Genomic DNA, 144,179 nt, shown 5'->3' on the forward strand with positions numbered 1-144,179 from the left:
GTTCTCTTTTGGATAAAGTGTTCTATAAATATCTATTAGGCTCATCTGGTTTAATGTGTCATTCAAAGCCACTGTTTCCTTCTTGATTTTATATCTGGATAATCTATCCATTGATGTAAGGGAGGTGTTAACTTCTCTACTATTATTGTATTACTCTCAGTTTCTCCCTTTATGTCTGTTAATAACTGCTTTATGTGTTTCAGTGTTCCTATGTTGGGTGCATAGATATTTACAATTGTTATATCCTCTTGTTGAATTGTTCCTTTTATCATTATGTAGTACTCTTCTTTGTCTCTTACTACAGTCTTTGTTTTAAAGTCTGTTTTGTCTGATATAGGTATTGCCACCCCAGCTTCTTTTTTGCTTCCATTTGCATGATACATGTTTTTTCCAGCCCCTCATTTTCAGTGTGTACATGTCTTTAGGTCTAAACTGAGTATCTTCTAAGCAGCACATAGATGAGTCATCCTGTGTTTTTGTTTTTTGGTTTTGGAACATTTAGTTCATTTACATTTAAAGTAATTGTTGATAAGTGTATATTTATTGCTATTTTATTGTTTTCCAGTTGTTTTTGTAGTTCTCTGTTCCTTTCTTTTCTCTTGCTTTCTTCCCTTGTTTGTTGGCTTTCTTTAGTGTTATGTTTGGATACATTTCTTTTTCTTTTTATTTTTTTGTGTATCCACTATAGATTTTTAAATTTGTGGTTACCATTAGGTTTATATATAAAATCTTATGTGTATAGGAGGACATATTAAGTTGATGGTCACTTAATTTTCAAGACATTCTAAAAGTGCTACATTTTTACACCCCCCTCCACATTTATGTATATTATGTCATGTTTTACATCTTTTTATTTTGTGTATCCCTTGATTAATTTTTGTAGATGTAATTGATTTTACTAGTTTGTGTTTTGACCTCCATACTGGCTTTATAAGTGATTAATCTACTACCTTTATATTTGCTTTTACTTGTGAATTTTTTTACTTTCATTATTTTCAAATCAGTTCTCTTTAACATTTCCTCTGGTTGGTTTAGTGGTCATGAATTCCCTTAACTTTGTCTATGAAATTCTTTTTTTTAAGTTGGGTTTTTTTTTTTTTTTTTAATGCTTTTAGTATTCTCTATGCCCAACATGGGTCTCTAACTCATGACCCTGTGATCAAGAGTCACATGCTCTTCTGACTGAACCACTCAGGCACCCCTGGGAAACTCTTTATCTCTCCTTCTATTCTGAATGGTTATCTTCCTGGGTAGAGTATTCTTGCTTGCAAGTCCTTTTAGCCCTTTGAATATATTACGCCACTCTCTCCTGGCCTGCAAAGTTTCTGCTGAAAAATCTGCTAAAAAAATCAGCTGAAAAATCCTTATGGGGTTTCCTTTGCGTGTAACGGTTTTCTTTTCTCTTGCTGCTTTCAAAATTCTCTCTTTATCATTACTTTTTGCCATTTTAGTTATCATGTGTCCTGGTGTGGAGCTCCTTGGATTAATCTTGGTAGAGGCTCTCTGTAATTCCTGGATGGGATGTCTGTTTCCCTCCCTAGTTTAGAGAAGTTTTCTGCTACTATTTCTTCAGATAAGTTTTCTGCCCCCCTTCTCTTTCCCTTCTCCTTCTAGGATCCTTTTGATGTGAATATTATTGTGCTTGATGATGTCATTGAGTTCCCTTAACCTATTCCATTTTTTATTCTTTTTCCTTTTTGCTGTTCAGCTTGCTGCCCATTACCCTGTCTTCCAGATCACTGACTGTTCTTCTGCCTCCCCTGAACTGCTATGGATTCCCTCCAGTGTTTTTTGTTTTTGTTTTTTTAGTTTTAGTTTTTTTTTTTCAGGTATTTTTTATTTCTTCAAATTTATCTATCAGGGTGACAAATAAAAAAATATAATTGAGTCCCATCATCTTGGAAATGGCTTTATGAGAAAACTGGTCAGATGAATATTATTGCTTCCCATTTTCAACCGTAAATAGTTGCTGTTGATAAATAATCAACAGTCTGTCAAGAATGCTCAAGATATGTTATATAATACAACATGCCTGTTCACAGGGGGAGGGGGGACTAGGAAATAACTTATGTGAACTTCTTGATTTCATCATACAAGACAAGCACAAAAGCACCACCATGCCTCTGAGAACACTGGACCATGCACCCTTGAAAAAAGCTTTGGCTCTCTCATCACAAGCAATCTTCCTTCAGCAGTCAAGCATGCCTATGTACATGATGTCAGTTCCTTTGCACCCTGACTGCATCACCATATGGTGATGAACAGTGTCAAATGCATAGGAACTCGACCCAGCAACCGCTGTGATATCATCCAGCTGATGAAGATGTGAGTATTCTTGGGCTCTTGGATGCATTCCTTTGTAGTGTCATGCATACCAAACTATAGCTCGGTAGATGATAATACTCTGCAGAGACACATTAAAGCCTTGGCACAGGCCCTTCATCCCATCAGATTTGTAGATCTTAACCAGGCAGTCACTGAGGCCTCGGAATTCCCTTTCAGCTCCAGTTTTGCCCACATCTGCGGCTAGATGGGTTCAGGCAAAATTAAGAGAATACACAAAGGATGTGACCAGTGGCACCACCTGATGCCAGATTCCCTGCAAAGTAGCACCAATACTGGGTTCCCTTGTCCACACCACCCAGAAAGATCTGCTTGTGTTCATCTTTTTTTTTTTTTTTAAGATTTTATTTATTTATTTGAGAGAGAGAATGAGATAGAGCATGAGAGGGGGGAGTGTCAGAGGGAGAAGCAGACTCCCTGCTGAGCAGGGAGCCCAACATGGGACTCGATCCTGGGACTCCAGGATCATGACCTAAGCCAAAAGCAGTTGCCTAACCAACTGAGTCACCCAGGTGCCCTGCTTGTGTTCGTCTTTAAAGGCAAAGTTGAGAGCCTGAGTGGGGAAGTATCTGATGACCCTGGCCAGGTTACCATACGAGAAGGAGAGGATTTCCTGCTCCCTGGGGATATGAGCCACACAGTCTCTAATGACCCTGTATTGCTTATCTGCGGTGATGTGCTTGCTGGCGTGCTGCACCTGCAGCAGCAGCTTGTCCCACTCGATGGGTGCTACTGTGGCCTTGGAGATGGCCATGGCTACTCCACCCACCAGGAGGTCCTTGACAAAAGACACAGCGGTATCTATCATGTTGAAAGAGGAGATGGGTGCCTGCCTAGTTATTGAACTCTTCATGTCTGTCTGGTTCTGTTTTATATTTTCTGTCTTTTTGTTGAAGTCTTCCTGAGATCTTGCACTCTTTTCTCAAGTCCAGTAAATATCTTTATGACTGTTACTTTGGATTCTCTATCAAACATATCACTTACCTTTCTTTCTTTCTTTTTTTTTTTTTTAAGATTTTTATTTGACAGAGAGAGACACAGTGAGAGAGGGAACACAAGCAGGGAGAGTGGGAGAGGGAGAAGCAGGCCTCCCGCCGAGCAGGGAGCCCGATGTGGGGCTCCATCCCAGGACCCTGGGATCATGACCTGAGCTGAAGGCAGACGTTTAACATCTGAGCCACTCAGGCGCCCCTCGCTTACCTTTCTTTCACTTAGCTATTTGCTGTGATATCGTCCTGTTCTTTCATTTGGGACATATTTCTCTATCTGCTCATTTTGTCTAACTCTCTGTGTTTGTTTCTATGTATTCAGGAGGTCAGCCTTGCCTCCTGGTCTTGAAAGTAGTGGCCTTGTGTAGGAGAACTCCTGTAGCGCAATGCCTCCTGGTCCCCAGAACTAGATGCTCAGGGAGGTCTCCTATCTGGGCTGCATGCATTCTACTGTTGTGGCTGAGCCACATTTGCATTCAGCCCAGTCTGCTGGAATGACTTGCTTTGACTGTTTGGGGCCCACTGGGCAGGGGCTGGTCCTTGCAGTGTTGAGAGGTCTGTCTGAGGCCACTGTGAGCTCCTCCGTGGGTAGGGTCAGCAGTTGTGCTAAGGGTCTGCAGTTAGCCTTTCTGCTGCAACTGTAGGTGCACCCCACAGCCAGGCTCTCTCCTGCACGGCCCACTCAAAGGCTCAGCTGCTGGAACTGCAGATCCCCTGGTGTGTCTGGTTATCTCTGCCTCTCCCTCTGGCTTTGGAGTAGCACTAGTCTCGGGGCTGCCTGCAGGCTGTGGCAGGGTGGGAGCTGCTTTGGATGGATGCCGGCCTAGGTGGGTTGGATGGGGTGGGTCCACAGGAGGAATCCAGGGGCAGGTCATGTGGTGTTAGCAAGCTAGGTGGGGAGCATTAGGGCTGGTGTCTGTAAGTGTCTTGCTACCTAGGCTCGAGAGGGGAAGAGAAAATGCATCTACCAGCATTTTTGTTCTTGGAGAAGTCTCCTGAAGATTCCTGTCCTTCCAGCACATGTTCTGAGATGAGTAAATAAGGCTCCTTTAGGCATACCCCAGGAGCTTTTCAAACTGCTGCTTCTGTTCTGTATCTCAGGCCAGGTTATTTATTATGTTGGCTCTTAAGAGCATGGACTCCATTTCCTATCTCACTCTGGCTCCCTTGGAGTTAAGGCTGCTGATTTTTAAAATACCCAGAGGTAAGCCCCGTTGATTTTAAAAGCTCATGAAGTTAAGCCCCCCTGGTTTCCAAAGCCAGAGTTATGGGGACTCATCTTCCCACTGTGGATCTCCGGTGCCTGGGGTGCCCAGAGTGGTATCTGATCCTCTTGCTTCTCGGCTTCTCTGTGCCTGTCGTGTGTCACCTGGGGGTTGGTTCCCAGCTGCATCTTCGCCCCTGCTACCCTTTTCAATGTGGCCTCATCTTGATGATTAACCGTGGAAGATCTGTTTTGCTGGAGCCCTTGGGTCATTTTTCAGTTTGTCACACAAATGTGGCTGTTCACTCGGTGTGTCTGGGATGAGATGAGCCCAGGATTCTCCTCCTCTGCTGTCCTCCTCTGTCTCTTGGGAAAATACTTATTTAGAAATGTAATTTTGCTGAAATGATGGCAAGGAAAATGCCTTTTGTAAAATCAATATATACTTCTGTATAAATTAGTTAAATATCACTGAAATGTTTGTGTCCCCCCCACCCCCACCCCCCGGCAAACTCGTATGTTGAAATCCTAACCCCTCAGAAGTTGAGGCCTTTGGGAGGTGATTAGGTCACAAGGGTGGAGCCATCATGAATATAATTAGTGCCCTTATCAAAGAGATCACACAGAGCTCCCACCCCTTCCACCAAGTGTGGATATAGAAGAAGTCTGTCACCCAGAAGAGGACCCTTATCTGCCCTTGCTGGCACCCTGATCTCAGACTTCCACGCTCCACAACTGTGAGAAAAAATTTCTGTAGTTTATCAGCCACCCGGCCTGTGGTATTTTGTTATAGCAGCCCAAAGAGACCCCCATCCACAGGACTTCCAGATACCTAATAATTTAATTCAGCCTTCTTTGACATTTTTGCACCTATAATTATATAAAAATTATACCTTTAAACATATTTCATAATGTTGCCACTACAAAGCTACAAAGTAGGATAGAACATATTTCGTTTTTAGCTTAATTCATAACTTTAAGAGCCATATGGAACATGGGCTCCCATTTGTCCCGAATTACTAGAAACAGGCCAGGATAGGCTGGAATAATTTGAAACATCTTCATAATCTTTGTGAATGAAAATATATTACAGTCACCCATTTAAAAACAGATTCTCAGGGGAGATGTTAAAATGTCACTGTATGCTGGGTATAGTAGGTAAAATGAAAACAAACGACAAGAAAAAAAGGTTAAAAGTAAAGGATTGAAAAATATATGTACTGAGGAAATGCCACAAAAAAGAAAGTAGATGAGGTAATATCAGATAACGTAATATAATTCAAGGCCAGAAATATTAAATGAGTAGATAGGGACCTTATATTGGTAGAAGATATAATTTTCTACACCTAACAAGACAGCTGTAAGCTATTATAATGATTTAGAAATATAAAAGAGAAATAGGCAAATACATAATTAGAGTATTTTAATATGCCTCTCTGAGGAATCAACAACTAATTCAATAACAACAGAAATGTATAGGGTTTGAGCAAATAACCCAGTATAAGCTTAGGTGTCTAGATGGGTGATAGATTCATAGAATCACAAATAGGTACATTTTATGCATACTGACTGATTTACCCAGGGGAGGCTATAAATATTATAAACACCTATGGATTAATTTGAGATCTTAAATCAATGCAGCAAGAATGGAATGTTCGAACTGGTCTTGGGATAATGGAATGAAGGAGGTGAGGGCAGATTTCCACTTAAATAGGGAGATCTGAGTAGGATTTGATGAGCAGTGACTTGGAAGGGAACAGGTGGTTGAGAGGAAATGTTCCAGGCAGAAGGACCCGAGGGACCAGCCAGCACAAGGCTCTAAAGTAGGGAAGGACTTAATGGGTTTGAAGAACAGTGAGGCAACCCCTAAGTCCCTTTGGCAGTGCCAGGCCCTTCACGTGTGTGTCCCTCTGCTTGAAACACCCCCATCCCCCTTCATAGCTGGAAAATGTCCACTTACCCTTTAAGGTGAGCTCAGAGTTCATCCTCAGTGAAGGTCCCTGGTTCTCCCAGGAAGAAGGTGTTACTCTGTCCTTCATGCTCACAGCACTTGGCCCATAGCTCAGTATTCGTATTTATCACATTGTGGCTTTGGGTTTTCATGCCTGACTCCTGCCACCCAACTATGAACAAATGGAAAGCAAGGACTTAGCTCTGCTTCCCAGTAGGTCTGGCTCGGTACCAAAGACACTTAGTAAGCATTTGTGGGTCAAATTAAAGATGTTCTGTATTAAACAATGCAATTCCTCTTTTCACTACTTGTTTCCTGTCTTTCATGCAAATGTCAGGTGGGTTCCTAGGCGTCTTCCATGTCTCTGTACTATGGGGAATAATTGGGAAATTATCAACCCCAGCTCTTGGTAGATCTGAGAGGATCAATACGGATGTGAAATGAGTGGAGAGGGTTAATTAACAGCTCTGAGAGGAAAGCACAAAATGGATGTGGCCTCCAATCCCTGAGGCTTCTGGAAGGATCTCGGTCAGCTGAGTCTGGCAGAGGGTATGGGATTGGCTGCTCAGCAGGGAGGAGAAGGGCATCAGGGTGAGGCAGAGGTAAGAAATAGTATAGCCAGGGCCATGAGGGCCTGACTGAAAGAGCAGAGAGGAGTCAGCCTGGCCAGGGAGGCTGGGGGTCGGATCACAGAGACCTCCCCCAACCTCCCGAAAGGGAGACCCAAAGACCACGTAGCTGTTTGTTGTTTGTTCTCAGGGAATGGAGCCACACGATGCAGGCTGCAGGGTGGGGTAGGTGGGAGAGAAAACATGGAGCTCAAACCGCACAGGATCCATTACCCAAGACCTGGGGTCCCGCCGGGCTTGGCAGCAACCTGGTGGCAGGGGCCAAACAGATGTCTGCCCCTATGTGAGTGAGGCGAACAAAAGAGTCAGAATTTAGAGGGGAAAAAAAAGAGTTGAGATTGTTTCCAACCACAGAACAGTAGGCTGCAGTGATAGAGGGGACGCCCACATCCTAGGTCTCAACCAAAGTCAGCGATTTATGGTTTTAAGAGACCTGCTGCGCCCTAACTCTGGACATTTCTATCACCTCCTGCTCTGCCTGGAAGGTTCTTCCCTCATTTAGGGTACAGGTTAGGAGCACAAGCTTCTGAGGACGTCTGAGCCGGAGTCTCCACTCCGCCATATCCTTAATGTGCGTCGTACAGTTTACGTCTGTCGCCTGTCCCTGTGCTGTCCAGTAGGGGAGCTGCTAGCCGCGTGTGGCTATTTAGCACGTGAAATGGGACTAGTCCAAGTTAAGATGTGGGTTTTTTTTTATTTTAAAGATTTTATTTATTTGTCAGAGAGAGAAAGAGAGCACAAGTAGGGGGAGTGGCAGGCAGAGGGAGAAGCAGGCTTCCAGCGGAGCAGCGAGCCCGATGCGGGGCTCCATCCCAGGACCCCAGGATCATGACCCGAGCCAAAGGCAGACGCCCAACCCACTGAGCCACCCAGGCGCCCCAATGATAATATTTTAAATATATTGGGTTAAAGGAAATATATTAGTACAGTTAGTTTCACCCAAGCTGTACTTTGTTAATGTAGCTACCAGAAACTGTAAAATTACATGTGTAGCTTGCCTTATACTTCTGTTGGATAATGCAGCTCTATAAAATGGGGAGAATAGAGCGCCTGCTTCAGTGGGTTGTTATTAAGATGAAATGAGATCATAATTATAAAATGCAAGAGAAGAAAAAAAGAAAGAAGGCAGAAAGACAGCCCCTTGGAGCATAACTACAGTTCACGGGAGGAAAAAGACCAGGAGCTCCCACCGAGCTCTAAAGGAAATTCGGAAGGATCCCTACAGCCAACGCTGAAGCCAGGGGATCGTTCTCCTGTTCTGGTCCCCGCGTAGGTGTCAGTGACACTGTTTTGTAAAACAGTACAGATTATAAATAAAAGTCTGTGGGCAGCAACAGAAAAACACCTACGTGCGGTGCTCCTGGGTCTGTCCAGCCTGCCCCGCAGTGGTTTGGGGATCTGCTCTGTTCAGACTAGAGATCCACCCACAGGAAGTTTCCTCTGGGCGGCGGGGCCAGCACAGCACTCTTCCCACCTGTTCACACTGACTTCTCCCCGCCTCCCCTCTCCTCCAGACAGGCTGGGAGACTACACTCCCTTTGTGTCAAGACGACGCATTTGAAATCCTTTCGTGGCACCACTTTCTTTTACTTGCCCACAGCCTTCCAGATTTTAGAGGGGGAATCTGGCCTTTGCGGTTCTTATCCTGCATTATTTTGGGTTTGTTTGCCTTATCGACATCTCAAAATTTCCCTTTCCTTGGTTGTTTTTGTGCTGTTGGATACATCCGTGTTTCTCAGTTGGTGCACCCCGGACCTCCCTGGAGGTCAGGGTGGGGACCATGATCGCTCTGTTTCAAACCTCTTCAGTAATTCTTCACTGTCCGCGCCTTAGGTATACCGCTGACCACTAGGAAGTGCTTAATTGTATGGGTGACCGCATGGACAACTATTGAGTTTTGACTTAGAAGAGTACATAAAATGTTAAATCTGTTAAAAATTTAGTAATCGCCTTATAAATGGTCTGTATGATCATTTTTACCTTTCTGTGTACTAAAGATGACCTTTTCCAGACTAAACAACTACTCTATTTGTTTAACAATTGTGACAAATAGAGGCGCCTGGGTGGCTCAGATGGTTGAGCATCAGACTCTTGGTTTTCACTTAGGTCATGATCTTAGGGTCATGGGATCCACCCCATGTCAGGCTCCATGTTCATCAGGGAGTCTGCTTGAATTCTCTCTGTCCTTCTGTATCTTTTCATTACTGTCAGACTTTTTAATTATTCTTGGGTCTGGTTGGTGTCTAACAGTGTGCACTGCGATCTGAATGTTCATGTCTGTGGTTACTAACGTGGATGTAGGTATTTTCTTACATTGCTCATTTGTATTTCCTCTTTGGTGCTGTGCCTATTTAAGCCTTTTGCCTATTTTAAAAACTACATTTTCTCTTTCTTATTGATTCGTTAAGTGTTCTTTATATATCCTGGGTACCAATTCTTTGTTTTACAAACTTCTCCCACACTGTGGTTTTGTCTTTTCCACTCACTTTATGGTATTGTCTGTCCTTAATTTTAACGTAGTTGAATTCATTGATCTTTTTCTTTATGGCTAAAAAAAAAATTCTTCTTGACCCCAAAGTCATGAAACATTCTTCTGTAGGTCCACGCATTTTATCTGAAATTCTTGGAGCCAGATATGTTTTGGAATACAGACTTTTTTGGACGTTGGAAAAGTACTAGGGAACACATACAGCATATTTATGTAACACTTTCAACAAGAACTGGAAGAGCACCTCTACTCAAAAAGCAATATTCAAACATTACTATTTCTGCAGCAAAACACATGTAGTCACCTAAGCAATATATAAATAATGACTAGAAAGAGCTTCATGTCACTAAATCACATTTTTCACCTAATGAGTTCCAAAGAGTTTGGTGTTTCAGAAGTATGGGGATTTTATAATTAGTACAGAAGTTATGGCAGCCTCATACATAAGGATGGAATTATTTCAAAGTTTAAAGGAACTTAGTGGTGGAGCCGTGGACCTGGAATTTGCGTGTGAAGATTCTTTACTACTGATTTAAATTATGGCTTAGGAAGACTCCTATTTTCTACTCTTGAGTCAGCCAGTTGTGTTTTTCTGGAAATTTGTGCATTTACCTAAATTTTATTTGCATTAAATTGTTCATAAGATGTCCTAACTTTTTTGATGTCTATAGTTTTCATTACTGATATAGGTTAACATCTCTCCTTGTATTGTTCAATACTAACAGATATTTGTCAATTTTATTAGTGTTTTCTAAAAAAAGAATCAACTTTTGGATTTTTTTAATCCATTGTATGCAGTGGTCTGCTAGTAGATTGGCTCCGAACATAACAAAACAAAACACCAGCCTGTTTGTTGATTTCCTTGGAGTGAATACTATCATCATGGACAATTTCAAGCCACTAATTTGATGTTAGTGGCCATGGAGTAGGGCAGAGGTATGCATAATTTTCTCTCCTGTACCAATACAGACGGTCTCTGGCACATTACTTTTGTTTCCCATTTCATTCATTCCTGCTCTTAATATTATTTCTGTCATTTTACTTTCTTTAATTTTGTTCTCTTTTTCTGACTTCTTGAAAAGGGATCTTTAGCTAAAGACTTTTTAGTCTCTTTTCTAATATACTTTGGGCTATAAATCTTCCTCTAAGTCCTGTTTTAGCTGCATCCCACAGTCATTGCTATTGTATTTTATTGTTCAGCTCAAAATATATTCTCATTATCATTATGACTCCTTCTCTGACTAGGGTTTATATGGATTTGTTATAATTCTTTATTGATTTCTAGCTTAATTGCATAATGGTCAAAAAACATGTGCTGAATGATTTCAATCTTTAAAATTTGTTGAGAGTTGCTTTACAGGTAAGTATGCAGTTGATTTGGGGACGGTGCTATGTTTGCTTTCAAAAAAATGTACATTCTAATTTTATGTTCTGTGTATATTCATTAGGTCAAGTTTATTAATCATGTTAGTCACATTTTCTATATCCTTATTGATTTTTCTTTTGTCTTAAAAATCACTGAGAAAGGCTTATTAAAGTAACCTGACTATACTTTTTCCGTTGTAATTCAGTCCAGTTTCACTTTATTTTATATATTTATCGTTAAGTACATATAAACTTAAAATTTTAAATGTTTTTCTTTTTTCAACTCTGAAGTCATCCAAGACTTTCTTTTCATCCTTTTTATATCTCATTGGTCATACTTAGAAGATATTATCTTTATATAAACTGCCCTTGGTAGACATAGTGTAAAAGAAATGAGCAGCTCTGGTAAAGATAAAGCATTCTACTATCTTATAGAGTCCACTAACTTATAGAAATACTTTTCATATTGTAGAACATATGTTTGGTGGTACTTAGCTTCACATAGCCACTCTGAAAATCTGCATATATTTAATTTGGAAAGGATCAAACACCAGCACTAACTGCAGAGCTGTAGGGTGCTCTCAGGTTTATAAGCACTTTAGAACTTCAACTGGACTAGATGATGCACATGGAATCTGTTAAGAGAACCAGACACCAAATGACCGACTGATCTTTATCCATAAACGTGCTTTTAAAGATTCTACTCAGACATATTAACTTGTTTATGTATTAGAAATAGCATCCTTTCAAAAGGAGCTGGAGCAGCTCTTTTCATTCCTTTTTAAAAATACCTTGGTGTTTGGGGAGTAAAAAAACCCAAGAGTAAGATTAAAACAAAAATGCAAATATTTATTTTCTCCATTCTCCTAATTTGAATTACCTTCCACAATTTCAGATCCAAGTCCACAGATCCTATCTGCAAACTCTAATCATTTTAACTATCACATCTCAGCAGAATGGAACTTTCCTTTCACATTCTCTTTCACTAGATGTCTCCAAATACCAACTAAAAGGACATTTTCCATCCACAGAAGCAAGCAGCAAGGGTTCAAGGCAAGGTGATGATGTTGAGAAATGTACCAGGATGAAATCTCAACCAGGGGACTAGGAGCTCGAAGGCCTCGGGTTCGCAGCTTGGTTCACTTATTTGCCAAATCTCCTGGGTCGTGTGCCTCTCCCTCACTCCTCCCTCTACCCCCCATTTCCCCCTCCCTCCTCCCCCTCTCTCCCTCTCCCCATCTTTCTTCCTCTCCCTCGCCCTCTCTACATATCTCTATCTAGGAAGCTTGCAATTAAGCTGTCACCTTTAACCACTTTGCCTCGCTCTCATCCCTCGGGTGCAAATTTCTACCCAAACCGCCTTGTCCGGCAGGACTCGAAAGTCAAGCCTTCCAGGCGGCGCGGGGTGAGATATACATAGGAATTTAGATTCACGAAAGGAGCACAGACCCTGACAGTTGTTAAAAGCCTCGGATCCCCGAGGCACGCACCCACCGGTAGGGTTGAGGCTGCTCAGAGCAGCGACAGAGCCCCACCCACTCTCCACCTCCACGCCCCCAGGCACCACCTCCCGTGCCCGCCCAGCAGGAAGTCACTGCAATAGAGAGCGGAGCCGGAAGTCCCGCCCCCCTTGAACGGTGTACGGGATCCCGTAAGGGTCACTCCAAGCAGGCGCGCTGATTCGCTGCGTGAAGTGCTTCCTTGGGGTGGTGAGTTCTACGCTGCTTGAGCCCCCGCGGGCGAGGCGAGCCTCCGGGCGCCAGGACTCCGCACCGGGCCCTCCGCCCTGCCCCCTCCCGCCCCCAGTTTGTTGGGTTCCATGGCCCTTTCCTCCCGTGGGCGCCGAAGGGAACCTGGTGCCGGGCGGGCGAGAGGTCATCTTGCCGCGGGGGCCCGGCGGGCGCGCGTGGGGGAATGGGGCCCCGGGCGGTCGCCGACTCCGCGCGCCTCGCGTTCCTCTTCTGCACAACTGGGTAGCACTCCTGGCCCTGCTGGGTCACTTTGACCCCGTGCGTTTATTTGTACAGCAGTTTGGTTCGAACGGCAACCTTGTAAAATGGGCCCTGCTACCCCCGTTTTACAGATGGGGAGACAAGCTCGAGAGGATAAATGAGCTACTCCGAGTGACGGGACTGTGAGAGAACCATAGGTCTAACTCGGCTTCGTGAGACCAAGCCGCCGCCCGGCTTGGGGCCCAGTTTCACAGTGTAGGAGATGAGCTTCAGAAGCGAGTGGTCTTAAGGCATCGTTAACTTAGAACTGATGCATTTCAGCTGCGTCGTTAAAATCCCGAGGTAGAACTTCAGAAAGGGGGGGGTGGGAAGGAACGACAGTTAGTGCCTTGCCTTCTCTGAAACAAGTTCCCTCGTTAACATCAAATGTTATTTTGGCCGACAGCTTGAGCCCACTAGGAATGGCAGCCCCGTCTATGAAAGAAAGACAGGCTTGCTGGGGAGCCCGGGATGAATACTGGAAGTGTTTAGATGAGAACACAGAGGACGCTTCTCAGTGCAAGAAGTTAAGAAGCTCATTTGAATCCAGTTGTCCCCAGCAGTGGGTAAGGCACACTCGGATGGGTTTCTGTTCGCTGTTAAAATGCAGAGAGCTTACAGTGTGCGTGGTAGGCTGGGAGATGAAGCACCGTCGTGGGAGGCACCTCAGATCTAGTTTGTGTGAGCAGCAGAGAAACCCCTGCCTGGAAATCTGGACTTTGTTTTATGTTCTTCTATCAGGCAGACATTTGGGAAATGTCACCTGACACTTTAAAGATCACTGGAAACAAACCTGTAAATAATAACCAACAATTCCAACCCGCCAAATTGGTAGGTTTCTCCAGGATCTTAAGAACAGTATTTAATCTTGGGCGAGAGTTGGCAAATTCACTGGCTTAGAGCTACTATCAGGATTAAAGCATTCCCTGTTGCCCACCCAAAATCATATGGTCATTTACCCAAAATATGAGAATAGTTTAGGAAGTAGGAGGATGTTCGGGTGATGGGTTCTGTCACCAGCTGCCCCAAATGCCTCCCTGACAGTTTTCCTGCTGTGTGCCGCCTGGCCCTAGTCTGGGAGTGGGCTGGAAAAGGGAAGGAACATTGAGCTCAGTAAATTGTCCTGTCTTAAGTGCTTGACCCTCCTATATCAGTATCCTTTCAGGTGGGTGGTTTGCTCGCGGTTTCTGGAGGAGGCATCTGAAGGTCAGGGCATTGAAATAACTTGGCTCAGTATTGGTCAGTGAGTGGCAGAACTGTAATTCTAAGTCAGGCCCAGCTGGCTAATGGAAGCTTTGAACCTGAATTTGTGCTTTCCCACTCCATCATGCTGCTGCAGGTATACCAGACAGCTGGGAGAACAGCTCATCTTAGGGCGTGGTTTAGGGTCTTCCCTGTCACACCTCACATTTTTATTTTATTTTATTTTATTTTTTTTTAAAGATTTTTTATTTATTTATGTGAGAGAGAGAATGGGAGACAGAGAGCATGAGAGGGGGAGGATCAGAGGGAGAAGCAGACTCCCTGCCAAGCAGGGAGCCCGATGCGGGACTCGATCCCGGGACTCCAGGATCATGACCTGAGCCGAAGGCAGTTGCTTAACCAACTGAGCCACTCAGGTGCCCACACCTCACTTTTTTTTTTTTTTTAAGATGAGGAGCGGGAGGGGTGCAGGAGACCACTAGAAGGGTGGGGTCATAGGAGGAGGGCTGGGCTGGGAGTGAATGCAGTCAGGAGAACGTGCTTTAGATGAACTCTTCATCTGTAAAACCAGCATAATGCAACCTATCTCATGGGATTCCTGTGAAGACTCAGTGTCTAACTTGACATATAAATAGAAACATGATCAATGTGGGGTTTTGTGATTGGATTGTGTAATGATTTAGGCAAAAAATACTATACATCCCTGGTTTTCCCATTAGGATTGATGCACCAAGAATAACTCTTGGTTTAAGAAGTAGGTGGAGAATGTGGGAGCTTGGGCTAACTCAGACCTGAGTCTTTTAGGGTCCTGATACCTTTCCTGCCTGTGCTGTCCCCTTCTCACTGGGCTCTCTGGCCCTGTGGTCACCGAGAGCAGGGTGGAGCTGAGAACCGGGCAGGAACTCTGGGGGCCAGGGTGTTGGTGGGTTCTGTTCTTACCCTGCCCCCCGCATTTTCTCAGGAGAATTTTGTCCCTGGGAGACCTTTCAGCCTTGCCATGATTTTCCACTCAGGTGACATGTCATAATCATGTGGAGATTTTTTAAAGAGCTGTGTCCCAGACCTCATCTCAGATTTACTGAATGTCTGGAAATAGAACCCGAGCTTGGCTCTACAAGTGATCCCGATAACCGTGGTTAGGAGTGCCTGTCTTAGCCCCTTTGCAAAGTCACGCTTCCGTCCTGTTTTTATCCCCCCCACCCCTCTCCTCGGAAACCCACTGCTTTCTCTCCAGCCTGGTGATTAGCAGACCCTCCCACTCCCCTTCTTTCGGGGCAGCTTTTGTTCTCTGTGTCATAAGGGGCTGCTGCTTTATTCTCTGTCCCTCCCACTGGGACCCTGGCTGAGGGCCAGCCTGCTCTCTAGGTTACTGTGTCCTGCTCGCAGCTCATTTACTTGAGTATGTGCTCCGAGCACTTCAGATGTGCTCTCCACCTCTGCTTTTCTCGGTCACCTAGTTTTTCAGACAAGGACATGGGCACATTGAAACGAAGTCACCTGTAAGTGCAGAACCTGGATTTGAGCTCAGGAGTGTGAGTCTGGACCCCATGCTTTTCCCTTCTCCACATCCTCCTTCCTGTGCCTGTCATGCAAGAACAGGATCCATGAAAATAGCCTGCACAAGCCTCATGGTGTCCTAGAAACTTAGTCATAGCTGTAGTCTATTTAAATACGAAAGCCCGATCTCCTTGGGTGCCTCTGAGTCCTTGCCCTAGCTTTCCTCCTGCTCGGCTAGCAGCCACGCCTGTTAGAGAGCTTTGCTGTGAGGCTGTTCATGCCAGTGGTCTTCTGTGCTCTTCGCGCTCCCAAGGCATTCTGCTCTCAGGTGTTGATGCCTCGTCCGCAGCTCCAGCCTGGCCCTTTCTCCAACTCCGGAGGCACCTGTTGAGCTGTCTCAACAGGTTTAGATGTTCACAGGACCAACCCTGACCTCTGCATATCCAAGTCTGAACTTTTCCCCATCCCGTACCCAGCAGGCCTCTCCTCCCATTACTCAGTGAAAGACACCAGCACGAAGACAGCCTCAGAGCCCAGGGCCTCAGCCTTCCTTGTGGGGCTTACTTGATGAGCATCCGCAGGAGGGAAGTGGGACAACACAACAGCCCTGCAGTGGGGGCAGGCCCAGTGTGTTTCAGGAACAGCAAGGAGAGAGGGGCGGACGTTCCGGTCAGAGAGGGATGGGAGGCCAAGCGCGGTGGCGTTTCCTGAGTGCTATGGGCGGCTGCTGGAGAGTTCAGAGTTCCGCAGGAAGGAGAGCTGCAAGGATATGAGAGGGAGTCTGTGAATACATGGTGGGCTCAGGGTCCTACAGGGCAAGGGAAGAGGTGGCCGCTCAGAATTGGGATTATGGAAAAGCCCTATTTATTGGTAAGGCCAAGGCCTACGCTTTGATCCTGGGAGCAAGACAGGTTGGAGGACGAGATCGCTGAAGAGACCAGGGCCATGGAAGGCCTGACCACGTGGACAGCCACCCGAGCTTTAGGACAGGAGTACTGGTGGAGAAGGAGGCACAGGCTGCAAAGCGCTAGCCGACCCCACCGAAGGAGGGAGGGGGGTGGCGTAGCAGACTCTTCCAAGTGCCTTCAGCATCTGACAGTGTTCCACGGCAGTGCTGTTCGCGCTCAGCCTGCTCCCTCCCCACCTGGGTGCTATGCTCGGGGATTGCCTGCTGACATCTTACCCTGTAGCCAGAGACTAGAAACGGAAAGATTTTTCCAGAGCTGTGTGAGGAGGTGGGGAGGCCCATGGGGGAAGGGGGTCAGAAAAGGAAGTATCACTTGGGTCTGTTCTGTGTGAGGCATTTATTATTAGCTTTAATTTTCATTCCGTCTTCTGAGTACTTTTGTGTCTGTTTTACACAGTAGGAACTAAGGCTCAGGTGAAGTGACTTGTTCAAGGTCAGCTAAGCAGTAAGTACAGCTTTGTTACATACAAACTAAAATGCTGGGTGTCACCAGAACGAATTACTCTTCTCTGACGCTTTGCTGCTTTTATGGTGCTCATCAGCCTAACCTGTGTCAGGCCGACTGAAAGGCTCCTGTTGGTTCATCGCTGAGGAGGGAGCAGGGTTGAGATCCATCAATCATTCCAGCATCATCCAAGAGACTTGATCCCAGTATCAATTTCAGAAACCCCAGCGTTTCGGCATTCGCAGTACTGTCTTGCATCTCCTGTAAGGGTGTGGAGGATGCTAGCATCCCACGGACACAGTCCTCTTCTGTACGTGCTTGTTGGCTTGTGAGCCCGGAGAGGGAGAGTGCGGGCCCTGTGCTGAGGATCCCCACCTGCTAACTGAGGAGAGAGGGTTGGGGTGGAGAGCAGTAAGGTGGAGTGTGGTCCCCGCAGACTCAGGGAAGCCCATCCGGGACCCAGAGCAGCTCTGGATGGCCAGCATTTCTGGGCCGGTGGCAGATTCAGAATGGACGGACAGGTGGGCAGAAATTAAGCCATGAATGGCTTTGTTTGTCTTGCTGAGGAGTTTGGATGTTGACCTTAAGTCTGTAGGGATGCCCAGAAAGACCTTCCAGCAAGGGACACGATCAGATTTGGGTTTTGAAAAGATCACACTTGGCAGCGGCGTGACCGATGGATTAAGGAGGGGAGAGAAATGAGGGCCTGTAGTGTAGTGATGAAGAGGAGTGGGATCGAAGGGTTTAGGTGGACAGTGGTGCGTTCACTGAAAGAAGTATTAGAGGAGAAACGCGTTTGAAGAGGAGCTTGGTTCAGGCCGAGCTGGGACCAATGTGCTGGTAGGACATCTACATGGAATTGTCGGTCAAGACAGTTGGGAGATGTGACAGGATCTGTCACAAAGATCCGGACACCGTCCACTTCTTCCTGTGGCACCTTGTATGCAGAACACCCATCCCAGCCACCGGGGTAAATCTGTAGTCTGGTAACCATGGAGACCACACACCAGAGGAGCTGTGGGCATCTCACCGGGCACAGGAAAGGAGTCCTCCAAGGATTTAGGGGCGGGGTGGAAGTAGGTAAAAGTGAAACGAAGCCGTGCTTTGGTAAGCTCAAAGCAGGGCTGCGATAAACAGGTCATTGTCAGCTCTGGACTGAGAAGGGACCCCGGGTCCTATTTTCTTAGAGATATTTGAGATCCTGCTCCTGGGCTGGAAATCAAGGCTGCTGCTTTGTGTTAGGTTGCCTGGGATCCTCCAGGCAAAGGTAGGAAGTTGCATTTTTATTGCTATAACCTCAAAGAGCAAATTTCTGATAGCCTGTGGTTTTAGAGGACAAGGGTTCTTGGTCAGTATGAAAGCCATACTCAAAGCCATACTCAGGACAGTCCCTGGGAGAAATGTTAACTCTGCAGCGGCTTATCTGTCTCTCTCATGCCAGCATGAGACAGAAGTGTATGTGCTCAGTCTAATTTTCACTTAGGCTCCACGGAATAAGAATTAAATCCTAAGAAAAGCTTTTAACAAAACACCTAGTGTTTTTTTCTCCTGACAGTGAAAATGTGTGGTGTTCTGCCTTTGCCTTGTTTGCAAAGCAGCACCTATCTAGACACTTGACAGGTTTGTGACCTTGATTTTCTACTGTAATTTTATGGTTTCAGAATATGGGGCTTTAAGATACTTCGAATTCTCTATGGCAAGAGAAGGATATAAATAAGATGAAGTCTTTAATTTACTAAAGTTTTAGCCACTCATTCATAGTTTATAAATATAATTTTTAACCATCTGTCACAAATGTGTGTTTCTGGATGAGATAAACTTGATTATAGCTGATGAACTACAAAACTTAGCAACTGTAAGTTCAATAAGAAAAACTTGTACAGTGTCTTTAAATTATGAAGTTTTATGGCCTACAAACTCTGAGCCTACACGGCAATGTTCACATGTCCAAGCACAGGGACATTTCTCGAGGAGAAGGTTTGTGGGTTACTTGAATTCTCCATAGGCTCTTGAACCCAGAAGGGGTTAGGGCTCACTGGTCTACACCATCTTTGGAGACTCTTATACATCGTATGACTTGATTCAGAATGATTCTAGAATACAAATCACTTAGGTGACTTACTCAACTTATGTTGAATAATTTGTTACATTTAAATCTGTGCTTTTGTTTAAGCTGTAAAACTTCCCCTTATTTCAAACACTTTTTTTCTCAACAGATAAAATATTTTGATAAAAGAAGAGACTACTTAAAGTTCAAAGAAAAATTTGAAGCAGGACAATTCCAGCCTTCAAAAACAACTGCAAAGTCCTAGGCTGCTCCTGAACTTCTCAGAAGGTTTGAATCATGGTAAATAGCGTGACTCGGTCCACATAAACAACTCTTTAAAATGATCAAGTAACAGAGATTCCATCATTCAAACTATGAAGAATCAAAATGGTATGAAAGATGCTTAGTTTTAATTTAGTAAGGAAGCTATATTTTAAGGAAAATTAAAACCTATTATAAAAACCCATGTTTTGTTGTTTTGATTGGAGTAGTAGGTGAATCTTACAGATGCAAATACAGGCATACCTTGGAGATTTGCAGGTTCAGTTCCAGATCACTGCACTAAAGCAAATACCACAGTTAAGCGAGTCAGATGAGTTTATTTCTCCGTGTATATATGAGTTATGGGTACTATACTGAAGTCTTAAGTGTGCAGTAGCATCAGGTCTAAAAAACAATGTACATACCTTAAAAAATGCTAACTATCATCTGAGCCTTCAGCGAGCTGGACTTTTGCTGGTGGAGGATCCTGTCTTGATGTGGATGGCTGTGGCCTTTTCTTAAAAGTAATGAAGTTTGCCACAGATTGATTCTTCCTTTTTGACAGCATTTTATCCACAGAACTTGTTTCAGAATTGGAGTCAGTCTTCTCAAACCCTGCTGCTGCTTTATCAACTAAGCTCATGTCATACTCTAAATCCTTTGCTGCCATTTTGACAGTCTTCACAGCATCCTCACCAGGAGTAGATTCCATCTCAAGAAACCACTTTCTTTGCTCATCCGTAAGGAACAACTTCTCATCCCTTCAAGTTTGATCACAAGATGGTAGCAACTCAATCCCGTCTTCAGGCGCCACTTCTAATTCCAGTTCTCTTGCTGTTTCCGCCGCAGTGAGTTCCTCCGCTGAGGTCTGCAACTCCTCAGACTCATCCATGGGGTCTGGAATCCACTTCTTCCAAACTCCTGTTAATGGTGATTATTTTCACCTCTTCCCATGACTCCTGCATGTTCTTCATAGCATCTAGAATGCAGAATGCTTTCCAGGCTTACTTTGCCTGGACACATCGGAGGCGGCACCATCTCTGACAACTCTGGTTTTACAAAATGTTTTTCTTAAGGCTTGAAAGTCGAAATGACTCCTTGATCCATGGGCTGCAGAATGGATGTTGTGTTGGCAGGAATGAAAACCACAATCTGGAGGTCCATCGCCCACAAGCAGGACTATTTTGAAAGGAATCTTTTTTTTTAAGCAGTAGGTCTCAGTAGTGGGTTTAAAATATTCAGTAAACCATGTTGTAAGCAGATGTGCTGTCCTCCAGGCTTTGTTGTTCCATTTCTACAGCACAAACTTATTTAAAGTCACCAGCTGCATTAGCCCCTCACAGGACAGGCAGCCTGTCCTTTGGAGCCAAACACTGACTTCTGCTCTCTAGCTGTAAAAGTCTTAGATGGCATTTTGTTCCAAACAAGGCTGTTTGCGCCGCATTGAGAATCTGTTGTTTAGTGTGGCCACCACTGATTAGCTTAGTAGACCTGGATAACATGCTGCTTTACCTGCCACTTTAATGGTAAGGACATGGCTTCTTTCCTTAAGCCTCATGAACTAACCTCTGTTAGCTTCAGACTTTTCCTCGGTAGCTTCCTTACCTCTCTCAGCCTTCATAAAATTGAAGAAGTAGGGCCTTGCTCTGGATTAGGCTTTGGCTTCAGGGACTGTTGTAGCTGGTTTGATCTTCTATCCAGCCCACTGAAATTTTCCCCGTTGTCAGTGATAAGGCTATTTCACATTGTTCTTCATGTGTTCAGTGGAGCAGCAGTTTTTAAAAAAGGTTTTATTTATTAGAGAGAGAGCAAACACACGAGTTGGGGGAGGGAGAGGGAGAAGCAGGCTTCCTGCTGAGCAGGGAGCCCGACACAGGGCTTGATTGCAGGACTCTGGGACATGACCTGAGCCGGAGGCAGATGCTTAACTGACTGAGCCACCCAGGTGCCCCAGGGGAGTAGCATTTTTAATTTCCTTCGAGAATTTTTCTTTGCATTCACAATTTGGCTGGGTGGCAAAAGAGACCTAGCTTTTGGCCTGTCTTGGCTTTTGACATGCCTGCTTCACTAAACCCAATCATTTCTGATTTAAAGTGAGACACAGGAATCTTCCTTTCACTTGGAGGCCATTGTAGGGTTATTAGTTGGCCTAATTTCAGCATTGTTTTGTCTCAGGGAACAGGGAGGTCAGGAACGGCACTGGTTCGTGGTGTAGTCGGAAGACACACAGCATTTATATGTGCCATCTTATACAGGCACAGTTCATGGTACCTCAGAACAATTAACAGTAGTAACATCACAGAGCACCGTAACATAATGCAGAAGTTTAAAATACTGTTGAGAACTAAACTGTGACACAGACACAAGGTGAGCCAATGGTGTTGGAAATAATGGTGCCAATAGACTTGCTCAAGCTGCCACAAACCTTCAATTTGTAAAAAATGCAGTCCCTGCGAAGTGCAGTAAAACAAAGTATGCCTCTATTGTTAGATAATGAAGAAAGCAGGTTGTCATTGTCTGTCCTGGGAGTCGGCATTTTAATATAGGCACAAAAAAATAAGGAATGGAAGAAAAAGGTTGAACTTAAAATATACAGGTAAAACAGAGGCCATGTATAAAAAAACCTACAACTAATATCACGCTTAATGGTATGACAATAAATGCTTTTTTCCTAAAATCAGTAATAGGGTAAGGATGTCCTTTCTCACTTCTGTTCAACACTGTGCTGGATTCCTGGCTGCTTCACTGAAAAAAGAACAAGCATACGCATTGGGAAGGAAGAAGCAAAACTGACTGTATAAACAGAGTACAACATTTATCAAGTTCCCCGTCCGATGAGGGCATGGGCCATGGTGCCCCAAGACCGTGACCGCAGTAGTGTCCCAGACCACCACAACTGTAATACTGAGACACAGAGTGGGACAGTGCTGTGGAAAATACTGTGCCCAAAGACTTGCTCAGCACAGAGTCGCCACACGCTTGTGGCAAAGATGATCTCTCTGTAGAAAACCCCAAAGAACTGACAAGCTCCTAGAACCAACTGAATCTTAGGTGGCAAGAAGCAAGGTCAGTATACAAAAGAAAATTCTACTCTTGTGTATCAGCAAGGACTAACTGGAACTTTAAAAAAATGTACTAAATTTATAGTAGCACTAAAAAAAATAAAAGGAATACTTGGTATAAATCTATGCATAGGACCTATATCTGAGAACTAAAGCATAAAATACTTAGAGAAGATCTAATGAGATATACTGTAGTCAAGGATTAGGGAATTTTTTTTTAAAAGATTTTTTTATATGAGAGAGACGGAGAGAGCACAAGCAGAGGGGAGAGGGAGAGGGACAAGCAGACTCCTCGCTGAATGGGAAGCCTGACGCAGGGCTCAATCCCTGGACCCCAAGATCAGGACCTGAGCAAAAGTAAGACACTTAACCAACTGAGCCACCCAGATACCCCTCAGTATTCTTAATATACTGTTAAATTCTCCCATTTTGTTCAACACAACCCAAATCAAAGTCCTAACAAGCTTCTGTGTGTAGACACTATTGACAAGCTGATTCTAAAATTTGCATGGAAAGGCAAAGGACCTAAAATAGCCAAAACAATTTTTTTTTGAAAAGAACAGCCTTAGATGATTTATATTATGTGATTTCAAGGCTTAGTCTAAAGGAACAGTAATCAGAACTATGGGTATTAGTAAAAGGACTGATACCTAGGTCAGTGGAACAGAAAGAGTCCAGAAATATACCCACATGAATAGAGTCAGCTGAATTTGAACAAAGGTGCAAAGGCAACTTAGTGGAGAGAGAATCATCTTTTCAACAAATGGTGCTGGGAAGTGCACATCCATACGCAACAAAATGAACCTTGACACACCTGACACCTTATTAAAAAACTCAAAATGGATCATAGAACTAAATGTAAAATATAAAACTAACAATTCTGGAAGAAAATACAGAGGAGTTCTGCATTTTAGGTTTGAAAATATTAATTTTTAGATCATGACATCAAAAGTGCAATCCATCAAAGGAAAAAGGTTTTATAAAAGCTGAACTTTATAAAAACTGAAAATGTTTTCTCTGTGAAAGTAAGAAAATGAAAAGATAATTATAGACTGGGAGAAAATATTTACAAATTATGTATCATAAAGAACTTGTATCCAGAATAAAGAATTCTGAAATCTCTAAAAAAAATAAATCACCCAAGCTTTAAAAAAATTGGACAAATTGGGGCACCTGAGTGGCTCAGTCAGTTAAGCATCTGCCTTCAGCTCAGATCATATTGGGGTCCTGGGATTGAGCTCCACGTCGGGATCCCTGCTCAGTGGGGAGTCTGCTTCTCCCTCCTCCCTGCCCCCTCTCATGCTCGCTCACTGTCTCTCAAAATCTTTAAAAAAAAAAAAAAAAAAAAGGACAAATTATATGAATAGGTATTGTCACATTTTTTATTATGTTAGTGACCATACAGTACATCATTAGTTTTTGATGTAGTGTTCTATGATTCATTGTTTGTGTATAACACCCAGTGCTCCATGCAATACGTGCCCTCCTTAATACCCATCACCAGGCTTGTCACATATCTATTCATAGTATTGAATAGTAACTAATACATTAGGAAAAGATGCTCCACATTAGTAATGTAAATTAAAACCAGGATGATCTATCACTCTCCACCTATTAGAATAGCTTAATTCGGGGTGCCTGGATGGCTCGGTCAGTTTAGCATCTGCTTTCAGCTCAGGTCATGATCCCAGGGCCCTGGGATCAAGCCCCACATCGGGATCCCTGCTCAGTGAGTCTGTTTCTCCCTCTCCTTCCCTGCCTGCTTGTGCTCGCTTGCTCCCCCTTTGTCTCTCAAATAAATAAAATCTTTTACAAAAAATAGAATAGCCTAATTTAAAAAGCTGACAGTACCAAGTACTGATGGGGCTGCAGAGCAACAGAAACTCATATTTACTGCTGGTGAGAGTGCAAGAACAATAAAACCCCTTTGGAAAACAGTTTGGAATTTCTTATAAAGTTAAACTGATGCTTACCTTATGACCCAGCAATTGTACTCCGAGGTATTCCACCAAATGAACTGAAAACAAAACCTTTGTTTATAGCAGCTTCACTTATAATTGCCAAAGACTGGAAACAACCCAGATTCCTACAACAGAGGAGGAAAAAACAGACCCAACTATACAATGGAGTACTAAGCAATAAGAAGGGAATGAACTTGAGTCATGCAGCAACATGGATGAACCTTCTGTGCATTTTTCTATGTGTTAAGAAGCCAGACCCAAAAGGCGATGTATTATATGCTTCCATTTACAGGATTCTGAAAAAGGCAAAACTAGTACAGAAAACAGATCAGTGGTTGGGAATGGGGAAAGGGGTCAACTATGAAGGGGTCATGCCAAGGAATTTTTAGGTGTTGAGATGGTCTTCTATGGCACTGTGGTGGTGTATTCGTGAGTATGCACTCATCAAAACCCAAAGAACTGTACACTCAAGAGTGACTCTGATTGTATGCACATTAAAATAAGGTCAACCAGGATTTTGGAGGGATTCCTGTTTAGAATGTAGGCTGTGATAAATGAACTCACTGGAAGGGGTGGATAAGAAAGGAGCTGACCTTGTAACTTCGAAAAATGGTTTCTGACAGGATCCTGTCAGGCTAAAGACAAAAAGAACTTACAAAAATTGCTAAATTTCACAGTTTAGCAGCTCTCAAAGTACACTAATGAGAAGCATGTTTAAGTCAGAAAAAGCAGTTAAAAATGAGTGAGTGTCAGAATTAACCTTGTGGAGCTGATTGGTGCCCGAGGTCACCTTCACATCTAGACACTGTATTTGTGCACACACAGGGTGTAGACACTAGATCCCCTAGCTCCGGCCACCGAGAGGGCCACCCATGCTCCTTGCAGAACTGTCCGATTCTAGAACTGGGGTGGGGGAATATGAAAGCACCTGGAGAACTGTGTACTGCCAGAGAGTAAGGAAGTTCTAAAGAAAAAAGAAATGGGGAAAAAAAAAATGGAAGAATGGGAGCAGGTCAAAAGGACATGAGCCAACCATCCACACTGATCTGAACAAATGAGTGAATCAGGGACTGGTGTTCCTTACAGAAGAATCCCAAGTCACAGATGGACAAGAAATGAGGGAAACACAGACTATCATCGTGAGAACACCACAGCCAACACCCACTGACTGACGAGTACGAGACTGAGTGGGCACCATGCTCAACAGAAAGTTTATCAGCAGAGCCTCCAAGTATCTCTCCCATGATACTTATTAATCACCGTCATAGTTTTCACAGCTGCTCCCAGTTTCTGGTCCTTCTCCCTCCAAGAGGTGAAGCTTATTTTCTACCCTTGAGTGTAGGCTAGGCTTAGTGATCCGGCTTCTAACAGAGCACGGAAAGTGAGAAATAGCAACTGGCGAATGCTGCCTTCGACAGACAACCAGGGGAGTAGGTCACACTGAAATGTGATGACAAGGGCACATCAGCACTGAGGGGTCGTTCCGAAAACCCGAGACCTTAGTCTGACCACGAGAAAACACCAGACAAACCCAAATCATGAGATGTTTACACAATACCTACCCAGTATTCCTCGAAAGTGTCAAAAGTCAGCAAAGACAAGGAAAGATGGAGACTCTGTCAGAGATCGCAAGAGACTGAGGAGACCTGACCACCTAATGCAATGCAGCATCCTGGAAGAGAACAAGAAATCTCAGTATAGGTCAGATTGGTAGTCGCAGTTTAGTGAATGGCACCGTTACCAATGTTAATTTCCTAGTTTTGCTAAGTGTCCACGGTTCTATAAGATCCTACTACAGGGATCTGGGTGAAGGACATAGGCCAACTGCACTATCTTTGCAACTCTTCTGCAAAACAAAAATTATTTTAATAAAGCCAAAGAAGAAAAAAATACATACTGGTAACAGATTCTGGAATTTAAATATTATTAAAAGGGACCCAGACATGACTGAAGTTTACTGCTGGATGGGGATAAATGGTCACCATTAAATACTGAAGTAATCTCAATATCAAACAAAAACACCCTCAGAAGAACAGAAATAGTAAATCAGACTTCCTGGGCTCCATTCTCACCCTTGGTGATGATGTGCAAGAATAATTCACCGTCTTTGGGTTGATACTGACATTTGTCAGAATATAGACTATCTCTAACCATTATCTGAACTCTCCGAGCAAAGGTAGTGTATGAAAATTTTCCAAAAATTCATATGAATGATAATGGCCTATTCCATGGCTTTAAAAGGAAATTAAAACCTATTATCCGAGCATCCTGAATTGTACAGAGAAGCTAGCTCAACAGCCTGTCAAGCAGGTTTCCTCCCTGGGAATAAGTAGATATAAAGCAGCAAACAGAGGCTAATGACTCCTCTCCATGCAGGACCTTTGCTTCCACCCCACTGTGCCTCCTGGAGACGTAAGGGTGTGGTGTTCACAGGTGACAACTGCTGTAATTCTGCCTTACTCCCATCGAAGTCCACATTTCTGACAATACTGGTTTCCAGGAAAGAAATTCTCTTCTTAAAATACCTTGTTTTATTTCCACAATTGCTTAAAATATTCAAGAAACAATGCAATTTAGCTAAAAATATTTATTCAAGGGGACAACATATAGTAATATATTTAAGGCACGTGAAAAAGTTTTGGCATTAAGTTGGCAAGAAAAAGAAATACAAATTATCCCGGTAAATTTCAGAATCGATTTCATTAGTACACATGGTTTTAAACAAGGTTTCAAGAGCACCGATAATTGATCTCAGATAAGGCACAAAGTTCATGACTCGGTGTCCCCATGCCTGAGCGGCTGCTGTCGGGTATATTCCCAAATGAGCAGAGCCCCACTCACGTGGACGTTAAGCGAGCGGATAATGCCCTGCTGAGGAATTTCCACACAAACATCCAATTGTTGGATCAGATTTGCTGGAATTCCCTCACGTTCATTTCTGATGAAGAAAAATGGAAGAAGAAGGGTTAGTTTTCTTGTAATATGCACACTTTTTTTCCTCAGAAATCCTGAATGTCACTGAAGAGTCAGATTAACAAAATAAAGTGAAGTCTGTGGCACCAGGGAAATAAACAAATAACACAGGTTCACCTGATCATCCAAACAGGTGAAATAAAACAAAAACTAGGGGTCTTTCCTTAAACGTTACAAGTCAAAACTCCTGATGTGGGTGTAACATCAGGAGTCTCGGTGAACTGTAAAATTTCCGAAAGCATTTTCTAGACTGAGACTCAAAGGGATCTTCTTACCCCAACAAGAGCAGAGATCTCTCCGGAAAGCTATACTGGGTCAGGTCTATACTCTTGGCAGTCTGTTCCACACCAATGACGGTGTAACCTTCTGCTTTTTTCTGTTGCAGAAAATCGATGAGCTGAGGTGGTTTTACCTTAAAGTGAGTTTAAAAAGAGCAGAATAATAAATTATTCATTTACAGCCTTGGAGTAAAATCAGAGTTTCAAAAAAACTTTCGTGAGACTGTCTTTTTATAAGGAAAAGGAAATATACTCTATTAAAAAAACAAAAAACAAAAAAACTCCCCCAACATCAAATATATTTATAAAAAGTATTCCTGAGGGCGCCTGGGTGGCTCAGTTGGTTAAGCGACTGCCTTCAGCTCAGGTCATGATCCTGGAGTCCCTGGATCGAGTCCCACATCGGGCTCCCTGCTCAGCGGGGAGTCTGCTTCTCCCTCTGACCCTAACCCCTCTCATATGCTCTCTCTCATTCTCTCTCAAATAAATAAATAAAATCTTTAAAAAAAAAAAGTATTCCTGAGTTGCAACAGGACATATTTTACAGAATAGAATTCTAAAAATACAATAATGTGAGAGATCATAAAAGCAACGGGGGAACAGAGGGGGGTGTTTTTTCCTTTGAGTATTATTTTAAGCTATTAAAGGCTGGACAACTATGAAGTACTGCAAGAGGACTGATAGAAGAAGACAGAGGACTGCAGAAGATTTCGGCAAACCAGCGTTTTACTAATATTACTTTCCACTCACCTCCAATAACGGCAGCCACTGCTCTGCTGAGACGCTGAGGCCCTGGAACTGCTTGTCTCTGACGCACTGCAGGCTGCCCACCACGAGCGCCGAGGCCCCGAACGCCTCGCAGGTCCGGCACAGCCCTGCACACGACGGGCCGCGTTACCACTGGCAGTCCTCCGCCCAGCTCGCTATGGCCACACAGCCCCCCGCAGCTCCCCAGGAGGGTTAAGTGAGGAAAATGGGCACAATGGCACTGGACCGATGACAAATTTTCAGGATCAAAAGATTTTAAGCAAGCCCCCTGGAAAACTATAATTTTACCTCCTAAGTTAGTTGGTTTATCAATGAGCGAGGCCACTACGATCAGTCTGCTAATCGACTTTCCAAGTTTGGCGACACGATCCTGAAATACTAGCTCCAGATCTAAATCTGGAGTGTTATTTTTCCAGGGGATAATCTTCTTCTGAACATCCATCCACTCTGACTGGCTAGCTGCTTCGCCCGAGTGAGAACCTGGGAAGGAAAAGGAAATAATCCCATACATAAAAATCTATTTATTTACACACACCCACACACACGCGAGTTTTAAATGATAGTTTAGAATGAGATTCATTAACTAAAGAACTTTACTTGGATTCAGACACAACTGCCATTTTCAACAGTCATTTTAAATTTTCAAATTGAACTCTAACAACCAATATACTGCAACATTTCGTGAAATAGAAGATAGGGGTGCCTGGGTGGCTCAGTTGGTTAAGCATCTGCCTTCGGCTCAAGTCATGATCCCAGGGTCCTGGGATCGAGCCCCGCATCGGGCTCCCTGCTCAGCAGGGAGTCTGCTTCTCCCTCTCCCTCTGCCTGCCGCTCTGCCTACTTGTGCTCTCTCTCTCTAATAATAATAAAAAAAGAAATAGAAGATGCACTTGTTGTCTACATTTTAGCATATCCCAAACTGGGAAGCATCTTAGAATTCCACAGGGTATCCTAGTTTGGTATGATTTTAGCATTTTTTCTTAGAGGTCCATAAAATAATGGTGTATCTGACAAACAAGAGGGTATTCCTGAAAACAAATATACACAGTCTTTATCCTAAATTATTTTACAAGTACTTGGGGAAACTTTCCTAAAATGAAGGATATTATCTGAACCAATTATCTCTTAATGAACGTTAGTAACCTGTCTAATGCAGTGTTCTGAGCTGTAGCACAGGACTGAGACTGTCCTTCCAGGCTCTTCCTCAACTGCTCTACTCCAAACTGCTGACCGAGCCACCAAGGAGCACTTAGCTTATCAGGACAGAAGAGAGATGCAGATACCAGAACACGGTACAATAGTGAGTGTGTGTAATGTCTCGGGGAGGGAGGGACGGGCAGAGACAAAGACCCAGGAGGGCTCAGGGAGGAGTCTGCAAACCGAGTGGGGAAGGGCAGTGCAGACCGCAGACCAGGTGTGCACGTGCACAGGGTGTGGGAGGACAGTGGCCCGGGCAGCGGCAGAACTCCGTTGTAGCTTACTACACCGTGTGCCATGGATGGAACATGATGGCTCAGGCCATAAAAAGATCATGAAAGACTTGTATAGAATGATAAAGAACTTACTCTACAGATAGGAGCCATTAAAGGGTTTTAAGAAGGGGGATAAGAGTACTGGTTTTGTGTTTTAGGAAAAATCCCTCTTAAAAGTGAGGTGAGGATAAGTTGGGGCCTCTGCACCAGTCCCGGCAAAGACAAGGACAGTCTAAATTAAGACAAGAGCAGAAGCAGCCAGATCTGGAGGCAGAATCACGCCAATTTGGTAACAGATGAACGCGGCACAAGAGAAAAGAATGACCGAGGGGCACCACTGACAGAAGGGGTTTATAGAGGAGGCCAAGTAAGGGCAGCAAGGGAAATGCAATCTGAATATGTTGAGTTTAAAGAGTTTATGGTGTATCTAGGTGCAAATGTCCAGCAGGCTCAGGAAAGAGGCCAGGCAGAGACAAAGAGGAGAAGTTACGTTACACGAGTGGTGGTCTCAAGTTGGGGAAATTAAAAGTGTTCAGGGACAGCATGGAGAATGAGGAAACCAGGCCAATGAAAACATTCTGGGGATACTACCAGTGAAGTCTTGGCATAAAGACTGCATTGCAGTACCCCTCTCATTTCCACACACCAGACAAAACAGAGACCTCCTTAGCCTTTTGCCCACCCAAGTGATGCCTGGTTTCTCTGCTCCGCCCTGTGGCCCCCAACACAATACATGGGGAGGACCCACGTATGCTCTCCTCCTCTCTCCTCCCATCTCTGCTCAGCCCGCCCCAGCAGAGCTGTCCCCACCACACTGATGAAGTAGCTTTTGTCACCATCTTCTGCCCTCAGATCTCCCTGTTTGAGGTCCTCTGTTTTCCTCTGTTTTGGGAAAGCTCTTCCTCAGGATCTTTGCTCGACTGCGCGCACTTCACGTGGGTCTCTACTCAATGTCAGCTCCCGAGAAAGGTTTCTTTGATCCTCTGTCACTATCTCTACCCTGCTTTGTTTTCATGGTGCCTTTTATGTAGGAATGAATGCAAGCTGCCTGAGGGCAGGGACTTGGCCTTATATCTAGACACAGGAGGCAATCGATAAATCTTGGTTGAAGGAATAAATAAATTTAAGGTGATTATGTCTTAAAATGTATTAGTGAACCATCTAGATGTTTGATAAAAAATGCACTTTCCCAGAACTCTCCTCCAGACACACTGAATTAAAATCAAAGGGGGGGACCCAAGTATTTGTACTTTACACAAGTTGCCCAAGGGATTCTTGAAAACATTAAAATTGTAGAGAACCACAAATATACAGGACAAAGAGGGGAACTCCTAAAGAGGAGTGAGAAGAGTCAGGTGGAAGAGGAAAATGAGGATAGCAAGAAGCTAGCAAATGAATGCCCCATAAAGGGTAGGTATAAGAGAAGAGCGCCCACTTAGGCTTTATGAAGGAGACAAAGACCATTTATGATTTTCTGAAGGAATCTTCAGTGGTTCTGGGACAGGGAGAGCGTGAACGAGGACCAAAGGAGTGGCAGCAGTGAGGAGAACTGGGAGACCACTGCTACACGACATTAACACTAGCTGTGGTTTCGAGGATGGGTGGGAGACTTGGTCCTTGGTTTTTCCAGGGGTCACTGGACTGTGCAGGAGAACAGGGAGGAGGTGAGCAATCGAAGGAACTGTGGGTCCTTCAGAAAGCTGAAGGGAAGCAGTGTCACCGAAGGTGGAGAAACAGGAGAAAGAAGGCCGGACAGATGAGTGAGGTCCAGCCAGACCCACAAAAGATGAGAATCAGGAGGTCTGCTTTATTCCTAAATGGGCCAAGAAATGAGATTTCATAACCTGACCCTTTTTAAAATCTGTACTTTTACAGAAATACATAATGGAAGAGCAGTAAATATTAACAATAATAGTTCAAAGAAAAGGGAAGTTACTAGCTTTATATTATAAAACAGATCAGGCTCTCCTTGGCTTTTTATAGCAAAGCCAAGCAATTAAAAATACCAAAGTTACAGCACTTTTCACGGTCTTTAAGTGGAGAAGGAGCAGACTTCACCACATCAGTGAAAAGTGGTGTGATCAACTCTCTGTTCTCAGTAACTGAAGCGAGTAAGGCTAACCAAGTCAACAAGCGGGAGAAAAAGAAAACATTTCTTTACCTGTGTCCTGCTGAGCCCAGTCACCCGGTTTTAGTTCACAGAGGTGAGCTGGCGAAAGGTACCACTGAAATCCTGCATCTAAAGGAATGTCAGTGAATCTGGTAAATTTACCAATGGCAATCCATTCGTCTTCAACCAGGCCTGAAAGGCGTGGAAGGATGTAAAATATGGTCTGAAAAGAGAATGGTAAAATCTAAATTTTTTCCCCTTGAAAAGAACAAAGAAATACATGGAAACATGTTTAAAGTACAACTTATTTACTATTATTGATGTATTCTCCCAAATTATCACAGTGACCGTATTATATATGTTCATTTATATCTGGTAGCAACTGTCTATACATACTTCTCATCTTCTCTAAGCCATCAGGGGATTAACTTAGGAAATGCTTGAGGGCAGGCAGACCTTCCACTTGGGTTTTTCTCACCATATGTAATAAACCACTGTGCTCTCGATAAAAGCAAAAAGTGTTTTAGGATTAATCAATATCAGTGTTGGGCAACATTTAGCTCAGGGCTATTTGTTGATAACCGAACACCTTCATAAGCGATGGAGTTCAAGCTCTTTTGATGCCAAACCTTTCCTCTTGCTACCATTAGACAAATTTGGAATCTGAACTTTGTCTTGACTGTGTATTAGCTGTGATGTCAGACAGACCACTTAGCCTCTCTTGGCCTCAACCTCCCCATTTGTAAAACGAGGATAAAATCAGGTTAAAATAGCCCATCGAGGTTGAGTAAACAGAGTATTACAGCCCTGGGCACGGTAATTGCTCAGTCATCACGTAAGCAATCCTCCTGGCCTTTTCTTTTCTTACCTACTAAACGGACCAGAACCAGAAAGTAAGTCATCAAAGGTGAAAAGGTGCATACAAAACAGAAGCACAAGTAACAGGCAATCTAAAAATGAAACCGTAAACGTGTGACGATGCACACGTCTTCACAATGGTTTCTGGAATGACGAATGGCTTTCTGCACGCTGGCCCACATGATGACTGCCACGCAATGCTGACTGAGTAGGAACCGAGCTCAGTCCGAGTGTAGGACGAGGCAGAGTTCCTGCGAGCCATCATGTTACTTCCACGGGCAGCGACGGCTCGGATCGTTAACAGAGGAGAAAATACACAGAAGGGGGGACAGTGAGGCGTTGGGGACCGAGATGAAGAGGGAAGGAGGGACTTACTCCTGCTGGAGAACATAACAGAAAGGGCTGACTTAGCACTAGAGGCCCTACTACAAGTCCTTCAGAAAGGCGCCAAACAAAGCATTCTGGGCGCTGAAGAACACAGAACAGAGCATGTTAAAATAACCGAAAAATCCTGCATTTTGCAATGAAGTCCACGGCTGCCCAACAAAGGGCATAATATTCTGTAGTGAATATCTCACGATATACAGATTTTCTTTTTATCGCATATGCACAACAGCTACAGTTCCTGTGGAAAAGTCCTAGGTCACATGTTTTAAATTCAAATGTAGAACATTCTATTTATAGTTGAAAGAGAAAGTGATACAATTCATACAAATCTTAATAATTTGTATATTAATTCACATGCTAACTGTAATAAACATGTTTATGGTTCTTAAAATTACATGAACACACTCGGCTAGGAGGAGGTGGTATATCACGCACTACACAATTCTTGTCACCCAGAACCGAAACACTGCAAGTTTAACAAAAGAACAGATCTTTTTGCTCTTACATTAACAGTGGGCTTCATTACAACAAAATCTCACCTGCACAAATGTTCTCACTCATTTCCTTTTAATGTCTGAACAGATTTCTGTTTAGAGTTAAATATTCCCCCTTCCAGAGTTTACAAGCCAGACACTGCCTGAGGAACAAAGTGACAATGACTAGCCAATTTTCACCGCTTACGAGTGAAATGCAAGTCATCTGCATGAAGTAACAAAATTAAACTTAGAACTTTACAACGTGAACGTGATGTTGTAAGGGGTAAAAATTCACCTAATTATAACCCTCCAAGAACTGTGGCAGAAAGGAGGTGCAGGGATTAAAAACACAGTAAAGAATTTACGAATGACACTCTCTGCTCACCTCCAGACAATAATCCTGCACTGGGTGAAATGCTGCAAAAAAGAAATGCTCCTGGATGCGTTGCCAATTCTTCTTGGCGTTCCTAAGGGTGAAAAATACGGTATGAGGTACAGACAAGTGAGACAACTCTAGTGGGGATAATCAGAAAGAGGTCTCGCAGAGTTTAGAATGAAAGGGAAATTTTGTGAATTTTATCTGAAGATTTATACACCCCTCCCTCCTACATCAACATGCTTTAAAAACACCGAGTTTGACATTTTGAAATGACAGTCAAAGACAAAGAAATAACTGTTTCAGAGCCTTACAACAAACAGTGACTCAACAAGAAGTGAACCCTCCGGCAGATGGTGCAGAGGCCCGCGCTCCGTCAGAGGTGATGGGGAGCGGACGTGGCTGTCCACTGGTACCGACAGGTACCGACACAGCCTGCCAGACGAACAGCTTACGTGCTTGGGGAAAAAGAATTCTGAAAGGGAACTATGAAAAAAAAATGAAAAACAAAAACAAAAACAAAAACAAATAAAAGGGAACTACATAAGAAATCTGGGTTGGAGTCTTCAAGTCTCCGTCCTGCAGTAAACACTTTTTCTACTCTGAAGATCCATAACACACCGCCCAACTGGACCAGCATTCCTGAACCAAACAAATGTAATACGAGGCTGTAAAGTCTTAACACATCTGCCAAGTTGTAAAAGGCAAAGGGGGTAGGGATAAAACTTACAGAACACGACAGGCAGGTTTCAGTTTAAATTAATGATCAACAGCCCAAAAGCAAAGTAGCAATTTTGAGGCATTTTCCTGCAAGAAAGTTCTCGTGTGATGGCTCCCCGACCCCCCAGCGCCCCCAGCCCTTCTGCGTGCCTGACGGCCGAGCCTCCACAGCACTGGGGGGAGAGAAGAGAGCGTTCACCTCCTGTGCCTCCTACCACCTGCCATCTCGTCCCTTCCCACAGGGCTCCAGATCCCACTCGCTCAACTGTCCCCTCGTTGCTACTAAGCCTGTTCAAAGGGCTGTCTGTCTGATCGGACAAAGGAAGCAGCGTACCACAGAGCCTTCGGTCGGCGTGGGAGAGAGAACTGGGGGCAATGGGCGGCATGGGAAGAAAAGCCACTCACGAGAGAAACCCCTCTGGGGGAGGAAGGGCAGGGACGGGGGAAGGAGATGGTCTGGCCTTGACCTGACACCTTTCTGCACTGTTCAATTTCCTAACCGTGAACCCTTATTTAAAACAACTAATGTGACAGAAAAGAAAAGAAAAGCCCTCCTCAATGCACATTGCTGCTACATTTCACAGAGGAGGTTTTGGAGGGAATTAACTGGACTGTGTTTTACCTTCTTCCTCGTCCTTTTTTAATTTAAGATAGGAAGTATTTCAAATATTCAAGTAAAGAAACGAATGGACAGCAATGAGCCTATGCCCGGACTGAATAGATAACATATTGTCCCAACCACTCCTAACCCACGTTAATTTGGTGTCCGCCCCACCAATGAGGCTGCTGACACAGCTCTCGCTTAAATCCAGTGGGCGCGCTTTTAGGCTCTCGTTTCACTTTCTTCAAACCCGTCTGTTTCTCCGCACCCCACTCATTTAACACACCATTTCCTCCCATTTTCTATGGCCTGCCTCTGATCTGCTCTTCCTACTTTGAAAAATGGCAAAAGCAAACCAGTAGAGGTCATGCTCAAGTTTAACCAATCCGCTCACCAGGAACCCGACCGGCCTGGCCTCCGCCCTGTCCTGCCCGCACTCACCGCTCTCGAGCCGGACCAGCACCGTTCAGCCGCACAGCCCGCCTCGGTGCTGCCCAGAAATCACCGTCCCCCACACTCCTCGTCTGCCTACTTCCTACCCATCCTTTGCAGGGCAACTCACCTGTTATGTTACTTAGAAAAGAGTGTGCACTTTCTCATCACAATCTTTACTTTTCCACTGGAGGACCTATCATGATTTAAGTTATTTTCTTTGTGTGACTGTTCACTTGCTGTCCCATCCACCTGGCTGGGAGCCACACGAGGCTGGGGCATCTACCTGGCCTGCTGCCGATGCCCTAGAACTCAGCCTGCACAAAACGAGTCTGCTGTGTATTCGAAAAGCAGGGATGGTCTAATACCCATGGTCCTTTATTTTTACTGGTTATGTCTCCTACCCGGTACCAGGATTTTAAAAGGAGTAAGGTATTTTGTAAAAGGGTGTTTTACTGCTTAATAAAAAAGGAGCTGAACCAACTGTTTTTAGAAATCAAAACACAGCTACCCAGGAACTTTGAATAGGATCAACCACCAACCAAAACACTGCAACACCAAACAATAAATCATGATTTCTTCACAGAGCAAACTATAAACTGACAAATGCCTATTCGTATGTAAAATTTATTTAGTTCCCTCACACTTCCTTCCACTGAGGGACTGCAGTGTGTACACACCCACCCACCAAGCAGAAACGGGACATTCAGGATTGCCTGAAAAGATAAGGAATTCTAGCTGCTGGAACATACCCAGAAAGGTGGGGGTTGTAGGCACTGCTAAGGTGAACAACTCATTTTAATGACTAGTCTTAGTTGGGACCAGAACTTGAGGCGGCCGTCTATACACCCAACCGTGTACAACGTATCAGAGGCGTATAGCTCCTTCCTTTGCACTTTGTCCCTCACCTGTAACCTGTCCTATGTCCCCACCTCTCTTCTCCGGTTTTCTCTGGTAGCCCATGTAATTATATTTTAGTATTTATATTACATTTGCTGAATTGAGGATCGTCCTCCTGAACAGCCAAAACCTCCTTTGCCCAATCACCTAAATGCTCTTTTCAACCAGTGGGTCGAGAGTAAAAGCACGCAGAAGAGCTAGAAGGCAGCTTATGGCCACAGAAGTCTTCTGTCCTGGCCCCACAGGGAGCTTTGCGATGACTCACAGTCTCAGTTACACCACCTGTTACCTTGATGGTCAAGCAAAGACCCCCTGTATGTTACTGGTTTTCCAAACACTATTTCAAATTCTTAACATGCTGCTTCCAACCTTTATCTGTTTATAAAAATTTGTGAGTGCTTTTGAGCATCTGAAAGAAACCTTTTATACTGATTGATAGTGCCTGGGTCTCTGAAAATTATAAAAATCTGGGCATTCCAGGATAGTGATCATCAATGATAATAATAGAAGAGTAAAACAACAACAACACTCCCTGAGAGCTGGGGAAATCAGTTCAGATACCAGGAGACACTAGGAGACCCCTGCCTGCCCTTGTGTGGTGGGAGCAGGGCCTGTAGAGAATGCGGAGCCGTGCAGCCCTCCCCTGCTCCGTCCACAGCACAGCATCGTATCTGCTTGATATCGAGCATCTGTGCAGGATTTTGTCTAGGAAATAAAGACAGTCTCTAAGAAAAGGAAAAGAAAAAAGCTTCCATCTTTACTTAGTACAACTGAGGGGTTGAGAGCATGTCTAAAGCCAGATCATTCTGCTTCCCAGCACTTCTTTGACAACAGAGCACGGTAACAGTCAGCAATACTAAAGACAGATATCTAAAGGTGTGTAAAAGATTATTTATAAAACAAAGGACCAAGGATAAGAAAGCAAAGAAAGGTTGAGACGGAGCTGACCACAATTAGAACCGTAACAAAATCACGCTCCGCCTCATCCGAGCTCTGCTCTCCGAGCACGATGGAATAATGAGAAGCTCACAAGGCCGAGGGACCTCTTCGTCCCCTCTGTGTGCTCTGCTGGAAGGAAAGTGAAGGGCACGAGCTTTGCTTACCCTGTTCCAGGCATGTTTTCCACCTGGTTGAGACTGGATTCAATAACAGAAGTCAGAGCATCAAATTCTTCAATGTGCAGGGTCTTACACATGCTCCAGATCTTCTTAAGAGCGACTAAGGCATACAGTCGGATACTGAAGTTGTGATTGAAGCACCACTGCAGCACGATAATAAGGGCTTGCTTCAGAATTGGTTTCTGGAAAGAAAGGGGGGAAATTCTTCACATGTACACGTGGAGCGTTCCACCCCTGGTTGTGTGATCACCAAGTGGACAGAAGGTAAAAATGCTGTGCAGTCCAGCTCTCACTGGTTCTGCGGGGGCAGGGTTCCTCCTTCCTTCTCAGACACATTAGCTGCGCTGGCATTAGCGATTTTCTCAAGGAAGAAAGATGCTTCCAGCTCTTTTGTTTCCATTTACGAGGCGGCCGCAGTCCATGTCCCCCACACCGCAGCGCCCGGGCTAGCGTGGACGGAGCGCCTTCACGCTAGCCGCCATGCACCCACAATGTGCTAACAGCAGCCCCTGGGCTGGAAACGTCAGAAAGGTTCTCTACACCCCCCTGTGCTGCACTTCCAAGTGCTTCTAAAGCCAGGGACCTCCTATGGTGCTGTTTTCCTCCCTGTCTTTGTGAACAACGGTTTCCCTCGTGATGCTCTTGGACCCGCAGAGTGCTGAGGGGGTGGCAGGAAAATTAAAAAGTGGGGAGAAAAATAATAAACGTTTAAAGTTCCCTGAAGTCTTTTCCTGTGAATTCAGACTGTTCCATCTTCACAGCCTGATTTCAGGCAGCGATAGTCCCTGACTTCCCAAACCACGGAGTTCCACAGACCGCAAAAGGCAAAGGAAGTGACCCAGATTAATGCGGAAACTAGATGGACAGAAACTTTTAATAGAATATCAGGAGCTACCTCGATGCTCGTACCAAATGGCTCATCTGTAAATGTTCGCGGGGTTGCACCTAGCTGAGTCCTATGGTTTCTACTAAGAACAACCATGCTCATGAAAGACTTTACCAACTCACTGCATGGTTAACAGCGCATTTCAATCTCCCAAAGCTTCTTTGAGAAGGACAAAATACAGATATATATGATCCTCTTTATTCCAGTGCTTTGTTCAAAATACGGTCAACATTTATCAAAGGTCGCTGTACTGTCAGCATCACAAGGACACCAGGGGGAGGATACGTGAATATATATACACACATAACTGTAATATACATCTGACCATCCCCGCATGAGGAGCAACTTCAACAAACACCTTCAGCTTGGGTCATGAACCCAGAGTCCTGGGATCGAGTCCCACATCGGGCTCCCAGCTCAGCGGGGAGCCTGCTTCTCCCTCTGACCCTCTCCCCTCTCATGCTGTTTCTCTCGCTCTCTTTCTCTCTCTCTCAAATAAATAAATAAAAATCTTAAAAAAAAAAGTTGAAACCAAGACAGGTTATCCAGGACATCTGAAACACCATGAGAAGAGAATTTAAAAATTAAAAAACAGGGGGTAAAGGGAATGTTAATTATTAATTACTATTTTATAGCCCTTTACAATGTTAAGAGGCACACATGTGAGAGTACCTAAACATAAACACTACCTACAGGGTTAGTTACGGACCACAAGTGCCGTGTATGTTGTTTATAATACGCGCAGCTTCAGAAGTGGGTTTTACTGTCCATGAGCTACAGGTCAGAGGACCGATGTGAAAATGAGGCAAACCAGACAGTGTCAGTAAAGGGACGGCTGTCCCAAACATGACATGTCTAAAACCGAACTGATTTCTCCCACAACCGACGGTGGGGTGGGGATGGGGGTCGTCCCATTCCCGACCCTCCTCCTACACTTATTCCATGCCAGTCACCGACTTCCAGGCAGGATGAGACCACTCACCTGCTATCCCTTAGCCTCAAAAGTCCCCTGGACCTGCGTGTGGCTCGCTCACTCACTACTTTCAGGTACGTGTTCAGGATCACCTCCTTGGGAAGGTTTCCTCTGAACCCACCTCCTGAAATAGCCGTCCTGCCCCAGATACCCCATCCCTAACCCTTGTTCTGAATTTTCTTCAAACCTTGTATCACCACCTGGGATGCCTGGGTGGCTCAGTTGGTTAAGCGACTGCCTTCGGCTCAGGTCATGGTCCCGGGGTCCTGGGATCGAGTCCTGCATCAGGCTCCCTGCTCAGTGGGAAGCCTGCTTCCCTCTGCCACTCCCCCTGCTTGTGCTCTCTAATAAATAAAGTCTTAAAAACCTGTACCACCACCTGACAGTATAACGTCTATTTATCACCTCTCCCTGCACCAGAATGACAGTGGAGACAGTTTTGTTCACTGCAGAATTCCTAGGACTGGGAACAAGCCACCAGGACACATGAAAGGCACAGGACAAATACTGCAGGGAGGAGGAGGGATGACTGCTCAAAGCACCCCTCCAATGGGGCCTGTGGCCAGTTACCTACGCTACACCCCCATCCCCGAGGTCAGAGTCTTCTCCCCAAGGAACAGGCGCTTCCTCTCCTCTGAGCGGCTCACACTGCTCTCTCCGCCCTTCTAAACCTTTGCACAGGGGCTTTGGAGCCCTCCTCCCAGGATGGTCTCCAGCCCCTCACTAACCTTTCTCTCCCACCCCTCCTAAGTCACAAGAGGGTCTGCGCCCATGCCAAGCCTCAGCGTGACATCCGGGTCATCGCTTCCCGGCCATCAGAGACACAGCCATGGGGAACAGGTTTGCCAGAGTCCACCCCTTGTCACAGACAACTATTCTTCTTTCTAAAACCTTAAAAGCAGGTATTCCAACTTTTTTTTTTTTTTAAGTTATTTGTTTTAAAGAGGAGTGGGGAGGGGCAGAGAAAGAGAATCTCAAGCAGCCTCCCCGCTGGGCATGGAGCCTGACACAGGGCTTGATCTCACAACCCTGAGATTGTGACCTGAGCCAAAATCAAGAGTCGGACGCTCAAACGACTGAGTCACCCAGGCACCCCCAGGTATTCCAACTTCTGACCCCCAAGCCCCTAGCCTCAGTCCATCTCCTACCCCACCCGTTTCCCTCCTGTCCTCCTCATGGAGCTCGTCCCAGTCACACGCTCCTTGCTGCTGGATACTGTGGAGAAAGCCCCTGCCTTTCCTGACCTTTGCAGGCACCGCGCCGTCTTGGTCTTTCTCTCCTTGAAAACAGTTCTTCCTATGACCTTTAGGACACCCTATTCTTAAGGCTGCCCGCCTCGCTCTCCCACATTCCTTCTCAGTCTCCTCTCCTGTCCCTTAAATGCCGGCGCTGCTCTGGGCTCTGTCCCCGGCTTCCCTGTTTTGTCAGGCGGCACACGGCCCCTGCGCTCGCTCCCACGGCTTCAGTCCAGTCAGGGCTCCCAAGCTTGCGAGCCACAGCACAGCCACGTTGCTTCTCTCAACTGAGATGTTCCTCGCACGCAGCTGCAGGAAATCACACAGAGGTCCCCTGTGCCCGGCGTGCTTTGTCCAGTGTCCCCTCCTACTAATGTTCGGCAGATCACGGCACAGCATCTCAACTGGGACACGGTCACTGACACAATCCACAGATGCAATCTGGTTTCCCCAGTGCTCCTTGTTCTCAGTTGTGCATGAGGTGCATTTGCTTGCAGGTCGAGACCATTTTGTCACATGTGTGGGTTCACAGAGCCAGCATCACTGTCAGGAAACTGAACAGTTCCAACGCCCAAGGATGCCCCCTGCTCTCCTTTTATAACCACCCCCTCTCCTTCTCACACTCCTCTCCCCACAGCCGCTCTGTATACAACTGGCAGTGTTGTGAAAAGTATGTGAACCTTAACCTGTTAGAGGTTAGCTGTAGACATGGAATCTGGTGGCCAGCTCGACAGAAATGGATCTTTATCGCAGAATCACTGGAAGCACTGAAGACATGGGCTCTCGGCTCGCAGCTGAGCGACCAGGAGCTACGCTGCGGAGCCAGGCGACCACCACTCTCCTCCCCGACCGGGAAGCCGCGGCGACTCGCACAAGCAGAGCCACAAGCTGTGCTCACCGAGCCAGGACCCTAGCCCCCAGCTGACACCATCCCAGGGGAAACAAAGGCCCCCACGACTCAGCTTCTCAGCAGAGGCCCACTTCTGCTTCCAAATCCTGTGCAAGTGCGGACGACCTGAACCCCTGGCTACACGAGGTTTTCAAAATAGAGGTTTTTGTGTCCCGGGCTCAGCAGAAAGGTGTGCCGAACCCTGAATCTTCAGCAGGGACCAGAGCACCCCGATTCATCTGCAGCCCCTCCACGCCCCCCGAGCTACACTGATGGCAGCACATAGTGATCCTGCACGCCTGCCCCTTGAGGTATCGGAGTCGTAGTCCCTAAACCGATGACCACGTCCAAGTCGTATTTCCTAGTTGGACCTCTTCTTGAGCCCCAGAGCCCTACATGCACCTGCTGCCTCCCATGCCCCTGGGGCTCCCCACGGGTGACAAACCCACAATTCCATCCACTCATCACCATCCCCTCGGTCTGTTCTTCGCGCTGCTTTCCTGCTCCGGTGAAAGGCGCCACCGACCGTGGCGGCCCAGGTCACTTCCCTGCTTCCCGCCTTCTCGCCACCAAAGCCATCCACCGAGCCCTGGCGTTCCTTGCTAGCACATACCTGTCTCATCCATCCATCCGTCACCTCCACGCCATGTCCCAGCACAGCTCGTGAGACAGCATGAAGATCACTACAGTTGCTTCCCAGCGGTTTCCAGATTCGTCCCCATGACTAAACCAATCCTACACACCACACTCAAAACACACAAGTCTGATCACGTCACCCTCCTGCTTAAAATTCAGCAGCATCTCCCCAACGCCCACTGCATAAAGTCTAAACTTCTCACACACACAGCATTTATGGTATGTCCATACCATGGTGGAGCTACTTGTCCAAGTTCACACACCAAGGAGGAGGTAGTGCTAAGATGTGATGCCAGGTCTCCTTGACTCACATACTGTGCTAATAACCTCCTTGACCTGCTTTACAAAGGCCTTTCTGTGCTGGGCCCTGCCTGCTCTGCAGCCTCCCACCAGAGTCTCCAGCGTCTTCCCGACCTCGACCATGCCCCGCTTCCTTGCACTAGCCCGCTCCCCTGCCCTGTCCCGCAGGTCTCTGTGTTGAACCCGACGTCCTCCCTGTGGGCCGAGATTCGGAGGTCTCGCGGGTGCCCCCACAGCCTTCTGCACTTCCCCCACCACGCGCTCCCAGAGCTGTGTCTTGCTTCCCTATCTCCACGGTCCAGGGCAGTGCTCTGTTACAGGAAGCACTAAGACCGATCCTGAATGAATGAAACAGAAGCCTTGATCCCCAAATCTGACAGGCACAAGGACGGACTAAGGACAATTCTGAGAGGCGAGAACATAACTTCTGTGTTGTTTAATCCTTACAAAGATACCGCGAGGTAGGTAGTACTACGTCCAGTTTACATCAAAGGAAAACCAGAGGAATCAAGTCCAAACACCTAGCTTCCCCTTCAAATTTCTTGCCGCTCTCCTATAACCTTAATCCTCATTCCATGCTTTACTTGGACTTCCTTAGTCTTTACTAATGTCCTTGTCCTGTTCCTAATCCATCTAGGACACTTGACCTCTAGTTCTCGTGTCCCCTTACTCTCCTCTTGGATTTGCTTGTTTTTGATGACCTTGTCAGTTTTGAGGAGCAGTGGTCAGGTTGGCTGGGATACGGGTGTTCTTCTCATGCCTAGACTGGGGTTATGGTGTTGGGGAGGGAGACCACAGAGGCCATATGCGTCACATCCTACCAAGGGAACGGACTATGGTACAAATTACCGCTGTCACGGGCGTCCCCTTCCATACTCTGCTCTGTGGAAGGACGTCGCTAGGGCAGCCCACACTGGGCTGGGTGGTTATGCGCCCACCCTCCTTGAGGCCAGAGTGACCACATAAATTATTTGGAATTCTGCACAGGTTTGTTGTCTTTCCCATTTGTTTATTCAATCATTCACTTATATCAGTAGAAACTTGTGAATATTTATTTTATTGGGTTGTAATCCAGTGTTACTGTATTGTGTTGCTTGCTTCAGCTTTCGCAACTAGGAGGTCTCTCGGCCCCTGTGCCTCTCTGCAGATCCGCCCCACATCCCCGTGCCCCCGCTGGGGCACTTCTTTTCTATTTTCTGCCCCAGTTCTAGAATCAGCTGTTTCTCCAAGAAGCCTTGGTTCCTTTTATGAGAGAATGGTATTAGAAACCAAGATATGGGATACAATCCTTTTATGAATCCTATACTCAGATACGCTGGTACTGCCTGTGATCATTTGCCTTGGCCAAGACTGAGATACACACCGTTCGGGACTGAACACCAGTAATACCATCTCGTATTTGCTGATGAGGTTTGGACACACTGAACAAGCTGACAGGACAATACACAACCATGAGCACACTAAGGGGGTGTTTTTCCCCTCTGCTTTCGATCTCCATAGAACATTTAGCATTCTGCCCTCTTCCTGTTTGGCGGTAGTTTTGAATCTTCTCTGACTACTTAGCACAGACCTGTACAAGTGCAAATATTTCCATACTTTGAGGAAAATGGAAAGTCTTGAGTGACTGTTTCCAAGAAGTCTTTATAAACAAAAACGTATTTGTTAGGTAACAACAGACTTTGCCACAGACACTGTGAAGGATGTGGACATAGACTAACAAAGCATACTAGTCTGGTCTTTCCTTAGATAGCTCCATTTAGATTTCTTATTTTTCCAGAAGATACTGAAATTGAGATTATTCTATTCCACTAATCAGCATTCCTTCTCTGGATGCTTTGAAAATAAATAAATCTAAAATATGTAATATACAGTGAGTATAAACAGGGCTGAATGGGAAAATAACCTATTATTGGGGCGCCAGGGTGGCTCAGTCATTTAAGCGTCCGACTCTTGATTTCAGCTCAGGTCATGATCTCAGGGTCATGGGATTAGCCCCACGTCAGGCTCCGTGCTGAGTGTGGAGCCTGCTTGGGATTCTCTCTCTCCCTTTCCCTCTCATGAATGAATGAATGAATGACTCAATCAATCAATCAATCAATAAATTATAACCCGTTATTTATTCCAGATTTAGTAGAAGCATCTTCTAAGATGAATTAATTTTCAGAACTTGTCTGGACGGTTCTTGCGTTATTTCAGCCACCCTGACAGAAGACAGTTCCTTACCTACCTTGCCTCTCTCAGTAGATGGCAAGCAAATCTCTTTCCTGAACATATTTAAGATAGGAAGGTAACATGTGATGTTACCTGATGATAGAGCTTGCCTGATTTCAGCAGAGGCTGTGAACCCAAGTTTTAAGGGAACCGTAACTCACACACTGCCATCTGGCTGACAGACACTGTAAGACACCTGTGATTTCAAGATCTCAGGATTGTAGGAGTGAAATTGTGGTGGGGGGAAAAAGATCTCGGTCTTAGAATTCATGAAATGGGTTAACAACTAAATTTGATTCTTACCACTGTTTAAAGACAAGAACACTTGAAGAAATTCTAGGAAACCTCTTCTCCCCTGTGTTTTTCTTTTACTTTCAACACCAAAACAACACTTCTTATTCCATATATTCAGGTCTCTCCCAGAGTTCACAGCTCAGTGCACTCTTCCCTGTAGATTCAGTAATGAAGAATCTTGCTCTACATCTCACTGGCAGGACTGCCTGAATTCTTAACCGCTTTGCCAAAGTGATTAACCAGAATTAGCTACGATCTCTACTTGTCTGTGGGGTAAACCACTAGGGAGACTGCTCGAAGCCTGAGAAAGAGAGAAGAACTCACACTCCAAACGGTGACCCACAGCACATCAACCTTCAATTACCCAAGAGCTTTTAATACTTGGACCGTAAGCATCTTTGCATGAGCACCTGTTCAATAACTACGTCAGTCAATGAACAGTTAAATGCAATAAAGGAAGTCTTACTTAAATCATCTTATTACCTGTATAAAGTTAAGAATCTATCGCTAGAAATTGCCCATCAATCTGTCTACAGATTTAGGATGTGCTCAGGCATGCATGCCTCGGTGTGCATGTGTGTAAGTGCGTTAACACCTGCCTGTGGATTTGTGGCTAAGTACGTGTGCACAGTAGGTGAGTAGTGGGAGGGAAGACGAGAAGTGGCAAAAACCACAAGAAATATTCTACATTTAAAAAAAATTAGTACAAATATATACAATTCTATTTTGTAGGTTTAAACTCTTACCATTTAAACTCACCTTTTCTGGAATATTTTGAGTGATGATGTCCAAATGTGACAAAACGGATAAAAATGTACAAATGCTTGTCTTAAAGTTTTCTTCACCCTGAAAAAAAATCAGATAAACAGTCACTCAAGGCTTAATGTGATGCCGTGGGGCCCAGGACGGCGACCGTATGTGAGGCGGGATGTGACGCAGCCCAGGCCCGGACGGGGATCCAGGATGGAAGACACAGGAGGGAAGTAACTTCTGGTAGCCAAACACCAACACAACACTCAGCAGGCACCACAAGGTAGGAACTGACTTCACTGTGGAGTAAGTGGTACAGCCAAGGGTGTCTCACCTTAGAAGAGGTGCAGGCGGCCCAGGGGAGCAGGAAGGAAAGAGAACAGTCGAAAAGTGAGTAAGATGAACAAAATCAGAGGTGACAAGAAGGCGGCGGCAGCGAGGCAGGAGTTGGGGGGCGGGGGGGACGGCAGAGACAGGCTCCAAAGTTAGACGGGAACTTGCAGACGACTTTAGAGCCAAGGATGAAAAGCTATGTAAGTGTTCAACTGGGATTCAGAAACCTTCCCAATTATAGGGATTTGGAAGAACACATCATTCTAGTGATAATAAACTGATGGACCCCGGATAGACTGGAAAGGAAGACTACAGACACTATCGTCCAGAAACTGCTCCAAAGGCAGATTAGATGATTTATTCAGCTACTGAATGTCTTCTACATGCCGGGTACTGTGCCAGAAGTCAGGGAAAACAAAATTAGATAAGGTTCCTGCCTTCAAGGAGCTTAGTCTAGTGGGTTGGAAGGACAAAATCGCAGAATAAATTAAAATTCCAGTTATAACAAGCACTATTTACATGCTACAAAAACCTCTAGTAAGGGGATCCAAACCATTCTTCCTTTAAGAAATGACACAAAGACGTGTGGACTGAGATCTAAAGGAAGAGAGACAGTTCTGTCGATGAAAAGGAAAAAGGCCATTGCAGGGAGAGGGCACAGCATGTGCAAATGGCCTGAGAGCCAGAGGACATGTGAGGAGTGTGAAGGCTCAGAAAAGGTCAGAGTACCTCCAGGGACCCCGGCCTCCCTGTGCCAATGCCCTAACACAGGCCCCTCCCACCTTGTGAGGCTGGGTCTTGCCATCTGCTTTGGCCCGTGAGACATGAACAAGCAGGATGCAACCAGAGGCTGGGGAAGCACATGCACACCATGACATGTTGTCCTGAGATGCTCATTCTGGTGATCCTGAGCCACCACAGAGAGAGGTCCAGCCACCCTGCCAGTCACATGCAGAGAGAGCCAGGCCCGGCCACCACAGCTCCTCCCCCTACTGCAGCTGAGGTGACCAATGTGGAAACCGTAGCCCCAGCAGGCACCACATGGAGCAGAATCGCCCAGCCAGGCCCACGCAACCCAGAATGGTGAAAAACGTTACAACACCATTTTCTACACTCACAGGTTCTGGAGTGTTCTAGCAACAGAAAGCGGAGCCCGTCATAGGACGAACGTGCAGAAGGGGAATGCGGCGCACAGAGGGGCTGGAGGGGGAGGGCAGCATACCATCACCTACGACCTGCAGGCCATTCTGAAGAGCCTTGGTCTTTATTCTGAGAGCAATGTTTGAAGCATGTGGACAACCTGACCAAATGTTCATTTTGAAAACCGTGCTCTGGCTTCCGTGTGGAGAATGGACTGAGATGGAAGCAAGAGTGGATGCAGGTGGCCCGAGAGAGAAGCCCTCCCTGCAGTGTGAGGCAGAGGCTCAGACCAAGACAGATGGCAGAGGCAGGAGAGAGCAGGTGAGGAAGTGAGAAAGGGTCCGCAGGGGCCGGTCACAAGTCCCATGAGGCACGAAAAGCATCAAGGTGTCTGGTTGGTGCGACTGTATGGAAGATGGTGCTGTTCACCGTGGGCAGAAGACCACAGCTGGGGCAACACGAAGCACTTGGTGTTAGACGTCCAAATTCTGGACGGTCTACAAACATCCAAGGAGAAGGTCTGGAGCAGGCTCAGCCAGCTTCTTCCGGCAAGGACCAAACAGTAACTACAAGCGCCGCTCTGCAGGCTGTACAGGGTCCGTTGCCACCACCGAGCTCGGTCACTCAGCACAAACAGGGCCACAGACAACACGTAAGCGAACAGGCAAGGCTCTGCTGTACCGAAACCAGAGGCCCGACTTCACTGTAGTTGGCCAGCTCCTGATTTAGCACATAGGGGAAGAGGTCTGGAACAGAGAGATCAGTGAGCCACTGCATCAGAGAAGTGAATCCTGCTGATACAACAGGGAGAAATGAAGGGGGCACGAGGCTTCGCCTTGAGCAGCACTGACATTTGCTAGCTGCTCGGGCAGGAAAAGGCTGGAAAGGACACAGAAAAGAGGGGACAGAGAGACAAGAGGAACCCGGAGAGCGTGTCGCTGAACCAAGACCAAGAAGGTCATCGAGAGCGTGGACCGGGCCGAGAGAAGAGAGAGCAGGCTGACAACAAACTTCAGAGCATGTCTTCTGCGAAGTGACAGCACTGGACCGCAGGGTGGGTGGGAAGACGTGGGAAACCTGCGGCAGGAGGCCTGACTGCCACACGGGAGTGAGAGAGGGTGACCACAGGGGAGGGGTGGGAAGTGCAGGGCAAACATCCATTAACAGCAGAAGAGATGTGAGCACGTGGAAAACAATGGAAGAACAAAGGGTAAGGAGATGGGCGGGGTACAACAGACAGACTGAAAGCACAAGGCTCTTAAGGCAGAGGAAGAGGAACCAGGGAACAGGCAGAAGAATGCTCTTCAACAGAAGATCCAGGTCCTTTATGCTACAAGGAGGGAAGAAGTCTCGGACAGATATGGACACAGGCAGAAGCGTATGACCAATATGGAGAAGGTAAAGGTGTTCCTATGTGAGAACTTTCGTTTCCTTTAAAAAATAAAAGTTGAGGTCATTTGCTTCCGATAAAGGAAGAAAAGGGTGTAGTGAATGTCTGCCGTTTTTTGGGGTATCTGTCCTGAACCCCCTTCCAAGTTCAGGGAATTCTCCCACCTTAGGTCTGTGGGAAGCTAAAGATGCCAGGTACATTCCTTTTCCCAGCCTCTTTGCAGCTAAGAGAAGGCATCTGGCACTTGGATCCAGAGGCATCTACCCTGAATCGCAAACTCTTAACCCAGAGAGGCAAAGCCCCCAGAGGTGTCAGGTGCACCGCGAGCTAAGGTGACGGCTCCACCCCCCCACCAGTGGGGTAAAGCAGCATCTCAACTGGACCAGCTCCACGGCAGGGAGCTGCTGAACCTCCTTTATTCTTATTTTCCAAGCCTGATTCTGCCCTGATTCTGGGCATTCTGCACACCTCCTAATTCCCTGCTCCTGCACTGCTTGTTTTAAGAATCCCTTTCTGATTCAGTCAAAAGTTGTTTTATTTGCTTACAAGGAATACCCCTGACTGGTGTCCACAGATAACATACAAGGTCTGAAAGCTCTTTAGGAAGAGAGAGAGACTGAGCTAAGGAGACAAGCTTCAGAGAAGTGTGGCATTACTGGGGATACGGGAGAGTCAGGATGTCTCAGAAGGACACCAGAGCCAACCTGCTGTCCTGAGACCTTCTGAGGTGGTACCCCCCCGCTGGAGAGCAGACAAAGCAGACGACATTAAGAAGCAACAGACAGGAGAAGCAATTCAAGGAAAAATGGCAGGAGTATTTTTCTTAATTCCACGGACATGAGGAGGGGAAGGGGAAGCCAGATGAGGAATCCTGGAATAGCAAAAAAGAATGCAGCTTTGGGAATGACACACGTCTGAATTAAAGCTGTGTCATTTCTTACTGGTGTGACGAATCACTTCCTCTCTCTGAACCTCAGTGTCTTCATAAGTAAATTGTAAAAAAACAAATACAACAGCCCAACCTAGCATTCAGGATTCCTAGGAGGCTGCCGGTGGCCACTGCTTTACAGGACAGCCAGGTTTCAAGCGAGGAGACTGGGAACAAGGATAGAAAGGAGACCAGCGTCAGGGAAAGATGCTCTCGTCGGTTCAGCTGCGCGGGGACTGGAAGCAGTCGTGTGAGCAAGCCTGGCGGGTGGCCGGGGGCGCAGGCGGCCACAGACAGGGGTCCCCGAAGAGAGGGGAGTGCAGAAGGAGAAGCACCGGGGCTAACGGATGATGCTTCTTGTTTTCCTATTGACAGAGATGTTAAGTCTATTACAACATACACAGAGGCATTCCCGTATATCTCTTCTCTTTCTCATCAAAATGTTTCTTACTTGAGTACAGCTGATGCAGTGCTGCATCAGTTTTAGGGATTATAGTCTGTGCTGCCACAACAAGTTTATACGTTATGCTTTGCTCACCACAAGCGTAGAATGATTCTTAGGATGTCAGGCAGCGTGAGGGTTGGGAGAAGAGGGAGCACGTGAGAGGCATGGGGAGGGGCCACGAAGTGCAGCGCGGCGTGCGTCACGTCAGCTGTCAGCCTGAAACGTTGGGAAGAGGAACACCAAGGAAAAGGCTGTGCATAGCTGAGATGAAACCCTCACCGTAGCTGACCACAGTGGTTTAAGTAAAACAAGACAGGGAGGCGAAGATCATTCATCTCAAAGTTTAAATCGGGCACACCTCAGAAATATGGTGGGTCTGGTTCTGGACCATCCCAACAGCAAGTATCACAGAGTGAGTCAAACGACTCTTTTGATTTTCTGATGCATGTAAAAGTGATGTTTATTAGACTATAGGAGACCATTACGTGTGCAATAGCATTGTGCCTAAAAACGCAATGTGCTTGCTGTAATTAAAAAATACCGTATTGCTGAAAAATGCTAACCATCATCTGAGCTTTCGACAAATCGTAATCACTGATTACAGATCACCATAACAAATATAATAATGAAAACATTTGAAATATTGTGAGAACTACCAAAATGTGACACAGAGCCACATACTGAGCAAATGCTGTTGGAAAAATGGCACCAACAGATTTGCCTGCTGTAGGGCCGCCCCGAACCTCCCACTGGTCAAGGACGCAGTGTCTACGGAACGCAGTAAGCAAACCACCATCAAATGCTGTGGCCGTAGTAAAGGAAAGACGGCACTAAGACAATGGCTGGACAGAGGAAAAGTCAATAGAAGAGTAAAGAATTGAAAGTAAAAGTCCCCAAAAGAAAATACGAATAAGGACACAGGGACAGATGTGACAAAGACATCAATTTCTTCCCCTGAAACAAGAAGGAAGACATTGAGAAAGATACTTTGAGGAAGGAAGGCATCTCCATTTTCACATCGAGCAGAAGGCAAGGTTATTTATGTGAAGGAAGGGAAGGGTGCATTTGGGAACCAACAGAAAACATTCAAGACAAGTATGCAGAACTCATGTTTAGAAACAGTTCATCATTGTCAGGAAGCTGCAACTGAAACCCTATCACTTATCCGTTCCTTAAAAACGATTTTCAAGATATAAGACATGTCGGGGACAGGGGAATTTGGGGTGCGGATGAGGGTACAATAAAGTAAGAATGGTTCTTAGCTGGTGATCGGGGCTTCCTTCGAGTCTCTCTACTGTGCTTGTTTGAAATTTCCCCACTGAAAACCTCTCTGAAATGTAAAGACTGCATTTAATTCATCATCGTTCTTATTTCTAAAATCAAAGACACCGCTTGGTAAATAAGGATAGAGAAGGCACTCGTTTCTTATTTTATTTTTGAGAGAGAGAGAGTGCCCACGCACAGGGAGGGGCAGAGGGAGAGAGAGAGAATCCCAAGCACACTCCACACTGAGTGCAGAGCCCGATGTGGGGCTTGATCTCACGATCATGACCTGAGCTGAAATCAAGAGTCGGACACTTAACTGACAGCTACCCAGGTACTCCTCTTACTTCTTAATAACGTAAGCCTATCCATCTTTACTTTGTTGGAACAGAGATTGATAATGCAAGAGGAGTGCCAGAGATTTCTGTCTTTTAAATTAACTCAGATCTTGCAAAACAGAACTTAGAAAGTCATTACATTGGAAGAGGACAACTGACAGTCAAAAAAGCAGCTATTAAAATGAACCAAATCTCCCAGCACAGCCAAAATTTTAATTCCAAAAATTATGAAAAATCTTTTACTTACATAAGAAAAACAATCCCAGAACTTCAGAAGAAATTGAGGAAATTTATGAAGAATCAATATAATAATCCATTCTATAAGATATTTTATGGATGCTTGATTATTGATGAAACCAGCCTGGAAAATCTTGTCAATAATTCTATTCAAGAAATTCTGAGAAAAATAAAGTTCATAAATTAAACTGTTAGGTTAGGGTTATTGTTTTATTTTATTGAGATACAATCGACATATAACACTGCGGAAGTTTAAGGTGTCCATCTGTCCATCTTACACGTTCACATGCACACACCACAGCATCACCTCTAGCACATCACAAAATGATTTCTTTTTTTATGGTGGGAACAATGTAGATCTAGTCTTGTAGCAACTCTGAAAATAGCTCATTGTAACTTAAAAAACAGTCACCATTAAAAAGAAACAAATGAAGGGCACATTCTGCATGGAGCACTGGGTGTTATGCATAAACAATGAATCATGGAACACTACATCTAAAACTAATGACGTAATGTATGGTGATTAACAATAAAAAATTTAAAAAAAAGAAAAAGAAACAAATGAAACTTTTGTTTTGTTCTTTTTGTGTTTTGTTTTTTTTTTTTTTAAGTAATCTCTATGCCGAATGTGGGGCTTGAACTCACAGCCCTGAGATCAAGTCGCCTGCTCTACTGACGGAGCCAGCCAGGTGCCCCCAAAGAGCTTCAAGTTTTACTGTAAGTAATTATCGGATCTACAACTCTCCAAACAACCACCCTAAAATCTTGTTCACTGAAATATAATGATGAGGTACTAAGTACTTTACACTTTACCTGCACATCAATTCTATGAGGAAGGTTATTACTGTGTATTTTTACAGGGAAAAGATTCAGAAAAGTTAAGTGTTTTCCTCAAAACCTAGCAGGGGGCAGAATTCAGATTCAAATAAGCATCTGCCAAAATGTCATGGGCTTAGTAAACTTGGAACAAGAATGACGGATGCCTCTGTCCGCAGGAGGCAAACGAGGCCCAGGGGAAGCAGTGGGGGGCCCCTTGCTTCTCTATGTGGACTGCTCATCGCCCACCCATACAGCCTCCGAGACCTTGGAGGTCCCACGTCATCCCCCCCTCGCCCCAGGCTTCTCGTCAAAACTGCACTTCCATCTGGATAACTGAACATATCCAAGTAGCGGGTAAAAATACACACATAGATCTACCTGTATAGGATACAAAAACATATGTACTATGTACACCGTTCATTTGAAAGAACAATCTATCTTTAAGAAATTTCTAACTGGCAGAGAGGAGTAGAACAGCTCACTTGGAGGCCCCGAGACAGCACTGTGAAGGGCAGCACGGCCTCAGGGAGACCTGGTTTTCGATTCCAGCCCCACTATCCACCAGCTGTGTTATGTTACAGGCAGGCCCCCACCTCCCTGAGCTGTGGTGCCCGCTGGACTAGATGAGAATACTCATGCCCGCCCTGGAAGACGGCAATGAAGGTGAAATGCATCCACCAGATACAACGATCTAAAATTCTCAGCAGCGGCTGCTCCATCACGGACATGCTAGTGCTCGGCTCCCCGACAAGCCCGCCCGCTGTGACAGGCCCCCTACCCTCCAACACGACCCTCTCCCCGGGGGCCTCTCCATTCCAAGGCAAAACGTGCTCTCAGTAACCTAGCCAAACATCTCTAAAGCACTGCTTTCCAAATGCATTTTAGAGTTTAAGTGTAATATGTACAGTATTTTAAAAATCAAATAACATGAAGAGGTCTATATGAAAATCAGCAGCCCCCACACATCCACTAATATTCCTCCCCAGAAAGAATGCTTTTAGCCATTTCTTCTTACCTTTATCCAAACAACTGATGTGGATATACTTCTATACTTGCAGTTACTGAAATGTTTCTCTCTTACAGATATAAGGCCTCATAAAATTGTATTTAAAAAGTTTGGTATGTTTTTAAAATTCTCTGAAACATTTAAAGGAGAATAGGAGGGGAGGACAACAAGAACCTGAAGTCGGAGGGAAACTTTTTGTATTCAAAAATGCTTTTGAAAATTGTGTGAAATATACCACTACTTTCACATAATGAATCTATTTTCTTACCAGGAATATTAAGCAAACATGATCAGTAAAATCAGACAGAGTCCATTCACCTGTTCCTTGCCTCCTCAGGGAAGAAAAAAGGGAACTAGGGGCAAAGACTCTGTTGTAAGAGATCGAGATCTCGGTCTTGGCTTAGCTGGTTTATACGACCACAGTATTCATGAAGTTAAGGGGACAGAATCAGCCGTGGGAAATGACAATCTCATCCAAAACAAGAGCACTCCAGAGTAACTCAGCTGTGGAAAATTAGCAGCTCATATATGGGTATTGTCTACTCGAATGGCACACCAGACATTAAACAGTTAAAATGTTACTTATGTTAACGAGAAAAAGAAAAAAATATTAAGTGGTGCCATGTAAACCAGTTTCCAATTTATTTCTACAACATCTAATTGCCTTAGGATTCTTTCGACTAAAAAAAAAACACTCCTGAATAACTTCAATTTTAAGAGCGAAGGTATAAATTTTAAGCAGATTACTTTCTCAATTTTAAGACAACACATGCCAGTTTCTACTGGTTTTTTCCGTATGAAAACACGATGCTTCGAGGGACCAGCAGAGTCAGAACCATACCTGATCAAAGCTGGGGAAAAGCACCAGCAGCGTCTGCCATATCCGGTTCTTCAGCCGGTGCTGCTGGGAGTTCACATAGTACCGAGTTCTGGACCTGGACACCAACTCATCCTGGGGCAGGGAGAGAAGCGGCACTGAATTACCTACCGAATCCGTGATCCATGGAAACAAAACCAATGACAACTGTAAATTCAAAAGCTTTAAGCAGAGTCCGGGAGCTTATTACCCTCCCAAAGGCAGAAAGGAGGATAAGAAAGACATGTTCTTGAAAGCATTTAGTTTCCTTTCAAAACAATGAATTCAGTTGCTTTTGTCTGCTTTTAAAATTAGACTATGGGGCGCCTGGGTGGCTCAGTTGGTTAAGCGACTGCCTTCGGCTCAGGTCATGATCCTGGAGTCCCGGGATCGAGTCCCGCATCGGGCTCCCTGCTCGGCGAGGAGCCTGCTTCTCCCTCTGACCCTCCTCCCTCTCATGCTCTCTGTCTCTCATTCTCTCTGTCTCAAATAAATAAATAAAATCTTAAAAAAAAAAAAAAAATTAGACTATGAACTATAAAAATGTATTCGGTACAAAAAGGATTTAGAAATGTCCGTCTCTATCTTTGTGGCCACTTCAGGTGGGAGACATGGGGTCACCGGGGTGCAAGGAGGTGAGAAATAGGACACAGTTTGCAAAGAACCAATATAGGCCCTCCTCACTCGCTGCCCCCGTGTCCCGTGCACGTTGGCGGTGATGATGTCTGCGGTCGGAGGTGAAGCCCACTAGGGAACCAGTGTGACCAGCACCTTCCCCAGACACCAGACAATGGCAATATGGAGCCCTGTCCAGAGCGGAGCTCGCTCTCTTGCCGGCGATGGTCAGTGCGGTCTAAACTCGGCCACCTGCCAAGCTGACTTGTGTTCTGTTACTAGTGCTTAGCGAAGTTATGACGGCACTAAAGGGTGTACCATATTCAAATGTCCTAATGATGAAAAAGTAGGTCATCCGCCACGTCCAAAACCACTGTCACCTAATGGCCCCTAATGTAGACAGTCCTCACTACTTGGTAAATTCTGTGTTCTTCTGTGATCCCATTCTATGCACTTCACTCTGTATAAGATTTTATAACAATAGCTAAATTAACGTAGGTTTTAATGACTCCTCACGATTAAAGTCTCACAACCAGGCTCTCTATCTATTATTTGTTTAGGGACATTTTCTTTTGATAGAAGTGTTTCAGGTGTCATCTCCTGCTCAGCCTCAATCCAGCTAAGAATGGAAGCCTCACTGGGGCAGCTCACACAAGCATGGGGAGCATCTGTACCCCAGGACCCCTGCTCTCGGGGCCTCACTGGAGTCACTGTCCTCACCCCATCTTCAGCTCAAAATCCTCTGTCCCTTTACTTGTTCTACTCAATGTACTCTTTTATTCAGAAAGATCTTTCTTTTCTCTACCAGTCTATCAACCTCTCTAGTTCCATGCACCTCCTGACCCAACCTGAGCCCCAAGAATAATCTCTACGGTATCTTCAAGAGCACATTCCATTCTTTTCACTACAACCTCAAACCCAGTTGCAAATTCCCTTCTTTGGAATCAACCCAGTGGCTTAAAGATTCTGATCCTCCTTTCAAGTTGTCAAGACGGCTGAAGAAAAATCACCTGCCCCCCCACTGACTTCATTGAAAGTACGTATTCTCGCTTCAGCTGGGCCCTCCCGCCGCTACACCAGGGGTTTCCCAACTCTGTAGTGCTCAGAATCACCCCGAGGGCTCCTTAAAACAGACTGCTGGCCCCACCCCGAGTTTCTGATTCCGGAGAGTGGGGAGGGGGCCCAGGAATCTGCATTTCCAACACATTCCCTGGTGACGTTGAAGCTGCAGGTCCAGAGAACAGAAGAGTAAGATTCCACTCATCAATGGAATCTAAACAAATGAACAGACAAACAAAGTGGGATGAGAACCATCAATAGAGGGGAGGGGCAGGAGGATGGGTGACACAGGCGAAGGGGAGGGAGGTGCGGGCTGCCAGCTAGGGAAGGAGCGCGTCACAGGGATAAAAAGCAGAGCGTAAGGAACACAGCCAGTGACGCTGGGACAGTGAGGTACGGGGGCGGCCGGCAGCTGCGCTGTGGTGAGCACAGCGTCACGTGCAGAGCTGTCCGATCACTGTGCTGTACACCTCAGACCGACGGAGCGTGTGTGTCAACTACACTCAGACTGGGAACGAACGAGCTCGGGGCCAGACAGTCATTTGCCCTTCTCGGGTCTCCTCCCATTCCCATTTCCACAAGGAGAATCTGAAGTCTTCACTAGTCCCCTCCGGGCTTTAACCCCGTCCAGTCTCTTTCTCTGGCTGCCCCTTCACTCTACTGCCCACCGGCTGGACCCCAGTGTGCTTCTGGAAACTCAGAAATGGCCCCCAGCTTCTGCCCCGGGTGCCCAACCTGCTCTCAGCCACAGCACACAACACCACCAATGGCCACCGAGACACCGCTTGCAGTGGGAAAGAACAGGCCCTGAGGTCAGACTTTATCATCATGGACAAATTCAGAGCGGTTCCTCTGCCAAATTCTGTACAGACAAGATTCTTCAGTGAGTTAAGTTAAGGTGATGAGCAACACCAGACCAACACCATCCAATTCTGGTTCTATCCTCACTTCTCAGACCTCTTTCTCTGGTTCCCTCTCCTACCAATATACTTCAAGTGTTGGTGTTTCCTAAATCCCCATTCCCGGCCTCCCTCTAGAGTCTTGTCCACATTCATCACTGGGCACGGTGGCTTCCATTTCTTCCCTAAATATCATATTCCTAATTGCCCGTTACTGGGCAATTTCACATGGATGCCCAACAGCAACTCAAATGTAGTACATCCAACACCAAGTTATGTTCTCAGATCTTCTCTTTCACCTGACCAAAACTGGGGTAATTCAAACACTAATAATTATTACAATGGACGGAAACACATCAATATGTTTAAGCTAAAAGCAAAATAACTCACTGATCACCTTCAGAAGAAACTAGAAGACACTAGGAAGCCAATTCATTATTTTGAAAACTGATAAATAACAGGAAAAAATCTAGCACTGATCCTGCCTTTCCTACAGGAAACATACCTCGGAGTTCTCTAAATACTTCGTATTTGGATACAGATGGATTTCAGCTAATAAATGAAAAAGGAATAAAAGGATTAGAGTATTACCATTCTGCTGCTCTTAAAAGAATTAACAGAACGAGGCAATTCATCAGTGACTAACACCCCAAAAGGAGAGCTAGTCAAATATTCTACATTTCCTGAAAGATGGACACTCTTGCCCCACCTCCACCCCCAAAAAGGACAATCAAGCCTACATCTGATCCAGTTCTAGATCTCAACACCGTCTTGTATAAAGTCAGGGATCAGAGAAACATCTTAAAAGGCACCACGGAAACTCAAACAGCAAAATCCAGACTGTGGAAGTCCCTAAGATGAAAACAATCTGCTTTCTCCAAAAAATACATTTCAAGTTTGAAACAAATGAGGGGAGTCTGTAGATTAAGAGACACCTCAACCAACCAATGGCAGGGTATGGACCTTATCTGGGTCATTATTTCAAACAAAGAAACTGAGAAAAAAAAAAAGTAAAACAATCAGGTAAATTTAAACACTGACTGGATATTTGATAATATGAAGGAATTATGAATTCAGGTATGAAAATAGTATTATAGTTATGGTTAAAAAAATAATTCTTATCTTTTTGAGATACATACTGAAACATTTATAGATGAAACTGATGTTGGGATTGGCTTCAAAATAATGTGGGCTGGGGGGAATGTCAGAGGTACACCCCTCAAGACTGCCCATCACTGGCTGCTGCTGAGGCCGGGCCAGGAATGGATCCCTTCTAAAGCTACTTTTATAAAATATTTGCAAGTTTCCAGTACAAAGCAAACAAAAAACTACCCGCACGTGCCTCAGTAAAACCTAAAGAAAGGAGAGTGGGGAAGACTGCAAAGGCCAGGAGCTGAGTACTGCTCGCCCGCTGGGTGGCCAGGCTGCCATGTGCCTGGAGGTCCTTGAAGATCGCCCCAACAGGCCACCACCTCCACCTCCTCCCGGTTCACGCTCTCCATCCATGGACTCAAAACTGAACCTTGAAGGTGACACCTCAGGCACACAGGGTCGAAGCAGACACAGCCGTGCGTAATCCCCACACCCTGTGGCTTCTGCACTCCGGTGGGAAAGACTGACTTTAAGTATTACCTTATATTAATTCTAACTGAGATCATTGCTACAACTTCAACCTTCCCCTCGGTTTTCAAGGCCAACCATGTTTCTGTCTCTTCCCTCTAGAAACGGCCCTGCTTCCTGACTCATAACACAAGTGTCCCAGGTGTTCCCTCCCTCACACCGACTCACCGCCACCTGCCCGGCTCTTTTCTCCAGCTCAGAGGAAGAGGTCACTCCTGACTACAGTGAGCCGGCCCACTCTGCTCTGGATGAGATCCTTTTCCACTTTCTCTAGAATTATTCTTTCATTTTTATTTTCAAATTACCCTTTTATTAGTTGCTCTGCTCAATTTTCTTCATCTTCAAAAAACAACTGCTTGGCCTGAGCCAGTGTCTAATATATAACTTTTCTGTCTTTCCATTTCCTAAATAAAGCCGATCCTTCTATTGGACATTAGAGCCAATCTAGACTGCTCAAATATTTTTAAAAATATATATAATTCACGTACCATAAAAATCACCATTTTAAAGTGTCCCATTCAGTGGGTTTGGGTATTTTCACAGAGCTGTGCAAGCATCACCACTCTATTCCAGAACATTCTCACACTCTGAGAAGAAATCCCGTGCAATCGCTTCCCGATCTCTCCTCCCCCCGACCCAGCAGCTACTAATCTGTTCTGTCTCTATAGATCTGCCTACCCTGGACACTTCCTGTAAATCACACACTAGGTGGCCCTCTATGAAGGGCTTCTTCTCACTTAGCATAATGACTTCAAGGTCCCCCAACGCTGGTTATTTTCAGTCTGTTTGTTGTTAACAGCCATCCTAGTGGATGTGAAGTGGCTCCTCGAGGATTTCGCCTGTCTGACCATTGCCACGCTCTCCGTAACCAGCATTTCTCCCCGCTATCGGATCGTTTCCTTCAACATACAAACAAGCCCCCTCCAGACCCCATCCCAGCCACTCCTTCTCATCAGAGCAAAGTCAAGAGGGCCTATATTCACAGTCTCTACTGGCTCCCCAACCATATGTCTCTCAGCCATTCCACTGAGGTTCTCATTCTCACCATCCCAGGAGAAGATCTTTGTAAAGGTGACTAACGACAGCCTTCTTGCCAAATCTGACGGCCAGTGGGCAGCCTCATATCCCTCCACGCCTCCAGTCAGCACCTCCCTCATGACCTGGGGACACCAGCCTTTCCGGGCATCCTCCAACCTTACTCATGGTGCACCCAGAGTTCCGCCCAATGGCACTGGTCAGAGAGGCCCTCCCTGACCCTATCCCTCCTCATCCTGCTTTACTTTGCTTCCACACACTCTTACATTTTGTATCATGCATCAATATTCACTATAATACATCTCTGTGTTCCAGCTGATGGAGCACCTGCTACTCCACTCATCCTTTAGGGAATCAGTAAACACTACTTCCTCTGAGATGTCTTCCCTGACTCCAATGGTGCAAAGGGGGCATTTTTACGTAAAAAAAACCCTCCCAGATTGTATATAACTGAAGCTGACCTGCTGCCTTCAGAAAATAAATGCATGATGAACACTGTTATTTCAACACGAGTGGCTTAAGTGGGGGCTTCGGTCATCGATTACATCCCGGCACAGCCCACAGGTGACAAAGCAGACCAGGACTCTATCTAGCCCAGCTTGAAATTCAGAAGAGAGCAACTGTATTTGACTTTACCCCTTCCTATCTTCTCCCCAGATTTATAAATGATTTTGCATCAAAAAATATCAATTCTTTACATTATGCCACTTCCTAAATCTTTTACCTTTCTATTCCATTTTTTATACAAAATAACGTATGGATATATCACTCTAAACACAACTGCTTTTGACTGGCACCAGGAAATACACCGAACAAAGTTTAGACAGTACAGGCAAAACACTCTTCTCTAAAACCAAACAAGTTGGACAATCACTAACCAGAAGTTAACTAAAACTAGGGAACATAAACCTCACGTTTCTTCCTGATAAAAAATGTTTAGGGCGCCTGGGTGGCTCAGTCGGTTAAACGTCTGCCTTCGGCTCAGGTCATGATCCCAGGGTCCCAGGATCGAGTCCCTCATCGGGCTCCCTGCTCAGTGGGGAACCTGCTTCTCCCTCTGTCTCTGCCTCTCCCCCTGCTTGTGCTGACAAATAAATCTTAAAAAAAAATATGTTTAGACTACATACTGTGTCAACATATAGAGCAAATGTTGGATTTTGACTTGTTAGTTGCACAGAAACAAAGTAAAATAAGGCATATTTACTTTATCTAATAGCTTGATTGCAAGATCTTCCATAAACAACTTATGAGACACATTTGAGCCATGTAATAAACACAGGAATTTGACAGCACAAATTCTCACATAGTGGTCTTCTCTTTTAGTACTAAAAAAATGTAAAATGACAAACTACGTTAATACATTTTCAAAACAAAAATACTTCAAGCATTCATTTCAAAATATCAAAACCTTCCAAGGATTTCTAAACTTAAGCAGCTTCATACTTAATGACAATGCTTTTTCAATTCAGGATAACAGAAGATAACAAATGAGCATCTCAAAAGGAGAACCTGTACAGTCTGAGCAAATTCCTCCAGATTTCTGGCAGAACAGTGCACAAACTACCCATGTGTGTGACCAACAAGCTCTTCTCTGTAGACGAAACAAATCATAGCTCATGAAACAATTCCTTACAGAAGACCATGGACACCTGACACCTGATGTCTTTACTGTGCGCGGGACACAGATGTTCTCCAGGTGCGGGGCAAACTCGGGAGCACCACGGGCTCTGAGTATCCCAGTATGTTCTGTGTCCAAATGTGGGAAGATCAATTCAGTCAACTTGTTAACACGTATTTCCAAAGTTCATGATAGCTGCTAAGATGTGAATAAACGTCTAACAACAAAACATCCGTCTAGTAGAAATCAAAGTATTTTGGAACCAACAACTAAAAAATTTCACTTTTATTGCTAAACTAAACCTGCCAAGAAAACAAAAAATCAATTAAAGCAGTTAATGAAAAATGTATATAGTTAATGAAGAGTGCCAAATGACTTAAAACACAGCGATGACTCTCAGACTAACACTCTGTGATACCTATACACAATTATCATTTGTATATATTTTTTATAAACATCTAAACACAAAAATTTTTTTAAATTATGTGGAAAAATAAAATGAAAAATACCTAGCTGACAAGCTCCAAAAAAATTAAATTTAGAGGTTAGGTAAGAACAGTGTTATCCTAGAAATGAAAACTTTAACGTAAGATATTGAAAGAGCCTTTAAAAGCATGTTAGGAGTAATTTTATTTTTGTGTGTGGTATATTGACTTGTTAAATGGTGAATTGTGACTCCCCCACCAAAAAAGAGTAACATGTGTGTGCTAAAGATCAGCCCCTACCTAAAAGAAAGAGAGGAATGGGGTTTTATGTTCCCCATAGTCATTTTCTTTTTTTTTTTTAAGATTTTATTTATTTATTTGAGAGAGAGAGCATGAGAGGGGGCAGCAGAGGGAGAGGGAGAAGCAGGCTCTCAGCCGAGCAGGGAGCCCGACCTGGGGTTCGATCTCAAGACCCCGGGATCATGACCTGAGCAGAAGGCAGACGCTTAACTGACTGAGCCACCCAGGCACCCCTGTCATTTTTTTAATTTATATTGGACTTGACACCAAAAATTTTTCCCCCAGAAAATCTTCATTTATTCCCATCAAGAATGTAGTAACGCTGTAAAAAAAACATCTTCCGATGTCATGTTAGACTTTCTTCTTTTTCTTCATCTTTAAAGAATTGTTTAAGGTTATCAAATTTTAGCAAAGAGTTTTAGATCTGAAATATTAGCAAGGGAATAGGATTTCTAACATGCCTTGAAGGCTCTTTCAATATCTTATAGAGATCACTAGTAAACATTTATTAAATTTAACAAATACAGGATGTCTCTCATCTGATGTTAAATTTTGAATATTCCATTTATATCAAGGTGTGGAAAATCCACATACTTACTTTTCAATAACTGTGTTTGCTGCACAATCATGTCCGAGATTTTCTATGTAGGTCTGCACATCCTGAATAAGTCTTCCCATAAAAAATATTTGGCAAAGAACAGGTTTTAGATGGGAAAAAATTAAAACCCCAAATTTAAAGTTAATGTTTTATATTCTTCTAATTGAAAGCCTTAAAATAAAGACCTAATTCTACACAATTAGGTACTTAATATGAATCATGACGGGTTGAAACAATGGCATCTTTTACCTTTGATCACGCCTAAACACAGTTCCAAATATACAAGCCTCAAGGACAAGTTCGCTATAATTTTTAGCACTTGATAAAGATACTTGGGACACATTTGAAGCAGAAACTATCCAAGATTTGCAGCAATAACTTATGAGTGTATTGAAGACTCCAGTTTTTACAGCAGACATTTCAATTATCTTGTACATAATCTGGAATGAAACACAATGGTCTTTTTATTCTTTGGCCTGTTCAGGTAAGGAAAAAAAAAAAAAGTGTTGCTGAAAACTTACTTGAATGGCTTCAAATGACAGTTTCGACATAAGCACAGAGTATAAAAAATTAAAAATTCTTTATTGTTAAAATTTTGTGAGATGATCAATAATCACAGAATGCTAATTTTTCATTTCTCAATAATAAAACTAAAATTTTACCGATAGTGATATCGCCCCGGGACTTTCCAAGAGAAACGACTGCCCAAAGTAATAGAAGAAAGGAAGGAAAAACATGCCCCCCTTGACATTTTCCATCCTCTCTGCATTTTGCCAGTGCCCCCTCCTGCCCCCGTGTTCTCCAAGGCAGCAAAGACCCCGGTCTCCAAGTGTGTCCTGTGTGCAGGACAGCGGCGTAATAAAAGGACTTTATCTTCCACTCCCCCTTTGGATAATAAGGTACACATGAATTCCTAGGCATGATGGCATCCACCACGTCATGTTCCCTACTATCAGTGGTTGTAAATGCAAATGCCACCAGGAACCAGGAGGACTTTTTGCTAAGGTTATATTCAGAGAAATATTTCTCTGTACAAGAAAAGCAACAGCACAAATGTGGTGACAAATGGCACCTGCCGTCTGCCTTCAGTATCCAGGAGTCAAGGGCTCGCTGTGGAGTGCAGAAGTAGAAGGGGCATGCCCTCTCTGGACGGGCAGCTCCTAGGACGGCCAGTGTAGCCAGGCCATCCCATTTTCCAACATTCTAAGAGAAGGGAAAATACAGATTTTCTTGCAACTTTCCCAATTCTTAAAGGTTGGCAACTCATTTAAAAATGTTTAAGCATTAGGGCGCCTGGGTGGCTCAGTTGGTTAAGCGACTGCCTTTGGCTCAGGTCATGATCCTGGAGTCCCGGGATCGAGTCCCGCATCGGGCTCCCTGCTCAGCGGGGGGTCTGCTTCTCCCTCTGACCCTCCCCCCTCTCATGTGCTCTCTCTCATTCTCTCTCTCTGAAATAAATAAATAAAATCTTTAAAAAAAAATGTTTAAGCATTATATGCATCAAATAAAGTAAATCTGTGTGGCACGTGGCTCACACGCTACTCTTCCATCTCACAGAGCTTGTTCTTACTCATCACACTGAAGAAGGTTCAAAATATTTGTGGACTGAATGAGTGAATACACAACAACAGATCTAGTATGTAATTACAAATACAACTCTCTTCTTCCTCGTGTGCTATAGGTCACACAAATTAAAAAGAAAACAAAAAGTGACCTCCTTTGAATCTAAAGTAGTCAAATTCATAGAAATAGAAAGTAGAAAGTGATTACCACGGGCTGGGGGAGGGAGAAGAGAGTTGTTTAAGGGTATGGAGTTTCAGTTCAAGTTAAGAAAGTTCTGGAGACCTGTTACAACAACGTGAACATACTTTACTGAATCGTACACTTAAAGATGATTAAGATGGCAAATTTACATTTTACCCCATTGTAAAAAAAAAAGTTACCTCTTTTATTTTGAAATATGCCCGGCCCTTGATTTTCGCAGCAATGGTAAGAACTTTGGTATCAAAAACAAACTGAACAAAAGCTTTTAAATTAGACCAGAATATCAGCTGAGTATTGCTTAACGCAGATACAATTTTCCAAGCCATGTCAAAAGACTCTACACAGAGTGATTCAGAGGAGGTCAAAAGCTGGAAGGAGAGAAGAAAAAAGAAATACCTAAGAATGACTTCATTTCGGAAACTGATCTCTGGTCCCACAGTTATTCTTCAATCCCCGTCTCACTGTATCTTACCTTGGGAACCAGAACTTTCATGCAGTGGAACACAGGCAGAACCTGGTCCGAAGGCAGGACTGTGAGGGCTCCTAGCGCGGACTGCAGAGTCCTCACGGGCATCTGAATAGCAGGCAGGATGGGCTCCAGAACGTCACCCTCCGACGCTGGGATAAGGGTGTGATATTTTCTCAACAAGAAAGAGAGGCAGACCCACTGATCGTGAATATATTGTGCGACTATTTTCCCCCATCCTTGGGAAGCTGATGATTCTTCAAAAAAACTGAAACAAAACATGCAGTCACCATCCCTTGCTCCTTCAAGTCTGGCTCAGTTCCTTGTGCATGGAGTAACGATCCTTACAAGAAATCCCCGGCCCACAAAAAGCAAGGAAACCACACGGACCTCAAAGTTCTAACTACTCTGAATGTAGGTATTTTCCTTCCCTGTAAGGGATTCACTGAGAACTACATGCAGTAAAGTCAGTGGCTTTCCAGTAACAGAGATGCTATAGCTTCAAATTCCCATACCCTATAAATACAGCTGGGCAATCACTCATCTCAACAATGAAAACAAAAATGAAATTTTAAACATTAGCAACCAGATGCCTTTCACACATGTGGCTGCCCTCCGGGGTGGACACACCTGCTCTGCTCCTCCGTGTGGGGCTTCTGCAGCGTGTGGTTGAGCGGGAGAGAGGAGAGGAACCTTTCCATGGGTCCGGCATCCAGAGAGTCGAGCTGTAGTTCCGGCTTCTGGTCAACAGCCTCACACACCATGGCCAAGGCAGCCATACTAATGACCCTCTGAATCTGCCTGGCAAGTGTCGGCTCCTGAGGGGGAAACGGAACAATCTTTTAGTTCATGAGAGCCAATCTTGACCATCGGGACCTGAGGCCCAGCCAAAGGATGCCTCCCGCCCGCCTTCCCCTCTCCCTGCCTGCTACTGAACATCAGAGGTGACAAAAGGAAACCCAATACTACAAGTCCTTCAGTGTCACCAACCTCTGTGCGATTGGCGGTGACCAAATTTAAAGTGGCAATAAAAACTCAGCAGCTCCGACTAAGACAACAATTTGATCTCTCCAGTTTGGCAGGGGAATTCCTGGACGTGACCCATGACCGAGCAGCCACATATTGAACCTCCAAGTATATGTGAAGCCCTACTTCTCAGCCTTTTTTCTGCTCATGTACACATTTGGATACACTTCTGTGGATGAGTCTTAACTTCAACTGTTTGGCTGAATTATGTTAAAAACAAAACAAAACAAAACAACGAGGCTCCAGGCATCCATGTAGTGACTCCTTCACCAGCTGTACACTGTTTCCGGAGAGGTGACACAGCCCACAGCTCAGAGCTCCTCACGAACCTCAGGCACGAGGCTGAACCCCGGCTCTGCACTTACTACAGTTGGGCTGTGGACACACTGCAGCTTAGTCTCCTCACCCGTGAAATGGGGACAGTAAGAGAATCTACTTCAGAGGATTACTGTGAAAATCACACAAATGGGTGATGTCATGGAAAGCACTTGAAACTCTACACGCAGGAACAAAAAGAAAGGAAGCCAAGACAGCCTGGCTTCGTACTTGCAGAGAAAATCAACTGTGTCGAGCCAAGAAGCCAGGAGAGCCGGCAGGAGCCCGCACTTTGAACACAGCTGCCCGGAGGGACCACGGCAGTGCCGCCACATACAGCAGCCAGACCGTCTCTGCCCGGGATGAACTTCCTACTCCTCACTCCACACCTTTCCTCACCAACTCCCTAAAATAAAGCAAGTACCTCTATGTATAAATTTTACATAGTAACACTGTCAACACAAGAAATAAAATTTAGGGGTGCCTGGGTGGCTCAGTTGGTTGAGCGTCTGCCTTCAGCTCAGGTCATGATCCCAGGGTCCTGGGACCGAGCCCCACGTCAGGCTCCCTGCTCAGCGTGGAACCTGCTTCTTCCTCTCCCTTTGCTGCTCCCCCTGCTTGTACTCTCTCTCTAATAAATAAATTAAAAAATCTTTAAAAAAAAAAGAAAAGAAATAAAATTTACTATTACTTTTAGCCAATATGGTCCCTGTTAAGCTTAACGTAATTCAGTGAATTACTAACACAAGCAAGCCATCTTTAAGAATTACTGTGGTATGTTTCATGATTTTGTTCTACATTTAAAACTCACAAAGTCCTTTTACAGCACTAACACACTAATACATACTAGACAGGATGCTGAAGTAGTAAGTAGGCCTCCTTATCATTTTTTGGTCAACAGTTCTTGAAAACTACTTTAAAAATCAGATTATTGGGGCGCCTGGGTTGCTCAGGCGGTTGAGCAGCTGACTCTTGGTTTTGACTCAGGTCATGATCTCAGGGTCTTGGGGTCAAGCCCCACATGGGGCTCCGTGCTCAGCGTGGAGCCTGCTTACGATTCTCTCTCCTTCTCCCTCTGCCCCTCCCCCCTCCTAAAAAATTAGATTATTAAAGCAATCAAGTACCTTCTCTGTTTTAATTAGCAGCCTGGACTACTCTATGATTTAGCTCAATTTTATTAAACCCTTATAATGTGTTAAGTGAAAACAGCTAACATTCAGTGAGGACTTTCTTTGTGCTGGGCACTGTTCTAAAGTTTTAACATGTATGAGCTTGCTTTAATTCCCATTGTCAACTCTATACCCCTCATTTTGCAGGTGTGGTAAATGAGGCACAGGGATGTTAAGTAATTTCCTCAAGGTCACAAAGCTAGCAAGATTAAAGCCAGGATCCATATCTAGGAAGTCTAATTCCAAAGCCTGTGCTCATAACCACTATACCTTTTCATGCCATGTTTAAGAAAAGCTTCCAGGTACTAAAAAGGATCCAGAGGAGAAGACACATACACATAAGTTATTGCAAAAACAAGAGAGATAGAGGTAAATACTACAATGGAGGCATAAAGAAAAAAAGATAAACGAAGGAAGCAATGAGACACTGATCCAAGTTGGGCCCTAAAGGATGGACTGGATTTTTGACAAGTGCATCCTGGAGGGGAGGGAGTTGTTGGTGAAAGGACCAGACAGAAGGAAAGCCCAGATGAGGAAGAAGGTGGTATGTGCTTGTGATCCGTGAAGCTCTATGACGAGGCCCCTGTGCATGACTGCAGCATAATAGCACTGGGGGGGCGAGGGAGGGAGGAGAGAGAAGGCAGCAAAAGACCAGGGTAGACAACAAGGTAGACGGCCAAGGATACAGGCTGCTGGATGTATTAATACACACCACGTGTTATATATCACATACGTGTTATATGTCACCTATCACATATATGTCATGTACCATATAAATACTTAGACATGTTGAAGTGTCTCTTACTGGTACTTGGGCAAAGACTCAGTTCAGTGAAAATCCACTCTCTGTATCTAAACAGCTTTAAGACTGAAGTCACCACACCTTTGTTATATACCTATAGGAGTCCCAATCTTCACCAAGTACTATGAACAAAGGATACTATTTTAAATTTCAGCAGATGCTTTTCATATCAGAATGTTAATAATCAAATCTATATTCTACATATGGTTATTCAACATAACTACACACCTTGAATGAAGGATTACCTGTCCACTGTCGATCTCTTGAAGATGCCGAATGGATGCATTTTTCAGAGGAGAAATAACTCTCCAAATGGGGTTGCCTCTTTTCCACCCAACCTTCAAATGGGTATTTATAAGCTCAGTTAATACCATCAGGTATAAATGGCAACGATCCAGATCCGAAACCTAAAGACAAACAGTAACAATTAACATGCAGGGTCCATGATTTTTACCAAACTATGAGAGTTCAGACAGGAAATAAATGACCTTATTTAAACGTACTAAGACAAGAATTGAGAGAAAAAGTCATTTCCTCCAAGAAGCCCTCCATGATCTCCCCATGCAGAGCTAAGGACTCCCTTCTCTGAGCTTACACAGCAACTCTGCATTCAGTATAACTGCAGCACACGTCATGATTCACTCATCTGGCTCACGAACGTTCTACCAACTCTTGCACCCCAGGGCCAACAGATCATAAATAACAATTAGAGCGGTGACAACTGCCTTTGTTTTAGGCAGGTTATGATCCTCCATTCTTACTAGGAAGGTTACGGTCCCATTTTGCTAACATGATGACTAAGTTCTGGAGAAGTCAAACAGTTCGGCCAGCATCTCAGAGCTGGTAAGTGGGAGAGACGGAATTAAACGCAGGTCTTTGCAACGTTGAGTTGCAGGGTTCAGTCCAGCACTACGACCCGCCAGCTCTGTGACCCAACCTCTGTTGGCCTCAGATTCCTTATCCACAAAATGGAGAGGGTAACATCTACCCACCACGGGGATGGATGCGGATTCTTTTCAAAGAATTGAGAAAGTATGGTAAGTGGACTAGCCCTATCATCAGTATACCAATTACTGTATCCTTGGCAGACTTTCGGGACACCAGGAAGCACATGATTCCTGCATTTAATCGGTGCTCACGGAGCAAGCACGACATGTCAGGCACGTAGCCAAGTGCCAGGACATGGCACAGACAGAGAGAAACAATCACAGAGCCTGGTGGAGACCAAACACCAGCTGTGCAAGTGAGGGATCGAGTGCCAGAGAGGATTCCTGAATGTGGGGCTCAGGAAGCCGGCTGGATGGTGGAACATTCCTGAGGAGGGAATGGCGAGGGGTGCAGTTCTGAACGGCTTAAGTATGAGAAATGCAACTCGAGTTGTCCAAGAGCACCTGGCTGACGGAGCGGTGAACTCGGGAGAGCCGCCGGAGGTGGAGACGGAGATGTAGGGTCCCTGGCACAGCTGAAGCTGGGGGTGCAGCCCAGACAGCCTCACAGGAAGAATGGGAGAGAAGAAGGGCCCGGGCCACGCTTTCTAAAGCTCCCATGTTCGAGGCTCTCTAGTGGAGAACGCATAATTGAAGGGAAGGTGGGGGTGATGGCAGAGAGATGGGGCCACCCCAGGGACAGCTGGTGTTTTGAGGGCCAAGTGGCTGACGTGTCCAGTGGGGCTGAGGAGTCATGAAAACCATGGATTGAGGGGCGCCTGGGTGGCTCAGTCGGTTAAGCGTCTGCCTTCGGCTCAGGTCATGATCCCAGGGTCCTGGGATCGAGCCCCACTTTGGGTTCCCTGCTCAGTGGGAAGCCCGCTTCTCCCTCTCACACTCCCCCTGCTCATGCTCTCTCTCTCTCTCAAAAAAAAAAACAGAAAAGAAAATCATGGTTTGAAAAGTATCCATCAGGTTTATTTATGACAAAGGAATCACTGACAGCTTCAGAGAGAGCCGCTTCAGGGCTTCAACAGAGGCAGAAACCAGGTGAGAATGGAGCTGTGGAGTGTTTATAGATTCGGCTTATGGAGAGAAGGAAATTAGGAGCTGGAGGGACCAGGCAATAGAAAGAGTGGGTTCCTTGAGATGAGGGACTACCAAAGCTGTTTCGGGGCTCATGAAAGAATCCAGGAGACACGGAGAGGCTGAGAATACGAGAAAGAAGGGGTGGGGGACCGTCAACAGTAAGGTCCTAGAGCAGATGGAAGAGGACACAGGCCAGATTCCCAGGGAGGCCGGAAACAGGTTGAGTCTGGGGGCTGCACTCCCTGGGGGCCCGAGGGCAGGCGCCCCCAGGAGCAGCCCGTAGCAAGTACCAGGGCCCATCCTCGCTCCCTATATTCTACGTATGCTTTGTAGCTTGAAATCAGCCATGGAAACAGATAAATACTACAAACCAGGGCTTTCTTCCCCGAGAGCAGTCGTTAAACAAAATCACATGAACCCTTCCTCTTTTAAAAGCTATTTTTAGCATCAAATTCCAAACAAAAACAGTTATGTTCTATAATGGATACATGGAGGTTCATCATACTTCTGTGTGTGTCTGAAAATCTCCCTAAAAAAGAAGGTAAGATAATACTGATGATAATAAAGTGATGTTGAAGCAAAACAAACCAAAAGAGTTAGTTCTTTATTAAATGCCTTCTTGGAAATGTAGGTATAGCAAGGCCACTATTAACAACTGCTTAGTAAGAAGACAGTTAACCCTCCCCACTCCAGAGGGCTTTTTCTTCATAGTTTCCTTGCCTTCCTACCATAACAGCTCAGGTCCTTCAGTAGAGAACTTGCCTTTCTGTATTTTCACACCTGCTCACGAGCCTATCAAACAAATGTACTTAATTGAGTATTCTAATAAAAATTAAAATAAGTATATTTTCTCACTTTATTAACAATCTACTTATTCTAAAGCTTCAACATTTGTCCCTAGAGATTTCAACTAAAAAAAAAATTAAGAATAATAAGCATTTCTGTAAGAATCAGCATTTTCAAAATACTCTGGAAGGAAAAATTTTTCTCTTTTTTTTTTTTAACTTCCAGTGCAGTTAACATGCAGTGTTATATTAGTTTCAGGTGTTCTCATCTGTCCTAGAGGGAACAAAGTATGTGGAGAGTGCAGAGAGCAGAAAAGGACACTCACCTCAGACCGACTATTACCTATTCTGTGTTTCAGAATCGCTTATGGAGCTTTAGAACCAGACCCGTACTGATGCCTGGTCCACCTCAAACCTGCCAAATCCCACTCTCTGGAGCCTAGGACCAAATACGCCTGAATACCTGAAGCACTCCAGTGAGGTCATGCCACGCGGCTCTCTCAGCCCCTGGGGAGTGGATGTATTATCTCCATTTTGTGGATGAGAAAGCGGAGGCTCGGAAGAGCTACATAACTCTCCCAAGGCCTCGGTTAGGACACGGTGGAATGGAACGAGGAGACTCCGAAGCTTAGAGTTTTTTCCGCTTCCTAAGTGGCTTCTCCAGAAAGTATCACATTAATTTTCTCAATTTCATACAGTGCCTGCCAGTAAGTAATCACTCAAATATTGATGAAAAGAATGGAAAGTTGCTCCTGTGAGTACTTACACTACTTAGTTCATTCATAGTAAGCCGTCGGAGGATAAATTCGGAAATGCTCTCGGTGGCAGACATGACAAAGCTCTGAAGGAATGTAAACACCTCATCTGTACGGGGGGAAAAAGTGTGTAACTGAAGTGACAGAAATATAAGTTCCTTGGTACAAAATATGCCAGATTTTCTAGTAAAAGTGCAACTATGTTAAGCATATGGGTGCATCACTTACCAAAAACGAATTCCAATAATGTAACAGTCATTAGTACCATGGGGCAATCTATAATTCACCTTAAAGATCATTTAAGAGTTTTAGTTCTGGGTAAGATGGAACAGGGGCATACCAGCCTCTCTCACTATAAAACGTGGACAGAATATCTGAGCATCTATGTGGAGACCCTAAAAGGTAAAAAGTAGCAGACAGATTCAGAAAGCAGTAACACTCAACAGACTGAAACCACACACAGGAGCAGTCAAGAAAGTGGGCAGCATGATGGGCCCCGACTTCTGACCAGAGAGTGGAAAAGGGGAACCCCAGAAAAGCAGACAATGAGTCCTCAGGAGGTTCCAGAGGGGGGATGCTTAGGACAATGGCCCCAGAACACGGTTTGTGAACTGCTGGGCTCACCCCGAGAGGCTATGCATGGACCTGCGAGTGAGCAGCATCCCAAAGACTTTCTGAACTGAACTAACAGAGAGACAGCCACCCAGGTCCCAGACTGGCCACCGGGTGGATCATACGTGGTGCAGGTCAAGACAGCACCACAACGCCGACAGTGGAACCAACAGGCCCAGAAACTGGAATGTCAGGAATTAAGGGCTAACCCTAAGCCGACTGTCTGCTTACATAAGATTATCAAGTTCTCCACAGGATTTAAACAAGACCCAGAGTCTCATAATATAATATCTAGGATTCAATCCAAAATAACAGGGCACGTGAAGCATCAGAAAATTCCTAGCTCACAAGGGAAAAGATAATCTGCCAATGCCAACAATGAGATGATGTTGACTCCAGAAAAACCCGACAAGGACTCCAAACAGCTAATGATAAAAATGCTTCAACAATTAATCAACACACCCTCTTGAAACATGGGAAAATAGAAAGTCTTAGCAAAGAAACATAAGATACACACAAAAACCAAATAGGAATTTTATAATTGAAAAGTATACGTACTGAAATTTGAAGAACTCACTGGATGGGAACAGTAACAGAAAGGAGAAGCATGAGAAAGGAGTCAGTGAACTTGAAAACAGATCAATAAAATAAAATAAATCATATGCATTATGACATAGTGTAACCAAACTGCTGAAAACTAAAGACAATCTTGAAAGCAGAGAAAAATAGCATATTACCTAGGTGAAGAACACACTGAATTACTACAGAACTCTAATGAGAAACCATGGCAGCCAGAAGCAAATGGAATACGTTTAAATTGCTGAAAGAAAAGACCCGTCAAACCAGAATTTTATATCCAGTGAAAATATTCCTCAGAAAGTGAAATAAAGACATTCTCAGATGAAGGAAAACTAAGAGAATTCACTGCCAGCAACCCTATTCCAAAAGAATGCTAAAAGCTGTTCTTCAAACACAAGGCATATGATGCCTCAGGAAAACACGGGACGTCAGGGATGAAAGAAAAGCAAAAGAAACTGCAAACATCTAGGTAAATACAATAGGTTCTTCTCTTGTGATTTTTAAAATCTCTCTGATGGTTGAAAGCAAAAAGGATAACATTGTCTGGTAGTTATCAACAAATGTAGATATAAGACAACTATAATACAGGGGGGGAAAGGGCAAAGGAGTCCATAGGGTGGTAAAGTTTCTACATTCATTTCACATGGTAAAACATTAACTCTAAATAGATTGAAAAGTTAAGTGTGAATACAGTAGTCCCTAAAGCAATCACAAACACACACACAGACGGACACACACGCGTGCGTGCACACACACACAGAGAATATTAAATATTTAGTAAAAAACACAATAGGTAAATTAAAATGGAATACGAAATAATGTTCAAACTGCCCAAAACAAGCCAAAAGAGGGAAAGACAGAAATGAAAAACAGAGGGAATAAACAGAATGCAAAAAATAAAGAACTGAAATACATATGTAATTATACTAAATGCAAATAGTCTACACCAATTAAAAGACAGTGTCAGAATGGATAAAAAATCATGACCCAATTATATAGTGTATATAAGAAATTTGCTTCAGATATAACAATCTAAATAGAATAAAAGTAAAAAGCCAGGAAATACTACTATGCAAATTCTAATCAAAAGAAAGTAAGAGTGGTTATATTACTACTAGACAAACCAGACTTCAGAGCAGAGGAAATAACCAGGGATCAAAAGGGATACTGCCTAACAAGAGTCAACTCAACAAGAAAATGGCACTATCCTAAACAAATAGGCACCTAACAACAGAACTGCAAAACATGAAGCCAAAATAATAGAACTAGAAAGAGAAAGAGATAAACCCAAACTCAGAGTTAGAAACTTCAACACTCCTCTTAGTAACAGAGTAAACAAAAAACAGCAAGGACATAAAACTGAAAAATACCATGAAAATCTTGGATCTGATATTTATAGGACACTCCACCCAACAACAGAATACACGTTCTTTCCAAGTGCACATGGAACAGTATGCAAGACAGACCATACCCTAGATCATAAACAAACCTTAATGAAGTTTCAAAAACTGAAACTGTGTAAAGTATGCTCTCTGACTAGAATAGAGTTGAATTAAAAATAACAGAAAGATAACAAGAAAATCCCCAAACACACTTCTAAGTAATTCATGAGTAAAAGAGGGTGTCTCAAGAAAAGTCAGAAAATACTTTGAACTGAAATACAACATATCAAAAGTTTTGGGATGCAATAAGCAAAACTTAAAAAATTTATAGCACTAAAGGTCATTTTCAAAAAGAAGATCTAAAATCAACAACCTAAACTTCTGCCTTAACTTTTTTAAAAAGGCAAAATAAACCAAAAGCAAGCAGACAGAAGCAAACAAAAAAACAGAAATCAATGAAATTGAAAAAAAAAAAATAGAAAAAAAAAAATCGATGAAACCAAAAGCTGGTATTTTGGTTTCAAATAACCAAACAAATAACTCAATTTTAAAATAGATAAAAGATTTGAACACTTTGCAAAATGTGATATCACTCTTAGAAATGTTCATTTTTTTTAAAGATCACATAGCATTAAAAATTACAGAATTAGGGGTGCCTGGGTGGCTCAGTCGGTTAAGCGGCTGCCTTCGGCTCAGGTCATGATCCCAGGGTCTGGGATCGAGCCCCGCATCAGGCTCCCTGCTCGGCGGAGAGCCTGCTTCTCCCTCTCCCTCTGTCTGTCGCTCTGCCTGCTTGTGCTCTCTCTCTCCGTTAAATAAATAAAAATCTTCAAAAAAAAATTATAAAAAAAAATTACAGAATTAATTTAAAATTTTCATGTTACTTGTTAGAGAGACGATACTATCTGGAATTGATAAACCACTAGCCAGTCTTTTTTTTTTTTTTTTTAAGATTTTATTTATTTATTTGAGACAGAGAGAATGAGAGACAGAGCGCATGAGAGAGAGGAGGGTCAGAGGGAGAAGCAGACTCCCTGCCGAGCAGGAAGCCCGATGCAGGACTCGATCCCGGGACTCCAGGATCATGACCTGAGCCGAAGGCAGTCACTTAACCAACTGAGCCACCCAGGCGCCCAACCACTAGCCAGTCTTAAGAGAGGCAGAGACAGAGAAAGAGGATACAAATTATCACAGACCCCAGATGCTGCACACATTAAAAGGAGAAGGGATTACCATGGGCCATGGACAATTCTAGAAATATAAATGTTCCCACTCACAAATGCCATGATTGTCTATAAAGAAAAATCCCAAGGAATCTATTTAAAAAAAAACAAAAAACAAACCCCCCCCTCATAACTAACTAATAAGTGCTTCAGTGAGTTCAGGGGATACAAGGTCAACACACAAAAATCAATCACATTTCTGTATACTAGCAATATACAACTGAAAAGCAAAATTTTAAAAAATTTATCACTTACAATAGCTTCCCCCAAAAGACATACTTGGGCACAAATCTAACAAAACCTGTACAGGATCTATATGCTGAAAACTAAAAAGCTCTGATGAAAAAAATCAAAGACAGCCTAAGTAAACCGAGAGACACACTATATTCATGGACCAAAAGTCTCAAAATAATAAAGGCAATTCTCCATAAATTGACCTACAGATTTAATGCGATTCAGTCAAAATTCCAGGATTTTTTGTAAATACAAGCTGATTATAAAGTTTATATGGAAAAGCAAAGGAACTAGAATAGCTAGAAATAAGAATTTGAAAGAAGCATCCTACCTATTTAAAGAGTTATTGTAAATCTACAGTAACCAAAACAGTGTGGTATTGGCCAAGGGATAAACATAGATCAACAGAAGAGAGTCCAGAAGTCGATCCACACAAATATGGCCAATTAATTATTTTTAAACAACTTTACTGATATAATTCATGTAACATAATTCACCCATTAAAAGCATATAATTCAATGGTATCTAGTACAGTCACAGATATGTGCAACCATCACCATAGCCAACTTTTTAGAACACTTTCATCACCACAAAGAGAAACCCCATACCCTTGACCATCACCTTCATAAGCCCATCCACTCCCCCCACCCCGCCCTACACAATCACTAACCTACTTTCTGTCTCAGATCTGCCTATTTTGGACATGTCATGTAAATGGAATTATATAATATATGGTCTTTTGTGACTGCTTCTTTCACTTAACATGTTTTCAAAGTCCATCCATGTTGTAGCGTGTATCAGTAATTCATTCCTTTTCACGGCCAAATATAGATATATCACATCATTTATCCATTCATCAATCCATCTATTTTGGATTATTTCTGCCATGCCCAATTTTTTTTTTTTTTTTAACAACAGTACAAAACAACAGAGAAAGGACAGTCTCATCAACAAATAATGCTGAGCAACTGGATATCCACAGGCAAAACAAAAAAACAAAACCTCAACCTAAACCTTACACCTTAAAAATTGATTCAAAATGTATCATAAATCCAAAAATAAAAAACAATAAAATATTTAGAAGAATTTCCTAAACATGATACCTAATGCACAATCCATAAAACAAAAGAAAAAAGCCAACCGGACTTCATCAAAATGAAAACTTTTGCTCTACAAGGGAGAGACACTTAAGAAACTGAAAAGCCAAGCTAAATTGGAAGAAAGTATTTGTAAATCACATATCCAACAAAGGACTTGTATCCAGACTATATCATGAATTCTCATTATATACATTTCATACAAGTGTATGAAAACAAGTAACTCAATTTTAAAATAGATAAAAGATTTGAACACTTTGCAAAATGTGGTATCACTCTTAGAAATGTTCATCTTTTTTAAAGATCACATAGCATTAAAAATTACAGAATTAATTTAAAATTTTCATGTTACTTGTTAGAGAGACGATACTATCTGGCCTCTGAAGTAGCTCATAAATCACTTGTCAGGTCAAGAAGCCACGAGCAAATGGTTGAAAGGTGAAGCTTTTTTTTTTTTTTTAAAGATTTATTTATTTGACAGAGAGAGCGAGCGAGCACAAGCAAGGGGGAGCAGGAGAGGGAGAAGCAGGCTTCCCACCAAGCAGGGAGCCTGATGTGGGACTCAATCCCAGGACCCTGGGATCATGACCTGAGCTGAAGGCAGCAGCTTAACTGACTGAGCCACCCAGGCGCCCCGAAAGGTAAAGCTTTTTACTATAAAAGTAAGCATTATAACCAACGAATATGCTAAGAACAGAATACTCCTCTCCTTCCAGATTGTCTGCCTTTCTTTCTCCTATATGTACTCAATAATAGTATAAAGAAATGAAAATAAAGTTAACCTGAGGTTCCAAGGGAAAGCTGAGGGCTTGCACGACAGAGAACAAAGTGACATGAAGGAAAGTAGGGGCTGTGTTTCCAACGTCATCCTCACTCTCATGGTGTTTCCTGTTAGTTACCCAATACAGAAGACTCTCCCAGGCCCCCAGTCACCGCCACCTCTCCAATTTAACAGCTCATCACAATACACAAACTGTGCAAAAAACTTCAACCAGAATGGGGTATATGGTTTTGTTTCCTACTCTGTGCCTCATATAATTAACAGTGGTAACCTGAATCCCAAAAGTGGTACCAGAATTGGTCAAAAGCTGTCTCATCAGTCAAAATCACAAGATACCACCTCACACCCATTAGGATGGCATTATCAACAAATGAACAAATGAGTGCTGGTGAGGATGTGGAGAACCTGGATCCCTGGGCACTGCTGACTGGACTGTGGAACGGTGCCGCCGCTAAGGAAGACAGTATGGCGGTTTTTCAAAACGTTAAACAGAATTACCATGTGATCCAGCAATTTCACTTCTAGGTATACAACCAAAAAAAAAAGAACTGAAGGCAGGGACTTGAAGAGATGTTTGTACATTTGATGTTCACAAGCAGCATTATTCACATGGCCAAAAAGTGGAAATTACCCATGTCCATCAACGGATGAATGGGTAAACAAACTACGGCATACACGTACAATGGAGTATTAGCCTTAAAGAGGAATGAAATTCTGACACATGCTACAGTACGGATGAACCTTGAAGACATTACAGTTTGTGAAATAAGCCCAACATAAGAAGACAAATACTGTATGATTACACTGATTTGAGGTCCCTAGAACAGTCAAATTCACAGCGACGGAAAGTACGAAGGTGGTCGCCAGCGGCTGGGGTGGGGGTGGGGGAGATGAGGAATTAGTGCCTAGTAGGTACAGAGGTTCAGTTTGGCATGGCAAAAAAGTTCTGGGGATGGATGGTGGCGTGAACGTACTGAATGTCACTAACTGTACACTTAGAAATGGTTAAAGTGTACATTTTATGTTACGTATATTTAAAAAAATAAAAGCTACCTCGGGAAGAAAAGTTCAAGTAGACACAGAGATTAATCAAGGCCAGCAAACAAAAGCCCCCCAGGAGAAAAGTGAGACCCCGCACTGAGGACCCCAGGCCCACCGTGGCAGGTGCAGCAAGCACTTAGGGCAGAAGGCATCCGCTGCTGAAGGCCAGGTACTCCGGCCCGTATGATCCGATGTAACCAAAGGGGGGCTGTAATGCAACTAAAGGTGCATTTCCACAAACATAAATGGGATACGGTTATTTTGAATTTTGAAAAAATGATTATATCATTTTACAAAAACTCATTTATGTGGGGCGCCTGGGTGGCTCAGATGGTTAAGCGTCTGCCTTCGGCTCAGGTCATGATCCCGGAGTCCTGGGATCGAGTCCCGCATCGGGCTCTCTGCTCTGCGGGAAGTCTGCTTCTCCCTCTGCCTCTCTCTCTCTCATAAATAAATAAATAAAATCTTTAAAAAAAAAAAAACAAAACTCATTTATGTGTACTATGGATGCACCAAAAGGAGAATCACAACCCGAGTCCAATCCGATTAGATTCACAGATGAGACTGGAGGCAAACAGCCACACGACTGCTCTCACTTCGCATTCATGAGCGCTAGCTCCACGCACACCCCCCACCCCCGGGCTTCCCCACTTCCCCAGTCCACCCACTAATCGTCCTTCCCAGGCGAATATGCTCCCCTCATCCCTCGGCTTCCTCTTTCACTAAGATAACACCGAACTTAGAAAGGGACGCTGCCGTTCTGGCCTCTGCCCACCCATCCACACGTGCCCCCCATCAGCACCCCGTCGAAGGCCAGCCCCTCTGTTGGTGCCCCGGACCCCAAGCACTTTTGCCTCCTCTCAGCCACCAAGAAACAGACGTCCCCTCCTCAAATCTTCAAAACTCCCCTCTACTGAATCGTTTCTATCAGCACAAAACGCTGCTATTTTCTCCCCCGAAGGAAATAAAACTTCTGTCCCAGAGCAACGGTCCCATGTCTCTGTTCCCCCACACAACAACCCTTGAAAGAGCTGCCCAGACTCCATACCTCCTTGCCGCCCCCTGAGCTGCCCCCACTGCCACCCAAAACGTTCTGTCAGGGTGACCCTGATTTCTATGTCGCCAAAACCAGTGGTCACCTTCGGCTCCCCACCAGCATCTGGTGCAGTTATCACTCCTTCCTTCTGGCTCCCAGAACAGCACATTCTCCTGGTTTTTCTCTTCTCATGCTGTAGTGAATTCCTCCTGAATGTCCTATGCCAGTTCCTCCCCAACCTCTAGACACTGGTGCTCCCCACGCACCTGGACCTCTTCTCTGTCTACACTGGCTCCCTGGGTGTTCTCGTCCAGCATCATGGCTTTAAATACCACCACTATGCTATGACCCCCATATTCGTATTTCCAACCCACACTTCTCGCTGAACTCCAGACTGAAAGGCAAATGTCGGCTCACCAACTCCACCAGGATAGCTAACGGGTGCCCCGCACTTAACCTACCCGAAGCAGAACTGCCCGTCTTTACTCCAAAACCTTCCCCGACTCCAGTCTTTCTCACCTCAGTTAAAGGCAACTCCCATCTGTCCAGCTTCTCCAAAAGCTAAATGGCCTCTGAGTTCTCTCTTGTTCTCCCAGCCCACATCCAGACCCATCAGCAAATCCTGCTGGCCACACGTCAAAATACATCCAAAGTTCTAACTCACTGCATCCATGGCTGTTCGCCGTCCAAGCCTAGAAGCTGGTCTCTGCAGCTCTGCCCTTGCCCCCGTCGTGCTCTCTCAACACCAGGGCCCAGTGAACTTTCTAAAACTCAACCCAGAGCTGAGTACTCCCCAGCTCAAACCCTCTAATAAGAGCCACACCCTTAAAATAGCCCAGGGAGGGAGTCCTATGTAACTGTCCCCACTTCCCTCTTTCCCTCTCAAAGTTCGGGCCCTATTATTCTTCCCTTGGTGCCTCCTAACTGTTCCCCAAACAGCGAGCTCTCCCACGGGCCCCTCCTCACTCGCCTCCCCTACATGTGCACAGGGCTCCGTCCCTCAACAGTTAAAGTCTTTGCTTAACCGACTGTTGCCTTCACTCACAGCGAGGTCTTCCTGTAACCCTCCACCTCTACCCCAGCACACCTCGTCCTCCATTCCCTACCTTATTTTCCCCCAATACCTACCCAACTACCATATATTGTATATGGTCGCTGCTTGCTACCCCTCTGCCCACCACACACCAGACCCCCAATACAAGCGATCTCGACAAGGGCAGGGATTTTTGCTCTTTTTCCACACTGACACCCTAGCGCTCACAACAGTGCATACAGATCATCAATACATATGTGCTGAATGAGTTCCCCAACACCAGTTCAAAGGCTTTCCACAGTCGCCCCCCATTAAGATTTAAATAACTTCAAACCTTGAGGATCAGCACAGTAACCACTGCAGGTTAACGGAAGAGAAGGGGAAAAGACATCTCGCCAGACACTGCACACCGAGCCCCTTCCTCCCCAGCTTTTCTCCCCACGTGCCGTTCCAAGCGCTAGCAGGTTAAAAAAAAAAAAAAAAAGAACAGGAAGGGAAAAAAGGAGGACAAATGGCAATGACAGCAGGTGTACTCGCTCAGACGTAGGAATGACAGATGTTGAAGCTGTTATGGGTACACGGGGATTTATGACCTCTCCATTTTTCTAGATATTTAAGGATTTCCATAATAAAATACTGAAAATTAAAATAAAAAAATTTTAAACACAACAAGGCAAAGTTGCTCCAAACAGCAGGATACTGCCAAACCTCAATCCCACCTGCTCCCAGGAAGCATTCCTGGGTATTTCTGACTTTACCATTACCTCTGCATTGCCCCTGGTACTGGTAATTAACTCCCAGACGGCCTTCTCGTTTATAAAATGGAAATAAGTATTTTCTATTTTCCTCTTCTCTCATAAAAGAAATCTTTCAGGATTAAGATCTGTTTACAGGTAATGAAGCTTGATATGGTTTATCAGTCATATGGACGCCAATGGCTAATATAATTAAACAGGTATTTCCTTGGCTCTTACTTGGTGACATAAAAAAGATCTGCATGAGGTGCTATAGGAACTCTTACGTTCTGCTGCTGCTAAGAACATAAAATGTGTACACATTCTGGAATGTAAAACTGGAAAAACAAGTTTCATTATCTTATAAAGCTGAATATGCACAGGCCCTGGGAACCAATACACATACTGGAGAGACGCACACCCAGGCCCAGAAGACATGAAGACAAGTGGTCGTGGCAGCTACATCACGGTAATGAATCACAATCCAAAGTCTAGCACTGGGAAAATGCATAAACTGAGCTGTCTTCATACAAAGGAAGACTATACAACAGGGAAAATAATGAAGTCTAAGAAAGGACGTGCATGAATCTTACAAACACGTGACATGAAAAAAGTTACAGAAGACTTCCCACAGTGAAGCAACATTTCTACAGAGCTCAGAAGCAGGAAATCAAGACACTACGGTGTTGAGGGATATCTACAGATGACGTAAAACCACTTTCAAAGTGCATGGAAGTGATAAAGACGAAAGTCAAAATAAGGAAGCAAAAGGGGGGATTGAGGAGTAACAGGTACATAGGTACATTCATTCTTAGGTTGAGTAGTAAGTTCACGGGTGTTTGATTATTTGACATCATAACATATATAAAACCATCACACACTCGTGTGTGTGTTTGTGTGTGTGTCAGATACCACAATTTTCCGAAGGGCACCAGGGACCCAGTCCTGCTCTTGAAACCATAACCCTATTAAAAAGTCAAAACATGCCAAATGAACCCAAATTTATACCCTTAAGGAGACAAAAACCTTATAAAAAGTTACTGTTATGTGTACAGCATTTGGTTTCACTGCCATTATTAAAAATATCAGAATCCAGAAACTAGCTTTAAAATTTCATAAGCATGTATTAAAATCTAATCCCATCAATGTTATCCTATGATTCCCTAGGATTCTCAAGTAGCAGATTTCTAAAATTCCAAGTGAAACTGGTGGGAAAGGATTGGGAATCAAGGCTCTTCAATAAATAGTGTCTCTAGTGTCTGTGGTCTTCAGCTACCGTCTTGCATGCATCTTTGTTTAAGGAGACAACAAAGAGCTCAACGCTTCTACTACCACTATACTTTCTGTGTGAAGCATATTCTACTTAAAAGGTGCTCAGAGACGAATATATCTGAAAACAAGTTATTATGAAATTACTACCATTCTTGTGCTTGAGCTTAATCTCTGCAACATCTAGCAGAGTGGCCATTAGAAATGGATCTTGCTTAAACATATATGAAATAGGGATCATTTTCATGTCTGGAAATTAATGAGAAAAAAAAAACCACAAATAAAAACAAATAAAATCACATTTCAAAACAACGGTAACCAGCAAATGTAAATGCTATGACGTCAGCTCCATGAGGGCTGAGGGTCTGCACCTTCGCCAGGGCATCCCCAGCACCACCAGGGGATACTCGGTTCATATCTGCTGAAGGCATGAGGTGATCCTTTTATTTAAAAGGTCAGGAATTTCCTCTCATTCTAACCACCAACCATATACCAAGCAAGACACCAACAGAAACTATGTATCCTCACCATCTTGGGCACTGGAACCTTTCAACATGCAAGTGTGCAATAACTTCAACAGGACCTGGAGGCATCTGTCAGTTTCCAGCAAGGGCATGTAGGCATTTGTACCAAACTTCATAAGGGATTCCAGAAGAGGATCTAAGAATATCCTTAATACATTCTGTGTTCTCCGCTTTTCACTAGATATTAAAAGACATGCCCAAATCAAGCATTTCAAAAGCATGAAGAAATTATTTTCCATCTATAACTTGTGGAACTGGTTAGCTACTGGATTCGATGAGGTAGAATTAGTCTCATGGATGATCCGGACACCTACGCACCTCCTGGGACTGATCCCCTCCAGCCTCCTCGCTGACCTCTCAGTCTATGCTTTCTCAGTAAATTCTCCGTGCGCTCGCAAAGAAAAGCACAGGGAAGAACATACCGCACTCGACTCTAGGCACAAGTAGGAAGGAGATCCTATACCCACTTTATTTGTACATTAAAATGCTGAGACCCTGCTACAATAATTCAAAAAACAAAACAAAACATACACTAGTCACAGAAACAATATATTAACAAAAAATACAAAGAATTAAGGGTTTATAAAAAACCATCATAACCAACTTTCATACTAAAACTTTGTCTACAAAAAAGATTCGATGTTAAATTAACTGTGCATCATGCAAATACACTAGCAAACGGAACTGCTTTTTGCAGTAATTATAATCTGGTGAGAACCGATTTGTGCACATACTCAAAATATAAATGAGTTTTACCTTTATTACTCTTAAAAAAAATTACACATTTTACAAAGGGGTCAAACCCTGTAAATTTCTTTACCTAATCTTATGCTAGAATCTTACAACCTATTCTCTTAATATTCTCTTATAAAACCAGTGATTAATATATATAGTTTTTCCGACCTTCTCTAACAGCTGAACTTACCTAAAAAGACTAAAAAGCCCCTATTCCTATCAATTTATTGTTAATTTTAAACATTTCTCTAGCATACACACTGTGATCAATTCCATACCTTTACACCTGACTCAATCACGGAAAAGTGTGAATAGGCACCATAAATCTGATTAGCCTTTTTTTTTTTTTTAAGATTTCTTTGCAAGTTGGGAAACACTTACCTGTACTGAGTTTTCATTCCTTCCACATCTACGGCCAGCAAGACCATCATTGCCACAAGCTTGGCTTCAAACCAATCAGGCATAAGGCAGTCTTCTCCCGCTTAAATAACAAGAGTTGAGGTTTGCAAAGCATTAACAAAATCCTTCAAAGATGATGTTTCAAGAAGAAAACAGCCAAATGATTACACTTTATCAATATAAAATTATAAGCACGGAGATGAAATGGAGATGAAATGCAGAAGAACACTCCTGGGCATAGAGCTCACTGCTACGATGACTGCGGTAGTGAGTGGTATAAAATGGCACCATGCCCTCATCTGTCTGGGGAATAAGAGAAAATCCCCCGAGGAATGAGCATGAAGGCTGGGAAAGAGTACAGTAGGTGAAGGGAGGCAAGGCTCCCCCAAGGAAGGCAGAGCATGCCGAAGGTCCTCTGGAGGACAGAGCGTGCCACATTCCAGGGGATGGATGGATGCCCGTGCAGCAGGGCACGTGAGTGGGAGTGCCAAAGCTGAGGTGACACAGACAGCCAGGGAAGAGACCAGGGGACTTGGTGGGCCATGCAAAGAATTCCTTGACCCTAAAGCCTAGGGGAAGCCACTTTAGGTTAAAGTGAAGGCGTAGAAAGAAAGGGAGGAAACATTTGTAGATCCAAATTAGTAGTTTAAAAAGACTTCTCCAGGTACAATGTGGAAGGGAGACTGTAGGGGAAGCAAGAGGAGATTCAAGGTGACAGGTTAAGAGGCAATTGTAGTTATTTCAGCTGAGAGGAGAAAATTGCCTAAAATATAAGCAGGAGGAGGATGGAATGGGTACGGACTCAAAGGCTCTGGAGGCTCGGACCTGTGTCTGAGCCCCAGTCCTGTGCGCCTTAGCTGTGGGACCCTGAGACAACTGCTTGTCCTCGCAGAAAGCTTAGGTCTACTCTGAAACTAACATAATGGTACATGTCAACTACAGTCAAAAAAATAAAACAAAACAGAACAAACACCTAAAAAAAAAAGAAAGTTTAGGTCATCTACGAAATCAAACTAACCTATGACTCTCCTTGGGTTTCTTATAAAAATTAAATTTACTCAAAGTTTCTAGAATTAGTTTTGGAAGACAGAACATAGTTAACAGATAAAATATTTTCCCATCTCTAAAAGCCAATTCAACAAAAATAAGCCATGAACAGATTTCTTTTTCATTCATGGTGTATTATTATAGCAAGATCACACTTTTCATCTCAATTCCCACGAAAAATTTAGGTAAGAGATCTAGTTTTCCAGCCCAGTAGTTTAAATTAACTTAAACCAATTTTCTTAAATGCTCTAATATATTTTGGGGGTAATTTAATATATTTTAACATAAATTTACTGGAATAGAACAGAAGACAGTAGTAAAAACATACTTGCATGTAGGACAACTCAGTTAAAAAATACAATAAAAGGATAAACTTTGTTATATATTATTTTTAAAAATGCTATAGAGGCCACTTAGTTGCCATCAGTAAAAAAATCTGCTTTTTTTTTTTTAAAAATCCCAGCGTCGGTGCTATCCCGGAAAATGGAGTAGGCTAAATTTGTAAACGTCGTAAAGACGAGTTACTGAAACTTGTTCTTGGAAACATTTTCCTCACATTACTGCTTTCTACCCCACCCGTACACTGAGGTCCTTCCTTAGCACAGACTAAAATGAAGTCACACTCAGGACGGTCCTGGAGGCAGACCCCCCGGACCTCACGGGAACTGGGGTGGGGGCGCTACTCCAGCAGCAGGGCACCTGCGCATCTTATGCGCTCAGGCGCGCGAGCGGGAAGCCCTGGCCTGCGATAGGACATGTGGGGGAGTGACCAGCACACGCGGTGCTCCTTGCTTCCTTCGGCGAAATACAGCAGGGCTCTAGAACCACAGATCCTGCTTGAAATCCCAGGCAACTGTTCACCTTGGATACCAAAAGGGAAGGTTATAAATCAGAAGTGTAGTGGATTTTATTTTTTCGAAGATTTTATTTATCTGACAGAGAGACACAGCGAGAGAGGGAACACAAGCAGGGGGAGTGGGAAAGGGAGAAGCAGGCTTCCCACTGAGCAGGGAGCCCAATGCGGGGCTCGATCCCAGGACCCTGGGATCATGACCTGAGCGGAAGGCAGACGCCCAATGACTGAGCCACCCAGGCACCCTGTAGCGGGTTTTTAATGACTTCTGATGTCGAGGAATGCCACCGTACCAGACCAGTAACGACAGAGCGCCTTGCTCTTCCAGTGCAAGCTACTGGCAGGTCTGTCTACTACAGGGTGCTCTCCAAGTACCTGGCCACCAGCGAAGCAAATCCATGCTACAGAGGGGCAGCTCTGAAACTCCAGCCTGGTGTAGAATCACCTGGAGGCTTTGTCAATACAGAGGGTAAGCCCCCACCCAGAGTTTGATTCAATAGGCTTGGGACAGAGCTGGAGAATTTGTTTTTCTAGAGCTTCCAGGTGATTGATGTTGGTGTTGCTGGTCTGGAAACCATACTCTGCAAACCACTGAGGGAGAATTCCCCTTTTCACTCACTGAAGCCAGAAAAGTGGAGGCAACAATGGTTTTAAAGAAACAAAAGAATCATTGGCTATTACTAATCACCTTAATGCATTTTAGCCCCAAATCACTGGTCAAATCTTGCTACCATGAATTTTAAACAGTGAGTGTAATTCTAGAAAATGCAAGCTAGGCTGCAGTGTTGGAGAGCATACTAGGCTTGTCCAGGGCACGGAAGAGAGAAAGGTGAAGTGGAGGGGAAGGATTAAAAAGAGGTATGAAAACACTTTTGAGCCTGACAGATAAACGCATTACCTTGCTATGCTGGTGGGTTTCCTATAGACATAGGTCCAAACCCACCACACATATAGCTTAAATATATACAGTGTGATGTAAGTCAATCATACCTCAACGCTGTTTTTAAAATTTGTTGTACAACTGCAATATACTACTTCGGGGCTATTCCATGTCTCTAGATTTTTTGGTTACGTTTTAAGTAGGTACATCATTTAACTACAAAATCTTGACACCAAATATCCTTTCTGAGGGACTGCTTAAGTATACATTTCTTCAAATGTATCTTCCGCTCTGATTAATCTTAGCACGTCCAAGGTCTGACAAGCCTTCTGTGCTACTTCCAAACTATGTTTCACTTTCTGTGATTCAGAACGCCTGCCCTGAAAGCTCTTCAGCATTTGTTTGTTTATAGGTGATGCTGGTTTTGAGTGGCTTTTGCCGCTATTGCTTTGTTTTGTTGTCTTGCGTACCACGTGTCCAACACGGTGTGCATACGTACGTGTATGTGTATTACCCCATATCCACCCTTACCGCCTACCATTCCTTCTTGGGCTCCATGCCACAGACAGACAGATACATAAATACACAGACAGACAGACGCCTACCTACTTTCAGCTCCCTGGATGCAAGTTCATCCAAGCCTTGTGGGATACTCCTTTCTACTTTTCACCTTCATTTCTGCCCACTGGTCAGATGTCATCCATCTGGTAACCTCCCACTACTGGTCTACCCGTTCCAAGTAGGTACTGCTTTCACAGGTTCCCCAGCCTGGTGTTGACTATGTCTTTCAAGGCACTGTGCTGGGATTATCTGCTTACCTATCAACTTCCTTGCTAGATGATGCTCTGAGAGCAGGGGATACAGCTTTTATCTCTGTGACTCCAATGCCCGGCTCTTGGAAAACACTCGATATATGCCTGCTGAATCAACAGTGCAAAATCTATCTGTACTAAGTATGCCAAAACTCAAAGAAAAAGCTACTTTAGATGTAGAACCTGATTGAAAATAGTGTTTTGGCCGATAAGTTCTTATATAAAAACAAAATTGAATAGTACATGTATTTTATGCTCAGAAACTCAAGCTAAATTTTGTTTGCTTTGGAATTTAACTTGCTCTGAAAACTACCCCAGTAATTGCTAATTAAACTTTATAAAGGCACTCAGCCAAGTGCATTAAAAGTCAAACAAAAATATTAAAATACACACAAATGCCTCCCCTTTGCACTTGAAATCAAGTTTTAAGTTTTTAAAAAACTTAAAATAGCCTATTATATTAAACAGTATATTTAAGTCCTAGAAATATTAAAGAAAGATGCTAAAAATATTGTTTCATCTAATTCTGAATATTTACTCAGATCTGATGCTGTTTTTTACTCTGAATTATAAAACAAGTTCTGAAGACATTTTAGGGACTTTAATGTATGTTTACTCTAGTAGGGACGAAACTTTTACTTTTACGGCCCTAACAAAAGAATCCTCCAAGTAACAACACAGAGAATTTACTAGACAGAGGGAGAATGAAACACGAAAGAGAAATGTTCTAAGAAGGAAAAACAGATAAACTCATGTATTTCGGAAGGATAATTATCTGATCATTTAAAACCTATTCCATGATCAGATTAATCAGTACATGAAAATGACTTGGTCTGAGACAAAGCCAGGAAATTTCAGACACGTTAAATTCAAAGATGCAATTTACCCAAATTATCAACTAAGGACTTTAATGAAGAAGAAGCATTAGCAATGTAAAAAGAATCCTAATTAATGAATCTGCTAATAGTTCTTCCCTCAATGCAGTCTTACACATTTCCCTAAAGAAGCTGGAAAATGGATCTTGACTAAGTATCTGGTAAAAAGAAAAAACTAACAAAACCATCCTTTCAAACATAATTTTTCTCTAAAACTATGTTTCACAGTCAGTTCATACTACATGTTTTGAAAACAAACACACAAAAGATGCACAGATTTATCTACAAATATTTCCACTTACAGAGGCTTTAAAAACACATCTGCGGTATCTAGCCCGCAAAGATTCAATGATTGTAGAATAAATTTGTTTCTGTCCAATTCCTACTCTGGCAACTTACTAGTTTCTTAAAACATACAAAAATAGTTTAAAATCTCAAGTCCTAGACCAGATAAAGTACAAGTTAGGAAACATATTTTTACATTCCCTTTATTCACATTATTTGGCTGGAAATACGAGTTTGATATCAGTAAATTGGCACACGTTTGGTTAAGCTTATATCTGGACTGGAGAAACTACTTAAAATTTATTTGAAAAGAATTTGGTGATATCAATCCATATAAATGATTTCAGACTTACTTACTTTCCCAAGCAGGTGACTTAATATACTCTTGAACTAGGTTCTTCACGTAAGCATTTAAAGAGGATGTCTCAGGAAGTCCAATGGAGATAGAAGCTGAGGCTCGCCTAAAACAGCTTTCATTAACACGCAACCAATCACAGAGCTAGGAAAGAAAATAGTTATTACTTTATTTTAAAAACCTAACTGAGCAAAGGGTTTCTAATTTCCCTAAGTCAATTTTCTTTCTTCCACGATAAAGTGAATTTAAATATCTGAACGCAACAGGGGCGTCTGGGTGGCTCAGTCACTTAAGCGTCTGATTTCGGCTCAGGTCATGGTCTCAGAGTCCTGGAATCGAGCCTGGGGTTGGGCTCCCAGCACAGCATGGAGTGTGCTTGTCCTTCTGCCCCCCCCCCCCCCCCCCGCTCATGTCCTCTCTCTCTCAAATAAATAAAATCTTTAAAAAAAAATCTGAACACAACAAATAGAACATTTAGGCATGACTGAGTTCTACAGACAGTGCAGATTGAAAAAAATGTGTATCCATATATATATATGTATGTGTGTGTGTATCTACACACGAATGTATAAACTTCATTTATAGGCAAGAATTTTTAAAGTACCTAATATATAGTGCACATTTTAATAAGGTTTTCTAAAGAACATCTCTGTGAAAATTGACACATTATGTAAACCAAATTACAACCCTAAATTAAATTAAAATTCATTTCTGCTTCCTATACTAAAACAAGGATATGTCTGTTTTTGTATTAATTATAATTAAAGTTCCCACCCTCCTCACAAGTCTACTTTCTATCATATGTGCATTTTAAAATATATTAACTAAAAAGAGAAATACTAGTCCTTCTCTGTTGCAACTTTTAGAAGATTTGCAAAACTAAAAGTTCCAAAATTCATCTTTGGTCACATGTAATTGTGAATTTTGTTTTGAAATGAATTACATTCTCAGTTTTCTTTTCATAGCATATCTCTTACTGTACAAATTCAACATATGAATTTAAATATGAAGTAAATAATTATGAATAAGTCTTTCTAAAAATAATTTTTAAAAAAGTATTCCTTGCATTAGGGTTAACCAAAATTACATACAAGGAGACAATAATACATCACTTGACCAAAGACAAACTTGATGAACAAATGAATCAGTCAAGATTAACTGACATCCCATCAGTGCCAATGAATGAGCAGTTCAGTAACACTAAAGAAGTTGCTCTGTGTAGGTCTTTATCAAGTTAGATCATCATAAAATCTAACTGTAAGGTCAGCCAGGATACTGATCTTTCGACAGGATGTACTTTTTCTTTATATTTCTCTCAAACTGGCCAGACTAAGTTTCTGAACTATTGCTATAAGATGTGTGAGGTTTGGGCGCCTGGGTGGCTCAGTTGGTTAGGCGACTGCCTTCGGCTCAGGTCATGATCCCGGAGTCCCTGGATTGAGTCCCGCATCGGGCTCCCTGCTCGGCAGGGAGTCTGCTTCTCCCTCTGACCCTCCCCCCTCTCATGTGCTCTCTCTCTTTCTCTCTATCTCAAATAAATAAATAAAATCTTTAAAAAAAAAAAAAAGATGTGTGAGGTTTTACAAATCATGCATTTCCACAAGCACGATCCTATTATAACAAAACTGACAAGTAAACTCAAATTCATATTTGTTTCTTCTATCAAATCTGTCACAAGATTCTGAACGTTTTCTCTCCAAAGAGTTTTCATGTCAGAATTACGGCTTAAAATGGCATCTACCTAGCAGTCTCTGGGAGACAGGTTCCCTTGATTTCCCGTTAAAAGACAAATCTCAAAAGTTTATTTGCATACTGCCAACACAAGGAGAAGATGCCACAGAGTGGGAGAAAATATTTGCAAAAGACACATATCTGGTAAATTATTGGTTCAAAACATACAAAGAACTCTTAAAACTTAACATTAAGAAAACAACCAACCCGATTTTAAAAAATGGGCAAAAGATCTAAACAAACACCTCCCCAAAGATACAAAGAGCAAACAGTATATGAAAAGATGCTCAATATCATATGTCACTAGAGAATTGCAAATTAAAACAAGATACCACTACACACCTCACAGAGGCTAAAAGCCAAACCACTGACAGCACCAAATACTGACAAGGACGTGGGGCAACAGGAACTCTCCTTCACTGCTGGTGGGAATGCAAAATGGTACTACCACTTTGGAAGACAATTTGGTAGCTCCTTAAAAAACTGAACATTTTCTTAACATATAATCCAGCAACTGTGCCCCTTGGTATTTATTCAAATGAGTTAAAAAGTTATGTCCGTACAAGAACTCGTATGTGAATGTTTATAGCAGCTTTATTCATAATTGCCAGAATTTAAAAACAATGAAGATGTCCTTCAGGACGTAAATGAACAAACAGTGGTACATCCGACAACAGGATGTTATTCAGGGATAAAAAGACATGAGCTATCAAGCCATGAAAAGCCTTGGAAGAACCCTAAATGCCTATTTCTTAGTGAAAGAAGTTAATCAAAAAATGCTTTATAGTATAGGATTCCAACTATATGACATTCTGGAAAAGACAAAACCATCAGTGGTTGCCAAGGGTTTGGGGGTGGGGGGAGGTGGCATGAGAGAAGAGAGGGATGAATCGGTGGAGCAGGGGGGATTTCTAGGGCAGTGAAAGCTAACTGGTGTGCCCCATTAGTGCAAGATGTTAATAATAGAGGGGTGGGGGGATGAGGAGGTGTATGGGAACTCTCTGTACTTTCTGTTCAATTTTTCTGTGAACCTAAAACTGCTCTGAAAAATAAAGTCTATTAATTTAAAAACTTACTTAGCTTGAGCTACATGAAATTGCCATTTCCTCAGGTTAAAAGTGACTAAATACCAATGATCTTACATGATTCAACATAATAGAGATTTACACGATAATGAGAACACTACTACACTGCAAGTTAAGACACTAAGGGACGTGCGTGTGTGTGCGTGTGTGTGCGTGCATGTGCGTGTAACTGCTTCTATTTTTAAACCAAAAGAATTAAAGTTTGGGTTCAGCTATGAACGACCAGACGTAAGCTTCCTGAAGACAGCGGCCATGTTTACCTTGCTGACCACGTATTCCCGAAACTCAGCTCAGAGCCTGCTGTGTACAAGGTGTCCAAAGCATGTTTTCAAAGAATGAAGACATAAAGAGATAAGCAAACATACCAAAAGAAAGTTAAAAAGAAGGAAAACTATCAAGACAAGTTACTGAATTAGAGAACAGAGAAAATCAGGAGAACAAATTAGGAAATCTAGGGGGGCTGCTTGCTAACAAACAATAAAACAACATCTGGCTGGTCAAAGGGGAAAAGACCATAATGGTAGAGTGTGCTTAGGCTCCGTGTGGACCAAGCATAGTCTGAAACATCTTCACATGCATTTTCTCAATGAAACCTCACAGCTCATACCATATACCGAAATAAATTCAGATGATTAACCACAATTTACAAACTAGACATATCAATGCAATGAATAGACCTCATTTGAATACTTGAACAAAGCTGAATATATGAACAAAATGCAAAGAACAAACACATTTATTGGACATCTGGAGCAATTTAAACACCAAATATCTGAAATCAAGAAATGATCGTTAACATTTTTTAGGTATGATAAGAGCCTATTTAGGCCCTTTGAAAGTCTTTATCTTTTAGCAGCACATATTTCCAAATGAAATGATAAGATCTGAGACAAAAGTCCAACAAAAGGAACTGACTGAATAAATTCTAAAATATTTAATCGACTGATTTTTTAAATATTACATAGTGGAGATTTAGCAACATATTAAAATGCTCAAATGTATGTGAAGATGAAAAATAAAATTTGGAACAGTATATTGTTCGTTACTTTGTTTACAAAATCATACACGTCAATATATCATTTTAAATATAAGCCTATATAGTGAGAAAGCAAGACAGAGAATATGTGTACTGAACAAATTAATAATTAAGCCAAAAAATCTGGATTTAATTTGATCACAGACATTACAGGTGACTTTTATTTTCTTTATATGGTTCTGTATTTTTCAGATTCCACCTAATTAGATGCATTATGATCAAGAAAATAAAATCAAATTCTAATTTTTAAAGACCCCAATTTTCTTTTTCTTCATTCCCTCCATTACCCTACTCTATGCCCTTATGATTTCACACCTGAATTACTTTAACACAGTTCAAGCGGATTTCTCATTTCCCTCTGTGCGTACACAGATGGACTTGCCTTCTAAAAGAAATACTCACATCCTTGCCCTTTGTGATCTCTTAGGCACTGGAGAAACAGAATTCTTTTTTAAAAAAGCCCGTCCTCAAAAACCGTAAGCTGTAGTGGACACAGATCAGAATTCAACCAGCTATACGACAGTAAGAGCTAACAGGAGTAGCGGGAACCGAGCTCCAGAGAGGAGGAAGCAGACCCCCGATGACCCCATGCAGAGGAGCAGCCCCGTGAGGCCAGTGGGCCTGCAGGACCATTGTGGGGGAACAGCACTAGCGCAGGGTCTCCACGAGAGCAACGGCTGCAGAGGGGGAAAGGCGTTTAGGATTTCACGATGGGTTTGATGCATAAAGTCAGGAAGAATCAGGAATTACCAAAATGTCAGACTCAGGCAACCAGGTAGATACAAGTGCCATGAACAGAAAAACCAGAAAGAGAAGGTCTGTGTCACTGTTTTTGAGTCTAACGTCATCCTTACTCCTGATCCATCTCATCCAGAATCGAGATCTGCCCACGAGCACTACCTTCTCTTCTAAGTCTGTCTCTATCCCAAACATTCTCCGGTCTCCCCATAAGATTCTTAGTAGCATTATTACTTAGGTTCACTCAAAGCAAATATACAGTATTTAAAAACCTCTGTTGGTAGATAACAAAGCCATCACTATATTTTACATTAGTGACCAGTGAGTTCAATTAGAAAACAATTTTTTATAACTTTTCAAAGATTTATCATTAAATTATTTTCCATCTCACCTCTGTCCACAATGAGGTTCCTCGTCCTAAGGACTCCTCTTGTCTCAGAGACATGAGAAGAGTTGAAACATCTGAAAGTGACACCTTCTCCTACAAGGGGGTAAGTAGGGGGAGGGTGTCAGGGCAGTTTAAAAAAATTACTTAAAAATTTTTAATAAAATGAAATCACTGTAAAAGCAAACTAACATACCATTTAAAGTAGAATATTACTAGTTAAATCAAAAGAAAGCTTTTTTTAAAAAAAAAATTCAACTTTAGAAAAGATACTGACTACAAGCAATCAATATGTTATTATATAAAGTGAAAGATTATTTTCTAAGTCTATGTTCCTTATGATCAAGAGACAATATGGTCAGTCTAAAAGCAAAAACAAAAACATTCTATAAGAAATTACTTAAGTCGAAAAGTGAAGCTTACTTTCAAAGCCATGAAAATGACCCCGTCTTATGAAAACCACAGAAGTCTTTTCATTCCCTTAAGCCTGTACATGTTGAATTAAGGTACCTTGTTCTAGGCCAGGTGTCGGCAAAACCACTCACAGCTCTTTTGTAAATAAAGTTTTAGTGGCACATAGCCACTTTATTTATAAACTGTCTATGGCAGTTTTTTTTTTTTATTTATTCATGAGAGTCAGAGAGAGAGAGAGAGAGAGGCAGAGGCAGAGGGAGAAGCAGGCTCCCGCCTAGCAGGGAGCCTGATGAGGGACTCGATCCCAAGACCCTGGGATCACGACCTGAGCCGAAGGCAGACGCTTAACCATCTGAGCCACCCAGGCGCCCCTATGGCAGCTTTTAAGTAGTTGTAACAGAGACCATGGGATGCACAAAGCCTTAAAGAATGGACTTTTTCTGGCCCTTCACAGAAAAAGTTTGCTGACCCCTATTCTCAGCAATAGTAGTGAAGGGGCTCTGTAAAAAAGAAACTACAGACTCCTTGAAAATCAATTTACAGGAAGATGTGCAGAAAAAGTATAGAGAAAACCAGGTAAAAGCTTCCAAGCGTCCTCTCCCAGTGGAGTCACCCAAGATGGGTTTAATTACCCCAGCAACAAGCCGTGATAGTGTGTGAACTGTTGTCTACCAGGGAAGCTCGTTATAGACTCATGGCTCAGGGTTTTTACTAGGAGTTGGTCCTACAGGCACCCCTGCTGAGCACCTACCAAGATTCCAGGCTCCGAGAAGGAAAGCAGGTATTAGTAAAAACCACACTCTTTGTGTAAACACCGGGCACAGTCCATCACTCTTCCTAGTTACCACAGGGCGAGCCCTCCCGAAATCCATGTTCCTGCCCTCCAGCAAGGGCCAGCCAACCTCACGAGCAGGGCTTTATAATGACAGCATCACAGGCCTGCTACGTCGACACGTTTTTGCACACTTATTCACAGAGAAAGACTTGTAAACTGAAGTATCTTGAGTAAAAAAGATAAACTTACCACATCTACCAAATTCATAGCTGTTTGAAGAAGATAGCACTGAGCTGCCCCTCTCAGTAGAATCTGATGGGTGATCATAGTGCACTGAAGAACATCCCTGACATCAAAAAACAAAAACATGCATTTCCATGTTCCCAAAGACAGTCCTGATAACTTGTAAATACTGACAAGCTGATTTACAGTGTCCACAATTCCCAATGTAGAAAGTCACTGTTAGTACACCTTCAAGGCTATTATTTCCCATTAAGGTCTCTGGTAGAGCTCAATTTTAATATGAAATATATCTCTTTCAAAAGATTGTAATTAAGACACTATTAAAATAAGAATTTTACATTTTTTGAAATACTTTGCAATCAATATTACTGTTTGATATTTTCTCTCTAGTTTTCTACATATCAATGTAATTTAAGAAAACCTTATTGGCCTTGTTTTAAAATGATCAAAATCCAATAGCATGTATCATGGCACATATATAAATTAGTAATTCATAAACCAAAATAAGTCCAACCATATAAATAGACGTTTTACCTCTTAATATAAAATTAAGAGCTCAAAAGTAAGTGCTCAAATCCCAATGCCAATATTAACTAAAACCACTCACTACAGATTAAAGCAGAGGGGGAAACAAAATTTACTGATGGAAAGTTACTGCAGATAACCCTATGTGAACATATGAACATATGTGAACACAGAGTAAATTACCTGAGAGCAAGAAGCCCTTCTATACCCAGGGCTTTACATCTTGGGACATTTGCCAAAGCCTTAGACAGAAACAAAATGGGAATGGCACACCAATGTCTACTTGTCATCTTCTGAATAAACTTTAATAGGAAACTACCTGAAAGAAAGGTTTTAAAATATCACTGTTGCCAAGAATCATACAGAAAGCTGCCCAACATCGTTAAAAGGTATGAAAATGCAAATCAAAAACCATATGCGGAATATAAGAAACAGCACAGAGGACCACAGGGGAAGGGACGGAAAACCGAATGGGCAGAGATCAGAGAGGGAGACAAACCATGAGAGAGACTGAACTCTGGGGAAACAAACTGAGGGTGGCTGCAGGGGAGGGGGGTAGGGGGATGGGGTGGCCAGGTGATGGGCATTAAGGAGGGCACATGATGTGATGAGCACTGGGTGTTACACGCAACTAATGAATCACTGAACACCACACCAAAAACTAATGATGTACTATATGTTGGCTAACTGAAATTAAAAAAAAAACCCACAATGAGATAGAACTTCACACCCACAAGGATGGCTGTCATCAAAAGGATAGACACTAACAAGTGCTGACACGGATAGACAGAAATTGGAACTCTCATACACTGCTGGTGGGACGGCAAGATGGCGCACCAGTGTAGAAAACAGTTAACGAGTTAAACTGAGTTACACCAAGAACTACCCCAGGAGCCAACAATTCCACTCCTAGGTATACACTCGAGAGAACTGAAAGCATATGTTCATACACAAACCTGTATGTGAATATTCACAGTAGCATTTTTCATAATGACCAAAAGTGGAAACAATCCAGATGTCTACCAACTGCTAAATGGATAAATAAAACGTGTGATATCTGAATAGTAGAGTATTATTCAGCCACAAAAAGAATGAAATACTGACATGGATCATTACTGGATGACTCATTCATGGATGATGAATCTTAAGAACATGCTAAGTGAAAGAAACCAGACATAAATTAAAAGGCCACATATTATAGGATTCCATTTACATGAAATGTCTAAAATAGGCAAATCTGCAGAGAAAGGAGAGTTAGTGGCTGACAGAAGCTGGTGGGAAAGGAGAATGGAAAGGGATCGATGATGGGTGATGAAAATATTCTTTCTGGGAGGGATGAAAATATTCTGGAATTAGTGGTGATGGTCGTAGAACTTTGTGAATGTACTAAAAACCAATGAAACGAACACTTTAAAAGGATGAATTTTATGGTCTGTGAATTATAGCTCAACAAACCTGTTGGGAAAAAAAAGAAAAAAAATCAATTCTATTTCAATCTCATTCCTGTAAGATAAGTACTCTACTATATTGTAGATTTTTTTTTTTTTAAAGATTTTATTTATTTATTTGACAGAGAGATAGAGAGCACAAGTAGGCAGAGAAGCAGGCAGAGGGAGAAGGAGAAGCAGGCTCCCCACCGAGCAGGGAGCCCGATGTGGGACTCGATCCCAGGACCCTGGGATCATGACCTGAGCCGAAGGTAGCCGCTAAACCAACTGAGCCACCCAGGCACCCCTATATTGTAGAGATTCTGATAACCATGCAGCTGTAATAAAAAAGAAGTTTAAGGTGTAAGATCAATTTTTTTTACTGTTAGAAGCAGTCCTCTGTTGAAGAGGTTAAAGAAAAACAGTCAGAATTACTGATGGTAACTGGCCTCTGGTATCTGCGTACAATAACATTAGCTCCTTCTCATATGCCATTTCTTACCTACCGTGGATCTAGTCACTAATTTTCTATCTTGAGATACCAACATCCGGTGCTCCGTTCTGCCTTCTCTGCTAATATGTCATTTCTTAAAGACCCTCAAGTCATGAAATTAGTGACGATGTCGGTTTCCTCAGATCATCACCGTAGAATGACTTAAGAAATCCTTGGAAGCTCCTAAAAGGAGCTTGTGTTTTATTTATAAAACAATATTTTATATTATTTATAAAATACCACGTATTTTATATCTTCCAAGTACCTAGCACAAAACATTTAAGATACTCACTGGAAACTGCTGACTGAAAAATCTACTAAGTAAAAACTGAGTAAACATTTTACTTGCCCTCTCTTCTGTTGGACTAATTAAGTTCCCACTTCTGCCTAACGTCTCACTCATGGCACCGGCAAGATGGCGGGGGCTGAGCTTCCATTTCACATTCATTCAACACACTTACAAGCGTCCACTGCGTGCTGGCCCTGGCCACGGACAGCAGGTGCTCAAACCCCAGGGGTGCTACCACCATCCTCTCGCTCTCCACACTGCTGACCTGGGATGTGCCAACATGGTCAGCAAAGCAATCCCCAGACGGCTTACACTTCTGACTTCTGGCAAACTACAGAACATCTGAGTGGACCTTCTCAATGAACTAATTTTTTAAAAAAGTAATCAAAAGAGCCAATTTTCTAGAAACCTAAAGTTGAGATACTTTTTCATCCCTGACTTCTGAGTAGATAGTTCCACTGGTCATTGTTTCACCCTATTTGCAGACGAAATACAAAAGGAAATGTGTGTCTGTTTCATACCCAGGATCGCTTTATAAGCCACAAAGCCACGAGGGAAAAAAGGACCCAGGAAGTAGAGTTAAGTCCTTCTGCTGCTCAACAAACAAAATAACACTGGGTGTTGCTCTTTGATTACCAACTTAACTCATCAGAAAGGAAAATAAATCCCCAATCTGAAGAAGTAGGTATTTCTAAGATACAAGGTCTACATAAAGCAAGTATATTTTTCGTTTACCTGTCAAGTTCCTATCTATAGAGGGGCAGTTTTGCCACAATGGATATTCTGTTTGCAACTTTTTCCTAAACCCAGGTGTCTCTTTCTTCAACCAATTACACTAATTTTTGGAAAGCAAATAGAGAAAACTAGAAAAGATGGCTAATGGCAGCACACATCCTGAAATGACTTCCATGCTCCTCACGCCAATACCGGTAATAAGTCTCCTGTATAAAGGCAAAAGTGTGTACCCAATTACAACGAACGCCTGTGTAATTCTGACAAAATATGTATATTCCCGAAAAAGAAAACTATTTTGACAATATTGATTATAATAGTCATAAGATAGCGCTTATCACCAATATACTAAAAATTTTAAAGCTAATAAATTAAAAAACTCTTTACTGACACATACTCTTCATTTCTTCTGGAAGAAGAGAAACATAAGTGACTAAAAACTTCTGTAATTTCAATCCCAATGGAGAACCACTTCCTATCAGCTGGCCTGGGGACCTATAGACAAATGAGGGGAAAAAAACAAATATTTAAAATTTACAAATAAGTATACTGAAACTAAATGAACTATGGCTCAAAAGTCTTTCAATAACAATCAGAACATCTTTTCCTGAACCCGCATTTTATTCTTCAGTGAAATTCTGAAAATCCTTCTGAATACAAAAACATCAGGATCTTCTAGGAAAATGGACATGAGTTAGTATCGTAACATACTAAGTAGACATGGATTTCCTTTTTATGATACTTTCCTTGACACACACTATGAATCTTGCTAAAATAGCATCATCTTAAAAAAGTCTAAAAAAGTGATCATTTTCAATCATATTTTATTGTTTCCAACATATAATCTAATGATTTTAAATCTTTAAGTATAAATAAAAGAAATAACATTCATAGAAAAACATATGAGTAATTAATGACTTTTGCAAGAACATTTAATTGTTAACATCTACTAAAGTCATGTTTTTTTCCTGCTATACGCTTCCACCAGGAACATTATGTTAACTAAACACGAGAGTGCGAGAAAACTGAAGGCATTTCATAACAAATGTGTCTGTCGACTCTTTTAGAGGCACCAAGTAGGTTTTACTGCTCTCCAGCCATCTAACTGCTTCACAGAACTATTCAGTAGTAATGAGTTCTTTGAAAACTAATTGGCAAATCAAGTGTTGCTATGCTCTTTCAATATTTATTAAATAGGATTAAATATTAGTATAACTTAGCACAAACTAATTTAAACATTTTAAAGAAACTGGCAATGGGGGGGTTGTCTATTTAGAGGTATACTGAACAGAAGACTTGCAAGTATACGTTTAGCTCATCAGCATTCAAAAGACCACCTAAGCTCAAAGGCAGGGGACCACTGTGAAGGTGTAATTCAAGAGTACGGAGAACGCTCAAAACACGAGGCTACGGCACAGCACTGACTCACCCTCCTCGCTGTCTGACTGCAGAGGAGGAGGGGCAAGAAGTGACCTATTCGCGATAGTGGCAGCCTCTGTCAGATCTGGAAAGGGCACGGTTAGTGAGCCCTGTGGCACTGGACTGGAATCGGAGGTACTGCTGTGACCTCGGGGTTTTTCACATGGATGGACAGACGGACCCTGAAACAGACACAGATCAGCAAGTCTGCTCAGCAGACAGAGCTGGGGAACCGACGTGCACCCACAGGGAGAGAAAGGGCGACTGAGCAAACGTGGTGACACGCTGACATCGGGGGGGATGTGGATGAAAGGTACAGGGGAATTCTTTGTATTATCCTCACAACTTTTAAGTCAAAATAAAAAGTTAAAAAAAAAAGGAAACCAGTTTAGAGTGTTGGTACGGTCAGCCAACGGCACTACAACTTCCAGGAGAGCTGAAGTCAGAGCAAGGGCAAGCAAGTAAGCTCGGCGAGATCTACTCTCCATAAACCCCAAGAGTGGAAGGGTTCCAGGTAAGAAAGAACACAAAAAAAGGGAACACTTGATAGAACCAATAGAAGAAGAGCAAGAAGAATAACACACAAAAGGGACTTCATAGTAAGAAAAAGTTGAATGTTTATTCGGCAACACGTGTGATGTACGAAATGCATTAAACAGCCTGGTCCTATTTCACAAACACATTACATTTCTATATCGAGGACATATTACTACACGGCTGCTAGATAACACAATGTTTGTTTACCTGATGTACAGAGAGCTCTCTGAAAGTGCGTCCATTAATGGTCCAATAATAAACTAAAACAAAACAAAACAAAAATGTAACGGATGTTAAGTTACAGTCGCAACTTTGAAAAGTCAGCTTGCCTTAGCTGCATATCCCAGCAGGGCTGCAGGAGAGCTGTGCTGAGCAAAGCTGACCTCTTCCACTGTGGGCTAACTCAGGGCTAATAATGGAGGGTACCTTAACTCCACCGCTACAACAAAATGCGTACAGAATCTTCCCACCTGATAAAAACTGAGGAAGAGAGATCATACAGGGCCAGCAAGGAAGGAAAGGAGCCCAAAGAAGAAATACATGGTGGAAAATAAGCGTAGTTACAAGGATAAACCAAAAGAGATAGATACGCAAGAGAAAATGTGAGCCCCTGTGCCTGGAAAATAAAACGGGCAAAAATTGTATCTTCAAAAATATTACAAGACACTGGGTCAAAAAAGCATGTGTCTAGGAAGTGCAGGAAGGACAAGAGAATGTGGAAAATGATACATATCAAAACACGACAGCATGTTATCAGTTAGGAAGGTTTCGTAGGGTCCCTGTAAATGCGGGTAAATTACCCTAAGCGATCATGTGACTCACTGGCACTACAAGACTTAAAATCCCAGCTGTAATTCTCAGTCTCTGCTTTGTGTGATTTCTGACAAATGGAAGTACAGGTGCTAATAAATGTAGCTCAAAAGGCAATCTCTGCTTAATACAGTAGCTAACAATTCATTGGCTCAGAACTGGGGGAGGAGCATCACTCAACAAACAGCAGTAATTCAGAGATTCGGACCTGTGAAAATAGCATCATCATGCAAATCTTTAAAATGTCACTTGCTCTGAGAGCCCTAGTGTGTATTTTTTGAAGATCACATTATGACGCAACAAATGTCTTTATCTCTCATCTCTTGACAAAGAGAGTAAGGGGGAAGCAAAAGGCCTCATTACCTCAGAAAATTCTGGTGAAAATGGAAGAATCTTTGTTTCATACAGCTCCAAAAAATGGGTGACACCTTCTTTGGTCAGGATTTTATTTTCACTTTCAAACATTCTTTTATAAATACACATATGCCAGGAAGGGTGGAAGAGCCAACACCCTGTGGAGATAGAGCACGTGACGCTGACACTGGTTCTCACGCTCTGTTGCTCCACATCAACTTCAGTCACACAAGAACACGCTGACTTCGTTCTAACACACAGTGAGGTTACAGCTCAAGGAGACTCAGGCAGTCTCATCTAGAAAGACAGCAAGCCACTTACCGCCCCACAGCGCACACAAGTTAACTGTTGCCCCACGCACACGGGTTGGACCTTCAGATTTGGGGTGATTTCAAACAACCCTTCTGTGACCCTACTTCCATCCATTTTTCCCACAGAAATCTGAGACTGTCACTCCTCTGCTTAAAACCCTTGAATGGCTCCTCATACTCTCGGAAGAAAATCTGAACAAGGCATGAAGCGACCCCGAGAACAATGGCAACGCCACCCCAGCCTCCCACAGCCACCACCCTGGGCCTCACTGGTCCTTTGGGTCCTCCGCCCCACCTCAGGCTTCTTACACGCTGCCGTCTCAACTCTGAGCTCCAACGTCACTCCTGAGGTGGGCCTTCCCTGACCACCCTGAGGGATGGCCTCACTCACAGTGTATTCTATTTCAGTCCCTTGTTTGGTACCTTCATAGAACTTATCATTACAACTTTTTTTTCATGGAAGAGATAAAAATTAAGTGAAAAGTAGTACACATGTCTCCCCACTTTATCCCTAGCACTTAGCGTATACTGGACACTAAATGAATTTCTACTAAATTTATAAATGAGTGGGGAAAAAAAAAACCCAAAACAAAATAAATATGTACCTCAGAGATATTTTTTAACTCTTTTGAAATATCTTTTAATTCTTCTAGAAAAAAATTATTCAGCATTTTTAACTCATGGCATTCTAGAAATGAATTGGCCCATTATTTGTAATTTACACCAAGATGCTTGCTTGTTCAATGCTTTGGCAATGGTAATTTTTCCAAACCTGTCACTGCTATTTGATTTGGTTTGCCAAGAGCTGTGGGCAAAACGTGGTAATAAGAGAATCATCTTAATAGTAAATGCATAAGTGAAGTCACAACAGGATTCAATTAAATTCTAGCCCCAGGTAACTATAGATTCTTACAGTCTGTGAAAAATCCCAGTGTATCAGAAAACAACAGCAGCACTCGACTGGATAAAGCTCAACTCCTAGGGGTCTAACTATTAAAGTTGTAATTATCTGGAGTAGGCACTAAAACCCATTTACCCAGGTTAATTCTCACGGATAAACACGATAATACAGCAGTTTATCATTCATATGCATACAAAACACTGTCAGCCTGCATTTAGCTGTTTTGTTGATAGAAACAGAGTCTCACAAAATAATTTTAGGAAGCTCCAGTTTCTTTCTCTCTCTCCTAAAAAACTCTCAAAACACAGTGCTGATTAAAGGCTTAAAAACCATACTTAAAACTATACCTTGGAAATCTTCCTAAAAAGTCCAAGATACAGAATAATAACTGAAATCCCAAAAAAGTAACAATGAAACAGAAAGAGAATAAGAATGGAAAGCAGTAAAATATATAATACCAAAGAGCCATTATTAACAATGTAGAGCACACCATCATTAAAACATTCCTAAAGAGGCCTTCTCTCTTAAAGAGTGTATACTCATATACTCAAATGATTTCAGACAACAGGATCTACCGTGGTGGGCAGTGGGGGCGGCGGGGAGGGGGGGATGCTTCAGGGTCAATGGTGGGGAGGAGGCAGTGGGGGAAGCTACAGAGGGTTGAGGGGCACAGACTGGCCACGTGCCGGTCACTGCTGACGCTGAGTGGTGAGGCTCACTTTACATATTCCTCTCCTTCTGTAAATGTTTGAAATGTTCCGTGAGCAGAAGTTTACAACGTTAACCATACCGCTAAATTACAGAACACTCCCCCACCATTTAAAGGTATATTCTCAAAGATCAAGGATACAGGTAAGCGCATTTGGACACACTGCTCAGTAAGACAGAACCTTACAAACGGTCAGTCCAGAAGGCATGTATCTGGAATGTTAACAGCTGTTCTCTTGGTGGCAGCGGATGCATATTTTCTGTTACACTTTGATGGTTTTTCCAAATTCTCTATAATGCCTAAAAGTTAGTTATAAAATCAAGGGGGGAGGAAAAAAGCTCTAAATGTATAAAAATCAAAATACAAGTAACCATTACCGTTTTCTTCTGACACTGCATATTCAAACAGACTGTTTAGCTTTGGTAAAACTGGCTTTATAACGTGGATCTGAAAACAAAAACAGAAAACCACATGAAATAAAAACTCACCTTTAAAAATTAAGATGAACTTTAGAACTTTAAAAATTCAGATGAAACTTATTTTCATCTATTGTACAATAGCAGCCCTACTACACAGAAGGTACCTGAATTTTCCCGGTTTTTATATCCTGTAAATTCCGGTCTATGAGACTGAGTGTGACAAAGCTAATGAATACGACCTAGGACACAGTGACAAGAATGTCACATTTGTACAGTGAGTATCAAAAATCATGTCATGTAATCCTCAACTGTCCTGGGAAATAGGTAGGGTTGATAATACCAACAGATTACAAAGAGGGCAAAAAAAAAAAATAATCCCTTGAGGCACTCAAGTGATGTTTAAGGCCACACATGTAGAGTAGGGCCAGACTACTGTAGGTAAAATAGGTAAATTAGAGTTTCTAAATAAATTATAGGGGTCTTAGGTATCTGATTAAGAAAAACCATAAAAGCGTATTTGAATTTGGAAATGCTTTCTTTGTTCCTCATGCACATTTAGCACATCGTAATTCTTTATTTCAGTCCACGAACAATGCCTGGTGCACACGTGGGGTGATAGCTAACAACAAGTACCCGGACAGCCAGCCCCTCAGAGGTCTGCAGCAGACAGACTGGGAGGCCCTGCACCACCACGGGTTCTCCACGAGTGATCCCAGAACAGCAGAGGCATCATCCGGGAACTTGAGAAACACCCGAATTCTCAGGCCCCGCCCCCAGACCTACTGAATCAGGAACTCTGGGGACCAGACCCAGCAATCTGTACTTTAACAAGCCATCTAGGTAATTCTAAGGAATGTTAAAGTTTGAGAACCACTGTACTAGATTAGGTCATCTTAAGAGATTCCGCTCAACTTAAAAATTCTACAAAAACAAATTCAAAGTTAAATGAAAATGATTTTTCACGTTTCCACTTGCAGGACCAGTACACACAGCCCTAAGAACGAAAATAGGAAGGGAGGGAGGGAGGGAGGCAGACAGGGCAATTATTTACTTAACAACTTACCTCAAATTGCCTTAAGTAACATTTTCCTAAGTCTATATTTCTTTGAAGATTATTCATAATGCTGAGAAACTAAAAACTAACACTTCAGAAGTAAATGTCAAGGGAAGAACAAGTAAGACTAAAACTTTTTGAGTGACAATTTAAGTCAATTAGAAGTATGCTTTAATTTCCTGAGTTAACATTCAGTTTTAAATTGCATTTATGCCAGGAAACAAAGTACATTTGTATCCTATTATGCTTTATCCAAATTGGTCTTTCTGCATTGCTTTTATAGACTGATTAAAAAAAATTAAAACTGCATCTACACAGGATTTGTTAAAATATGAAAACACTTACCTGATTTCCTTCTAGAGTTTCCATAATTAAAATATAGTTTTCCCAAAACTTTAGAAGCTCATCTTTCTTCTTCTCAGACCACCAAAACAGACTTGGGCCTGATATGGTTTAAAAAGGAAAATTAGTTCCTCTTTTGTAGATTTCATAAGTTTCTTAATGACAATCATTTTTCAAATAATGCCAGTATTACCAAATACTGTATTCTCTAATAATGGAGAGTGTCCCTGTATCAAAGCCTAGATAGGAGGCTTGGGCTAACAAAAATCTCAAAAGGTTTTTTTTTTTTCCTTTTAATTAAGATTACTGTTTGAGAGTTCTTGGTAAGAATCATGGATTTGAACACGTAAACCCCACTTTCTCTCCCTAAGAACCTCATTATAACAGTCGAGGACGTTTCAAAGGCAAAAACCCAAAAGAATGGCAAAAACAGGGGAGCTGACAACAGCAGTGAAACTTAGTTTGAAAATCAGAGAAAAGCCAAGCAGACTCAAGAAAAGTGAATATAAAGTGGCACATGGAAAGCCAAGAAAAAACCGGATTTACACTGGAACCAGACCTAAGGAACTGGCAGCAAAAGTTACTCTGTAAGTGGAGGTGAACAGCAAGGCTAAACTAAAAAGAATTTTGTTTGGTGTGTTTAAGAAACAGATCTTCAGTGCCCTTTCCTATGCTCTGAGCAGGAAAAATACTGGAATTTATTCTCTGGAGAAGGTAAAATTGTGGGTCTCTGGATTGAGATGCACTGGACCCTACCAGGGTCGGGAGTAAGTGAACCCCTTCCACCACAGGAGCCCCTCAGGTCCCAGAATGCTGGCCAGTTCTTCACTATGCGGCAGCAGACTGGAAGGTCTCCGTGGAATCTGGCCAGCCCAAGAAAATACTGCCATCAGAGATTACCCAATACTGTGGGGCTTGGCCAGATCACCTCGCAGTAAAGTTCAGTCAGCAAGCACCACTTATGTGTTCAGAGCTTTAAACTTGATTTGGGGTTCATTATTTTTTTTTTAATTAAAGATTTATTTATTTATTTGAGAGAGAGAGAGAGAGCTCATGAGCGAGCAAGGGGAGGGGCAGAGGGAGAGGAAGAGAAATCCTCAAGCAAATTCCCTGCCAAGCGCAGAGCCTGAAGCAGGGCTCGAACCCACGACCCTGAGATCATGACCTGAGGAGAAAATGAGTCAAAGCTCAACCGACTGAGCCACCCAGGTGCCCCATTGATTCCTTATTCTTAAATATAAACAGTTATCTAAGGATCACCAGCCATCTGGGGAAACATCCACACTGAAGATCAAGACCAAAACAAACAGGAAATTTGGAGAACAAAACTAAGCCAGAGGTAGAAAACCTCATGCTGTCATAAGAACAGGATACGATTAATAAGGGGACATTACAAGAACAAAAAAGATCTCACGAGAATAAAAATTGGATAGCAAAAACCAGAAACTCAAAGGACTGGAAATAAGTTTGAGGGAGTCACCCAGGAAACAGAACCAAGAGACAAAAATCATAGGAAACAGGACAGAAAAGACGCTTTGATAAACCAGTCCAGGAGCTTCGCTATCCAACAAGAGAACAGAAAAGCAGAGAGGAAGGGAGCAAAGAAAGTAACTCAGGAAAAGTTCCCAGAACCGAAGAACATGATTTCCAGATGGACCAGGTCCACCGAGTGCCCAGCATAAGGATGAAAACTGACCGGTACCAAAACTGTGAAACTTGAGAATGATGGGGCACAGTCCCCACTGACTTCCATGCAGAAGAAACAGGGCACATATAAACAAACACGATTCGCAACGGTTTCTCACACGGCTCAACAGCAAGACTGGAAGCTCAAGCTTCTAAGACAATAGATCGGAGCCTTCAAAGTTCTGAACGGAAACGTTTTCCACGCTAGAATTCTATCCCCCACCAGACCATAAATCAAATGGAATGGGAAAACAAAGGCATTTAGACACGCTTGGTCTCAGTTTCCACTTAGGACAGAGAAAGCTACAGAAGAACACTCCTGCCAAAGTGACAAAGAGAAAAGCCTGGACAATACACACAGTCCTAACCCCCAGACAACTGAGACAACAATGCCTCTAGGGGATGGGAACTCCAAAGGGCAGAAAGCCTCTCTCCGAGAACACACAGGACACATGAACTGAATCTACCTCTGACCAAGTGCAGGAAGAAGACGTGGTCACCAAAAAGTAGTTTAAAAAAATCAAGGAGCGGCACCTGGGTGGCGCAGTTGGTTAAGTGTCCGTCTCTTGGTTTCAGCTCAGGTCATGATCTCAGCGTCCTGGGATCTAGCCCCATGTTGGGCTCCCTGCTCAGTGCGGAGTCTGATTCTCTCCCCCTCCCCCTGCTCACTCTCTCTCTAAAATATAATTTTTTTAAAAAAAAGGAAAGAAAAGAAAAAAACAATGAACGTTTGTTGAGTTTGTTTTGTTTTTTTTTAAGATTTTATTTATTTGACAGAGAGAGAGGGAACACAAGCGGGGGGACCGGGAGAGGGAGAAGCAGGCCTCCCACAGAGCAGGGAGCCGAATGCGGGGCTCGATCCCTGGACCCTGGGATCATGACCTGGGCCGAAGGCAGACGCTTAACGACTGAGCCACCCAGGCACCCCTAGTTGAGTTTTTCAAGGTGAGCTGTGGGCTAGTTTTGACAGCCTAGAACCCTGGGAACCCCAAGGGAGCCTGCAACCACTCACCAGCTCGCTTCCTGAGGCACCCCCAGGTGATCTGAGAAAGACCGTGGGAAACGCAAACTCTGGAGCACATGCACGCAGGGCCCACATAGCTCCGAGGGGACGGAGGGACTAACTGCGGCAGCCCAGCCAGCCCTACAGGAGTACAAGGTGGTGGTCAACTGCTGAAGCCTGTCTGCACCCAGGACCCTCCTCAAACAGGAGACAAAAGCTGTCTGCCCCTGGAGAAAACCCTGCCACATCCCCAAACCTGTCCTGGCCCCGACACCAGGCAAACGCTGGCCACCCGAGGGGATGGAGAGAAACCCTGCTCGCCTAACCCTGCACCGACAGGAGGAAACCCCCTCATGCCCAGAGTCCTGCACTGATACAAAGCAGTGGGGGGAGGGCAGGAAACCAGCAGTCAAGACCCACCACAGATAGGAGCAGAATGCAGCCACCACAGAAGAGGGTGAGGGAACTCTGTAGTGTTATTAGCATCAACGGCTTCAGAAAACAACCACACCGAGGAAAAACCTTTAGGGACTCCTGGGTTCCCACCGAACACGAGGTAGCAACACCCCACAACCACAGCAGCAACAAGATCCAAATCCAGCTTCACCATAAACTAGTGTGACCCAAGCCCCAATACCAACGGCCTCACAGAAGAGGAGCGCTCATCTCTAGACATAAAGATCTACTTCATGCTACTAAAGAGTGACCCCCTTGCCCAGAAATAAAAAAAACAAACTCCAAGATGGCCCATGCAGAGGACTAATACAGGACTACGATTCACAAGTTAAAGGATCTACGGGAAAAGGTAGACAACCTGTATAAACAGATGGGAATGGAAGGGAATGGAAATTAAGGGTCAGATGGAAATAAAAGAAATAGAAACATATCAGGGGCGCCTGGGTGGCTCAGTCGTTAAGCATCTGCCTTCGGCTCAGGTCATGATCCCAGGGTTCTGGGATCGAGTCCTGCATCGGGCTACTTGCTCCGTGGGGAGCCCACTTCTCCTTCTCCCCACTTGTACTCTCTCATTGTCTCTCCTTCTCTCTCAAATAAATAAATAAAATCTTAAAAAAAAAAGATTTAGACTACTAGCTAACACTTTAAGGCTGAATTACTGATAAATAGAGAACCAAACAAATCTGCGAATGACGTAATTCCAGGAAAAACCTGCAAGAAGAAAAAAATCACCATAATGTACTACACAGGTCACCTGTGAAGAACATCTTCAGTCGTAACTTTGTAAAGGCTGAACTCACATTTAACCGAAGTATAACTATGGCAATTGATGTTGATTTACCCAGATTATTGGAAGACAAGTACCAAAATAATCAGCTAAAAGAGGTACAAGTGGTCGCTCTCTGCGGGGGCAAACCAGGGGTGGGCAAGGAGCAAAGACTATTGCTCATCTTTAAAACTCTGCAGAACGACTCTTTGAAATAAATGACTTTAATTTCGGTCATTTAAAATGTGTGCTCCAGGGGCGCCTGGGTGGCTCAGTCGTTAAGCGTCTGCCTTCAGCTCAAGTCATGATCCCAGGGTCCAGTGAAAACTCTCGCTGGGTAATCACCAATTTGAGGACTGACAAAATATTTACTATCTAACGTTTTAGACAAACACGAAAATCTACTCACAACTTCAAACAAACAAAAATCCCTTACCAGTAAGAGGCGGCTACAGTTGAAAAGGTAGAAATTTTCTATGTATTGGGACAATTTTGAATCATTCTATTTTGGTCTTGGACAGCTCAGAAAGACGACTGAAGCGCCCTTTCACACATTGCAGTGAACAAACCAATCAACAGTAAGTACCAAGTTGAAGGGAGTCCTTGCTAGTTCGGCCACTCTTGTTTTTAATAGAGGAGGAGGAAGCATAGTCTCAAAAGGTTTAAAAAAAATTACTAAAAATCGGACTCGACCTATTAAATCAATAGCAAAAATACCCTCAAAAGGTCGACTTAAGGACCCTACATTTAACAAATTTTAGTCCCGAATGAGAGAATTGCCAAGGGAAATTTCCAAAGAATGTGATGATTTCTAGGGCAGAATTCTAACGTTCAAAACTCAATCCACTGGTCAATACAAGTAAATAATTTTTCTTGCAATTTGATGGAAGCTAACCATTCCTTCCTATTAGGATGAACCTACCACGAGATCGCTCAAATTTGGGCTGTAAAATCCTGCTTGGGCTCAGTCACGTTCCTAATTATTCCACAGGTGCAGGGTTCCGCCCAGCTTTGGGTCAGAAAGAAACGCTGACTGTTCTCAGCCGCAGTGATTTGGGTCACTTGGAGAACACCCTCGAGGCGAGGTTCCCAGGGTTCCCAGGCTTTAAGGTTAACGGATACCCACTAGGTATGGATGGCGGAGAGCTGGTTTTTGGAAGCAGGAGCCCCCGCCCCCCGCCACCACCACCACCACCACCACCACCACCCAAAGCCAAGTGGGGCTGGGCCGGAAGCCAAGAGGCAAGTACCGTTTCCTGCCTGGGGGCCGCAGGTGCAGTGCGCCCCCAGCTCCGCCGACACCTCCACCGCCCTCTGCAGCAGGTAGCGCGCTCGCTTGCGCGTCAGGGCGTCCTGGGCCTGCGCCAGCCCCGCCTGCACCGTCCTCCAGAAGCGCCAGCAGCGCCGCGCGTCGGGCTCCTCCTCGCCCGCTCCGGGACCGCGGTCGGCGCGGGGCTCGGGCAGCAGCCTCTCGGCCAGGGCGCTCAGCACCAGCAGCTGCGGCCTGACGCAGTCCGGTTCCGAGGGCGCCCCGGCCGCCACCAGCCCGCTCCATACGACCCGCAGCACCGCCCCACCGCACTGGCCCAGCGCCGGCAGCAGCCTCCCGGCCGCCAGCGCCGCCGCGTCCTCCGCGGGCCCCGCCTCATCCCGGTCCCTGTCGGCGCCCAGCGCCAGGGCGAGGGCGGCCTTCGCCACCCGCTCCAGCAGCGGCCCGTCCTCGCGGGGCCGCAGGCAGGGCCCGACGGCCGCCAGCACCTCCACGGCCGCCTCGGCTCCGGACGCGGGCCCCCCGGCGAGCAGGTCGCGCAGCGCCTCCTCCGCCAGGGCGGCCGCCAGCTGCGGGCCCCCGGCGAGGCGGGCGCACGAGCGCAAAGCGGCGCTCGCCGCCCTCAGCACGCGCCGGTGGTGGCGGGCCGGCGGGCCGGGGTCCGCACCGCCCGCCGGGCGCCCGCGCAGGCCCCGCAGCAGCGGCACCAGGTACCCGACTGCGACCTCGCGCGCCGCCTCCGGGAGCGCGCCCGCGCCCCCGCCGCCCCCGCGCGCCTCCTCGTCTTCGAGTCGCTGCAGCAGAAAGCGCAGCGTCTCCACGCGCTCCGCGGACGCCTCCCCGCGGCACAGCGCCCCAAGCAGGACCCGGGGGTCCCGGCTCTGCGATAGCAGCGTTTCCGCGAGGACCCACTCCATTTGCCGTGCGCGCGCCGCCGACACCGGGCGCCCAAATGAGGTGCCGGCGTGCGCGAGTGCGTGCGCGTGCGCGGCTGGCCCGGGCGCGCGCCTGCAGGGAGGGGTCCTGCAGCCGGGCCCTGGTACGGCTCAGCGCGCCCTGGGTTTCTGCCCATTTCACGGCCTGCAACCTGATCCCTCTTTGCCCCTCCCTTACTGTTTTTTACAAGAAAGGTGCCCCTTGTTAAACGTTACTGTAGCAAGTGCATCAACTCCATCAATTCCTAATTGGAGATTGGCCTGCCCCAAGGCCCTAAATCAAGTAGGCGTGCCTGTGAGCGGGGGAGGGGGAGAACCGAGGTACACCTACGTGCACTTCACAGCCACCTAGAAGCTTATTTTCAAAAAGGCACAGGCCGGCACCCCCAACAAAGAGCTTGACACAGTGGGTCTGAAATGGATTCCGGACACTTGCAAAAAAAAAAAAAAAAAAAAAAAACCGAAAACGTGAGAATGGTTCAGAGGCACTGAAAAATACTTTAGCTATGTGTTAGGGGCAGGGCTGAAAAGAAGAGGCCCACCTCAGCCTTTGCAGTCAGTGCCCAAAGCGGACTGTGTAACATGCAGATGTTTCTTTATACAGTGCTTGTGTTCCCCTGTGCAATCTCAAAAATTGTCCATCCCTGTATTTTCTGTTGGTGACATCATCTACTGCTACATACAAAATCGAAGCCTCACGCTAGCATGGTTTGGTTCCTGGCTTAATCCCAGGCAAACTGAATCTGTGACATGGGTTTTCTTTGCCTTCTAACCATAAAGATGTCTCCCGTAGTCAATGGAGAAGACACTATCCTACCTTCAAAGAGTCTGACATGTAATAAACATATTTGATAAGGTATAATTTAAAGTTATTTAAAGTTAAGGTTACTTTTATATAATTTAAAGTCATTTTTATATTTTGGATTTTATATAAAGGTATTTAAATTTAAAGTTACCGGACATCACAGATGCCAAGATTTTTTCCCCCATCTTTCATTCAGTTTTTCATTGACGAATGCATAAATGGTTCTATTGTAAACCCACTCAGAATAAATATCAATTGCCTTCAACATATAATATGCCAGTAAATATCAGTTTCCCTCAGCATACATTTTCATGTACCTATCAAACAAAAATGGACAAAACTCTCGGAGCAGACACTTATCAAATGAAGACACGCAAAAGCAGACCTCTGAAAAGGTGTTCAATATTCGTTGTTAGAGAAATGCAAATTAATCATCAAAGAGATACCACTTCACACTTGTTAGAAAGGCTAAAATTTTAAGGATTGAAAAGACCCAAGGATGTGGAACATTGGAACTCTCATACATTACTGGTGGGTGTGTAAATGGTACACTCACTTTGGAAAGCTGTTTCTAATGAAGTTAAAGTGCACCTACTTTATGACTCGGCAGTTCCACTCCTAGATATTTGCCCAAAACAAATGAAAACATATTACGACAAAAATGCCTGTACAGGAATGTTTTTGCCAACATTAGTCATTATAACCAAAAGTTTATTACAACCTAAACGTCCATCGATGGAGGAATAGATAAATTGTGATCTCGTCATATAATAATGCTTGCTATTCAGCAATAGTGAATTACTAATCCGTGCAAAAAATATAAATAAATCTCAAAAACATTATGTTGAACAAAAGAAGCCAGAGAACAAAGTTTACATACTGCATGATTCCATGTATGTGAATTTCAAGAATAGACACAAGTAATCTTTTGGGTAGAAATGAGAATGGTACTTGCCTATAGAAGTGGAGATTAAAACAGAACAGGACACAAGGGAACTTTCTGAGGTAATGGAAATATCTTTCTTGATTAGGGTGTTAGTCACACAGGTTTCACACTTGTCAAAAGTCCTTGAAATGAATCCTTGAAATCTAGGCATTTCAGTGCATGTAAGCTTTACCTCAGTTTTAAAAAATGACTTATTAAAAACATACTCATTGCATTCCCCGTTACCTACAGAATAAAGCCCAGCTCTGGAGCATGCGCTGAAGGCTTCTCAGCATCTAGTGAAAGCCAACCAGCCTCCTAACGAATTCCCCCTACTCTACCCTGTGTTCGAGCCACACGGAACAAGGTGGGCACGTGGTCTCCTAACCACAAAGCTGCCTTTTCCGTCCTTGATGGTTGAGGATTTCCTTTTTCTGAAGCGCTGTCTTCCTCCAGGTCTCATTTTCTCATGACGCAGCTTCTTCCTGTTTTCTTTTTCCAGCTGTTTCTTCTCCACCTCTTTGGAGGAAGACTCCTCTTCCTCTTCCTGACCTGTTTCCAGAGTCACATCTTCAGACCCCTGTTCTTCTCACTGTATAAATTTTACCGGAGTAACTTCATTAAAACTATAGATTGCAGGGGCGCCTGGGTGGCTCAGTTGTTAAGCGTCTGCCTTCGGCTCAGGTCACTGGATCGAGCCCCGCCTCGGGCTCCCTGCTCAGTGGGAAGCCTGCTTCTCCCTCTCCCACTCCCCCTGCTTGTGTTCCCTCTCTGGCTGTGTCTCTCTGTCAAATAAATAAATAAAATCTTTAAAAAAAAAAAAAACGAACTATAGATTGGGCTACCATTTACATGCTAATGATGGGGGAAAAAAATCAGTATCTCCCGCCCAGATCTCTCTCCCAAGCCCCCAACATGTCTACCCAACTGCCTACCAGATGTCTCCATTGGCATACCACTTAGGGCCTCAGTCTCACTTTACACTTTTACAAACTTAAGCCCATTGTCCTCATTCCTCCAGCATCCTAACTTCTTCCCAAGTATTTCTAAAATTCTAGTGTCCCCCCTCCTTTGTTCCCAACCAATACCTTAGTTTTCGACTGTTCTCTTTTCTTACTAAGATAACAGAACAACCTCCTGCCTGAATCACTCTCCACTCCAAGACACACTCCATGTTGCTACCAGGATGATCTTCCTAAAATCAAACCACCGGCGCCCATAGCCCTCAGAATAATGTTTTGATTTTTTAATGTGACATCCAAATACCTTGTGAGGTGGCCCCTGCTGACTTCTCCAGCCCCATCTCCCACCTGCCCCATATACACCTGGATTTCGAAGTCCCTAAGATATGCCACCTGTTCTCACTTTGTCCTATCAAAAGCCCTTCCATCATCCAGAAAGCCCTTACCTCTACTCCACCTGACTAGATACAGTTCCCTTTGAGGCAGTTCAAATGTCACCTCTCTGGAAAGTCATTTCTTAATACCTCACTCCCACCAACAACACCCACCCCCACCTAAGGCGGGTGACCCTCTTCCAAATTCCCAAAACATCCTAGCATATCACCAACACTGCATTTGTCATCCTATGATGTAATTGCAGGTTCACCTTTCTGCCTGCCTCCCCACCATGAGCAATTTGAGGGCTGGGGGTGGTGGGGAGGAGGTATGCAGTTATTGTCTATAATCACTCTGATCCCAGCACTTGCACGCTCAAGAAATGCATATGAGAGGCGCCTGGGTGGCTCAGTCAGTTAAGTGTCCAACTCTTGATTTCAGCTCAGGTCATGATATCATGGGTTGTGAGAGCGAGCCCGGAGTTGGGCTCCATGCTGAGCAGGGAGTCTGCTTAAGATTCTCTCTCCCTCTACCCTCCCCCACCCCGCACACACGTGCTCTTGCTCTCTCTCTGAAATAAATAAATCTTTCAGAAAAGAGAGAAATGCTTACTGACGGACTAACCATCTCTAATTCCTCCATGAAGACCCAAATTACAAGGCATTTCCAGGAAGCCACTCCCAATGCCCCGAATCATATAGTAGCTTCTACTTCTGCATTCTCCAAACCTTCAGTGTAGTAATGAGTGCTAACAGTTACCCATCATACTTGCTGTAAAGAAGACGAGGTAATATGTTGCTATATGTATTAATACATTTAACCCTCAAAACAACTCATAAAGGAAGTGCTATTATTTTTCTCATTTTACGGAAGAGGAAACCAAGAATGGGGGAGGTTAAGTAACTTGCCCCAAAGTCACACGACAAAAAAGCAGCAGACCTGACTCAAAGCCATGAACCCTGCTATGTGTTACCTCTAAAACATCAAGAGAGAAAGGTACACAATTAACATGTCAGGTTTACTGCCTCATAATCTCTGCACTTCCTGTGTCTAGCACAGAGTAACTACTCGCTAAATTATTGTTGTATGAATGGATGAATGTGTATGTTTCTGCCACAGCTTATGAGTCCCTTAAGAATTAGGATTTTGCTTTAATTCATTTTGTATCCTACACACCAAGGTACCAGAAACATGGTGGCCATGCAGTAAGTTCTTGAACCTGGATAAATAAGAATCCAGTATTTTGTGGTGACGGTATGATAAATTCATCAGTTAGAAAATTTGCAGTGACACAATTACTCTTGAAACAAGAACACTCGAAAGCTGACATCCTTGTCGTCTGGATCAACATGTAATAATATGCTGCTTTGATAGAGGAGACCCAGAGTCTCCGGCTTCCCCTCCTCATCCTTGCAAAGGTGAATGGTTCGTTGCAAGTGGTAGAATGGGGTTTAGAATCGTTTGCTGTCCCTAATCCTTGCAATTTCCCTGCTTCATCCATAAATGAATAGAGCTTATGACTAGCGGTTATTTTTTTATTATTATTATTTTTATTAAGATTTTTTATTTATTTATCTGAGAAAGAAAATGGGAGACAGAGTACATGAGAGGGGGGAGGGTCAGAGGGAGAAGCAGACTCCCCGCTGAGCAGGGAGCCCGATGCGGGACTCAATCCCAGGACTCCAGGATCATGACCTGAGCCGAAGGCAGTAGCTTAACCGACTGAGCCACCCAGGCGCCCAACTAGCGGTTATTTTAACAGCAAAAGCAGGTGTCAGTACAGGCAAGTGTCAGAGTCTCTCCTGCTTTCTTAGCTACTTTGGCTCAAGGATTCATGTATTCAGCATTCTCTCTTGCATCCTTTACACCCAAAGCCTGTCACAGGCTGTTTCCTCTAGCCAGGAACGTGTCTGTCTGCCTGTGCTTTGTCTGGCAATGGCCCCCGTGATGCGCTCCCTGTTCCACCTCTGGCTCTCACAGCTGAACGACCCCCTTGCTTAGGCTCTCACGACACAGCTTGCTACATACAAATAATTCAAATTTATGGGCGTTAGTTGCCTACGCCATATATTTTAAATCTTCCCACGAGATCTCTAAAGATGGATATCCTGGATTCCCTTCTAAGCTGAATCACTTATAAATGTGATGGTTTGGCAGTGCCTCTGAATTTTAATCCTGACTCTTCTCATATTTCCGATTTACAATGAATACCGCTTCCTCTTTGGAAGGGCAAAGAAGAGAAGTGAATGGGGAAGAGGAAGTGTAAGTTAGGGAAAGTCAAACAGGTCAATGTTTTCTGAAATGTCTCTTACTTAGAGGAGCGTTTGTACAAATAGACTCCCTGTTTGCTGTTGCTAAGGCTCCCTGCAGGTACTTAACTGGATCTTTCCGGATGCTGCTGGGAATGAGTGAGTAAGAACACCACAAACCTGTGGATAATAGAGAGCCACAGAAAATAGTGAATGATGAACACCCACTCAGAGACAGGTACACAGGGCTCAAAATGCACTGGAAAAGTCTTTTATTAAATGCCTGCATCCTGTATGCACGCACCCTCTGGAACGGATGCACAGATCTGGTTAGAAGCTGATGTTTCTCTGGATAGAAGATGGTGCTGTTGTCAATGCGGTTTGCTTTTCCATCCTCGCTGTTCACAGTTGCAAAGTGGAAGACACGTATAGAAGGAAAGAAGAGCAACTACTAGCAAGATTTCAGCTGGAGCCTTCAGCTGTTTACCTCTGAGGGTCTAAGATTGGGATGGAGCTGCTTGATAGGTTCTATCTGAGATTTTTGCCTTGTAATGTCTCCCATGAAAGCCCTCAGAGAATCTCCGTGGAGAAAACTGCTATAGCCGAATCAGGATATCCAGAAGCCTCAAATTTCCTTTGGGGATCTGTGGCAGACAGCATTAGCTGTTAATCGATCCTCCCTTCTCCCTTGCTCATAAAACCTTGATTTTGTTCCAGGTGACGGTGTGTTAACCACCACCCCCCACCCCCAGACAATGGCTTATGCTTAGGCAGCCAGCAGGACAATCTTGTTCCCTACTCTCCTTTCCTTAGAGTTAGGGAATGGGGGCTGGCTGTGTGTCCCAGTCCTTGACAAAGAGACCTCAGCAGAAGTCTGCTAGCTATATGTCTGGGAAAGCTTTTGCTTTCTTTGAAGATCATATTTATTTATTTGTGAGAGAGAAAACAAGAGAGAGAGAGAGAGCACAAGCAGGGGGGAGGGGCAGGCAGAGGGAGAAGCAGGCTCTCCACTGAGCAGGGAGCCCAATGCAGGACTCAGTTCCAGGACCCTGAGATCATGACCTGAGCTGAAGGCAGACACTTAGCCGACTGAGCCACCCAGGAGTCCCAAAGCTTTTGCTCTCTGATAGAAGAAGAGAGACCGTCACAGCCCCAGCCTGCCTCTACTCCTTCTCGCCGGAACATAGTGTGTGCCCTGGACCAGGGGCAGCCATCTCAAGCCCATCAGAGAACACGTGCAAGGTGACAAACTCCACATTAAAGGTGTCAGGGAAGAAACCCTGGGAAGAACCTGGTTTCCTCGGAGCTGCTCAACCACTGCTAGAAAGTATCTATTTTGGGACTTACTGTTAAGTGAGAAAAAATAAGCTCCTGTTTGCTTGAGCATCTCTCGTTGAGTTTTCCATACTTAACAGTCAAGCATTCCTATGCGATACAGAACTCCTGCCCCGCTGCACATTATTTCATATTATTGCCTCGATTAGTTCTGAGCATCTCACTCTTTCTGGGCTGAGGAGCCTCTTTCTGACCAATTGTCACCATCATTTCTGCCTTGAAGCCCGACATTCACTGTTGCTAAGCCCTGTGACTCATGGCCCCATTCAAAAGGAGGTGACACGATTCATTCTAGGCACCCATTCTTCCTTTCTCTGTTTCTCAGCTCGTACTCAAGTGGGTGGTCACAGTGAAGTTCATAAGGGACTGCCATTAGCGTCCCATGAATACGTACCTTTCTAGGAAGTCAGATCTTCACTTGTGTTGGTCTCACCCAGAATCTGTTGGCTTTCAACTTGGTGCCGAGGAGAATCACCAGGCATCTTGAACCCCCAGAGCAGCGTGCTCATTACGGAATGTCTGGCCTCCCTCATGCATTTCCCACTCTCATGGTAGATATTCACAGTAAATTAGGGGAGGAAGGGGGACAAAGAAAACGTAAATATTTGGAGACAAGCCATCCTTTGGACACTCAGCAAATCAGCCTATTAGAGACAGACACTGTCTTACCTCTGCCCCAGACTGCCTCGCTCATTTGAAGATGCAGAGAAAGAGAAGCTTGAAGAACCGAGAGAGCCAGTGGCCTAACCAAGGCGGCGGGGGGGGGGGGGGGGAGGTGTGACTGTGTTCACAGCAGTCCCCAGGAAGGACACGTTCATTCCCAGTATGCCATGTGTTGTCTCCCCTGAGATCCCAATGAACACTGGGATGCTATGAGGGCCGTGAAATTTTCCATCAGTTTATCTTTTAAACACAATCCAAGAGCTTTTAAAAAAGAGGAAAAAAAAATTGTCTTTGCTCCTACCACTAGATCCTTGCCTCTCCTTTTTTGGTTTTCTGCAGACAGAAGGGGTTCTGCATAAGCATCCTTCCCTGCTCTAGAGAGTGCAGAGTGCCCCAGTGAGGCTGCTCTCATCCCAGGGCATGCATCCCTCGGAGTTTGGCAGACAGAAGGAGCAGGATGAAGCCTGCTCATCCTGTCTCTGAGGCAAAAATCAGAATTCCCAAGCTTTGCTCTTGCTGTCTGCCTTTCTCCCTCCGTTGCTGCTGTTCCCTGGGGAGGTGATGGCCAGATCTACCGCGGCACAAGGATCCTGTTAAATGGTGAATCGCAGCACGTCACCGCAGGGAGAATCTGAAGCACAGGGAGTTCTCGCCAACGCCAAGGCCAACGTGAGCGCGTGGGGGGGCTTTCAGGGCTGCATTTGCAGTAAGGAAGGAGGTGAAATCCATTATGGACTCTCTTTATTTTGCTAGCCTGCTGATGAGCATTGAAAGGCTGCATTCAGCCAAACTTGGATATACCAGGCCAATCAAATTCTCCCCAATAGTAGCTGCTACCCAAGGAGCTGTTTCTCAAAATACTGGCAATTTCCTTTCCCTGATAGATAAGTAGGTGGCCTTAGAGATGGTTTAGCATATGGATTTAAATTTTTGCACCTGGGCTCAGAGCCAGAGGGCATTAAGTAGATATTGCTAATTCCTCACCGGGGGCAGGACAAGGCTTTTAAGGTGAGCTATTGAGACAGTTTTCAAGATTCTAGGCAAAGATATTGTGTGGTTTATTATTTTTTTTCCTTTTGGTTAGGGCAGGAGTGGCTTACGGCCCACGAGGTGTCACTCACCTCCACGAGGGAGCTTCCAGCCTTGGTCCTGGTTCTGGTGCAGTGGGGCACTACAATTTTTTTTTTCACTGAAATATGTCCTCTGCTGCGTTCTCTTTCTTTGTCAATGTGCACATACAACACGTGATGGTTAATTTGATGTGTCAACTTGAAGGATGTTTTTGGTTGAGATTAATATTATGTGGACGAACTTGGAGTAAAGCAGATTGTGGGTGGGCCTCATCAAATCAGTTGATGGCCTGAAAAGAACAAAAAGACCAACCTCTCTAAGCAGAAGGAAATGCTGCAGCAGGTGGCCTTCAGACTACATCTGCACAGTGGCCCTCTTGAGTTTCCAACCTGCCGACCCACACTGCAGACTTGGACTTTTCAGCTTCCATAATCGTGTGGACAAACTTTTAATAAATCTCCTTCTCTGGGGGTTCCTGGGTGGCGCAGTCGGTTAAGCGTCTGCCTTCAGCTCAGGTCATGATCCCAGGGTCCTGGGATCGAACCCTGCATTAGGCTTTCTGCTTGGCAGGGAAACCTCTTCTCCTCTTCTGTCCTCCTTGTGCTCTTTCTCGCTTGCTCTCTCTCTCAAATAAATAAATAAAATCTTAAAAAAAATTCCTTTCTCTAGTATATATCATACATATATCCTATTGGTTCTGTTTCTCTGGAGAACTCTGACTGATACACAAGAGTTCCCAAACACTTAAGTACTTATGAAAACATTGTTTACAAAATGCTGTGCTAGGTAAAAAAAAAAAAGTATTTGCTAAATGTTAGAAATTCATTTTAAAGATTGATGTGTTTTTAAATTGATAATCTCGTATCTTTCTAATGATAGGTAGTTTTATTTTTTAAGTTCAGCATTGCTCTCGTTGGCTAATAAATACTACAGTGTTTATGAGTCTGTAAGAAATAGGTATTATGTAACTGTTTAACTTTTCTCAATCAACCACTCAATTGAGATAAATTTATTCAGCATCCATCCACTATATACTCCCTTAAATGGTTTGTAAAAGTCAGTGTGGTTTATCTCTCAGGTGTATCTTCCTCTCCTTTCTCTGTGCCTAAAAGAACGGAGCCTTTGTAAGGCAAGGTACAGGTGGAAGGAGACAGACAGCTACTTAACACAAGAGCAAATGGGAGAGATGCTAGCAGGAGGGGTGATTTTTCGGTGAATTGTTTTTAAGATACTCTATCCAGAGACCCGACTTTGGAGGCCGTCTTCCTGCTTCCTTCCTCATCTTCAGAATTGAAGACCACCCTACCCTTCACACACACTCACACACACACACACACAGAGCATTCCACCTCTTACCCAGCAGCAGATGGTGAGAACAGAAAAAGACTGAATGTTCTAACTTCAGGAGACTGGATCCAAGAGGAAGAAAACTTTGCAAGCAGGTGGATTGGGGCGGAAAGGAGAGGAGAGGTGTGAGCCAAAGTGGTAAAAAGGACAAAGAAATAGTGGGAGCAAAACACAGTAAGTTGTTCCAGAATGTTCCGCCCCATCACCAACACCCAGTTCCTTTTGCGAAGAGGAGCAGAGTGCCGGGGTTTCCTGGAGGGGAGGTAGAAGACATAGTCCTTGATCTTGTTTGCGACCAGTGTGAAAATCTAGGTATCGGTAAGCTAATGTGCCATCTCGCCTATGGGCAATTTCTTTTTATATCTAGAGCTGACGTTGTGAAAAATATTAATGTCCTTGTGAATAAGCAGGGCCGTGCGTTGAGCACCTGACCACAGTTGTCTGTAAATATTGATCCCCCTCGGTTAGGAATGATGGCAGAGCTTGCGACTTTGACCTTTTTTGCATTAGGGGATGACCCAGGACTGCACATGAAATGACTTTACTTTGCCTGGGGTCTTAGCATGTGTCACAGCCCTGATGATGGGGCTGGCAGAAATTGTCCACATCACAAAGGACAATGTGACATCAGGCTCGTTCATCCAGCAAATGTCTGAGTGCCTGTGACAGGCCATGGGGACAGTCCGTGTCTCTGTCCTCATGGGGCTTACAGTCTGAATGATTTTATGAATGATTAACAACTGGCATGCTAAGTACTATGCAAGACCAAGCAAAGAGCACGCAGACAGCCCACAGCCAGAGGCCCCAGCTGGCCTGGGTGGTAGGACTGGCTTCCCTGATAAAGGGTGTGTTAGCCCATACTGAAAGAATGAGGGGAATTAGCCAGATAAGAGCTGATGGAAGCTTTTCCCCAGGGGAAACTATGGGGAAACCGTGAGACCGGAGGGAGCAGGAGGAAAGACAGAAGAATGAGGGAGGCATGTGTGAGATGAGGCAGGCCAGGAAGGCCAATAGGTGGTGCTAAGAATTTAAGACTTGATTCCAGGTGGGAAGCCACTGGAGGGCTTTTCAGGGGGAGGAGGGAATACTGATCATCGATATCGAATATGATTTACATGTTGCAGAAGTGTGAGCCTGTTGAGAGAGCAGGACTGCACAGGTACAGCAGAAATCACTCACGAGCCCCCCAATTCGACATTTAACAAAGTATTTCTTTTTCTGTTTTAATTGTGGCAAAACACACAAACATAAAATGTACCATTTTAACCATTTCACTGGCATGAAGCACATCCCCGCTGTTGTGCAAAAAATCACCACCAGGACCCTTTTCTTCTTGCAAAACTGAAACTCTGTCCCCATCAAACAATAACTCGCCTCTCAGCCCCCAGCTCCTGGCAGCCACCATTTCACCTTCTGTCTCTCTGAATTTGACTCCCGTCGGAACCTCCTGTGAGTGAGATCATACAGTGTTTGTCCTAGTGACTGGCTTATTTCCCTTAGCAGAATAGCCTCAAGGTCCTCCAGGTTGTAGCCTGGGTCAGGATTTCCTTCGTCTTAAAGGCTGAATAATATTCCATTGTATGGATAGACCACATTTCCGGGTCCACTAATCCAGCGAACTGCTAGGACCGCTTCCTCCCCTTGGCCCTTGTGAACAATGCTGTTGTGAAGACAGATATGCAGATAGCTCTTTGAGTCCCCGCCTTTGAGGGACTACATGCCCTCAAATATTCTTTTGAGTATATACACTCAAAGTCTACTTCCTTTTTTTTATTAAAGATTTTTTATTTATTTGACAGAGAGAGAGAGAGCATGAGCAGGGGGAGGATCAGAGGGAGAAGCAGGCTCCCCACTGAGCAGGGATGCAGGACTCCATCCCAGGACCCTGGGATCATGACCTGAGCCGAAGACAGACGCCCACCGACTGAGCCACCCAGGTGCCCCTCAAAGTCTATTTCTGGAACCCCCTTTCCAGGAATGACACTACACTAAACACTGTGGAGGTTTAGACAAATGAATATCCCAGGGCCTCGGCCATCCCAGCACAGACAGGAAAATTTAAAAACAGAACAATCTGAACTGAAATGGGCTACAGAAAAAGGATTGGGGAGTCCATAGGTAAGACTCACTGCAGTGGGCAGAACTGGATCCAAAGGACCCGGATATGGTGATAACCCAGATAAGAAAAACCCATGTCTTAAACAGCATGCTTCCGGTAGGGACGGAAGAGAAAAGGCAGTTTTTTTTAGCGTGAGTGTTGGTCATGGCCAAAGCCCATTCACTCTTGTTGATTTCACGGTGGTCGGATCTCTGAGCCTGCACTGCGCCTCTCCCTTCAGGACCATCAGCTTTGTCAGAGGTAGAAAGTCTCCTCCTCTAGGGCCTCCTTCAATTAAGGAGCATCTCCGTCCACTCCAGCCCCTGCTTCCTTGTGACCAGATGAAAGGCAGCCCAGGAGAACCCCGTGACTCACACACACTCTCAGGGCTGTTCGGAGGAGCGGCTTTGAAGGACAGATTCCCCAAGCAGGAACTCCCACTGGGCAGCTCAGGAAGCCTCTGGGCAGCGCTGTCCCATGAGCTATTTTTAGTGTGCCTTTTAGATTTAGAAACAGGCAGCATTCTGTAAAACCTCATTTTTTCTGCTTCCCTCGGGCAGAAAATTTCAATCCCAAACCTTCACGCTAAATGACACAGTGTTTGAGAATGTAGCTTACTTTCTTCCCTCATTGTTACCTGGCCGTTCATACCTCTAAGTATGCTAACCGCTCCAAATCTCATAGTCCCAACTCAAGCAGCAGACACATGACAATTAATGGGGCTCCCTAACTGCGTTAAGGCCATGATGTCATTCTGGAGGGGGCGGGTTAATATAATATCTGTGCAGCAACTGAGAGACACAAATCTCAATGCCCACCCTCAAAAGTTGTACCCTAAGCTTGAACATGAACGTCCTCTAAGCGGTCCTCAGATCCTGGGCTCATTTGAAAATATTTATTTTTTAATTTAATTTTATTTATTTATGATTATTTATTTACATATTTCAGAGGGAGAGAGAGAACACAGAGGGAGAGGTAGAAGCAGACTCCCCACCGAGCAGAGAGCCCAGCGCAGGGCTCGATCCCAGAAACCCGAGATCATGACCCCAGCTGAAGGCAGACACTTAACCGACTGAGTCACCAGGTGCCCTAATATTTATTTATTTTAAAAGAATTCTTTGGGAATATGAGAAATCTAGTTAAAAAAATTCTACCTTAATATCTTGTTCACTTGGTACCATTAAAGACTCTAAAAAAAATGAGCCACATGACAATAGAAACATCAATGTTTCATTTGCTTATTCTTCTTTGTGGCACGGACCCCAAAGAGTCAGAGAGCTAACAAAGGTCCGTAATTGGCTGCTTTCAGAAGTACTGGAGAGACACCCACAGATATAGGTCATGGGGTTGGCTCCATGCTGAGCTGGGAATGTGACATAATCTTATCCCTCCCATTTTTTATTTTGAAAATTGTCAAACCTACAGAAAAGTTGAATGAGTAGTACACCATTCCAGTGCATCATGTGGCTTTCACCTAGATTCACTGGCTGTTAATATTTTATCATATGCCCTTTCTCTTTCTCTCTGTCTTCCCCTACATACACCTTATATGTGTGTAAGTATCTATGCACACACGTGTATCTGTACATATATGCCGAAGCATTTGGAAGTAAACTGTAGGCGTCATGACACTCCCCCCTAAATGTTTCAGTATGCATCTTCTGAGAACAAAACCATCGTCTTTCATAATCCCAATGCCATTATCACACCCAAGCATAATCACATTGACATGTTAAAGGAAAATTTTCAAAAAGGTAAAATTATGACTCTCATCCAGATATAAAATGACCATGTGTTAAAGATTTTTATTTAACTCATGATTAATAAGGGCACTGCAAGATGTCACAACCAGTTCAAAAGATGTCACAACCAGTTCAAAAGAGAATCCACATTTACAGGTGAGGAATATTGAAAGGAATGAGGAAGTGGAGACAGAACTGGCTTGTTTGTGTCCATAAGCAAAGATTATTTTGCATTGCTATCTATTATCTACAACTTACTGAGTTGTAAAATAGCTCAAAAGCAATGAAAAGGGCAGAGTCCCTACAGAATTGGAATTAGATAGCCCTGAGGGATGTGCTCTAGACCAGGCATTGGTAAGCGTTTTCTATAAAGGGCCAGATAATAAATATTTCTGGTTTTTGCAAGCCATATACGGTATTTGAACATGAAAGTAACCACAGACAATCTGTGAAGGAATGAGCATAGCTTTGTGCCAATAAAACTTTATTTATAAACACAGGTGGCAGTCCCGATCTGGCCCCCTGGCTATAGTTTGCTGGCCCTGCTCTAAAGAATGCATAATTGGGGCGCCTGGGTGGCTCAGTCGGTTGAGCGACTGCCTTCGGCTCGGGTCATTATCCCAGGGGCCTGGGATAGAGTCCCACATCGGGCTCCCTGCTCTGCAGGGAGCCTGCTTCTCCCTCTCCCACTCCCCCTGCTTGTGTTCCCTCTCTCGCTGTGTCTCTCTCTGTCAAATAAATAAATAAAATCTTAAAAAAAAAAAAAGAATGCATAATTTTCCATTGATGCACACATTTTCTCCAACAGATATAAAACGAAGATGCTATCATGAGTTGAATTGTGTCCCCCTTCAAAATTCATATACTAAAGTTCCAACCCCAGCACCTCAGAATGTGACTGTATTTGGAGATAGGATCTTTAAAGAAGTAATTAAGTTAAAATGAGATCGTGAAGCTGGACCCGAATTCAATAGGAATGGTGTCCTTATGAGAAGAGGAGATTAGGACACAGACACACACAGAAGGAAGACCATGTGAAGACACACAGAGGAGATGGCCACCTACAAGCCAGGGAGAGAGCCTCAGAAAAAACCAGCCCTGCCCACACCTTGATCTCCGACTTCCAGCCTCCAGGACTGTGAGAAAATAAATTTCTGTGGTGTGAGACCACGCACCCCCCTACCCGTGTGTAGTACTTTTGTTATGGCAGCCAGGGGAGACTCACACAGTCTTTCACTTATGAAAAGATGGTTATCTAATCAAGTGAGTGGGTTAGACTATTTTCTCCCTAAAGCTATTTTGTCAAATGCGGTATGTCAAGAAGCACTTCAAAGGTGGAGGTGGGGAAAAGGTTTTGATGTCAAGTAAGTTTAGCAACTATAGCAAATTGTAGTTCCTTCTTAAAAATCTGCTATGATCTCAGAATGTTGAAGCTCTTGAGATGTCCCACAATAATATCTGTTTTAACTTGGTATAACCCAGAGTTTCCCAAGGTGGATGCCTTTTTTTAAAGGTACGATTCTTTTTTTTTTTTAAGTTTATTTTTTTAAGTAATCTCTACACCCAACATGGGGCTTGAACGCAACCAGGAGATCAGGAGTCGCATGCTCTTCCAACTGAACCAGCCAGGCGCTCCAAAGTTACAATTCTTAATAATAAATCCAGTATTCTTGGAATATGCTTTGGAAACACTAGGGTGAGCAAAAACTGAGACAGGTCTTCTGAGAACGTAAAGATGCTTGTGGACCGATGCAGGATCCAGAAGGCTGGAGGGAGGACCTAAGTGGGTTCCAGGCAGGGGCAAGAGGGGGACTCCTGTACCCAGACCTGGGCGATCATGACATAGGAAGGAGAACATGACATAGGAAGGAGAACATGAAGGGCCAGACGACTCAGAGATGATTGCTCACGGTGCTGTGTCCGAGGAAGTCTGGTCCTAAAGGAAGGATAGTTATCTCTGTTTTCCAGGAGAACCTGGGGCCTCAGTATCCTGTTGTGGAATAAAGAATGGAATTCAGAACACTGGGCCTTTGGTGTCTTCCTTTGGGGCCCCGGTGATCACCTCCCAACAGAACTTCAAAGCCTACTTAGCGCTCCTTGCGTGAATGAGGCCTCAATGGGGTGAAAGCCCAGACGGTGCCTGCCATGTCAGCTCCGAGCCACCAGATGGCGCGCGGAATCCACAGTGCACGTGCATGGGGCTCTGGTTTGTCCCAGCCCTGGCCCAAGGCCCATAGGAAATGTGTTACTCTGTCTCCTTTTACTGAGTGTCCTGCAAGGTTTTTACTCTTTAGAAAGCTCATCCATAGAGGAGCATATGAAACACCATCCTGCACAGCTGTGCTCTTCCTGTCCTTTCGCTCCTGGGGACATGTCAGCAGAATTTCCCCTGGTCTGAAGAGTCTCGCGTATTTGTTCTCGCTGGAACTAGCAGCAGTAGGGAGCACTTAGCTTCCATTTTGAAATCCGCAATCCTGATGAAATGTAATCGCTGGGAAAAAATATCTCAAGGACGGTTTATTAGGGCAACCGCGTTTCTGGCATGAAAAACAGACTGCGAACACTTTGTTACTCTGGTATTCGGACTGCTAACACAGCGGGGTGTAAGGTTTTTACGTAATCCCAAATCTCAACCTCGAAGAGTTAATGATGTTACTCATGCCACTGGGGCATGAAAGAAAAGCTTGCATTTTTGGGTGGTTATTGCTTGCCCAGAGCGGTGGAATGAGCCATACGGCTGAAGGCCAAGGGACTCGGCCACCCATGCAGTGAAATAATCCCCAAGAAATGCACTGCTTGGAATGGAAATGAAAAGAAAGTGAACAGTCAGTCATTCCAGGGCATCTACTAAATATTACCGACAGTCATTCAGTCTAAAGTTTGCCTGATTCTTAACACTGCAAATCTCAGATTTGGGATGTATTACATAGATCACAGGAAACGGTTGACAACAAGCAGTTGGAGCGCTGTTCCTGTCAAGCTCTGGGTCGTAAGCAGTGAGCTCTGTTCTTATTTCAGTTCCAATAGGAATGAATAATTAATAACCTAGTTTTTGAATGGAAAGTACATTTCAATGGATGGGTGATGCTTTCAGCAGAGCCTCTGAGGGTTATTGTTTATTTCCTTCTTTCCTTCTTTCTGAAGTGGGACCCTGGATGAGAAGAAAGAAGCAACATTCAACTGTACGATGGCCTACATTTTTTGACCCATCGGAGACTCACGTGAATAAAGAAAAGCAGAATTTCGTGTTGGCATCAGCATCTACTATATAGCAGGCACTCTGTTCCATGTCTTGTAAGTACTTTCTTAATCTTCGTGGCAACAGTTTGGTAGTTGGCATTGGTCCAGTTTTTCAGATGAGGAAATCAGGCTCAGAGAGGTTAAATAGTTTGCCTGAAGTCACACAGCTAGTAGATTCTAGAGCTAAGAGCTGGGACCAGGTATGCCTGCCTTCAAAGCCTGGGTTTGCTCTCTTTCCGCCAGGGCATTTCGTAAACTCACAGAAGCACCACATTGGGAATGATCTGGGGGGTCATTTAGGTGAACCCTCGAAATAACGGAGACATGATTCTGGTCGTCTCCATTAAGTCGAAAGCCAAACAAGTATAAATGTGCCTGAAATCCAAGCTGAAGCCTAAAAGAAGTAAGAGCAACGCTTCAGAACGCAGACAGAGGGCAACATATAAATGTTGATGCGGGTGGGACGGCCATAGCATCCTGACGTGTGTGTGTGTGTGTGTGTGCGCGCTGTAAATAAGACTCAGGGGGATGCTCCTACCTCAAAGTCCTCCGCCCTGTAGCCTCCACAGGCCCCAGAAGGAAAGGTCGAGGTCAAAAGCACCCTCTCACCACTAGAGAAAGTTACCTAAGGGGAGTGAGGGTGGGTGACGGGCTTCAGGCCACACACGTTGGTGGCAGAGCCCAAAATAGAACTTGAGGCCATGCGTCTCAGTTGAGCCTCAGTGCTGCTTGTCCTAGCTACCTCACACGTCTCTTGCCATGACTAGCTCTGTGTGAATTTGGGGAGGAAATCCAAAACCAGGTTTCAGTTTTCATTACATACCGGAAACTTGGCCTCAGATCACTAAGAAGTTGACTGTGGTTTGTGAACCTTTTAAGCAGAGGGAGCCAGGCTCCTGCCATGCTCCTGCCCCTCGCAGAGGTCGGCAGGGATTTATGGGTGTGAGCGGGAAGGTGGGCACCGTGGTGCCCATCTAGCCATGTTCCAGGTACATGCTGGCCCGGCGGGCCACGGGCCACCAGGGAGCCTCTGCAAATCACGGCTGCCTTGGAGTTTCTCTGAGCACCCATCGGTTAGGGAATGGCTTGCGGGAGAGAGAGAAAAGGAGGGGATGATTTAGGGGTGTGCATATTCATTTGCAAATGAAGTTATGGAAGTTGCTAGTGAGATTTATATTGGTAATTAAGTGATAATGGCTGTGTACGGCTGCTGGAGTTGGATTTCCTATAAAATAATGAAGGGACCCAGGCCCTTTGGAGCAATGTCTTATTGTTTAGCATTTTCAGAAACAATTTCGGTTTCTATGGTACTTTAGACCCACTAACTAGTAACTCCTCAAAGCACCCTTGGAGGGCAGACCACGGGCTGGCCCCCTTGCACATCCCCCAGAGATTGTTGGTCTCTATGCAGGGCAAGGGGTAGGTAGCCCCACTCCGGCACCAGGCTAGCAGAGGAAGGATGAGACGACGTCCTTCCAATGGGCATGGCCAAGTAGATAATGCTTTGTTGTGTTTTGTTTTAAATCATCTGGATCCTCTGAACAACCAGCCTGAAGTGATGTGGTTTAATTAAGGGGACCAAGGAAACTATGAAGAAACCAGGTACAAACATCATGCAAGGATCTTGCAAGAATTCGAGTCCAAACTACTATGTCAAAGACTAATGGCTGTCTTCGCATGCAGGCTGTCCATGGGGGCTGGGATATCCACGAGCATGGGGAAGAAAAACGTACCTATATGACCAAGAGTCTGGGTCAGATCCAGACTGGATAATCAGTCCTTGATTAATTAATAGCTGCCCCCCCTCTCTATATATTATTTTATATTTCGAAAGACAGAAAGACTCACTTATCTACATAGGTGTGCTGGAATGAGGTACATCTCTTAGAAAGGAATGGGCTGTGGTTTTCTGAGTTCTTATTTTCTCCTTTCCTTTAATGGTGGACGTCAAAATAAATATTCAGACCTAGGACTCAGTGTGCAGAAAACACTTTAGGAAATAATTTACTGTTCTGAACATTCAAGGTGCAGCCTGCTTCATGGGAAGTGCTGAAAAGCTCAGCTTCTTTTCATGTTTTTCCTCTTTCGGGGTTTTAAAATACTCTTTCAATTCTTTCGGTTATAGGAGAGAGGGCTCGAGGGCTTAAACGTCCGTAAGCTGAGAGACAGGTTTTTAAAATTATGGTGCACCTTGATTCAGTGAAAGAAGTAAGTGCTGACTTTTCCCTTTTGCGTCTTTGGGATTGGTATCTGCCGCCAACATCTATAAATAAACCTCGTCGTAGGAGATTCAGCGAGGCACAAAAGCATGGTGGTGGTCCATATCAGACGCTCGCTCGGTATCTATCTAGTTGGAACAGAAAAGAAAGTGCCAAACAAGAAGCACCATCAGGAGTCCAGAGGGGGCCTCTTTTGGAGGCTGTGGCAAGATGAGGGAAGTTCAAAGAGAACAGGAGGTGGCCTTGCTGGGTCCTGAAGCAAACCTCTGACGAAGGTCACAGGAGAGAGAAGAAAGGGGGATCCAGGAATCAAAGCTCAGCTGGGCCTGCTGATGCCCCGTCAATACTGAGAGGTCGCTGGGGGAGGCAAATCAGAGGGGTGAATGCCAAATAAGGAATTCCAAACGTGCTCATTTACTCAAGAGGAGACTTTATTGTCCTCAGAATCGGGGAAGAAAAGAAGCTAAATTAATAAAAGTTTCATCAAATGTCTAAAAGTGTCACATGCTAGCTCAGCATCACGACTGAACTCAGCCCTGATGGAGTGATCGATTACTGTAGAGGGTGGGGGGCCGGTATTTGAACATGCTTGACATAACGGGGGATGGGGCACCTCCAAAAGTAAGAGTGTCTGGGATCCAGCCCTGGGCTACGCGGGAGGAGAACGGGAGGAGGGTTGACACTGGTTTCAGAAAAGGAAAGGGAGAGAAAACTGGGGAACTGGGAAGACATTTTGTGGGACGCACCTAATTGCTGGAGATTTGTGCTTCATCCAGAATGTTACAACACATGCCTCCTCTTTCTGGGGGGGGCGGTCCCTAGATTCTGCCCCCTACAAATATCATTGGTCTTCTAAGCCCAAATGGTGTAACATCTATGTTCCCAGGGCGTTTCCTGGTTGTCAATTTGTTGTCTTGAGACTAAAGTGACCTTGGAGATCTTGAAGGTGGTAGACATTTAACCAAGGCCTGTTAATTAGGATCTGAAGTGTGTGTGTGTATATAAATGTATATATATATATATATATATATATATATATATATATATATGTAGTATGTATGTGTATACATATAAATACACGCACATACACCATTATACACATATATAAATACATACATATGTACATACGTATACATACACTTAGGGCCTATATATATGCAAACACACACATAAATACACTTATATATACACACACATATTATCTACATATACATATACACATATGCCAAATATATATATGCACAAATAAATACATATCTTCTTAGAGCCTGCATACACACACATTTAAACACACGCACACACACATATACATATACACATACGAATGTATATACTCACTTAGGACCTAAATACACATACATTCACACACACACACACACACAGGACATACGATACATAAAGTTATTCTGAGACACATGCTTAGGGCCTATAGTATATATAATATTATATATATATATATATATATAAGAGCAAGATCTTTATTAGTGCAGAGTAGTATCTCAAGTATATTTCGAAGATGACTATTTGCGCAGGGTTTCCAGAGATGAATTAAATTATTGTATTATGGTTAGTATAATTTGTCACATTCTTCTTCTCTTGCTTGGCTAATTCTGGTTCCTCCCCAAAGATGTTGGTTTTAAAAATTTACTACCAATCTCCAAAACTAAGGAGCAGGCCAAAATCTTGGGTCTTAAAAGACTGTAAAGCACAGTGATCCTTCAGAATTACCCAGAGACACATAACAGAAGACAGGAGGAAAAGAGGTCAAGTGGGCATCTGAATGCACAGACGCATTTGTAACAGGGAGCCTCCTCTCGTAAGCTGACTGCGTGGCAGACACGTCCTCATGTACCTCGCACATGCGAGTCCCTTAATATGGAATAAATGAACGGCCGCCGTGATCTCATTGCCGGCTCCTTTTTTCCCTTACCCCTGGCCCCCACTCAGCTTTTCACTTCATCATCGAGGATTTAAATATCTGCTTTTGGCTCACTCCTCCCCAGTTTACATTATTTTCTGTGTCTTTTTTCCTGCAGCTGCAAGACAGCTTTACCTATAACATGAAAGAGGGGAGAGAGTTCCCAGCACCAGCTCCCTGTGGGCCAACGGCCTGGAGGCCTGGGTCAATCCCCAAATCACTTGGGCCTTGGCTCCCTCACCAACCAGATCTCATTCTCTGGAGGAGGGCTACGGGTTGAATTGTGTCCCTGAAGAAGATGCGTTGAAGGTGACTTGAGGTGGAAATAGGGCCTTTGCAGATGGAATCAAGTTAAGGCGAGCTCCTGCTGGACTAGGGTGGGCCCTGAATCCAGTAGGACTGGTGTCCTTTGAAGGGACAAAGAAACACCCACCAAGAAGTATGGCCGCCATGAGGCAAGGGTTGCTCGCATCACCAGAAGCCAGACGAGAGTGCAGGGTCCTGGCGACACCTTGATTTCAGCCTTCTAGCTTCCAGAACCACAAGATGGTAAGTTTCCGTTGTCAAAGCCACCGAGTCTGTGGTACTTTGTTAGTGCAACCCTAGCCAACTAACACAGGACGCTGTGGGGAGAGCGGTTGAGGACCCCCGGCTTTGAAATCAGACAGATCTGAGTCCAGGTTTCATGACTTCCTAGCTGATGATTTGGGGCAAAATTTCTCACTGAGCCTCATTCTTTCCTGAGACCTAAGTGGCTTATGAAGGGGAGCCATGCGCCCGCTCCCCCGGAATCTGTGCACACCAGCTTCTTCCTCATTCCCCCTTTCCCTCCTCCCCCTTCAGACCTTCTACTTTCCTAGTCTTCCAAATGTTGTCTCTTACAGCTTCAGCCACTGGGAAGAAACTCATTGGAACCACTCTGGGTTTCCAAATCCAAAAGTCCAACCTCAGGGTCTGGTGCCCTTGCCCCTCACTCCAATCAGCAGTGTTCGGAGAACGGGGCCATATCTTCCTAAACTTGTCAAGAAAGCCTGACAAGTTGTGGTATGTGGTGAAGTCAGAGGACACACGATACGTAAAGTTACTCTGAGACCTGTGATAAATGTAAAGTAGCGCTGTTTTTTGTTTTGATTCGTCACATCCTGATGAGGACTTCCCCGTCCTTCTGGCTCTTACACCCTCAACTCTCACTTTGCCCTTCCCATGTCCTTCCTCCCACCTCCCCACTCTCCACCCAGATCCATCCCAGGCTTCACGGCCTTATTCAGGACCCTCTTCTTGCCAGAAGCTCCTCCAGCTACCCGCGTCCACACCTGTCTCTTCCTTTTTAAATTCCTACTGCCTTTATGGTTATTGTCACATAGCTTAGCCCCTAAGTGTCTTCTCATTGGTCCCTGGCCTAGATTCAAAGCCACCTGAGGGTAAACAGAACAAAAGCCCTTGTATCTGCAAACCACGAGGTTTGGACAGAGTTGTGGCTCTTCTAGGTCCCAGAGCGGTCTCCCCACAAATACTTGGCCAAGTAACTGATTCACCTCTCTGCATCCCATTTCAACTCCAGGCTCTTGGAGTTTCTGTCTCCCCAAGGTACCAGATCCAGGGAAGCTACTAGCTCTTATCTAAACCGGCTGTCGGACTGCCCGTGGCCCGTTTCCTACTTTCTTCCCTGGGCTTGGTCTCACTCATGAAGCCTGGGCGGGTGGGATGGGGCCCCCTGGGCTGCTACTAATGTGGGGTCAAACTGGGGGATGTGAGAAAAAAGCTCCATGATGAGGGCAGCAAATTAGGACCTTTGTCAAGAGGAGACAAAGCATCGCCTGGGAAGAAGAGAGCACATCTCGGAGGCCAGGACAAAGCTTCGCAGGCCAGGACCACCCGAGACTTCCAGCCCCAAGCAGGCGAGAGGGTCCCTCTCCAAATGTAACTGGATACAAGAACAACACTAAACATAACGTACAAACTGTTCAGGTATACTGAAATTAAAACAGCTTCTTGCTAGGCTTTTCTGTCAATGAAATTCTAAATATGTTCATTGAAGCTGGACTTCGGTTTCCTTCCTCCCTGCCTCTCTCTCTCTCTCTCTCTCTCTCCCTTTTTCCTTGCCTTCCTTCTCCCCTCTTTCTTTTTTTCTTTGTTTGCAATTTCCCAGAACAAGAGCATATGCAATTTATGCAGAATGCTGGAAAAGGATTCCTGCCTCACTCAGAGGGCTCCTCCATAGGATCTTCCAGATCCCTTCCAGCTTGGAGGTTCTGTGAGTCTAGAAATGCCTTGATGAAGGAGAACAAATCCAGGCTTTGAAGTCAGACATACCTGGTTCCAGCTCCAAGCTCTCATGTTTACTTTCTGTGTGACTTTGGGCAAGCTACTGAACCTCTCTGAGCCTAGGTTCGTCATCTGAAAAACTGGGCCAATGCCGACCGCCAAATCACGGCTGTGAGGATGAAATGGAAAAATACTTATCAAACACACAGCAAGGATGGAAATGGAAAAATGGCTCAGAAAATCTCCTGCTGGGGAAGCTGGGAGGAGGCCTGCCTGAACAGAGAAGACGGGCCGCGGGGCGTGGTGTGTGGGGACGCAGAGACGGAACTGCGCGTTCCCCCAGCTGGTGCCCAGGGAATTCAGCGCTGTTGCTGAGAGGAGCTACTTGGGTCCGCTCTTTCCCCAGGGCCTGGCCCTCCTTCTGTTCTCTCTGTCCTTTGTGGTCCCAGATTCTTGTGACCAACCCAGGTCTGCCCCTGGGCCCTCTGCCACCATTGTGCTATTCCTCCCAGGCCGCACACCCCGTCACACAATGATTTCTCCTGGGCTTCGCTGCCTCTAACTGGACTGAATTTATCCCATCCCCCCTTGGACTTTCTAACTGTTGTTCCTTCTTATTCACGGAGTTCATTCATTCCACGAACATTTGGGGGGGGTTCCACCGGGCACCAGGGCCTGTGCTAGGCTCCCGGACCCCCAGCCCTTGTCCATCTGCCCCAGGATCCAGCTGCTTGCTCTCCTCGGGCTCTGGAATAACCCCTACCCTCAGAATCCTTCCTCCCTTCCCTTCCCGGAGGCTGGCTGCACTGCAGGGTACCTTCACCTCCCAACCAGGAGCAAATCCTGACACTGCCGATATTTGTTGATCAAATGAACACATAGAAAAGGATTTTTTTTTTTAATTACCACCCCTTCCAGATCCCCAGCCCCCTTCAGACTGATGTAATCCAAATTACTGTGCACAGTGATGAGTTAAATGCTAGCAGCTTGGTGATTGTGCATAAGCGAGTTCTAGCTCTCAGGCGGCCGTTATCAGCACCTCTGTGAGTTTCTGATTTTCAAGTATCCCTAGGGCTTAAAAATGCTAATGGTGGCTCTCTTCCTACTACTGTAATAATACTTAGCACTTATGTCCTGCTACATAAAATCAGTTCAAGTGCACCCACACCCCCTGGTGAGCTGGGTCCCTTATTAGCACCCTGTTGTCAGTGAGCAGCTGAGGGGTGATGGGGTTTGGCTAGGGTGTACTGGGCTTTGATCTGAAATTGTCCTCCCCACTCCTGCCCTAGAGGTCTATGCTATCCCCCGAGAGTATAAACAGGCGGCACCTTTCCAGGACCCCAGCCCCCCACCCCCTCCTCAGAGGTCTGAGCGGGAGGGTGGCTCTTACTTCCAGAGGCAGAAACCCTGTGAGAACTGTGACAGCACGATCCTCTGTACATGAAATTAGCCATGGAGATCGTGCTGATTAAGTTACAGTTACAATGACTGTCAAAACAGCGACTTCTCAACAGGCTTGAAAAAGCTAATGACCTGTGGGAGAAGGATGAACAGGGCGCCCCATCGTCCCAGGTTAGGAAAGCAACTTGTCAGGAGAGGCATGGGTCCAAATCACCCAGAACAGTCCAGAGGATTACAAAGCTGACAACCCCTTCCTTGGCATGCCCTGAAGAAAACGAGAAAATCTGTGTGCCCCAAAGCGTCCCCACATTGCCTCACCGGGAGGGTGGGCTCGACTCCCTGTGGCCCCCTCTTCCCCGAAGCCTGCCTGTGGGTCTGAGCTCTTGGCCTGGGGCAGCAGAGCCCTGAAAGGCTGGGAGGTGAGCAACGAAGGATAGCTGGAAGAGAGATGAGGAGAGGAGGGGGAAGGAGGCTCTTGGGGGGTAAGGCAGAGTCCGCAGAGGGATCCTGAGGCATCCTCAGGTATGAAGTTCTGCCCCAGGCCAACCCAGGCACACTTCAGGACCACAGATTTTTTTTTTTTTTTTTTTCCATTTTAAGGAACTAGAAACATTCTAGCCCCATCGCCTCCTTTTACAGTTGGGAGATCTGAAGTTCAAAGCCTTTAAGTGACTTCTGAGAGGTCACAGGCCACATTAGAGCCAGAGTTAACTTTTTAATATGAGGAAGATTGTCAAGATTATTAATAAAGTTGCCATGCGTATCATGTGACAGTGGAATCGGAAAACGTTATTCTGCTCAAGTAAAAGAGACGGGAAAGGATAATCGCAAAAAGGAACACAATTTGTTTAAAAGCAAAAATATGAAAACCGCAGTAAGGAAAAAGAGGGGCTGCAGTCAGGTCAGCATTTTGACCCAAAAAGCAAATCAGTTGATTGTCCCCACATTAGTTGACAGGGTTTAAGGCAATTCGACATCATGGGAGCAATACGTGGTTTTTGGCCAAACAGGATTTAGGATTCCCGGTCCCCGAAAACTTTTTGCACCATCTTCTGTAAAAAAAAAAAACAACAACAACAAAAACACAACAAACTTTATGCCACTTGAATTTGCACTGTCTGATTTATTTGCCTGCAAACTGGAAACTTCACCTCATTATAAAGATGTGAGTCAGAGCTAGGAAATGCCAAAACCAGTGTGCAGAACAGAAGATTCTGGAGAGGTGGGCTTGGGGGTTGGGCAGGGGCTCTTTCCTGGTCGTGGCAGCTTTCCGTGGTGTCTCCGTGGTTGGGAGGGCGGGGGTCTCTGTGTCCCAACAAGGATCAGCCATGCAGCCCGCTCGAAGCATGCCTCCACCTCTGTCAAAAATCCTCCAATGGCAAAAACGAGGTGCTTGGTGTGACTGAGCAACGAGAAAAATAGATGTTCCTATTCTGAAGCTGCCTGCTAATTATTCCAGGGACATTCTTCCTGTCAATCTTTTATTAATTATCCAGGGGAAGTGATTCTGTAAAGCAACACACAGTGAAATGATTCATCTGACATAACTTCCTTCATTTTCTGTCCAACTGAAACAGGTCCAGAAGCCTCAACGAGGAATGGAGGGGAGAGAAAACGAAACTGAATGTCCTCCAAACACAGGGCCGTGTCCTGAGCTGAGATCCCCAGCATCAGCCCTGGCGCGAGCTCAGGCACCGGGGAAGGTCTGTGTACCTTCCCTTCCCCAGATGTTTATAATGAATAATGGATTCTGTGAATAAATTCTAATAGATGCCTGAATACATTTTAATAACTAATGACTAAAATTAGGAGTGAGAACACTGCAGAGTCTTAAATATATATTTAAAGTGTTACAAATTATAAGCATTTAAATTATAAGCTTTCAAATATTATAGAGGAAATTTTTAAAAATTAAAAAAAAATTGCTGTACTATTAAGCGCGATGATGTGATGAACATGAACATTGTAAAAGGAATTCCACAATTGAGTTAATGAAGATGGCCAACACCTCAGATAGTAACTTGGTTTTTAGCGAGAATACATAAATTCTACTGTCTTAGCAAATTTCAGTTATACAATACAATATTATTAGCTATAGTCACTGCGATACACGAGATCCTCATATCTTGTTCATCTTATCGCTGAAAGGCTGTACCCTTTTACCAACCGCTCGCCATTCCCCCCATCTCCCCTAGCCCCTGGAAATCGCCATTCGCCATTCTACTCTCTGTTTCTGAGACCCAGTTTTTGTGTCGGCTTTTTTTTTTTAAGATTCCAAATATAAGTGATCCCATGCATTATTTTTGCCTGTCTGGCTTGTTTTGCTTAGCATAATACCCTCCATGGGTGAACGCCCATGCCGTAAATGGCAGGATTCTTTTAAGGCTGAATAATATTCCATTGTGATATCTATATCTATGTCTATATATGGATATCACATTGTCTTCATTCACATTTATCTGTCAAAGGACATGTAGGTTGTGTCCATACCTTGGCTATTGTAAACAATGCTGCCATGCACATGGGAGTACAGATATTCTTTTAAGACGATAATTTTGTTTCCTTTGGATATATATCCAGAAGTGGTATTGCTGGATCCTAAGGTAGCTCTATTTTTAATTTTTTGAGGAACTTCCATACTATTTTCCACAGTGGCTACACCAGTTTGCATTCTCACCAACAGGGCACAGGGGTCCCTTTTCTCCACATCTTTGCCAACATCTGTTATCTCTTGTCTTTTTTTTCCAGGTCTCCTAAATTTTATGAGCTCTCCTCTTTTTTTTTATTTTAATTTTTTAATTCCAGTATAATTGATGTACAGTGTTATATTAGTTTCAGGTGTACAGCATAGTGATTCAACTATTCTATACACTCCTTGGTGCTCAATGTGATACGTGTATTCTTAATCACCTATTTCACCCAGCCGCATGCCCCCATAACTTCCAGTTTGTTCTCTATATTTAAGAGTCTAATTTTTTGTCTCTCATTTTCTTTGTTTTGTTTCTTAAATTACACAGAGGAATGAAATCATATGGTATTTGTCCGTCTCTGGCTAACTTATTTCACTTAGCATTATATCCTCTAGATCTATCCTTGTTGAAAATGGCAACATTTCATTCTTTTTATGGCTGAATAATATTCCATCATATATATATAGATATATCTATATCTATATATATATACTCACATCATCTTTATCCATTCATCTATTGACGGACACTCAGGCTGCTTCCATACTTTGGCTATTGTAAATAATGCTGCAATAAACATAAGGGTGCATGTATCTTTTTGAATTAGTGTTTGTGTATTTTTTGGGTAATTACCCAGTAGTGGAATTACTAGATCATATGGCAATTCTATTTTTAGTTTTTTGAGGAACCTCCATACTGTTTTCCACAGTGGCTGCACCAGTTTGCATTCCCACCAACAGTGCACGAGGCTTCCTTTTTCTGTACATCCTTGCCAACACTTGTTATTTCTTGTGTTTTAGCCGTTCTGACAGGTGCCAGGTGATCTCTCCTTGTGGTTTTGGTTTGCATTTTCCTGAGGATGAGTGATGTTGAGCACCTTTTCATGTACCTGTTGGCCATTTGTATGTCTTCTTTGGAAAAATGTCTGTTCAAGTCCTTTGCCATTTTTAAAGTTGGGTTATTATTATTATTATTTTGCTATTATGTTGTATGGGTTCTTTGTCTATTTTAGATATTAACCCCCTATCAGGCATACAGTTTGCAAATATTTTCTCCCATTCTATAGGTGCCTTTTCATTTTGTTGATGGTTCCTTTGTCATGCAGAAGCTTCTTAGCTTGATGGATCCCACTTGTTTATTTTTGTTTTTGTTGCCTTTGCTTTCAGTGTCAAATAAAAAAAAAAATCATTGCCAAGACCAATATTAAGGGTATTTTTCTTCAATGAGTTTTTTTTTCTAAAGATTTTATTTATTTATTTGAGAGAGAGAATGAGAGAGAGAGAGAGCACATGAGAGGGGGGAGGGTCAGAGGGAGAAGCAGACTCCCTGCTGAGCAGGGAGCCCCATGTGGGACTCGATTCCAGGACTCCAGGATCATGACCTGAGCCGAAGGCAGTCGCTCAACCAACTGAGCCACCCAGGCGCCCTCTTCAATGAGTTTTATGTTTTCAGGTCTTATATTCGTGTCTTTAATACATTTTGAGTTGATTTTTGTGTTTGGTGGAAGATAAAGGTCCAGGTTCATTCTTTTGAATGCGGATTTTTAGTTTTCCCCCTACTGTTTATTGAAGAGACTATTCTTTCCCCTGTGTACATCCTTGGTCTCTTTGTTGAATAATAATTGATCATATAAGGGTGGGTTTACTTCTGAGCTGTCTATTCTGTTCCATTGATCTGTCTGTTTTTATGCCAACACCATACTGTTTTGATTACTGTAGCTTTGTTTAAAATCAGGAAATGTAGTGCCTGCAGCTGAGTTCTTTCTCAGGATTGCTTTGGCTATTCAAGGTCTTTTGTGGTTCCATACCAATTTTAGGATTGCTTTTTCTATCTCTGTGAAAAATGCCATTGGAATTTTGATAGGACTAACCCTGAATCTGTAGATTGCTATGGGTGGTATGGACATTTTAACAATACTAATGGTTCCAATCCATGAACACAGAATATCTTTCCATTTATTTGTGTCTCCTTCAATTTCTTTTATCAGTGTTTTCTAGTTTTCAGTGTACAGATCTTTCGCCTTGTTGGTTAAATTTATCCCTATGTATTTTATCCTTTTTGATGTTATTGTAGATGAGATTTTCTTCATTTCTCTTTCTGACAGATTGTGGCTAGTGTATAGAAATGCAACTGATTTCTGTACATTGATTTTGTATTCTGCAAATTTACTGAATCTGTTTATTAGTTCTAATGGTTTTTTTTGGGGGGGGGGAGTAGAGTCTTTAGGGTTTTCTAAATGTAATATCATGTCACCTGCAAATAGAGACAACTTTACTTCTTCCTTTTTGACAAAAGTATTCTTTTCAATTCAGAGACTGAATTCAAGGAAGGGACATGGGTGAAAGAGGATGGAGCTGTGCCCACAGTACGAGACTAAAAATACGCTGCCCCTTAACCACAGTTGGTTGCTGGGTACATTGAGTTTCAGGACCATTTAAAAAGAAGATTTCATCAGTCACTCAAAGGCATGGATTTTAAATGCAATTACTGTATGTAATTAGCTGTTTCATCTTCAGTGCCAGTGAATTTGGAATTTAATCTCTGACGGCACAAAATAGAATACTAAGCAGCTTCCCCCATAGAAGGGCTGGTGTGGTTGTTTACTGGGAGCTGGCTAATGTGGCTAAATTCCTTATAGCCACCACGGACACATGTCAGACAGGAGAGGATAGAGACAAGGCACCGGCTCTTATAAGGTAATTATTTTTAAACTCATGTTAATGACCCAGTTTGAGCGTCCTCTCTCTGAAGACTTGCCCCATGCTCAGTGAAGCCCATCACTCAAGGACAGCACATAGCACGTAGCTACCTGACTGTCTCTATATCTGCTTTTCTTACAGGATTTTGAGCTTCTTAAAGGCAGGGACCATGTCTTATTAAACTCTGTGCTTCTATCACAGAGCACAGTGCCTGGCCCACTGCAGCGTTCAATAAATAAATGAATGAGTGAGCCACCCATTAAAATCAGCAAGGCCCAGATTTACAAAAAGAAGCAGTTCTTTTAAACAGTTGTTTTCCTTTTTTTCCTGTCCTTCAACTAAAATCTCCCTTTCGTTAAGATTGTGCTTTTACTTTTTTTTTTTTTCATTTTATTTTAAATTCCAGTGTAGTTAACATAAAGTGTTATAGTAGCTTCAGGTCTACAACATAGTGATTCAACACTTCACCCAGTGCTCATCACGACAGGTGCACTCCTTAATCCCCATCACCTGTTTCGCCCATGCCCCACCCACCTCCCCTCTGGTGACCATCAGTTTGTTCTCTACAGCTAAGGGTCTTAGTTGTTTTCTATGTCCCTAAAGAAAAATGAACAATTTAGAACGTTTTCTAAAGCTTTATTTATTTATTTGAGAGAGAGAAAGAGAGAGCACAAGTGAGAGGGAGAGAATCTCAAGCAGACTCCACGCTGAGCGTGGACCCCAACTCAGGGCTCGATCTCAGTACCCTGAGATCACAACCTGAGCCGAAACCAAGAGTCGAATACTTAAATGACTGTGCCACCCAGATGCCTCGAGAAATGAACCATTGAAATTATATTATATAATTTATAAATTATATTTAATCCTTTTTAATCCAAATTATATTTAATCCTCTTCTGAGATAAACCTTCAGCAAAATCCAGTTTTTTCATAGGTCGGGTGGTGTCCTCTCGGCCCTGTAGCCAAGCTCCCATAATCACCACAGGAGAATTCACAGAATCTTAGATTTGCTGTGATATAGCCTCCATCAACAAGCTGCCTGGTGGACATTGAAGGAGAGCCCAGACCAGCCAAGTCAGGAGATGAGCTCTGGGTTTCTGAATAGAAATGAAGTCTGAATCCTCAAGTTTAAATTTTAATTAATTAATTAATTAATTATTTTGGAGAGAGAGAGAGCGTGCACGGGGGCAGGGAGGGGCAGAGAGAGAATCTCAAGCAGGCTCCCCGCTGAGCACAGATACTGATGTGGGGCTCAATCTCACGGCCCTGACATCATGACCTGAGCCGAAATCAAGAGTTGGACACAACCTACTGAGCCACCCAGGCTCTCAAGTTTAAGTGAAGTTTCAGTGTGTTCACCTTAAGTCTAAGTTTGGTTTGTGGAATATCTATGAAGTTATTTTAGTCGTTCAGTACAGCTTCCTAAGGACAAGAAGTGTGTCGGTGTTGTCCAGTGCGATATCCTCAGCTCCCTGAA

General features: G+C 43.9%; 2 protein-coding genes, 1 long non-coding RNA gene and 1 pseudogene across 9 annotated transcripts; 2 read left to right on the forward strand and 2 right to left on the reverse strand.

Annotated features, from left to right (window-relative positions):
• Positions 1 to 2,066: 2,066 nt before the first annotated feature.
• LOC118012828 lies at positions 2,067 to 3,151 on the reverse strand (annotated as a pseudogene).
• Positions 3,152 to 12,597: 9,446 nt separating this feature from the next.
• LOC118012917 (cytochrome c oxidase assembly factor 6 homolog) lies at positions 12,598 to 21,152 on the forward strand. Its single transcript, XM_035008477.1, has 3 exons — positions 12,598 to 12,678; positions 13,367 to 13,526; positions 19,289 to 21,152. The coding sequence occupies exons 2-3, from the start codon at positions 13,383 to 13,385 to the stop codon at positions 19,382 to 19,384; spliced, it is 240 nt and encodes a 79-aa protein (XP_034864368.1). The 5' UTR covers positions 12,598 to 12,678; positions 13,367 to 13,382; the 3' UTR covers positions 19,385 to 21,152.
• A 5,823-nt stretch (positions 21,153 to 26,975) lies between these two features.
• Positions 26,976 to 112,698, reverse strand: TARBP1 (TAR (HIV-1) RNA binding protein 1). 5 transcript variants are annotated; one of them, XM_035008478.1, is made up of 30 exons: positions 111,744 to 112,695; positions 106,586 to 106,683; positions 105,145 to 105,214; positions 102,856 to 103,004; positions 101,890 to 101,942; positions 100,124 to 100,221; positions 96,969 to 97,104; positions 96,267 to 96,363; positions 94,835 to 94,924; positions 89,856 to 89,997; positions 84,729 to 84,828; positions 83,617 to 83,789; positions 72,079 to 72,176; positions 68,758 to 68,919; positions 65,831 to 66,018; positions 65,207 to 65,468; positions 64,914 to 65,102; positions 63,220 to 63,410; positions 62,971 to 63,042; positions 61,234 to 61,354; positions 54,787 to 54,897; positions 52,131 to 52,280; positions 46,056 to 46,142; positions 37,858 to 38,054; positions 34,111 to 34,192; positions 32,056 to 32,227; positions 28,711 to 28,902; positions 28,405 to 28,529; positions 27,652 to 27,788; positions 26,976 to 27,341 (listed from the first exon to the last, which is right to left on the reverse strand). In XM_035008478.1, exons 1-30 carry the CDS (start codon positions 112,678 to 112,680, stop codon positions 27,173 to 27,175), a joined length of 4,848 nt encoding a protein of 1,615 aa, XP_034864369.1. In that variant the 5' UTR covers positions 112,681 to 112,695; the 3' UTR covers positions 26,976 to 27,172. The 5 variants fall into 5 exon arrangements, 4 of the variants coding, with proteins under 4 accessions (XP_034864369.1, XP_034864370.1, XP_034864371.1 ...); XM_035008479.1 differs by lacking the exons at positions 96,969 to 97,104; positions 102,856 to 103,004; XR_004679859.1 differs by lacking the exons at positions 26,976 to 27,341; positions 34,111 to 34,192 and having other exon boundaries at positions 27,762 to 27,788; positions 111,744 to 112,698.
• A 15,806-nt stretch (positions 112,699 to 128,504) lies between these two features.
• Positions 128,505 to 139,853, forward strand: LOC118012920. Of its 3 annotated transcripts, none has more exons than XR_004679861.1 (4): positions 128,505 to 128,873; positions 129,415 to 129,564; positions 133,766 to 134,196; positions 138,891 to 139,853. It is a non-coding gene; the product is annotated as an uncharacterized LOC118012920 (long non-coding RNA). The 3 variants fall into 3 exon arrangements; XR_004679862.1 differs by lacking the exon at positions 128,505 to 128,873 and adding an exon at positions 129,047 to 129,266; XR_004679860.1 differs by lacking the exon at positions 128,505 to 128,873 and having other exon boundaries at positions 129,047 to 129,564.
• The last annotated feature ends 4,326 nt before the right edge of the window (positions 139,854 to 144,179 follow it).

Source organism: Mirounga leonina, unplaced genomic scaffold, assembly GCF_011800145.1.
Source record: "Mirounga leonina isolate KUSES-001 unplaced genomic scaffold, KU_Mleo_1.0 Mir_152, whole genome shotgun sequence".
NCBI classification, from domain to species: Eukaryota; Metazoa; Chordata; class Mammalia; order Carnivora; family Phocidae; genus Mirounga; species Mirounga leonina.

Bases quoted from the DNA above. Each gene is read 5' to 3' on its own strand.
- LOC118012917 (XM_035008477.1), top strand. From the start codon at position 13,383: ATGGCAGCCCCGTCTATGAAAGAAAGACAGGCTTGCTGGGGAGCCCGG. The intron at 13,527-19,288 runs GTAAGGCACACT...TTTTCTCAACAG, and splicing joins CCAGTTGTCCCCAGCAGTGG to ATAAAATATTTTGATAAAAG.
- TARBP1 (XM_035008478.1), bottom strand. From the start codon at position 112,680: ATGGAGTGGGTCCTCGCGGAAACGCTGCTATCGCAGAGCCGGGACCCC. The intron at 28,903-32,055 runs GTAAAGAAATGT...TTTCCTTCCCAG, and splicing joins CTGGGCTCAGCAGGACACAG to GTTCTCACTCGGGCGAAGCA. The intron at 27,789-28,404 runs GTGAGTGGAAAG...ACTCACTTTAAG, and splicing joins AGTGGCTGCCGTTATTGGAG to GTAAAACCACCTCAGCTCAT.